Source organism: Micromys minutus, assembly GCF_963924665.1.
Source record: "Micromys minutus genome assembly, chromosome: 27".
Classification (NCBI taxonomy): domain Eukaryota; kingdom Metazoa; phylum Chordata; class Mammalia; order Rodentia; family Muridae; genus Micromys; species Micromys minutus.
The window spans coordinates 6,579,524-6,723,702 of NC_137962.1; the positions used below are offsets into that span (position 1 = coordinate 6,579,524).

The window sequence follows — 144,179 nt, forward strand, 5'->3', positions numbered from 1 at the left end:
GAAAAGTAAACAATACTCTACTCAATAATAACTTAGTCGTGGAAGAAATAAAGAAAGAAATTAAATGCTTTTTAGAATTTAATGAAAATAAAGGCACAACGTACCCAAATTTATGGCACTCGATGAAAGCAGTGCTAAGAGGAAAACTCATAGCTCTGAGTGCCTTCAAAAAGAAACTGGAGAGAGTACATACTAGCAGCTTAACAGCACATCAGATAGGTTCTTGGATTCTGATTGTATTAATTTCGATACTGTCTCTGTGCCCTCTGGTTAGTCTAGTTAAGGGTTTATCTATCTTATTGATTTTCTCAAAGAACCAGCTTCTGGTTCTGCTGAATCTTTGAATAGTTCTCTGTGTTTCTACTTGGTTGAATTCGACCCTGAGTTTGATTATTTCCTGCCATTTATTCCTTTTGGGTGTATTTGCTTCTTTTTGTTCTATAGCTGTCAGATGTGCTAACAACCACTACCCCCCCAAAAAAGACAGTATTTTTAACAAATGGTGCTTGTTCTGTTGGAGGTCAGCATGTAGAATAATGCAAATTGACTCATTCTTATATCCTTGCACAAAGCTCAAGTCCAAATAAATCAAGGAACTCCACATAAAACCAGATACACTGAATACAATAGAAAAGAAAGAGGGGCAGAGCCTAGAACACATGTGCACAGGGAAATAGTTCCTGAGCAGAACACCAGTGGCTTATGCTCTAAGATCAACAGTCAACAAATTTGACCTCATAAAATTGAAAAGCTTTTATAAGGCAAAGGACACTATCAATAGGACAAAAAAAAAAAAAAAAAAAAAAAAAAAACATCTAACAGACTGGAGAAAGGTCTTTATCAATTCTGCATCTTATAGAAGGCTAATATTCAATATATACAAAGAACTCAAGAACTTAGATTCTAGGGAATCAAATTACCCCATTTAAAAAATGGGGGACAGAGATAAGCAATTCTTAACTGAGGAATCTCTAATGGCAGAGAAATGTAAAACATCCTCTTAGTCATGAGGGAAATTCAAATCAAAACAAGCCTGAGATTCCACCTAACACCAGTTAGAATGGCTAAGATAAAAAACTCAGGAGACAGCAGATGCTGGCAAGGATGAGGAGAAAAAGGAACAGTCCTCCATTGCTAATGGGATTGCAAGTTGGTACAACCACTCTGGAAATCAGTCTGGTGATTCCTTAGAAAATTGTACATAGTACTACCTGAAGACCCAGCTCTATAGATGTGGGTGGTTGCAGTCAACCATCAGACTAAGCATGGAGACTCCAATGGAGAAGTTATAGCAAGGACTGAAGAAGCTGAAGGAATTTACAATTTCATAGGAAAAACAACCAACCAGACACCCTAAAGCTCCCAGGCACTAAACCACCAACAAAAGAGTACACATGGAGGGACCCATGGCTCCAGCTGCATATGTAGCAGAGGATGGCCTTATCAAGCATAAATGGGTCTTGTGAATGCTCAGTGCCCCACTATAGGGGAATGCTAGGGCAGGGAGGCAGAAGTGGGTGTGTTGGTAGGGAAACACCCTCATAGAATCAGGGTGAGGAGAATAGAATAGGGGTTTGCTGGGGGGAAACTGGGAAAGGGGATAATATTTGATATGTAAATGCATAAATACATAAAATATTTAGTAAAAATCATTATAGAAATCCATAACTTGTTAGAAAGCAGAAATCAACTGTCTGTGGGATGCCTGGTACCCATTAATACAGTCCTAACATGCTTCCTATGCATAAGAGTCAGGGAACATTGCAGAAGTCCCAAAAAGGAACTTGCCAGCTTACCTTAAGTGAGATGTAGTTATTCTAGTACACTGGCCCACCTTCTCTTGCTGGTATGAGATTTTCTACAACAAAAAGACTGAATACCATGAGCTTCCTACCACTGAACTAGGAGCCATTATCAAGCAAATTTGAAGGAAATAATTTAACAACTGGAGAGCCAAAGAAGGCACACCACCATCAGGATTCACTGCCTGGCCTCAGTGAGCTGAACACACAGAGGAGAATCAGGAGCACTCTCCCTCTTGAGCCCACAGGTGAGGCCACACTATCTCTCCACTGACTATCTGGGAGAGTTTGCCTGGAAGCTCAGGGCACAAGTATCACAGTACTGCTTGGGTCTGGACACCTCCAGACTCCATCTGCTTCCAGAGATAGATCCGGCCCATCCCCATCAGAACTCACAACCTGTCTGTAGAGAGCTGAGCACCCAGAACATATCTCCCTCCAGAGCTCACTGGTCCATTGATGAACAGGAAAGACAAGCCCCAATCAAAGACAACAAGATCAACTAACATCAAAGATAACAAGATGGCAAGAACCTAAGCAACAGAAACTAAGACAACCTGGAAACATCACAACCCAACTCTCCAACCACAGAAAGTAGTAAATATCCCAACACACCAGAAAAACAAGATTTAGACTGAAAAAAAAATCACATCTCATGTTTATTATGATGGGGAAACTCAAGAAGCACATGAATAACTCCCTTAAAATATTTCAGCAGAACACAGGTTAACAATAGAAGCCCTTAGAGAAACATAGGAAAACATGTGCAAACAGGTGAAGGAATTGAACAAAACCATCCAGGATCTAAAAGCAGAAATAGAAATAATAAAGAAAACACAAAGGAAAACAACCCTGGAGATTAAAAAAAAAACCTAGGAAAGAGCCTAAAGATTATAGATACAAGCACCACCAACACAATACAAGAGATGGAGGAGAGAATCTCAGGGGCAGAGGATACCACAGAAATCATTGACACAACAGCGTGGTAAAATGCAAAAATCAAAACGCTCCTATACCAAAAATCCAGGAAATCCAGGACAAATGAGAAGACCAAACCTATGAATAATAGGTGTAGAAAAGAGTGAAAACTGCCAACTAAAAGGGCCAGTAAATATCCTCAAAAAATAGAAGAAAACTTCCATAACCTAAAGAAAGAGATAATCATGAACATAAAGAAAGCCTATGAGACACCAAATAGATTGGAACAGAAAAGAAATTCTTCCTGACACATAATAGTCAAAATACCAAATGTTCAAAACAAATAAAGAATATTAAAAGCAGTAACAGAAAAGGGATTATTAACATATAAGGGCAAACCAATCAGAATTATACCACAATTATCAAGAGAGACTATGAAAGCTACAGGATCCTGGACAGACATTATACAGGTCCTATGAGAATACAAATATCAGCACAAGCTACTATAAGCAGCAAAACTCTCAATTAACCTCGACAGTGAAACCAAGATATTACAAGACAAAAACAAATTTATACAATATCTTAAGCAAATCTACCCATACAGGGTTAATAGGTGAAAAACTCTAACACAAGGAGGGAAACTACACCCTAGAAAAAGCAAGAAAATAAACTTCTTGCAACAAACCCAAAAGAAGAAGAACACACAAAGAAAATTATACCTCTGTCAAAAAAAAAAAAAAAAACAAAAACAAAAAAACAGAAAACAACAATCCTTATTCCTTAATATTTCTTAACATCAATGGACCCAATTCCTCAATAAAAAGACAAGGACTATAAGACTTCATATAAAACCGGATCCATCTGCTGCACACCGGAAACTCATCTCAGCAACAAAAACAGGCACCACCTCGGAGTAAAAGGCTGGTTAAAAAGAAGAAAAAACTTTCCAAGCAAATGGTCCTAAGAAACAAGCTGGAGTAGCCATTCTATTATCAAATAAAATAAATTTTCAACCAAAAGTTATCAAAAAAGATAAGGAAGGACACTTTTTACTCATCAGAGGAAAACACTATCAAGATGAACTCTCAAGCCTGAACACCAATGCTCTAAATATAAGGGCACTCGTATTCATAAATAAAACTCAACGATAGCTTAAAACTGATATTGGACAAAACACAAAATAGTGGGAAACCTTACCACCTCACTCGTATCAATGGACAGATCATAGAAGTAGAAACTGAACAAAGACATAGTAAAACTAACATTTGTTATAAAGCAAATGGATTTAACGAACACCTATACAATATTTCATCTTAAAACAAAAGAATATACCTTCTTCTCAGCAACTAATGGCACCTTCTCCAAAATTAGCCATATAGTCAATCACAAAATAGGCTTCAACGGCTGGAAGAGGAATAAAATAATACCATGCATCCTGTTAGATCACCAAGGTCTAAGGCTAGTCTTCAATAACACCAAAAAGCCCACATATACATGGAAGCAGAGCATTCCTCTACTTAATAATAACTTGGCCAAGGAAGAAAGAAAGAAATCAAAGACTTTTTAGAATTTAATAAAAATTAAGGCACAATATATCCAAACTTATGGAATACAATGATAGCAGTGCTAAGAGGAAAATTCTTGACTCTGAGCACCTCCAAAAAGAAAGAAAAACTGGAAAGACTATACAATAGCAGCTTGATAGCACACCTGAAAGCTCTAGAACAAAAAGAAGCAGATACATCCAAGAAGAGAAGACAGCAGGAAGTAATCAAACTCAGAGCTGAAATCAACCAAATAGAAACAAAAAGAACTATACCAAGAATGAACAAAACCAAGGGCTGGTTCTTTGAGAAAATCAACAAGATCGATAAACCCTTAGTCAGACTAACTAGAAGAAACAGAGAGAGCATCCAAATGAAAAAAAAAAAAATCAGAAATGAAAGGAGAGAGATAACAACAAAAACCAAGGAAATTCAAGAAATAATAAATTCGTACTACAAAAGCCTATTTTCAACAAACCTGAAAAATCTAGAGAAAATAGAAAGTTTTTCTAGACAGATACCAAGTGCCAAAGTTAAATCAGGATCAGATAAACCATCTACAGAGCCCCACAAGCCCTAAAATTATGGAAGCAGTCATCAAAAGCCTCCCAAACAAAAATGCTCAGGATCAGATTGGTTTAGTGCAGAATTATTTCAGATATTTATAGAAGACTTAATACTAACACTCTCTAAATTATGCCACAAAATATAAACCAAAGGAACACTACCCAACTCATCCTTCTAAGTCACTATTATGCTCATATCTAAACCACGCAAGGATCTTACAAAGAAAGAAAACTTCAAACCAATTTCTTTCATGAACATCGACATGAAAAAAATCAAAAAAAAAAAAAAATGTTTACAAATCTAACCCAAGAACACATGACAATTCACTATGACCAAGGAGGCTTCATCACAGTTATGCAGGGATGGTTCAATATATGAAATCATCAACGTAATTCATTATATGGACAAACTCAAAGGAAAAAAAAACACATGATCATCTCATTAGATGCTGAGAAAGTATTTGACAAAATTCAACACCCCTTCATGTTAAAAGTCCTGGAAAGATGAATAATTCAAGGACCATACCTAAACATAGATAAATCTATATACAGCAAACCAGTAGCAAACACCAAACTAAATGGTAGAACCTTGAAGCAATCCTACTAAAATCAGGGACTCGACAAGGCTATTTATATTCCTCTTACCTATTCAAGATAGTACTGGAAGTCCTGTTCAGAGCAATCAGACAGCAAAAGGAAGTCAAAGGGATACAACCTTGAAAGAAAGAAGTCAAAATATCACTATTTGTAGATGATATGATAGTATACTTAAGTGACTCCCAAAATTCCACCAGAGAAGTACTACAGCTAGCTGATGAACACCTTCAACAAAGTGGCTGGATATAAAATTAAGTCAAACAAATAAGTATCCTTCCTCTACTCAAAGGATAAACATGCTGAGAAAGAAATTAAAGAACTAATGCCCTTCACCGTAGGCACAAAAACATAAAATACCTTGGTGTAACCCTAACCAAGCAACTGAAGGGTTGACAAGAACTTCAAGTCTCTGAAGGAGGAAATTTAAGATCTCAGAAAGTGGAAAGATCTTCCATGCTCATGGATTAGAAGAATCAACATAGTAAAAATGGCCATCTTGCCAAAAGCAATCTACAGATTCAGCTGAATCCCCATCAAAATTCCAACTCAATTCTATATAGAGTTAGAAAGAGCAATTTGCAAAATTAGTTGGAATAAAAATACCCAGGATAGCAAAAACTATTCTCAACAAGAAAAGAACTTCTTGGGGAATCACCATCTCTAATCTCAAGCAGTATTACAGATCAATAATGATAAAAACCACATGGTATTGCTACCAGACAGGCAGGTAGAACAACGGAATAGAATTGAAGACCCAGAAATGAGCCCACACATCTACGGTTACTTGACCTTTGGCAAAACATTCAATGGGAAAAGGACAGCCTCTTCAACAAATTGTCCTGGTTCAACTGGTAATCAGCATGCAGAAGAATGCAAATCGACTGATTCTTTTCTCTTTCAATAAGACTCAAGTGCAAGTGGATCAAGGACCTCCACATAAAACCAGGTACACTGAAACTAATAGAACAGAAAGTGGATAAAGCCTAGAACATATAGGCACAGCAGAAATATTTTTAAACAGAACACCAGTGGCATATGCTCTAAGATCAAGAATCAACAAATGAAACCTCATGAAACTGCAAAAGTTCTGTAACACAAAGGACACTGTCAAAAAGACAAAACAGCAACCAACAGATTGGGAAAAGATTTTTTCAAACCTACATCTGATAGAGGGTTAATATCAAATACATACAAAAAACTTAAGTAGTTAGACTCTAGAAAATCAAATAATCCTATTAAAAACTGGGTACAATGCTAAACAAAGAATTCTCAACTGAGAAATATTGAATGACTGAGAAGTACCTAATGAAATGTTCAACATCCCTAGTCATCAGGGAAATACAAATTAAAACAAGCCCAAGGTTTTACCTCACACTAGTCAAAATGGCTAAGATCAAAAACTCTGGTGACAGCAGATACTGGTGAGGGTATGGAGAAATAGGAATACTCCTCCATTATGTGTGGGAATACAAGGTGGTACAACCACTCAGTCTAGAAGTTCCTCAGAAAATTGGACATAGTACTACCTGAGAAACCAGCTATATCACTCCTGGGCATATACACAAAAGATGCTCCAACATATAACAAGGACACATGCTCTACTATGTTCATAGCAGCCAGAATCTTGAAATAACTCAGATTTTTTTAACAATGGAATGAATACAGAAAAATGTGGTACATTTACACAACTGAGTATAACCCAGTTGAATAATTGGTTCATGAAATTCTTAGGCAAATGGGTGTAACTAGAAGCTATCATCCTGAATGAGGTAACCCAGTCACAAAAGCACACTTGCAGTATGCATTCTTGGTTGTAATGATTTGAAATCTATAGTGAGACAAAACATCATGACAGAGAAGGTATATGGCAAAGGCCACCTACTGTGTTCTGGAAAGGAGACAGAGAGAGAATATGACAAGTCCAGAACCACACATACTTTTTAAAGGCAACCCTAAATTGACCTGGTTCTTCAAAATGGGCTGACTCCACTTCATAAAGTTTCCCCTACCTCAAAAATTATTAGAAACTGGAACAATCTAGTAAACATATGGTCTATAAGAGACCTCTCACATTCAAGAAATGATGGTTTTATGTTGGCTTATGACTTATGCTGCTTCTCCAAGTCCAGATAAGCCCAGTACTTTCACATATGGCAAATCAGAATATTAATATTATGATAGAATGAACAGTGAGAGAGGAAGTTACTTGGTGTATGGAGGCCAGTAAATAGGAAGGTCAGATGAAGGGGCTGATAAAATACATCCACTATTGTCATTTTCTTAGTGTCCTACAAATTTCAGCTAGAATCTGCTTCTGAAAACTTTCTACTGTCTTCCAATAATGACATCAAATTATGAATCCTTGAAATAATTAACCAACTGATTCTCAGTCACCTCTCGATGAGCTGACTCACCACTGGCAGCCCAACCCTTGAACATATGATATTTTTGGAATGATAACATCTTCTAAAAAACCTGGGTTTGTGCATAGAATAGCTTTTGAGGAAGAAAGTAATAAAGACTAGCCTCTTCCAACAAAGTGGCTACAAGTGTGACCTGTTGCTTAAGATACTTCAGGTGACGTTAGAACCTCAGGAATAAAATCAAGGACAGAAACTTGGTGAAAATAGTATTTCAAAGAAATAAGGTTACTGAGAACAAAGAATAGATCTAAAAGGCAACAACAACAACAAATTAATGCAAAAATCATTATCAACCAAAATATTAAACAGCAAACAAAATGCACATGTATAAAAACTCATAGGAATGATATGCCAGCAGTCCTTCAGGGTTTAACGACTTCATGATTCTCTGTGCCATCACTATCATGGTGCTGATGTTGGTCACACAGAACCAACAACAATAGCTGACATCTTCCAGCTCTATCCAAAGGAAGGGCTTCAAAGCCAAAGGGTAACTTTCCAGTGCCCTTGGTATACGTTTTTTCATTTTTAAAGTCCATTCTTTTAGCACCAAGAATCATTAAGACACAGTAACTGTATTAAGGTACCCCCAGGATTGTTTGCCTCACTATTTAAGCAAGAAATACATTCACCAAAGAACTTCAGGAATCCTGTATTCGCTTGACATTGAGTATTTTTTGTTGCTGTTTTAAATTAATTTAAAAAAAGCAACAATACATATCTTTCTTTGAGAAAAAACAATGCTTGGACCACATCTAAACGACGATCTGCTATTAGGGAATTTTGCCAGGTCTCTGATTGGTCAAACTCGATAGAGCAGTGAATACTGAACTATAGCATCACTGAGCCTTAACTTAGGGGCTCAGTGGTTTGCCTCAGAGAAGCTCAATGAAACACATACATGAATTCAAAGGCAAGAATAGCTCAGTTTCCTTCAAAAAATATAGGGGAACTGTGCTCATCACATTAGGCTTTATCTGAATAATTTCAGGCTAGGTTTTTCAAATGTAAGAGTTATTGTTAATGGTGAATTATTAATTGAGAGAACAATGAAGATGTTCCACTTCTCTTCAAACTATTAAGAGATCATTAGCCAATTTCATATTCTAGCTGTGTATATGCATACATATGTATATATACATATGTGTGTTTATGTGTTCATATACATAGTATGTAATATATAAAATTGGTAAAAAAAACTAAATAAAAATAATCCTTCATATTCACATGGACACATAGAAGATAAATAGATAGATAGATAGATAGATAGATAGATAGATAGATAGATAGATAGATAGATGGATGGATGGATGGATGGATGGATAGATGATAGATAGATAGATAGATAGATAGATAGATAGATAGATAGATAGATAGATGATAGATAGATAAACAGATAGATAGACTATAGAGATGGAGTGAACAAAAAAATCTTTAAATCTTTAAGTGTTCCTCATACACATTAAGAAATCATTTATTAATTTCATATCCAAACTGCTGAAGAAAATCAAGGTCTCATAAATGCTACTGATTGCCTGGCTAGCCATGACTCAGACTAGTGGATTCCATTAAATATTTTAATGAAATATTTATGTAAATTTTGACATAATATAATGTAGCCAAACTCCTCTTTCCCCTCCATGACATTAACCAATATATCTTAGGGTGATTATGATACTCAATCTCCTAGCTAATTAGGGACTAATTAGTCAACTTGTATATTTATGAATGTTTCCAGTTTCTTAATTGCAGGCCTGTGGAGTCCTGGGAAATATTTGTGATTGTCAATGGGTTGAAAAATACCAGGATTTTGGGTTACAAAGAAATTATATTAAAGATTGGATAATAATAATCTTTCATGTCTTAATAGTATGCCAAAGCATACACATAACTTTTCCATCCACATTAGTTTATTTTTACAATATCTCATGAAAAAGGTATAGCAGTGGGACTTTTCTGAACTTGCCACTACTGCTTCTGATATGCTTATAACGAATGTTAACTCTAAGAATCAAAGTAATAAATATTAAGCTCTTAATAAATCTTGGAAATGTGAACAGAAAAATGGAGATGGAGAAAGAAAGAAAGGAAGGAAGGAAAGAACAAAGGTGTCATTGTCTAACTATATTATGAACATTTCCTAATAACCTAAGTAAAGATGAATTAGAAAAAAATGAACTAAATTGCTTTGTGGAGGAAATCTTTTAAGACTTTATGTAACACCTAGGATGTGGTGTCATTATTGCTCACTGTACTTGCTAAGTGAGGATTCAATTAGGAAGAAACTTCATATAAAAAAATGTCCTGAAGCTTTTCAGAATTTCTGTTACTATGATAAAACACCATGATCAAAAGCAATGGAGAGAAGAAAGTGTTCATTTTGCTTCGTACACTTCTACATCAGGGGCCATTCCTGAGAGGAGTCGGGCAGGATCCTAAAGGAAGGGGCTAAAATCGAAGCTATGATGGACTGCTGCTGCACACTAGTTTGCCCCTCCTGACATGCTCAGCCTGCTTTCTTACAGCATTCAGGATCACCTTCCCAGGGCTGGCTCCACCCACAGTGAGCTGGGTCCTCCCACATCAATCACAAACCAAAACAAGAAACCAGTGGCTTGCCCATAGGCTTATCTGGTGAGAACATTTTTCAGTTGAGGTTCTCTTCCCAAATTACTTTAGCTTGCATAAAATTGACATGAAACAGGAGCATAGCCTCTACCCATCAGAAATTTCAATGTGTTAAAATGGAAATTAATTTAAAAGGGTAAAACTGAATTGAAAATTCCACCAAAGGGATTCCTTGCTCAAAAACAGCCATCTGGATAAAAACCGTAAAATACTCAGTTGAAATGAGATTCTAGAAAACACCAAAAACGTGGGACATCCTCTGCTAAGGACAGAAAATCAGCCCAGGATAGTGTATGCGTGACTTAGGAAGTAGAGATCTATAAGTTTCTTTGCCAAAAGACCAGGTGAGTCTATCATGTGTTCCAAATGCCAGACATGGGGAGTCAGTGTTTGTATTGTGAGAACAGAGGCTTGTTTCTGACTCCTACTACATATCCTTTACCCTAGACTGCTGTTTGGATCTCAGGGTTCTTTTCAGGAAGTACAAAAGATAGATCATCCTTTACCTGAGACCTAATGGTCTAGCAGCAGAGAGAATAAAGGTGTTGCAGAATCATGCAGTGGTCCTGAGAGCTGTTTAGAAAAGATCTGTGTGACTTTCTATGTGTCATTGTCTAAAGAAAGATAGATCTAACCTTGAATATAAAAAGGCACAATATTCTCAAAACAAAAACTGTTCTCCTTTGAAAAGGGTAAATAAGTAAATGTAGGTTTGCTGAATCAGTTTAAAATATCTTTATATTCTTCAACAGTACAATAGAGCAAAAGGTTGAGAAGTTAGTTTCCATGCATCCTTCCTTTCTCCTAAATAGTCTCTTTGGTCATATTTTGTGATGGACATTTGAGGGAGATAAAGATTTTAGGGTACGGGAATGGTAAATATGTGACTCAGAAAAAAGTGAGCATTGGTTCTACGTCTCTCTAGAATTTTGAATAGTTGTAAATCTATAGTGTTTGCTAGTATTATTTAATGTCCTCACATGTCCATACACACTGCTTAAATATAGCCTCCTAAGATCTTGGGATGGCTAGTATATATTCCTGAACAAGTAAAGGTCTTTTGGGGGCCAGAAAGGTATCTCATTTTTTTTAAATAAGCACTTGCTGTCAAGTCTAGAGACCTGAGTTCAGTTTATGGGACCTACATAAAGATGGTAAGAAAAAACTGACTCACAAAAGCTGTCCTCTGACTTCTCTCTTACATGTGACAAGTGTTATATGTGTGCATGTGTGTTTTATGCACACACACACACACACACACACACACACACACACACACACACCACTACCATCACCACCACTTATCATGCAAGCATGTACACGTAACAAGAGTAATATTGAATAAAAGGTCTTTTTAAAAATTACAACCTTTGAAACTTTATCCTAAAGAAGTGATAGAAGCAAGTGTTCTCTGGCCACACAATCACCTGGGGGATAGCACGCACACATTCAGAATCTCACAGGGTTCAAGTGCACAGTGCACTGGGACCTAGCATCACCAATCTGCCACAAACCTTACCTGCTCTCACATTGCTTTGGGTAATCCAAATAGCATCTTTAGTACCCATTTTCTTCATCTAGAGAACAGTTCTTAGTTTACTTCATTGCATTAGTAACAGAATCAAAATATATAATTTTTAAAAGAACACGTAAGGAAGTCTAAACCATAATATTGTTTAGATAGTAGCACTTTGTTGGATAATTCTGAAACGTGATCCAGGCACATACTGTATTACGTGCATTTTATAAGAGAAAAAATTGATGGACTGGTGAGATCCCACAACAAGTAAGAGTGCTTGCCTTCATGACTAACAGCTTGAGTCCAAACTCTGCGACCTACAATGTGAAAGGATAGAACAAACTACCACAGATTTTCATCTGACCTTCAAACCTGAGCTGTGATGTACATGTGCATGAGGAGATATATCTGTGTGTGTGTGTGTGTGTGTACATATATATATACATATATATATATATATATATATATATATATATACATGTTACTACACACAAACATACACAAGATGAGTAGGTATGTAGGTAGATAGATGATAGGTATATAGATGATAGATAGATAGATAGACAGATAGACAAATAGGTGAATTTTAAAATAAGAAACAAGCACTTTACTGAAAATGTAATGAAAAAGAGATCTACTCAGGATCAAACCTTGTAATTATCTGCCTATGAGGTTACTATATGCTATTTAAATTTTCCTAAATTTTAAAAGAGAATTAATAATGGTATATGATGAAGCAAAGCAAAAACAAATACATACATACATACATGTGTATAACGCCTTAACATTTACCTGTAAGACATGCCTATTTTTTCTCACTAACCCTGTTTACTGAGTGAAACACTTAAGCCACTCTGGGTATCCCTAGTATATTTTAAGCATTAAATGAAATCAGCTTTGAGAACACACTGGGCCCACGATAAGCCGCTCTGTCTTGAATAGGATGTGAGCTTTCAGAGTGGAGCTTGCTTTGCATTACTCCACTCCATAAAACAACAGCCTTGACCTGAGTTACTGCATTATAATTACAAGGACAGAATGACTCCACATCTTGTTTATCCAAGTAAATATTCACCATCAGGTAGCACACCAGGAGACACAACTGTTAAATCATTCATTCCAGTAAATAATTACCTATGTGGCAAATCTAATCATATCAGAAGCAACAGATACATAAGCTTATCAATCATGTCATATGAACCTCCCAACATGTATTCATAAAAGAAAGTAAATCCCAACACTGAAAAATAGTACCGACCTATGGCCCAGTCATTCCATACAAGCCACAGCAAAAGAACCTCTTTCCACCCCTAGGCTTTATCTCAGAGTTTCTGATACACAGCACACTCAAAACTATGCTCCCCGAACATTCATTAGTAACTCCGCTCTATGAACAGCCCTGATCTGTAGACTTTTCCTGTAATCAGAGTTAATTCTCCATTTGTCTTCAGGTCCACCGCTGTGATCTCTGAAATCTTCTTAATATCTTTAACATTCTGGAACACCATACATGCATACATACATACATTTCTATATACACATATGTAAAATGTAATATGTGATCTTTACATTAGTATTACTGATCAATATTAGAGTAAAAAATTGTAGTCTCCAGCAACCATATGTACCAAGTGAATCAGTAGTACTTGTGAATTAAAGAGTGAAGGTGACTTGTAAGTCTATCGTTATTCAATAAATCCCAACATGATAGAAAAACAAAAACATGTCTGTCTGTGCTTCTGACTGCACACTTAAAAATCACTATTTTTATTATTGTTATTATTTTACTTTTTTATATGAATGTAGAGGGGTGTCAACATGCAAATGTGTCCCCAGACCCATGCTTGTGTGTAAGTGAGTGTGTCGACATACAAATGTGTCAACAGGTTCACAAAGCTCTTGGGGGAATTTACTAGGCAAATAGCAACAATTTGTGCTTTTCTGCATTTTTAAGGATTTTGTGATGCATGTGCACTTTATAACAAAGATAAATATGCACCTTTTATGTGATAAGCAGGAAAATGAAAGAGGATACAAAGGACAGGAGATGTAGCTCAGTGGTAGAGCTCTTATCGAGCACACAGAAGGCCCCACAAGTTCAGTACCTAGTAACTCAAAAAAAGGATGGAAAAATGAAAAGGAAAGCTATGACAATATTGCACGCATTGGAACCACGAGTTTACATAAGTTCTTTATCCCTTAAGCTTCATTCATTGGAGTAATCAATTACAGCAGAATGAAAAAACCCAAAATTAATATGATTTACAAGCATTGCTTCTAACATTACTTTATTGAAATTTTAAGATGATAGTTTAAATTATATAAATATTTAAAAATAAAATATTGCTTTGATTCTTAAGGCATGCTAGCTTCTGTAAATATTACAAAATTGCAGGCACTTTGCCCACTGAAGCTCCACTTTTTATATTCTTGTCACAGTTTCACATTATGCTGGAACCACTTGTCACTGAGAACTCTGTCTTATTCCATGTCTTTTCCCATTGATCATTAAAATATGTTCTCCAAGTTTGTAATATATGTAAAGGGATTGTCCGGTTGTCAACAGAGTGTAATGTTCAAATTTTATTGATCAGGACTGATTATATGATCCTTATCTGCAGACCAAGGTCTTCAGTCCTCTCTACCTAGGGTTGGTGAGTATTTGCACTGCCTTTGCATTATCATTCTTTAAAAATCTATTAACCAAAACCTTAAGAAAGGAAAGCCCAACCAGAAGCAAATTTCCTCCAGGGTTGTCACTATTTGGAAGGTACCCTGGCATCCAATGGATAAAGATGATGGCTGGTGTTTTTTCTACCACATTTGAGATGTCTATACTGTCCCTTGCAAAATAGAAATACTTAGCCCAAACTGTCAAATCTTCTGAGACTGAAATACCTTGTGTTCTCGCCCATCCATGGGCTTCTGGAACACAGAGTGAGCAGCCCCTTCACAAGCAAGGGATTCTACCAAAGGGCCAGAGATAATCGGTTCTCACTTAAGTTATGGCTCTTACCAACTCACTTTCTAATACTAAGGATCTTTCTAAATATTAAAGAGATAGCAGGGTTTGTCTCATTGTTCCCATAATTCTAATAACATTGGGTATAAATAGCCAAAGTCTATTTGAAAAGTCAAGAAGACGTTAATGTAATTCCAGAGTTTGCTGAGTTCGCTGACAAGGAAAGGTGATATGAAAGGAAACCAGACTTAGCTACATGTGTGATTACTATAGCATGCTCCCTAGATTGTCCAGAGCAAGATCACAATGCAAAAGAATCCTCCGTGCCATTTGCATGGTCTAGAAATTACATTAATTTTGATTCAGAAGATACAGTCCAAATAGAACTTCATGACAGATACACCCTAGATGTCTTTTGTTAGAATCTGATAATATTTTTAGCTCAAGTCAGGTTTGATTATATATTTGAAGGGAATATGTCAATTTTTCATATTAATAACTAGTTTGCTTGATATTTAATAATTTCTGATCATATAAATTAATTAATGTATGAAGAAAAAACCTGTACACAATCAAGGATTGAACCAAGATGTGAAACTTCAGATTGGAACTCGAGTATTTATATTATATTTGTGTATTAAAGTTAACTGTCTCATAAGTGAAATGTAAAATACACTGAATTAACTAGTTATAATTACTAAAAATTAGCCTTAAATAAATTGGGTCAATCATCACTTCCAAGTGCATATAGGAGATGATTTTATGAGACTCACGAAAGTTACCAACTTCCCAAAGCTAAAAATAGATAATATTCAAATACTTAACACATTAAATTAACAATGTAAAAAATAATTCAAAGTTTATAATAATCATGTATACCATTGTTCATATATGGTCAAAGTTACTCCAGCTCATGAAAAGATTAGTGTTTTCTGTGATTATCTAGAAGGCTCTATGAAACAGTGAGTTTCATGGACAAGTACCTGTGAGACTTCAATGATTGAGTGTCCTGTTAGGTTGAGGACTCGGCTGAGCATAACCTAAAACCCACTATGTGTCATTAGCAAGGATATTAAATATCTCTGCATGGTGGAAAGTCTGCAATTCTCAAACATATCTCAGAAACTACATTTTTGGTCTACTTTATTTCAATAAAATATTCCAAATGAGAAAAAGCCAAGTGATGGTTAGTACTCTCAGCTTGAAAAAGATCTTAAGTCACCTAGGAGACAAGGTATGGTTGGTAAGGAAATGAAAAACTTAACTAAAACGAATCCTTCCTTCTCTTCCTCCTCTTCCTCCTCCTCCTCCTCCTCCTCCTTCTCCTCCTCATCCTCCTCCTCTTCTTCCTCCTCCTCCTCCTTCTTCTCTCTCTTTCTCCCTCTCTCTCTCTCACTGTATATGTATATCTCACTCTCTCTACCCCTTTCCTCTTCCTCTCCTTCTCCCTTTCCTATGTTTCCCTGTCTGTTCTTCTCCTTCCCTTCTTCTTCCTGACTATGCATGTGATATGAGCAGCTTAAATGTATTCAATTATTTTGTTATAACACAAGAAAGGCAACCTACACAAGGCTGAAAGAGAACCATCAAACCTTTAAATCTTTGCACACCAGATAAAGCATATTTTCTTAAATTTGTATTAGAATTGTAATCCTATATCTCTTCTAACTCTGACCTGGTAAGTCTTCCTAAATTCCAAGCCAATGTCTTGTAAGGTTAGGGATGAAGTCTAAATGTATACACTTGTGATGTTTTTATTTTATTTTTTTATTAAACAACTTTATCTTAAAAAACAAAGATAAATGTACAGATTTAAAGCATTTTTGCATAAAAGTATAGGAATACATTTTTGTCAGTGCTTGTTTTTTTTTTCCCCAAAGGTTTGATAGTGTGCATTAAGATCTTACTAGTTACAATGAGCATAAAGTAAAGGTAAAACAGGATGTAACCTGGAATTAGTCAAAGTTTTCTTGGTGTGTAAGGATTAAGCACAATTTTTTTTTGTTTTGTTTCTTACTCTTTCTTTTCTTGAACTTCATATAATCTGTGAGTTGTTTCTGGGGTGTTCAGAGCTTTCTGGGGTTAGCATCCCATTATCAGTGACTGCATATTATGTCTGTTCTTTTGTTATTGGGTTATCTCACTCAGGATGATATTCTCTAAATGCATCCATTTTGCAGAAGAATGAAAATAGACCCTTTCTTATCTCCTTGTTAAAAGCTCTAGTGCAAGTGGATCAAAGATCTCCACATTAAACCAGGTACACTGAAACTATTAGATGAGAAAGTCGGGAAAATCTTAGAACTCATAGGCACAGGGGAAAATTTCCTAAACAGAACACCAATAGCTCGAGCTCTAAGGTCAAATATTGACAAATGGGACTTAATAAGATTGCAAAGTTTCTGTAAGGCTAAAGACACTATCATGAAAACAAAACGGCAGCCAATGGAGTGGGAAAAGATCTTTACCAACCCCACATCAGATAGAGGCCTAATATCCAAGGTATACAAAGAACTCAAAAAGCAAGATACCAGAGAATCAAACAACCCTATTAAAAAATGGGGTACAGACTTAAACAAAATTTTCTCAATTGAGGAATATCAAATGGCTGAGAAACATCTAAGAAAGTGTTCAACATCCTTAGCCATCAGGAAAATGCAAATCAAAACAACCCTGAGATTCCACCTCACACTAGTCAGATTGGCCAAGATCCAAAACTCAGATGAAAATAGATGCTGGCGTGGGTGAGGAGAAAGAGGAACACTGTTGGTGGGGTTGCAAACTGATACAACCACTCTGGAAATCAGTCTGGCGGTTCTTCAGAAAAATGGACATAGTACTACCTGAAGACCCAGATATTCCACTTCTGGGTATTTACCCCAGAGATACTCTAATATACAACAAAGATACATGCACCACAATGTTCATTGCAGCTCTATTTATAATAGCCAGAAGCTGGAAAGAACCCAGATGTCCTTCAGTAGATGAATGGATACAAAAATTGTGGTACATTTACACAATGGAGTACTACTCAGCTATCAGAAACAATGGCCTAACGAAATTCTCAAGAAAATGGATGCATCTAGAGAATATCATCCTGAGTGAGATAACCCAATCACAAAAGAACAGACATAACATGCAGTCACTGATAATGAGATACTAACCCCAGAAAGCCCTGAACACCCCAGAAACAACCCACAGACTGTGTGAAGATCAAGAAAAAAAAGAAAAAAAAGAATATATTTTAATTAAAATAGAACTGTATCACATCCCCTTTTTTTTCCTAAAGCCTCTCCCAGTTTTTTTCCTATCTCCTCAAATTAATAACCTCTTTTCCTATATTATGGTTACATATATACATATGTGTATGTATAGGTACCCACAAATACTTAATTACAACCTTATAAAATGTGTTTGTATACTTTTATGCAAAAATGCTTAAAATCTGTACATTTATCTTTGTTTTTTAAAATAAAGTTTAAAAAATCAAGTATATTCATATAGTTTTATATTAAAATGCTTTTAAAATCTGTACATTTATCTCTGTTTTTTTTAAATAAAGTTGTTAAAAAAAGAAAAAAAGAATTTCATAAAGTCATTGTTTCTGATAGCTGAGTAGTACTCCATTGTGTAAATGTACCACAATTTTTGTATCCATTCATCTACAGAAGGACATCTGGGTTCTTTCCAGCTTCTGGCTATTATAAATAGAGCTGCAGTGAACATTGTGGTGCATGCATCTTTGTTGTATGTTGGACCTTCTCTGGGGTATATGCCTAGAAGTGGAATAGCTGGGTCTTCAGGTAGTACTATATCCAATTTTCTGATGTATCAACAGACTGATCTCCAGAGTGGTTGTACTAGTTTACAACCCCACCAACAGTGAAGAAGTGTTCCTCTTTCTCCACATCCTCGCCAGCATCTGCTGTCATCTGAATTTTTGATCTTGGCCAATCTGAGTGGTATGAGATGGAATCTCAGTGTTGTTTTGATTTGCATTTCCCTGATGGCTAATGATGTCAAGCACTTCCTTAGATGCTTCTCAGCCATTTGATACTTGTGATGTTTTTAAGTGTTTTAAAAATGCTTGGGGATACTCTGAACTGAAGAAATGATGGCACCATTGACCTGTCCCTTTGTTCATTATTATGCTTCCTCATTTCCCATATTGATCTATGTCATGCCAACTCAAATCAGTTCTGAGCTTTCTAATATTCACTCCATAGACCCACTACCATTATTTCATTCATTTTCCTGACAATGAAGAGTATAATTGTTTTCACCTTTTGTTCGTCTAGTTTCTGGTTCTTGTTCTGTATATAAAGTGCCAGATTTTTGTACATGTATAAGAAGTATGGCTGAAATATTCTTATAACTATAATGACTCAATTATAATATGTGAATATCCTTAATCATGCATGATATTGAATAATTTCTGTCTAAAATGATGACTGGGAAAAGTAAGTATGTGTATTTGGGTTGTTTCACATTTTTTCCAGCATTAATGTTATTAGATATTCTTATTTTGTTATGAAATAATTCCACACTTCATGTTTTCCTACTGAAATTAGGATTAACTTTTCACTTAAGTATTGATCATTATAGTTTCCTTTTCTCTGAATGACCAGACCATCTCATTCATTTTGTCCATATGTTTCTATTTTTTTAGAGTTCTTCATATTGAATATAAGTCTGTAATATAATACATGGTAAATAATAATATCATCAAATTCATTGCTTGGCTTTTTTCTTTTTTTATTAGATATTTTAAATATTTATGCTTCAAATATTATCCCCTTTCCCTGTTTCCCCTTCACAACCCCCTATCCCATTCCCCTCACCCAGCTTCACTGAGGATGCTCCCCCGGCACTCATCTACCCCTGCCTCACCACCCTAGCATTCCCCTGCACTGGGGCATGGAACACTCACAGGAACAAGGGCCTCCTCCCATTGATGCTAAATAAGGCCATCCTTTGCTACACATACAGATGGATCCATTGGTCCCTCCATGTGGATTCTTTGGTTGTTGGTTTAGTCCCTGGGAGCTCTAGGGTGTATGGTTGGTTGATATTATTCTTCTTCCTAAGTGTTGCAAACCCCTTCACCTCCTTCAGGCCTTTCTCTAATTCCTCAATTGGGGATCCCATGCTCAGTCCGTTTGTTGGCTGCAAGCATCCATACCTGTATAGGTAAGGGTCTTGCAGAGCCTCTCGGGAGGCATCCATATCAGGCTCCTGTCAGCAAGCACTTCTTGGCATCAGCAATAATGACAGGGTTTGGTCTGCATATGGGATGGATCTCCAGGTAGGGCAGTCTCTGGATGGCCTTCCATCAGTCTCTGCTCTACTCTTTGTCCCTGTATTTCCAGTAGACAGAAGCAATTCTGCATTAAAATATTGAGGAGGGTGAGTGGACCCTTGCCCCAACCAGGGGCCTTGCCTAAACTCTGGATATGGTCTCTAGAGGTTCTCCCTCCCCTTTGTTGAACGTTTCAGCTAGTCCAATCCATGTTGGGTCCTGAGAGACTCTTGCTTTCTTGGCATCTGGAACTTGCTGGTGGCTGTTCCCAGTTCCCCATTCCCCCATTGCACTGCACCTCTATTCAAATTCCTAATCCTCTGAATACTTGATCCTACACCCTTTTTTTCCTAAGGACCTTTCTTAACTTTGTGTAAGTTTAGGGGAACATTCTCTAGCAGAGAAATCAAATGAAGAACTCAGAGACAATTGCTGGAGAAAAGGAAGGAAGAGAATTGACCTGCAACTCAGCTCCTGCCTCTGGATGGCACTTTACAAATTCTGGATCAAGTTGCTTGGGTGAAGAGCCTGAGAGGAGAATTCACAAGCTCTCTGACAGGGAACTCCTGTAAGCAAAAAATCAGCACAAAGGTGAGCTGAGTGGAGGGTTAACCTCCAGTTACCCTATTGAGGAGTTTGGTGTTTGCCTGACACATAAACCTTGCCAAGAAGCAAGTATTAGGTTCCACTGAATACTTCTGTAAACATACTGCAAGAAAAAGCCCATCAGGAATTCCCAAATTGGGTTATCCTCAGCAAATGGAGCTATGTATCTGTGAATTGTTTGCCATCAAACTGTAGGACATAGAATGGGCATCTATCTAACCAAGAAAGAGGAGATGGGAAATGCACCTATTAAACAGGAATCAAGTAATGAGGTCATTGCCAGTCACACAGATAAGATCAAAATGATTTTCAGTGGAAGCCAATACCAGCATGCTGACAGAGGTGATCACTACTCTTAATAAGCAGAAAAACACAATATTCACACTGGTTTTCCTGATTCCAGAACCTGTGCTCTGTGTAATTCATTCTGTTATAAAAGATCCCCGTTTAAAGCTTTCACCAGTAGACAATAGAAGAAGTCCCAAAAGCTTCTTCTGCTCAGTGATGCTCCGGTTGCTTTTGTTTTTTTAAGAAAATAATTTATTATTTTAAAAATGTTGTACAAATCTATTGATACAGTTGCTTTCTGTCTTTAGCACAGAACATGGAGAGAAGGCATATGTGAAAGTTTTTTCATTCTCTTCAGTAGAGCATCACATTAGCACTATAGAACACCTATCAAAATAGAAAGTATATTTCTTCCCTGCAAAGAGCCCAGCATCTCAGAGGAGTCCAGCATCACTTTAAATAGTTACTTGTGACAAAAGTGCCCAGCTTCACATCTTTACATTGGGGAAAGCCTCTCACTGTATATGTGACTCTTTTGTTAATATCAGGAGATGTGGCTAGAAAGAAATGCTGATACACACCTGCCTTTATAAACTGAAGGTCAACATCAGCTAGGATTTAACCCTGTTACCTTGCCAACAATAAAAGTTGTCATAGAATTTGACTATGAATTGTTACAGGGAAGATCTGCACATTTCAGTGAAAAACTGTTTGTCTTTGAGCTTAATCTTACAAACATTCTTAGATGCTGCCCATTCATCCCACCACTAAATCTACTACCTCCTCCACCAGGCTTCCAGTTAGGCACTCACATATGTCATCTGGTTTAATGCATCAAGGGATCTGAGAGTCCTTTAAGTACTGTCAGTTGCTTCCTCCCAGGACAATTTGCTCACCAGCCAGCCTGCCATTTGTAAAAGCAATAGACAAAAGACTCACCAGATGGCTTGGGGATCTGAGAGAAAAGGAAGTGTTTTCACACAATATGTTCTGTTGGGTTACTATAGACAGAAGCATTAAAGCAAGGTGACTGAGACACAAGTGATTGTAGAGTTTCAAGGTGTTCCATTTGCTCATGGAAAATAATGCCTCCCAAACCACAGCCATGACCCTGAGAGTCAGAACCACTCCTCCCTCGCTAAATGACACTCTGTTCTACAGAGCACAAAGGTATGCTCCGAGGCTCTGTGCTGATTATAAACTGTGCTGTTCTGCTGTGAACAGATGAGCTCAAATGGAAAATTGCAACATTGTGGTTGTAAAAATAAAACAGAACAGCAGAATGAATAGGAAATCTCAAACCAGGCGCTATTATATACATTTTTATATCCATTTCTTAAGTTTTAATGTCATTTGTAGTCCGCTGGATAAATGGATCACCTAAGATTAACAACTATTCTCAAAAAACCCACAACCTCACTGAAACATGGTCAAGAATCTAGACTAGAAAAGTGAGTCTATCGTTGCTATGCTGAAGACAATATTACTATAAACTGCTACATATATAGAAGAGTTGTAACAGCCCAAGCTGGTCAGGAAGACAAGAGAAATTTAACACATCAGCTTTTATTTTAACCATTAGAGTTTTATTTCTGATGTTTATAAGAACTCCTCTGCCTAACAAATTCTCAGCCTGATGCCCCCTACCATTACATAACCAGAGATATTGGGTAACTCTTTTGTTCCAATCTATCTGTACCCTACCAATTTCTCAGATACTTGGCTTCTGGCATCATACAAGAGATTTTTTTTCATTTGTTCAGTTATTATTTTTTTCTACCTCACACTGAGAATATGGAATCTATGACATACCAAAGCTCGACTTTCCTATTTGTCAGTTTTTTCATCTATAAAAGGTATAAATAATCTTGCTAATTACTTGTTTAGGATACTATTGTGAAAGAGTTGTAGGTATAGAGGTCCCCTACAGCTTGTGCGTGCCTAGTATACTAAGAGTATTAACAATACTACATAAAGCACATACCAGAATGTGTAGGCAAGAGGATTGGGAGGAAATTCAGGGCTATACTTACCTACATATAAAGGCCAGCATGAGATGTATGAGTCCTGCCAAGGACCACCTTGGCTTAGACAAAAGTTAAGAAAGTATGGTAGTGGTGAGAATCTATTGTGAATACAAGCTGACGACATGTTCTCTGCTCACAGCAGTTTCTCAGAAATCTCTGTGGATAGCTCTAGGCTCTGTGTCTGCTCAAGGCAGCTCTCTCCTGCTAGAGAAAAAAATTCTAAAAGCTCTTTAGATGATAGCTCGCTGGTTTTCTGACCAAAACCTGAAAAAATACTTGCTTGAAAAAAAATTTTGGATTTTCCAACCAGAGTCAGAAATCCACCTGGAAAACATCTAAAGGAGCTGTATTCTCCAGTTACTTCTGGGTAGCTCTTTCTTTCAGATCAAAGCCCAGTCTTTCATTTACATATCAATTCAATGCTTTACCCAGGTTCCTGTTTTATTATCCTATGAATCAGCATTACAAGACCTTAGCCCCTTGATTCTCAGAAGATAGTACATTTTTAAAACATGGCAATGAATTCAGAGAGCTACCTGCTGCCTTTGAAAGCACAGAAATGAAGCTGGCTGTGTAGTAGTTGGCTCTGAGATTTTCATTCCCACTATGCCTGGGCCTAAATTCACTCTGTTCCAGGCTGACCTTGAACTCAGAAATCTGCCTTCCTTTGTAAACATAAACAATACACTTACCTAGGTGGAATCTTGCCCCAAGATAACCATTCCCCAAATCCCTCTTTCCTTAATATCTTTCTGACATGCTCACTCATAGTGCACCTGCCTCTGTTCCTTTAGATCAGTGAAACCCCTTATATAATTCACATTTCAAATTTACATTTTACATTGTTGAAGAAGAAAAAACTTTCTTGAATTCATGTTTTCAGAGTTCTTTCCCACAGCCTTAAGGGCTGTCCTAAAAGTTACATCATTTATCATTTTGCTAAGGACATTAAACACATCCTAGCCTCCCAGACTCATGCTGTACCTTATTATCATGAAGTTATTAACCTTGGCAAAGCAGTAACATGAAATAACATACACAAACAAGCCTTATACCTAACAACCATCAACACTCCTGGAGACCCATACCTTGCTAGTTCTGCTCTAGGGGTTGGAACTCTGCCACTACATCCCTCTGCATGGGCAGGCAGGATTCAGCACTATCATAAACAAACAAAGGATACTGTCAGAATTAAATATGAGTATCAATATGAACTTTTAACACAATATCTGCTACATCAAGACCACGTGTCCTAAGCCATCATTATTATTTAACAGCTACTTTTTAAACATCTACCGGGTATTAGGCAAGGCATCTAGCAGAAAGTCATAAGGATGATTTGAACAGGATTGCCTTGGTCCTTTCCCAGACTCACAGATAGTTAGGTAGCAAAAATAAACATAATGGTAACACGTTTTTAATATTATTTTGGTCAAACAATTGATAGAATGAATATTTGTGTGTATATTGATGTTCTTAGTGGTCACTATAAATATAAAGACTTCAGAGTAATGAGTATTTACAGAAAAGCCTGCCACTGTTCCTCTTGACTTAAGCTGTATGTGTACTGTGCTACTGATAGGGCATTTTTCTGAGGGGGTGTGTTGTTTGTTTGCTATCTGCATATTTTTATCAATTCTCCCTATACCCATGGTTTCAGAATCACAAGTAAATTTTGTTTTATTTTTCAGCATCAGTATTTCACCAATGTTTTTAACAGGTGCAAGCAGTAGTGAAATCAAGGCTGGTCATACATGGAAAACTCTGAAGCCCTTCTATTCTACCGAGTCATTGAAAGAAGCATTAACTAATTAATGCTATGAAATTTGAACTTATCACCCTTCAACAATACTCATTTGACAGTTCCTAATGTTTATTATCTCTATTGTTTATTGCTGATCTCATCCAGGTAAAGAGTGGGTACATAAAGAAGGCTCCACGCCTTCTCAATGCTACATAGCAGACATGACAGAGCTATGACTTGAATGTTATTCTACAACTCCAAAAATCAGTCCTTTTTTGTCTCTAGCATTTAAGCTGTATCTGTATTCTGTTCATGATAGCTCTTTATGCTGTCTGCATAGTATTACCTGCCTTTATACCCATGGTTTAAGAATCACAAATATATTTTGTTTCATTGTGTACGTTGGTACTCATTATTTTCTCAATACTTTATGATGAGCACTGAAAAGTATTTTTGCCATCATAAAGAGGAATGTGGAAACATTCTGAAGAGCAGAGAAAGTAGGGAAAGAGAGAAAGGATGTACACAAATTAAACATCAACTAAGAGATAAAACACTTATTTACTTATTGAACAACAACTTATATCCTAACAACTCAATATTAAAAAAAATCTACATTTGTTTCTCAAAAGTTAAATTGACTAGTTTATTGTAATTTACCAGATAGTGTAAAACAGGTCTATAAGATCCCAAACCCAACAAATAGGCACATCCCATATTCATGAGAATCAGAAGTCTATTCACAAGTATATGAATAAAAGGTCCCTATTTTTAAAATAGCATAAGATATGCTGGTAAAGTAGATTCCATTGCTATCTGACCACTGAGACCTCAAAAGAAATAGGTGAGAAGCTGACTATGCCCCAGTTTCTGGATCTCACTAGCTAGTCCACTAGGACTATCCTGTTCTCAGTCACTCCACTTCAGAAATGTAGCAGCAAAGTTTCCATGATTTCTAACGTTCTTTTCAGCTCAAACATATAGTGATGATTCTTCTCTCCTCCTCCAAAGAACTCTGCTGGCAATACAGAGCAAAAAAAGAGCACATATGTAAGAGAGTCACTCCGTTTATATTAAATTCCACATTCCTGCAGGGCTATGTAATGTCTGCTGCCCTTCAGTCGACTCCACACACCAATGTTTGTTTACAGTCACCGGGGCATGAAAGGCTATTTTTAAACCTGGCTTTTCATGTAAGAAGGTTAAAACTCAAACTGAATTTGATTTGTTGAAGAACTCAAATCCTCAGGATTATAGCAGGAAGAAAGAGAAATGTAAGTCACTTTAATTACACTTTGACTCTTCTCTCCCAACTCCAACCCCCACAATTCTCCTAACAAAGATACCATTGGTTAAGATGACTGTATCCAAGGAAGAAAAGCCTGTCCATTGGCTGCTGATAACCAAGATCCTTGGGTTGTTTACTTTACATTTTCTCTGGAAACAACAGGAAAACTCTTTTAGAAGGCAGCTGGAGAGGAAGGCAGCAAATCCAGAGACTTGCACAGCTGGCTATAGTGAAGCATCCAGAAGTTTTATTCAGCTGAAATTTTATGTCAGGTTCTCCTTTAGCAAATACAGGCTTTGAAGTCACACACATGTCAATCACCAATTTACTAGTAACATGGAGAAAGCCTGGCTCATTCTGTCACTAACAGGGACTTTTTCTGTACTTTGTTCTTCACATGGACTCTATCTGTGGACACTAGCAAACAACATCAGTTCCCAGAAAGATAGGATTGTTTGACAGTCTCTTGTGATTCTCCCAGTATTGCTAGTGCCTGGGGAAATGTTTCACTCATAATAGTTTACATATTGCATGGTGCACTGAGGTGTCCAATCTTAGAGCATTTAATTCATAGAGATTTTGTAGAGGGCACTACATAATGTGAGGTATGACTACTGGTAGAAGAAGAGTCTGTTTGACATGATAAAATCACTCTAGAATTGATTGTACAACTCTGTGAATATAATAAAACTCTTTGGTTGTGTTCTTTAACTCTTTGTCTTAGTAAGTTAATCACCTCTACATGGCTATTCTTTACCACCCCAAATTACACACACCAATAAATATCTATAGTTAGACTACAAACTGCCATTCATGATTTGAGTGAGTAGTTGAACAGCTAGTAACTGAATAAACTGAAGAAAGGGATGATGAAGAAGGAATACTGTGTCCCATTCAGAAAAGAAATGCTTACAATGTTGACTTCTACTTAATTCACAACTTTCCTCCCCCATACTCTCAAGTCAGCCTTGTACAGAAGATGAACATGTAGACAGCTAGCAAGTTACAACCTGAGTCTTTCCTTAACATCCTGGCTCATTCTGCACAATCTCATGGCAAATGCTCAGGGGAAAACTTGGCCTTCACCATAGCTTCAAGATGGTTTACCTCTGCTAAAAATTCCCAAACCCTGGCTATAGGGTGAACACATAACAGAAATCATATGTTGTATATTCCTCACATACTTGCTACCAGAATATCTTAAAATATCAATGCATGTTCTAAAAACTTCTCACCATCCAGTGTTCAGCAGATATTAAACTGCGAAAAGGTTGAGAGAACAAAAGCCAAGATAAGATAAGCTGCAGAATGCTATGTACACTATAAATACCAGCCAAGGTAGTTATCCTAACAACCATTTAAAGAGAAAACTAATGTTATCCTTTGATGAAAATACTGAGAAAGAATAGTCAAGGAAGTTGTGAGGGTCTTGGAAGTAGGAAGTGAAAGACTCAATAGTATGGTGAGGTTGTTCACTTCAAAGCCAATGCTGTTAGCTCTGCTCTGAATAGTGTGGTTCTCTGTGTGAAACATTAATCATTGAATAAATTATGGTCAGGATCATGGCTATTTACAGAAAGTGTGCTGGATAAAATAATCTTTCATATTCCCAGACCTACCTACATGCAAATGTAAAATGTCATCTTCTAGTTTCTGCCTCTATCTCTCTGTCTTTGTCTGTCTTTGTCTCTCTGTCTCTCTCTATGATGCTCAGTCTCTCTCTATCTCTCCCTTTCCATCTCTTCCTCTCTTTCCCCCTCCTTCACTCCCTCCCTCTCCCTCTCCCTCCTCCTTCCTCCCTCCCTCCCCCCACCTCTCTCTCTCTGTCTCTCTGTCTCTGTCTCTCTCTCTGTCTCTCTCTCTCTCTCTCTCTCTCTCTCTCTCTCTCAAACGCGCACTCCAAAAGATCTTATCAAGTGATTTTAATGAAGGTTCTTTGATGAATACCAAACATAAAGAGTGAGTCTAAGATGGGCATGGGAACGCAGACATCCTGAGGCACTTACATTTCTCCACAGATTCCTTCTTCATCCATGCCAAATGTAACCCTGAATGAAAGTTGTCATTGACAGACATTATCTTTCAGTAGCTCAAGGTTTCTTGCAAACTTGTACTTTCCTCCTCTAAGTGGTTTTTTTTTTTCATTCACAATATGCAAAGGTGATATACATGTATCTCAGTTATAGTTTTAATCATCAACTTGACACAACCTAGAACCATTGGAAAAGAAGGCCTCAATGAAAGATTATCTCCATTAGGTTGGCCTTTGAGCATGTCTATAAAGTATTATCTTAATTAGACTAATTGATGGAGGAGAAAACCTAGCCCATTTTGGGACCACCATCCCTTGGTAGCAGGTCATAAACTATGTAAAACATAGAAAAAAAAAGCAAGGAAACAACTGTGCATTCCTTTCTCTCTGTTCTTGACAGTAGATGTGTTGGGCCCAGCTCTTTGAAGTTCCTGCCTTGACCTCATCACAATGATTGACTATAAGAATTGTAAAATAAAATATTACCTTTCCTTTCCCAAGTTGTTTTCTGTTGGCACTTTATGACAGCAACAGAATATAATCTTCTTTATAAAAATTTCAGCAAGACAGGTAGCAAGGTAAAAGCACTTACCACTGAATCTGACTACCAGGGTTTGAACTTAGGATGCACTTGATACAAAAAACAAACTGACTCAAGCAAGCTGTTCTCTGATCTCCACACATGCTTCATAGCACACAGCACATACATGTACATGTACGGACACATAAGTAAATAAATAAATCATTTTTAATCAGTAGGAAGAGTGGACTTAAACAATATTAAATGTCCTGTTTTAGTCCTTTGTGGTTTGAAAAGAAAATCTTGAAGCTCTTTTGACATTTTATTTATTCTTTGAGAACTTTATATATGTAGTCTGTGTATTTTGATCATATCAAATTATGCCATGTTCTTTGACAATTTAAAAAAAAGAAGAGTGTTCTGATTAAATATTTAGTGGGTTATTTATTTCAATTTACACTTGTTTAACTTTGTGGCTTCTCTGTACCATAAACTCAGTGTCAATGCACTATCCCTATAGAGCGTGATTGAAATTGTCTGAGATTGCCTGGGATGTTAACACATCTACTTCACGTGGCACTAATGCATAGCCAAGTTCATCTCACCATAAAATAATTATCCAGCTCTAGAGAAAGAATGATGTGGCCCTTTGTACCCAAGCCAGACTTGCTATAGCCATAGCTCCTCAAAGACAAAGGTAGATGGGGTGATCCAATAAAATATTGCTGAACTAGTCACCATTTTGTGGGAAATATAATATTTCAGCTTTTCTGGCTGCTGAGACTCAGTGTGAATAGTTTCATTTTAATACAGTGTAAGGTAGGAGGTCAGATTTGCCCCTCCAGCTTTGTGTCTTTCACAGCTACAAAGACAAAAGGAAGCTCACACAGAAGCCAAGGAACAGACAGGAGCCCAAAATTATTCTCTGTGGTAGCTTGGTTATTACTACCAACTAATCATCCTATGACAAGCCAAAGTGGAAGGATATGAACTGTTTGCTCCATTTTGATGAATCTAGAACCAGCCAGAAATTTTGTCTAATCTAACCAGGGAATGTCAGCATTGATATAGGTTTGGTATGCAACTATGATTATATGGGTAGTTATTAGAATTACAGTACCCAAGCACTGAATACCTTTTAGCTTCCTTGTTTCAGACTTAGGTCAGTGATAGTAAGAAGTGGATAATTAGAAATTCTATTTTCTCTCTCTTCCATCCATTCTATCTGGATATATGGATATTTTGATTGGGAGATTTTTATGAGATCTGACTTTTATCTGTTATCTCTATATGCAAATAAAGACCACCTTTGTACTTGTATTAGCATGTGAGTAGCAGAATACCTGAGTTACTGAGTATAAGAAGTTCTATACCAACAGCAACCCTAAATCTCCCACTTCATTCTAACTTTGATGAGATGACCTTCCCGTGAGGCCAGTCAAACACTTCTCAATTATAGTTAGTATGATTTCAATTGCTATTAGTTTCTTATGCAGAGTCCTGTGGGTGAAAAAAAATTAGTTGGTGTGATTTATTACAAACAGTTGGGTCAATGACATTAGGAGAATTGAAACCTCACCCTTCAACTAAGCTGCAAATATTTAATAGCATTTACAAAGCTTTTGAAAGCTGTAATAGATTCCTATGACTTACTAAGAACCAGGCAGAGTTCTCATCTTTAATGAAATAGAGAAGATGTAACTATGTGGTCAAAACCCTAATTTTAGTTGTTTTTTTAAAAATGCAAGAATTTCCATGTATTTATATTTTGTAGTAGCATCAAACATCCAACTTTTGAACTGAGTGATGAAAGCTAAATCTCAAAAACAGCTATACTTAAAGAATATTCTAGAAAATACAAATATTGCCGTGTGTAACTTTTTAAAATATCAGCTTCAAAAAACAGTAAGAACTTGTCCCTTTCATCTATCACTATATTCCTGAAAATCTTTGTAAGATGGAATTGAAGTTCAATTGTTAATTTAGATTATTAAATCTGAATAAATGTCCAAATTGAAAAACAAAGGAAGAAGAGAAGTATACCAGCAAAGGAAGTAAATGCCTAGAGACCAGGATCTCCTAGAATTTTGAATTCCAGATTCCCAAAGACATAATTTCAATAAAGTCTTCCCATGACTCCACTGGGAAGATGCTATAAAGTCTGTACTAGTACCTCCCAGTACTAAAGTTAGTACCCTTATAAAAATACCATAGTTCAGGCTCTGAGTCATATCTTTGTAGATTATCTAAAAAGGAAGAAAAAAGAGAAAGAAAATTCATCATTCAAATTACACTAGCAGAGATTGGTAAAGTGGTGGAATAAAGAGAGTTGATTAATTTATGAGAAATTATTATTACAAAAACTACAATAGTCACTTCTCATGGCAAGTCTGTTCTACTTTAGCAATTTAGCAATTTACAGTTACTAATAACTATCATGGTGACCAGAACATTCCTGACCCCATCATGAGACTATTTCTCTCAGCACGAGAAATTATATTTAAGAGGCTGGTAACCCTGCAATAGGGTTTTCAAAAGCTACAGGTAAAAAAGATTAAAGGAACATCATGAAGAATGCGAGGCTTGTCCTCTCTCATGGGACATTTATGACAATGGGAACAAAATGGGCAACATATTTTACCACCTACAAATAGACTCATAGAAAGAACTAAATAATCAAAGGCCATTAACTACACATTATCTCCTGGACAGCAATTCCCATTTTATTTCCAGTTTCTATTCAAATAAGTCATGATCACATCTTATCCAGCTGATACTTGGGACTATACATTCACCAAGTTTTAAATGTATAAAAATGAACATTTGGTAATTTATGAGGAAATTACCATTGCAGAAATTATAGCAATTCATTTTCTTTATTCCCTTTTCACTTTAAAATTTTCCACTGTATATGCTTGTTTTACATGGCACAGAGTTATATAAGGACACTTCCATAAAAGTTCATAGTGTATGCAGAGCATGTTATTCCACACGTTTCCCTCGACTTTCTCACCCCCTCCTTTTCCTACTAGTTCCCTTTGTTCCTCTAGACAAGTGGCTCTTATCATTCCTAAGGCTGCAACACTTTGACACAGTTCCTCATGCTGTGGTGACCCCAACCTTAAAATTATTTTGTTGCTACTTCATAACTGTAATTTTCTACTATTATGAATCATAATGTTAATATCTGATATCCATGATATCTAGTATACAACCCCCACAAGTAGAGAACCACTGTTCTAGAGTCCAGACAATTGAACAATAATCATTTCTCATGACCACCCTGTCCTGTGTCATGTTGTTTACTACATAAGTTCAAACGGGTCATTTTCTTTTTAGAGCCTACTATGGACTGGACATGTAGATAATCTCATTTATCCATCATATAAGAATTTGAGACTAGTTTTGTTTATGTCTCTGCTTATTTTTAAATAGGGTCTTAAAGACACTAAATGATCCAGCCCAGTGAAGTCAGTATTAGAGGATAAAATGAAGATCCTATCTTCTTAAGTCATTTAAAGCACATTTAAGACAGCCATTGGGAGTTTGTTCCCAATACCATTAACTTGTGAAGAACAATTAATCATATTTAGGCTATGAATGATTTGTACACCTTTAATGCTAGCACTTGGAAAAGATAGGCAAATTTGTGTGAATTTGGGCCTACCTTGATCTACATTAGTGAGTTTCAGGTCAGCCAAAGCTCTGTAAGACTATGTCTTTAAAAAAAAAACCACAAAAATCAAACAAAAAAACAGAAAACAAAAAACCAACAAAAATGTATTTATATTTTACCAGCTTTCTAGAAACCCTAAAAGGCTGGGATTGGGTGGGTCGGACAGTATAAGCCACATGATTTCTCAAAAAATGTGGCATCATGTGAGGCAGGGCAAGCCAAAATATTAAGAAAAGGATTGGATTAAATTGAGAAATACTTCTTTCCTCAGATGCACAAAAGGCAGACAGTCATATGACATATAAGCCAAACCCCCCTCAACATACATAACAATGATTTTTGCAATAAGCCTAAATATAGCACCAATACTTTTCTTTTTATGTGTTCCATCTGTATTTATTAGACTGGCATTGAAATAAATCATACTAGAGATTCTGATAATTTTTTATAAATATTTCCAAATTTAGTTTATAAGTTAATTTTTTTCTTTTGCATTTCTACCATAAACACAAAAAACAAGAAATACTGCATGTGTAAAATGTTGATGTCTCTGAGTAAAATCAACTTCCTTTTTTGTTTATTTATTTTTATTGAATATTCTCTGTATTTACATTTCAAATGTCATTTCCTTTCCTCCGACACCCATCCCTCCTCCTCCTCCACTTGCTTCCATGAAGGTGTTCCCTCTTCCAATCATCATGTCCACCCCAGTGCCTTCACATTCCCTTATACTAGGAAAATGTGCCTTCACTGGACCAAAGGCCTCTTCTCCCACTGATGTCAGACAATGCTGTCCTCTGCTATGTATGCAACTAGAGCCATGGGTCTCTAAATGTGTGTTCTTTGGTTGGTGTTTTAGTCCATGGGAGTTCTGGAGGGTTTGGTTGGTTGATAATGTTGATCTTCCCATGGGGTTACAAACCCTTTTAGCGCCTTCAGTCCTTTCTCTAGCTCTTTTATTGGGGTTCCCCTGTTCAGTCCCATGGTAAGCTTTAAGCATCCTCAACTGTATCTATATGATGTTGGCAGAGTCTCTGAGGCAGCATCTATATCTGGTTTCTGCCAGTAAGCATTTCTTGGCATCAGCAATAGTACTTGAGTATGGTGGCTGCATATGGGGGTCTACAATCCAATGATTTACAGTTAGTCACATTTAACAGCAAAAGAGACTATGTTCACCAAACCTAGATTGAAAGTTAAATCTACAATGTGTTGAAGAGACTCAATGTATTGATCGTTCTCATAGGAAAAAAATGATAAATGAAATGAAATAAAATAACCGTGTGATGAAATTCACCCAAACCCAATTTAAGTACTATCTTTCTATGTCTGTACCTCCTTTCTCCTTTCTGTTCTTCTTAGGCGGGTATGTAGATAGATAGATAGATAGATAGATAGATAGATAGATAGATAGATAGATAGATAGATAGAATGATCCATGAGAGAGATCTGAAATGTAGGTACTGACAAGATCATTATCCAGGAATCTTCCTAATCATCAATAGAGGATGTCTTTTCAGACCCACCCGTAGCTGATAATTATTCCTGCTAAAAGCCAACAGACATTCACAGGTATTAGCAAGTAAGATCTGCAAGTAAGATATTTAAGAAATAGCTCATATTTGACTCAACCTCTAGACCCACAGTTCCTGAGAATTATGTGAAGGAAGTAATCTTACTCAATCATGTTTCTGCCATACCATCAATCCCACAAAGAAACAGAGGAACTGAGCCAGCTCATTCTGAACCCAGGGAAGGAGAAGTTGGGCTTCAGCCTCATTTTGTCCTTCCGTGTGCTGCTGCTAGCAACCCCATGGAGGCATGACTACTTGGTCATTTTGTTGAACATGCAACAAAACATTAATGTATGTGCATGCATTCATTCTATCCTCAGGGAGTTCAGTGGCCAGTTGATCAGCCAGAACAGAATATAAAATAATGTTATTTACAATATGTAACAAAAAATAAACAAGAAATATCTGGTTTATATTCTGATATTTTTGATGGTAGCAATGAGGTGACATTGGACAAGCAGACTCTATGTTGGGAGGAAAGCACTTTGCCACAAAGAGAACTTCAAGTAGACAATGCTAGCTCAAAGAAATATGTAAATAGAGTCTTATCTTAAATTAATTATAGTTTCTAAAAGAAATTGTTACACCTGGGACTGTACAGAGATAGTTCAAAAGGAAAAAAAAGCCATGCAAGCCTTTACTGAGAAATAAATATAACTCCTTTTCAGGGAGTACAGGCTATGACTGTGAAATATAAAGGATGACATGTCATGTGACAATAAAGACCCCAGTGTGTGCAAAGAAATATAGGTATGCTGAGCACAGCATGCTCTATGGTGACAAGAAACAAACAAAATGTTTTCCCCACCAGTAATGCAATGGTTAAATGAATTATAATGCATAAATAGAATGGAATCCTCTGTGATTATGTAATACATCATTGATCTTTGTCTTAATATGAAAGAAAGCATTACTAAGTGTAATGTTTTATCTTATTTACCAATTTATAAGTGTGACAGGTTGGATTTCTGAGCAATACACACAGTGATAATAGAGATATTCATCTATTAACTATCTATCATCTCTCTCACTTCTGTTCCTCTCTTTGTTCTCTCTGCTGCATCCTCAGCATGCTGAACAATGCCTGGGAGGTAGTCCCTGCATAGCAAGTATGTCTTCAGTGAATGAATCAATTTAGAATGCTACCTTGTGTCCAGTGTGTAGTAAATTCTTAATGTTACATGTTGCTGTGGAGATGACAAGAGGAAGAGGGAAAGCCTTACAAGGAGCAGAGATAGATGTTGCAGCCTGTGCAGTCAGTCTGCCAGAGAAAACTGCTTTCCAAACCTACTGCTGAATGCTCCAGGCTGAACTTCCCCACTCGGATGTTCTTTCCTAGAAAATGGCTCTATTAAAAGTCTTAGCGACTCAGCAGCACAGAGGATACTCCATTTCCTCCCTGGGCCTGGTTCTTGAAAGGTCAGGCCCCACTGACTTCCCATTTCCCATCTATTGTCACAGTTCATTGTCCTTCCCCCATCAGAAGGAGTCAGCAGGACAATTACATCACTGACCTCCTACCCCTTCAACCAGCTTTTCAACAAAGAGAGAGCAGCCTTACTTCTCATGTGTGACTCTGACACACAACCATCCGGGTACAAAGAAATTGCTCTGGGTTTTCGGTCTGTTTCTTTGTTTATAGATAAATTGTAGGTTTACACGAAGCTGCAGATTCCACACGACAACCCCGTAAAATGAACAGTAAAGAGACCCCGACTTCTGCCTGCCTGCCTGCAGCTCTAGAAGATAAAGAGCTTAAAGCAAGACAGACCAGGACTTGAATCCCAGCCATGTTAACTCCAAAGTCCAGTCTTTAAACTCAAATTGGACTTTCTAGACTTGCAGTCTCAACACAGTTCTCATTGATGGAAACACATCCCTCCCAATCCTGGAGAAGGCAAGGAGAAAGTGTCACACTTGGTGGACATGAAGTAGGCAGAAGTAGCTGTGAGACAAAACCCTCTGAAGATCAGAACTTAATTAAATTATTTTTGTTTCCTTCTAGTCGTGACCCCCTGTATTTACTAAATTATCTTGGACTTACAAAATCTAAACTATATTCTAGGGGAAAATTACTTGAACTTTTAAGGTTTAAAATTACTATAACTAACAAATTCTCCACAGTCTTCACATATAGAATGCAGCTTGGACTCAATCAAGTAAGCCCATAAAGCCTTGGTAGTTAAATAAATATAAATTTCAAATTCACAAAATTTTTGTAAAAGTTATCACCCAAACATCCAGAGATTAAGCCACCAACCAAAGAGCACACAAGTCTTTAGCCCACAACAGCATGTGTAGCAGAGGATTGACCTCAGTGGGATGGGGTATAATAAATACTGTAGAGACTTGATGCCCCAAGAAAAGGGGTAGGGGGAGGAGGTGAGGGGTGGGTGAGTGAGAGGATGAGAGGTGGGGGTTGGGGAGCACCTTCTCAGAGGCAAGGGGAGGGGGAGAAGATGAAGAACACTTGGAGGGGGTACCAGAAAGAGAGACAACATTTGGAATGTAAATAAATAAAACCAGTTAAGAATAAATAAAGAATTTGAAAATACACTCTCCCTTTTGTATTAAGAAGGATACAAGTTAAAATTAAAATGGCATTACTTTGTCCAACTAGATTAGTCATAAAGCAGTGTAAAAGCCACACTACTATTCAGAGCATAGAATTCATAAAATGGCATTCACTGGGTGCTAACTAAGTCTTGTGAGCTACCATAAATGTTCTGCATATGATTGCATAGCTTAATCTCCACACAACTTCGGGATACAGCTATGGATTTCAAGACTGGCTTTAAGATGAAGAAAATACCTACTTAAGGACTAAGGGCTGAGTTTTAGAATACAAGAGACCTTTGGTTCATCAATTGTTAATGTTTATATAGCACATACATAAACTATAGAAAAGACTGTTTGCATTAAAATATCATCTAGTTAGCAGTTTATAATACTAAATATTGTAAATAAAATACTCCAAACAATTTTTAAAATTGCTAATATTTATTGAGCAAAATTTTACAATTTTTTCTTTTATTTACTAAATATATTTTATTTACATTTCAAATGTTATTTCCTTTCCTGGTTTCCCCTCCAGAAATCTTAAATAACATCCCCCCTCCTCCTGCTTTTATGAGGGTGTCCCCCACTCACCTACCACCTCCCAGTCCTGACCTTCCCCTACACTGGGACACTGAGCCTTGGAAGGACCAAGGGTTTATCCTCCACTGATGCTCAAAAAGGCCATCCTCTGCTACATAGGCAGCTGGAGGCATGGCTCTGTCCATGTGTGCTCTTTGGATAGTGGTTTAGTCTCTAGGAGTTCTGCTTGGTTGGTATTGTTGCTCTTATGGAGTAGCAAACCACTTCAGCCCCTTCAGTCCTTTCTCTAACTCCTCCATTGGGACCCCTTTCTCAGTTCAATGATTGGCTGTAAATATCTGTCTCTGTATTCGTCATGATCTGGCAGAGCCTCTCAAGAGACAGCTATATCAGGCTCCTATCAGCAAACACTTCTTAACATCAAAAATACTGTCTGGGTTTGGTAGATGCACATGGGCTGAATCTCCAGGCGGCAAGTCTGGATGGCTTTTGCTTCAGTCTCTGCTTCAAACTATGTCTCCTTATCTCCTCCTGAAACCATTTTTGTTTCCACTTCTAAGAAGGACTGAAGCATTTACACTTTGGTCTTCCTTCTTCTTGAGCTTCTTGAGTTCTGTGAAATACCTTGGGCAATCCAAGCTTTTGGGCTACTATCAACTTATCAGTGAGCGCATGCCACATGTGTTCTTTTGTGACTGGGTTACTTCACTCAGGACGATAGCTTCTAATTCCACCCATTGGCCGAAGAATTTCATAAAGCCATTGTTTTTAATAGTTGGTTAGTACTTATTCTGTACATTTACCACATTTTCTGAGTCCATTCCTCTACTGAAGGACATCTGGTTCTTTCCGTGTTCTGGCTATTATAAATAAGGTTGCTATGAACATAGTGGAACATGTGTCATTGTTATATGTTGGAGTATATTTGGGTAAATGCCCAGGAGTGGTATAGCTGGGTCCTCAACTACTACTATGTCCAATTTTCTGAGGAACCACCAGGTTGATTTCCAGAGTGGTTATATCAGCTTACAATGCCACCAACAATGGAAGAGTGTTCCTCTTTCTTCACAACCTCACCAGCACCTGCTGTCACCTGAGTTTTTTATCTTAGTCATTCTGACTGATGTGAGGTGTAATCTCAGGGTGGTTTTGATTTGCAATTCCATGATAACTAAGGATGTTGAGCATTTCTTTAGGTGTTTCTCAGCCATTCAATATTCCTCAGTTGAGATTTCTTTGTTTAGTTCTGTCCCCCCCCCCTTTTTTTTTTAATTAGGATTATTTGGTTTTCTGGAGTCTAACTTCTCGAGTACACTGCATATATTGGATATTCGCCGTCTTTCAGATCTAGGATTGGAAAAGTACTTTTCGAATTCTGTTGGGTGCAATTTTGTCCTCTTGACAGTGTCCTTTGCCTTACAGAATCTTGTGCAAATATATGAGATCTGATTTGTCTATTCTTGGTCTTAGAGCATATGCCATCGGTGTTCTGTTCAGGAAATTTTCTTGAGTGCTCATATATGTGAGGATTTTCCCAACTTTATCTTCTATTAGTTTGAGTATATCTGGTTTTATGAGAATGTCCTTGATCCACTTGAACTTGAGCTTTGTACAATGTGATAAGAATGGATTGATTTTCGTTCTTCTACATGCTGACAACCAGTTGTATCAGTAGCATTTGCTGAAAATGCGATCATTTTTCCACTGGATGGTTTTAGCTCCTTTGTCAAGTGACCATAGGTGTGTGGTTCATTTCTGGGTCTTCCATTCGATTCCATTGGTCTACCTCCCTGTCCCTGTACCAATACCAGGGAGTTTTATCACCATTGAACTGTAATGCAGCATGAGTTCGGGGATGGTGATTCCCACCGAATTTCTTTTATTCTCAAGAGTAGTTTTTGGTTTCCTGGAGTTTTGTTATTCCATATTAATTTGTAAATTGCTCTTTGTAACTCTATAAAGAATTGAGTTGGCATTTTGATGGGGATTGCTTTGGGAAAGGTGGTCATTTTTACTATATTAATCAGGGCAGTCCATGAGCATGGGAGATCTTTCCATCTTCTGAGATCTTCAATTTCCTTCTTCAGAGATTTGAAGTTCTTGTCATACAGATTGTCATACACTTGCTTAGTTAGGGTCACACCAAGGTATTTCATATTGTTTGTGACTATTGTGAAAGGTGTCTTTTCCCGATTTTTCTTCTCAGCATGTTTAACTTTAGAGTATAGGAAGGCTACTGATTTGTTTGAGTTAATTTTATATCCAGCCACTTTGCTGAAGTTGTTTATCAGCTTTAAAAGTTCTCTGGTGGAATTTTTGGGGTCACTTAAGTATACTATCATGTCATCTGCAAATAGTAATTGTTTGACTTCTTCCTTTCGAATTTGTATCCCTTTGACCTCCTTTTGCTGTCTGATTGCTATGGCCAGGACTTCCAGTACTATATTGTATAGGTAGGGGAGAGTAGGGAGCCTTGTCTAGTCCCTGATTTTAGTGGGATTGCTTCAGGTTTCTCACCATTTAGCTTGATGTTAGCGATTTGCTCTATATAGGTTTTTCTATGTTTAGGTATGGGCCTTGAAATCCTGATCATTCCAAGACTTTTAACATGAAAGGGAATTGAATTTTGTCAAATGCTTTCTCAGCATCTAATGAGATGATCGTGAGATTTTTTTTTTTTTTTGAGATGGTGTATATAGTTGATTACGTTGATGGATTACCATATATTAAACCATCCTTGTATCCCTGGAATAAAGTGTACTTGGTCATGGTGAATGATCATTCTGATGTGTTCTTGGATTCAGTTTACAAGAATTTTATTAAGTAAATTCACATTGATGTTCATGAGGAAAATTTGCCTGGAGTTTTCTTTCTTTGTTGGGTCTTTGTGTGGCTTAGTTATAACTGTAATTGCGACTTCATAGATGAGATTGAGTAGTGTTCCTTCTGTTTCTATTTTGTGGAATATTTTGGAGAGTATTGGTATTAAGTCTTCTATGAAGGTCTGATAGAAAGCCCAACTGGTCTTGGGCTTTTTTTTTTTTTTTGTTTGTTTGTTTGTTTGTTTGTGTGTTTGGACGGCTTTTGATGACTGCATCTATTTCATAAGGAGTTATGGGACTGTTTAGATGCTTTATCTGATCCTGATTTAACTTTGGTACCTGGTATCTGAATAGAAATTTGTTCATTTTGTCCAGATTTTTTAGTTTTCTTGAGTGTAGGCTTTTCTAGCATCATCTGGTAATTTTTTGAATTTTCTCAGTTTCTGTTTTATGTCTCCCCTTTCATTTCTGATTTTGTTAATTTGGGTACTTTGTGCCCTCAGGTTAGTCGGGCTAAGGGTTTATCTAACTTGCTGATTTTTTTCAAAGAATCAGCTTCTGGTTTTGTCAATTTTTGTATAGTTCTTTTTGTTTCTACTTGGTTAATTTCAGCTCTGAGTTTGGTTATTTCCTGCTGTCTACTCCTCCTGAGTGTATCTGCTTCTTTTTGGTCTAGAGTTTTCAGGTGTGCTGTCAAGCTGTTAGTGTGTGCTTTTCCCAATTTCTCTTTGGAGGTACACAGAACTATCAGTTTTTCCCCTTAGTACTGCTTTTTTGTATCTCATAAGTTTGTATATGTTGTGCCTTTAATTTCATTAAATTCTAAAAAGTCTGATTTCTTACTTTATTTCTTCCTTGATTAAGTTATCGTTTAGTAGAGCATTGTTCAAATTCCATGTGTATGTGGACTTTTTGTTGTTATTGAAGACCAGCCTTAGTCCTTAGTGGTCTGATAGGATGCATAGAAGTATTTTAATTTTATTGTATCTGCTGAGGCTTTTTTAGTGTTTTTTAGTTTTGGAGAAGATGCTGTGAGGTGCTGAGAAAAAGGTGTATTCTTTTGTTTGGAAGTTCTGGGAATTCACCATTTTTTACCACTACATGTCCCCCAACCTGCACTTTTTTCTGGGGTTACAAATGTGCAATGCCCCCCCCCCGCCCTCCTTCTTAGACCATAAACACTTGAGCAACTCAGCTGTCTTTCTGCTCTACAGAATTCAGTTTTAAAGTGCAAAACATTTGAATTGGCACCATATACTCCTACTTATCAGTGTAACACCGTGGTATCTTTGTTCTTTGTATTTCTAAAATTATGTAGAACTAGCATATGAATGTGTCTTCCTATTGTAGAAGGCACAAAGATAGCACTAGGGAAATCAAAAACAGTAAATTAGCAGGCTTTTCTCATTGGAAGGGATCTACACCTGTTTCTGTCTGGGATTGGATGTTGTTGATAACCTGGTGATCTTAGCTATCTGTAGGGGGAAGCTTATTTGGATCCCACAGAGTATTATGTTTATCCCAGACTCTTGAGCATTGTGTCTCAGCCAATAGAACTCATTTTTACAAAAGAGGTTCCATGTGCCTTACAAAAGAGTCTACTATTATGCTTGTTCCAGACTCTCCTCCCTAGACTTCATACAGAGCATCATGCCTCGGTCAATAAAACTGGTTCTTATGAAGGAGGTCACAGGTACTTTGCAAAAGACACATATTTTGTACAGGAGTTTTTATGTAGTCATGCCTTAAGCTTTGCTGTGATAATTTTCTGGCAAAGCAGAAGATTTCGGAATGCATGTTTCCTTTTTTCCTGTGTTTAAATATATCAAAAAATAAAGTACTTGGGGTCAGACTCTAGAAGTTTGAATCAACACTGGCTAACTGAGTTGTGTGAAACTTTATTTTCTTCTTGCTTTGTGTAGATCATTCCCCCATGGACCATAGTATTAGCAAAGACTCCTACATCCTAAAATTATTTCCAAAATTATACATGTCATATGAACGTATGTTAATAGAGTTCCTTTTGGATAACTTTACTGATTCATGGTATTCCAACAATATGACAATGTATACATTCATTTCTTTTATTTCATTCATTTTACAAATTTTATACACATCATTTTTCATTGAATACACAGCTAGATTTGGATGTGTTGGGTTATAAATAAAAATATATGCTAACCAAATGGCTGTAATCCTAGCAGTAACTGTTAGAGGCAGGAAAATCAGAGTTCAAGAACATTCTTGAATATACAGACAGTTCAAGTCTACCCTGAGATACATGAGAAGACTTCTTTGAAATAGAATGGAGCTATGCTTACTTGAAGACACAATTCCCTCTACCTAAATTACAAACTGCACCCTACCAAAGAAGTACATTGAATATTCTCTATGCTAATCAGCTTTCTCTACTTCACACTAAAAGAAGACAGATGGCTCTCAGCTTCTCTTCTTAATTAATCAATAAACACTAACTTGTATTTTAACCCCAAAGGAATCACAAGCTCCCCAGGGAAAGACCAGGAAAGGTCATTCCAAGCCAATAAATATCCTGTCTCTAATCTGGGTTGCTGGGACTGTGAACATGGGTAATGGGTGGGTGAGATGGCTTTGGTGGTAAAGGTATTACCATACAAGTTTAATTACCTGAGTTTGAATCTCTAGAATCCACATAATGCTCTAGCACACCTTACATGGAAAAGGGAGGCAGAGACAAGAAAATAAAATCATGTTATTAGGACAGCTAGCGTTACATTGTCAGGGAGAAACCCCACATCTCAAACAACATGGAAGGTGAGGATACAAATCTCAATACTGTCCTTGAACCTTTCCATATGCTATAGTAGACCCACACCCTCACATGAATCCCAAAGACACTCAAGTAACAATAAGAAAAGTGGGTGGGAAGATCATAAGAAACTCTGAGGGGTTCATTTTATTATGGGATAGCAAGGCAGAAGCTGTCAGAGCACAGATGCTCAGATGTCAATAGAAAAACCCATTCAGATTTTCCATAACAGTGGGAAAACTTGGTTGCAGCTTGGTTTAGCCTGGTTCCTTTCTGCTTGTTTTCCAGCCCAGCAGCTACACTGACTTGGGGAGGTTGAAGGGATGCTGGGCTTAGGCTCTGCTTCCAGTAAGTCTTCCAACACCCCCTGCAACTTGGCAGGGGCGGGGGAGTCACCCACCTAAAATACATGGTAAGATAATACAGACCCACTTCTGGACCACACAGATATGGAAGTCCTATGCTATGGGGAATGGCTGAATTTCCTGTCACATAGGCACCATTCTTCCCAGGGGACCCCATACACACATACACACACACACACACACACACACACACACACACACACACACACAAAACACCATTCAGGGCACAAAAATTATCTCCATCCTCCTCACCACTGAAATTGGCTCACCCTTCCATTTTGGCTTCCCTAATGATCAATATCAAAATTTGCCCCCCCCCCAACTTAAAGATTGGCTTCTTGGTTATTGCTAGTAAGACACCCCTCCACATGAAACTATCTTGGTAACATAAATTAAAGCAGAGATCACTAAGTCCCAGATCCACAGAGAAGAGAGAAAAATAAAGTTCAAACAAAACCATAGTAATACATCTAACCTGAAAACCCCTTTCCCCAGCTAAGCAACTGTAGACAGATGGCCTTTCTGGGGTGAAATATAATGTGAAAGATTTTATTTTGAAATAAGAAAAAATAGGAAGTTGTTGGCATGTGCCCTTTTCTAAGCCTGGTGGCCTATGTTCTAGTTTCAGTGAGGGCATGTAACAATTATGGTACTTGTCACTTTAACTGCCAACCAGACACAAACAGAAACTTTATTTTTTTAGTATATTTCATAATCTAAGCTTCCAGTTGAGAATGCATACTAAAATAAATATGGTAATTTGTGAACTCAGATCCTAGACTCAGCTACAGATCCACAAAGTGACCCTAGCTAACTTAATTTTTAGCTTCTCTTTCTATATCTGTAACGGGACAATGTTTAATGTAGTATTTATAAAAAATCCATAAAGCTTAAATATTTTTGTATTATTGATGCTCATCAATACATGTCTCTAGACAGAAATAATCATAACCATATCTAGGAACGATGATGTTGAGAACAGTGTTGATTGGCAATTAAGACCAGTATATATTTCATAGTAGTTCCATACTGTGTAGTTACATGGACTTTAGTCACTGGTGTTCTGTTCAGGAAATTTCCCCCTGTACCTGTGTTCTGAGCTCTTACCCACTTCATATTCTATTAGTGTCAGTGTACCTGGTTTTATGTGGAGGTCTTTGATCAACTTGGACTTCAGCTTCTTACAAGGAGATAAGAAAAATCAATTTGCACTCTTCTGCATGCTTACTCCAGGTTGAACCATCACCATTTTTGAAGAGGCTCTCTTTTTTCCATTGAAAGATTTTAGCTACTTTGTCGACAATCAAGTACCAGATTTTCCAGTTTGTTCAGTATAGGCTTTTGTACTAGAATCTGATGACTTCTTGAATTTCCTCAGTTTCTGTTGTTATGTCTTCCCATTCATTTCTGATTTTGTTAATTTGGAAACTCTCTCTGTGCCCTCTAGTTAGTCTGACTAACTTTATCAATCTTGTTGATTTTTTCAAAGAACGAGCTCTTGGTTTTGTTGATTCTTTGTATTATTCTTTTGTCTCTATTTGGTTGATTTCTGCTCCGACTTTGATTTTTCCTGCTGTCTACTCCTCTTGGGTGTATCTGCTTCTTTTTGTTCTAGAGCTCCCAACTGTACTGTCAAGCTGCTATTGTATGCTTTCTCCAGTTTCTTTTTGGAGGCACTCAGAGCTGTGAGTTTTCCTCTTAGTTCTACTTTCATTACATCCCATAAATTTGGGTATGTTGTGCTTTCATTTTCATTAAATTCTAAAAAATCTTTCATTTCTTTTTTTATTCCTTCCATGACCATGTTCATTGAGCAGAGCATTGTTAAATTTTCATGTGTATGTGGGCTTTTTGTTGTTTTTGTTGCTATTAAAGACAAGCCTTAGTTCATGGTGATCTGATAGGATGCATGGGAGTATTTCTATCTTCCTGTATCTGCTGAGGCCTGTTTTGTGAAAGACTATATATGGTCAATTTTGGAGAAGGGATCATGAGGAGCTGAGAAGAAAGTATATTCTTTTAGGATGAAATGTTCTGTAAATGTTGGTTAATTCCAATTGGTTCATAAACTCTGCTAGTTTCACTATGTCTTTGTTCAGTTTCTGCTTCCATGATCTGTCCATTAATGAGAGTAGGTTGTTGAAGTCTCCCACTATTACTGTGTGTGGTACAATATTTGCTGTGAACACTAGTAGGATTTCTTTTATGAATGTGGTTGTCCTTGTATTTGGAGCAAAGATGTTCAAGATTGATTGTTCATCTTGATAGATTTTTCCTGTGATGAGCAAAAAGTGTCCTTTATTATCTTTTTTGATAACTTTTGGATTAAAATGTATTTTATTTGATATTAGAATAGCTACTCCACCAGGAGTCCTGGGACAATTTTCTTGGAAGGTTTTTTTTAACCAGACTTTTACTCTGAGGTAGAGCCTGTCTTTGTATCTGAGATGAATTTTCTGTATACAGCTAAATGCTGGATCCTGTTTATGTATCCAGTCTGATAATCTAGGTCTTTTTATTAGGAAATTGAGTCCATTTATGTTAACAGATATTAACAAATAGTGATTATTGTTTCTTGTTATTTTTGTTGTTAGAAGTAGATTTATGCTATGTGCTTTTCTTTTTTTTCTTTTTTTTTTTTTTTTTTTTGCTTTTCGTTGGGTGTAGTTTTTTACCTTGTGTTGGATTTTTCCATTGATCATTATTTGTAGGGCTGGATACAGATAGTGTGTAAATTTGTTTTTGTCCTGGAATATCTTGGTTTCTCCATTAATGATAATTGAGAGTTTTGCTGAATATAGTAACCTGGGCTTCCATTTGTGTTCTCTTAAGGTCTGTATGACATCTGTCCAGAAACTTCTAGCTTTCATAATCTTTGTTGAGAAGTCTGGTGCAATTCTTATTGATCTTCCTTTATATGTTACTTGTCCTTTTCCCCTTACAGCTTTTAGGATTCAATGTTTTGACTATAATGTGTTGGGAGGAGTTTCTTTTCTGGCCCAATCTATTTTGAGTTCTGTAAGCTTCTTGTATGTTCATGGTCATCTCTTTCTTAAGGGTAGATAAGTTTTCTTCTACCACTTGTTGAAGATATTTACCTGTGTTTTAATAGGGAGTCTTTGCCCTCTTCTATGCCTATTATCTTTAGGTTTGATCTTCTTATTGTTTCCTGGATATCTTGGGTGTTTTGGGTTAGGAACTTTTTGGCTTTGCATTTTCTTTGACTGTTGTGACAATGATTTCTATTGGATATTCTACTCCTGAGATTCTCTCTTCCATCTCTTGTATTCTGTTAGTGATGCTTGTATCTATGACTCCCCATGTCTTTCCTAGGTTTTCCAACTTCAGGGTTGTCTGCTTCTGTGACTTCTTCATTGTTTCTATTTCTGTTTTCACTTCCTTCGTCTGTTTGTTTATGCTTTCCTTTAGTTCTTCAAGTGATTTTTGTGTTGTTTGTGTTCCTCTTTAGGGGCTTCAACTTGTTTGTGTCTTCCTGGCTTTTCTGTGCTTCTTTAAGTATGAGATTTATACACTTCTTGGGGATTTCCATCATCATCATTAAGTATGATTTTAAATCCAAATCTTGTTTTTCTGGTGAGTTGAGATATCCACTATTTGCCATGTTGGAAGAACTAGGTTCTGATGTTGCCAGGTTGTCTTGGTTTCAGTTTCTTAGGTTCTTGTGCTTGCCTCTTGACATCTTGCTATTGGTTATGCTAGGTGATCTTGTTGTCTCTTACTGAATCTTGTCTCCCCTGTGGGTCTGTGGGCCTGTGGTCTCCAGAGGGATATGGTCCCTGGGTGTTCAGCTCTCTGGGTAGGCTGTGAGTTCCGATGGCATTGCCCAGTCCTGATGAAACTGGGCTAGCTCTGACCTTGGGCCAGAAGTGTCTGTTCCCAGGCAGCACTGCTACCTGTGCCCTGAGATTTCCAAGTGGCCTCTTCCAGGATAGACAGTGGGGAGTAGATTTGCCCCTGTGCTCAAAAGTGAGAACACTCCTCCAGCTCTTCCAGGTGCCAAGCAACCTGAGGGTAGGTCACTAGTTCTGATGAAACTGGGCAGGGTCTGGCCATGGGCCAGAAGTATGAGCTCCCAGGCAGCACCAATCAAAAATATTTAAGAAAGTATCTTCTTTTAAAAAAGGATAAGAAGATACACTTGGACATTACAGAAAAAAAGATAAGCAATCCAAAGTCTCTGTCCCCACAAATTCTGATATGTGACATACGATCAGCAGAACAGTTTATAAATATGTAACAAAAAAAGAAAAATAAGACCTGCAGGTGTGGATCAGCATTTGTAACCCCACCCATCAGATCCGCCTGCTTCCAAGGAGGCCCACGCTAAACTAGGAAACAGATGAGATCCCTGCCCCAATCTCCCTTTCTTCTGGGATCCCACCAAACTCAACAGCCTGGGTTCTGCCCTGTCCTGTCCTGCAGTCCTGGATCAACTTGTTGCCTTCCAACATACAGCTTTGCCTGCCTCCCAAAAGACCTGCTCTACCCCAGGACACACAGCTTTACCTATATTCTGTAAGGCCTGCTCCAACCCAGGCCTGATATTCAATCCAACCAAAACCAGAAACAACTAAATGTTAAAAGTCAAATTCAAGAACATGATCAACAGAAGCCAATGCAATATAGTACCAACAGAACCCAGCTCTCCTACAACAGCCATCCCTGGTTATCCTAAAACAAGTGAAGAGCAAGAGTATGACCTTAAATCTCTTCCCATGAAGATGGTTGAGGCCTTTAAAGAGGGTATAAATTATTCCCTTAAAGAAATACAGAAAAACACACTCAAACAGGTCAAGGAAATGAATAAAATGGTTCAAGATCTAAAAATATAAATAGAAGAAATAAAATAAAATTGGAGGCAACCCTGGAAATGAAAATCCTAGAAAAGAGAACAGGAACTACAGGTGTAAGCATCACCAACATAATACAGAGATGGAAGGGAGAATCATGGACAGAGATATAGCACAAAAAATTAAAACATCTTTCAACAAAAATGCCAAGTGTAAAAGTTCCTAAATCAAGACATCCAGTAAAGTTGGGACACTACGAAAAAATAAAAATCTAAGAGCAATAGGAATAGAAGACGATGAAGATTCCCAATTCAAAGGTCCAGAAAACATCTTCAACAAAACTAGAGAAGAAAATGTCTCTGACCTAAAGAAAGAAATGGCTATAAATATAGAAGTTTACTGACACGAAATAAATAGATTGGACCAGAAAAGAAAATCCTCCTGCCATATAATAACCAAAACACTAAAAGTATGAAACAAAGAAAGAATATTAAAAGCTGCAAGGGGAAAGGGTCAAGTAACATGTAAAGGTATGCCTATAAGATATATACCTGACTTCTCAATAGAGACTCTAAAAGCCAGAAGATGCTGGATAGATATCTTAGAAAAGTCATTCAGAAAACACAGATACCATCCCAGACTATTATTCTCAGAAAAATTCTGAATCACCATAGATGGAGAAACCAAAATATTCCCTGAGAAAAACAACAAACAAATTTGAACAATATCTTTCTTCTAGCCCAGCTCTACAGATAATACTAGAAAGAAAAATCTAACACAAAGAGGGTACCTACACCCAAGAAAACAAGAAATTAATCATCTCACAACAAACCCCAAAGAAAAGAGTTACACACAAACAGTACCACCTTCAACATCAAAAGAACAAGATATTAATCATTGTTGATTAATGTCTCTAAATATCAATAGACTCAATCCATCAATGAAAGACATACACTAAGAGACTGGATGTGTAAACAGGATCACTCTGGTGAATACAAGGAAAACAAAAGCTTTGTTTTTAAAGATAAAGTCCCCTTTAACTCTAACCCCACATTAACAATGAGAAGTTCCTCTCATCCAAAGCTATTTCCCATCTTGATATTCTGGATCTTCTTTCATCCCAATTGGGAGCTTTTCCACTGTCAATAAGCTTTCTCTGTACATGTAATCTCTTTCCCTGGAATCTTTACCATTAGTATTTGAGTATATACTGATATATCCCATCTTTGAAAAGTAGTATTTTAACCGCACTCAACTTTCGAAGAAAGACTTATCATCATTCCTATTCACACATGACCTTTTCAAAAATGTGTGTAAATTTTGTATGTACACATAGACACACATACACATATTATATGATCTTAGACATGATACCATCCATGCTTCTGAGATGGACACATCTGGGAAGGAGCACAGAGTGAAGAAACCACCATAGTTTCACCAGTGGGGGAAGGAATATGTGAATTATGTAAATGGAACACAAATAGTTTGACAAGGGTCTGGAAATCCACTTTTTTTCATACTTCTGAAGATAACAACAAAGGAATGACATTTCTGCCATAACTGGTAGCTTTGAAGTCACTCAGTAAGACATATTTCCATCACCCTATTCAAGTTGCTTTTCTCATCCCAAAGGGAGCAGAAATTTCTGAATTCTTCTGGCTTTCTGCAATGGAAAAGTAGTGATTTTGTTCCATTTGGGGGTATAAATTTCATTTGCCTAACACCTTACATTTTATCAAGACAAAACCAGGATTTTCTTTCTATAATTAGACATCCCTACAACTACTGGTAGTTTCTGGGCAAGAGAGCTCCAGCTACTAATTTGACAACTCACCTGCTAACAATTCCTGCAAGAACCCAGGTTCCTAACACTTTGCTGATTACCCAAGGGAAGAATTAATTCTAGTCCCAAAAGACTCCTGTTAAAATAGATGGTACTAGAGCAAAGTTCCTATGTTAACATACATCATGACCTAGAGTGCTTTATGTTTTTATCATCACATTTTATTGGATATTCTCTGCATTTACATTTCAGATGTTATCCCTTTCCCACAATCCCAACCCCCCTCCTCTTTCCATTGCCTCCATGAAGGTTCTCCCTCTCCTAGCCACCCTCTCCCACCTCTGTACCTTGGCTTTCCCTTGCACTGGGAAAATGAGCCTTCACTGGACCAAAGGCCTCTCTACCCACTGATGTCAGAAAATTCTTCCTAGGGTGTTTCATAATGTATATAGACTATACAGGTAGCAGACAGATGTTCAGAGATATACTGAATAGTGAGTGTACCAGTCAGCACATTCATTATGAGTTTCCAAATATCAGTCATTTCCCCGTACAAATCCTAAGCAATATAATTTTCAAACCATCCAACTAATCTTTTGTGTGATCTCAAAGTCCCCCTCCTAATGTGTGTGTGTGTGTGTGTGTGTGTGTGTGTGTGTGTGTGTGTGTGTGTGTACTTAAAACTTAGTCTCCTGTTTGCATTCAAATTGTATAGGGAATTGAATAGCAAACAGAGTTATAGGACCCTTTCATTTTAAAGATAAAGTTTACAGAGAAGCAATGATCTGATCAAGGTCACAGGGTAGTTTGAGAATTGATATTTTATCTGATGATTATAGACTCATCAGCCAGGGCTTTCTTTTCTGCCTCAAGCTACCACCTTCATTTGACCCACCCCAACAGCTGTAAATGTGCTCACATTTATAATGTATTCTTCATTCTCATAAATTATACTTAATAGCTTTTATAAAATGGAAAAGGTAGTCAGGAAAATGACGCAGGTACCATAAATCTGGGGCACATCCCAGGTGGCAGCAGCACAGCAGGCAGGTTAGCAAAATGTGCAGGCATCCTTCGGGCTTCATGTTTAAAGGGCAGTGCTTGCCTTCAAAATTTTAGGTTCTCTTAATGTCTTAAGATCTGCCATCATTTTAACCATTCCTGTCTAAGCATCTTCAATCTTATTAAAATATTTGGCCATATTAAAGTCACATGATAGTAGCCCATAATAAATATTTCTATTCCTCTGGGCTGATTTATGGGAACCAGCTAGTAAATAGTCTCTGATTCAAACAGTGATTAACCATTATTCATGAAGCAAAATGAGCCTGTCCTGTCACATAATAAATTTTATGTAATCTTATCTTGTTTCACTTTTATACCAAGTTCCATCTTCTTCTAGCCCAGCACAGACTCAGAAGTGGTGCTCAGAGAAACTGAAAAGGAGACAGGCCCTTGCTGCCAAACCATCTCTTTGTAAAATGGTAAGGATGACTCAAAGAAAACATGCAGTGACTGGCTGACATTCACATCAGAACACCGTTGGAAATGGGCATCAGGGAAAGGATGGAGGTTTGCCATTGATTCCCTGAATTAATTTAATGTAAGCCCTTAAAAGGTAAAGACTGGCAATTATGGATACAGAGGAAATTGACTGTGATGTGAGCCCCATGTGTTTGAAACATTGGTGGTCATTTGTGACTCTTTCTAACCATATCCATGGCAAATTCAGAAAGTGAATCATCCCATGAGGTGATGAGTATTAAGAGTTATATAGTAATTATTTTATTTTTTGCTCAATTGAGATTTTCTTTGCATAAAATCCTTCCAGTGGGTCCCTACCCCAATAACAAATAGGTAGGCACCAACTAGATAGAACAGTCATTTCACTTTTTCTTTGGAGAAAGCAAAATTGTTCACAATTTTTCAGCAGACTGTAGAGTTCAATAGTTGATTTTATTTTTTCTTCTTTTTCCTTCTCATTTTTATTGAATATTCTCTGCATTTACATTTCAGATGTTATTCCCTTCCCCCAATCCCATCCCCCCTCCTCCTCCCATTGCCTCCATGAAGGCAAGACTTGATTTTAAATAACTGAGGAATATCTGAGGAATACTACTCCAAGTTTTATCTCTATTAATATAGGTATACACACAGTGTCCCCTTCCTTCTACTCCAGGCAGGCAAAGTAAGCTAAAGTTCACAGACCCCTTTCTCAGATTAGAAATGTGCCCATGAGTCAAGGTAATTAGGCCTTATTGTCTAGGTCATAGTAAACTGCCTTTGTCATTTGATTTCTTTGAGACTGATGGAATCAAATATACATTTGTTGTCTTTGTCATGGCAGTGAATGTTGTAGTATGGATCTGAAGTGTCTCCCCAAATGGCTCATGTGTTGAAGGCTTATCTGATCACCGGGAAGTGATTAGATCATCAGGGAATTTACCTCCTAAGTGGACTAATTCCTCAATAATTTACATGATGCTATTATTTGGGGAGGCAGAGAAAGGTGAAGTTGCTCTAGAAAGGCTCCTCTTGTCCCTGGTCCCTTCCTGTCTTTCTGCAGCTTGGTTGTCAAGGGCAGGCATCTTCTGCCATATCCAGATGTATTTTGGCTCACCCCAAGACCAACTAAGGGATCCAGCTGAACTTCCACTGTAGCCTTAGAAACTATAAACCAAAATTCCTCCTTTGTTTTCCTCTGGCATTGTATCACAATGACAAGAAATCAACATACCACCCTCTTTGGCTTCAAGAGAAAGTATGTCTACAATGCTCAAAATATAGAGAAATTAGAGTAGAACACTGAACTGAATATATATATATATATATGAATGATTTATCCTGGTCTTTTGTGGTTAAAAAAAAAGTATAAAGTACATGCTAAGTGATTTTCAGTGATTTTCAAGTTTCAATATTTTAACAAAAATACAAAAAAAAATGAATGTAAAACACTTTTCTATTAATAAATATATAGAGAACTGTCCGGGATAGCGTATTTATTTCATTAAAAATTAGTTTGCAAGACATTTACCCTCAAATTCTAAGTGAATATATAGCATCATTTTAGCAATTCTACATATCTGAGAAATCACAATTAGGAAGACAAAAACATTTTATTTTAAAACATTTTAAAAACAAATGTCTGTTATCTTGGAAATGTTAAGTATGAAAACTGTGTTCCGTGGTACACACTCCCAGATAGCTAAATACTGTAAATTGTCCTCTCATTTTCTCTAATAGCAACACTTGATATACCAAGGGTCTGCTAATCATTATTCAAAGTCAGCATCTTTGGATTCAACTCATTTACACAAGTGAAAGTTCTGTCCAAGATATTTCTGACACAAGAGGCTTCCAGTTGAATTTCAGAAATGTTAAGAAAAGTGTCTTCCTTTTTGCCTGTGAATGTTTGGTATTGCCGTACTGCTGGCTTATATCCACTACAGATATTGGTTCTAGGCCAGCCCAAGGCTCTTCAAGCATTGAAGGCTTAAAATAACTTTCCAACTCATTAGACATTCTTTATTATCTACCATGCCCTGATCCAAATGGTGTAGAAGTCCTTGGAGAACCCTGGGGGCAGGTCTGCTGCTACCCTGGGGAGAAGCCTAACAGATGCTGAGACCCCGCAGAGAACCTGGAATAGGAGCCTGGGTAGACCCATGGTGCAGACTCCAGTACCCGTCCCGTGGTCCCCCGCCCAGTGCACCTCAGAAGTTGTGTCCACCACCCCAAACTCCTATTCCTGGGCTGGAATAAGGAGGAGTTGGTGGTCAAATATTTGGTCGGTGCATATCAGGAAACGAAACTTTTGCCATCGATTTCCAATCACTGACGTCATCAGATTAGCCTGAAGACCCCTAAAAATAATGTGCTATGTCTCCTTCCCTTCTCTCCTTCCCCTCCTCTCCATATACCCCCTCACACACACATACACATCTCATCTTTTTGAGCCTCATCCCACTGTCCTCTGCTAATCTTATGTGTAAAGTTCCCAGGACACTGACCCCTAGTCTTTTATTTAACTGGCCTCTCACAACACCTCCTTCTCCTTCCATAATTCTTAGCATCCCTCCAAATGCATCGTTGGTATCATCTTTCAAGGGAAAAGGGTCCTAAGTATATTCTTCCCTGTGCACTTTTAGCAGCTCTTCCCATAGCACGTTGTTAAAGACATTTCCTAGGTAACTTGTAAACATGCTGTTCATGTTTATTGGGGCTGAGATGAAGGGCTGCATTTTCATGTGCTATCAATATGGGGACCAATATGTTCATACTTTGAGTACCCTGTAGGGAAAGACACCTCTGCTGAGGTTTGATTGCACTCCATGACTTGAGCTACTCCAGAATCCCTTTGCAAATGCTTTATCACCGGGCTAAGCAGGACTCCTTGAAGTCAGAAACAAGAAGGCTTTCACTTGCAACTAACAAGAATTCAGGTGAATCTCGAATGAACCAAAATGAAGAGGGTGGGTTGGGCTCACTTAATCCAAACAAGAAGTTCAGAGTGTCAAACTGTGAGATATAGGTATTCAAACAATGCTGCCAATCCTTTGTTCGGTCTCATTATTAAGAAATAAAAGAAGTAAGCCTAACTACCTCAAGGAAAGACATACCTTCTTCCAGATGAACACATACTTATAGGGAAGACAGGTGAAACCAACAATTGCTCATGTGGTCACAGAGAGGACTCAGCAGATCAAAGCATGTTCCACTAAGCCTGATCATGGGGCACCACAAGATAGGAGACAAAAACTGATACAAGATGTCTTCTGGTCCCCATATGCACAGCAGGTCACATGCTTCCTATCTCCCAAAATGTGCACACACACAAATAGATTATAGATGATAGATCGATACATATGTAGATAAATGAAATGTGTGTGTGTAATTTCTAAGATATCAGTAATCAACAAACATGAATCCAACAAGACAGACATATTTATGAAGCACTGACACTTGAAACGGCAAGAATCCTATTCTAGGTAAACAATTCACTGATGAGAACATGGATTAAGGAATTTACAGTATTTGGGACTTTCCAAATCAGAGGACATAAGACCTGGGTGTGGAAGAATGATCGTTAGTCTGCATCGAGACAGAAGGGACATTGGATTCCTCCTTAGAGAGAAATTTTACTAATAAAGCAAGTGAAAAATAGGGAAAGCTACTCTATATCCAAATAACTAAGCTTCAAGGTACCAAAACTGAGCATGACTGAAAGATCAATAAAAACTAAGCTCATAAAAACTTTTTAAATTTATTTTTGCTGATATTATAGGATATATTTTATTTATATTTATTTACATTGCAGATTCCCCTCAATATCCCACATCTGATCACCCTTCTCCTGCTTCTATGAGGGTATTCACAGTGACATTTCCCTTCACTGCAGCATCAAACATTGGCAGGACCAAGGGCTTCTCCTCCCACTGATGCCCAACAAGGCCATCCTCTGCTACATGTGGAGTTGGATCCATAAATAAGTCCATCCGTGTGTACGCTTTGAATAGTGATTTAATTTCTAGGAGCTCTGGTTGGTTGGTATTGTTCTTATAGGGATGCAAACACCTTCGACTCCTTTAGTTCTTTCTGTAACTCCTCCATTAAGGATCCCATTCTCAGTTCTATGGTTGGCTGCAACCTCTGTATTTGTCATACTCTGGCAGAGCCTCTCAGGAGACAGCTATAACAGGCTCCTGTCAGCATGCACTTCTTGGCATCAGCAACATTGTTTGGATTTGGTGGCTGAATGTGGGCTGGATCCCCAGGTGGGGCAGTCTCTAGAGGGCCTTTCCTCCACTTTCTGTTCCAACCTTTCTCTCCATAAATTCTCCTGAGAATATTTTTGTTTCCGCTCCTAAGAAGGACTGAAGTATCTGCACTTTGGTCTTCCTTCTTCTTGAGCTTCATGTGGTCTATGAATTGTATCTTGGGTAATCCGAGCTTTTGGACTAATGTCCACTTAACAGTAATACATACTATGGGTGTATTTTTGACATTGAGTTACTTCACTCAGGATGATATTTTCTAGATCCATCCATTTTCCTAAGAATTTCATGAACTCATTGTTTTTAAGAGCTGAGTATATGTACCAAATTTTCTGTATCCATTCCTCTGTTAAAGGACATCTGTGTTCTTTACATGTTCTAGCTATTATAAATAAGGCTGCTATGAACATAGTGGAGTGTGTGCCCTTGTTATATGTTGGAGCTTCTTTTGGGTATATGCCCAAGAGTGGTATACCTGGGTCTTCAGGCAGTACTATATCTAATTTTCTAAGGAACCACCAGACTGATTTCCAGACTGGTTGTATCAGCTTGCAATCCCACCAACAATGGAGGAGTGTTCCTCTTTCTCTACATCCTTGCCAGCATCTGCTATCTCCTGAGTTTTTGATCTTAACCATTCTGACTGGGATGAGGTGTAATCTCAGGGTTGTTTTGATTTTCATTTCCCTGATGACTAAAGATGTTATACATTTCTTTAGGTTCTTCTCAGCCATTTGATATTCCTCAGTTGAGAAGTCTTTGTTTAACTCTGCACCCCATTTTCAATAGGGTTATTAGGTTCTTTGGAGACTAACTTCTTCAGTGCTTTGTATATATTGGAGATATATATATATATATATATATATATATATATATATATATATATATATATATATATATATATATATATATATATCCCTCTATCAGATGTAGGATTGGTAAAGATCTTTTCCCAATCTGTTGGTAGCCATTTTGTTCTAATGACAGTGTCCTTTGCCTTTTTGAGGCTCTGCAATTTTATGAAGTCCAATTTGTCTATTCTTCATCTTAGAGCATAGGCTATTAGTGTTCTGTCCAGGAAATTTTCCCCAAGGCCCATGTGTTTGAGGCTTTGTCCCACTTTCTCTTCTATTAATTTGACTGTATCTGGTTTAATGTGGAGGTCCTTTATCCACTTGGATTTGAGCTTTGTATAGGGCAGTAAGTATAGATCGACTTGCATTCTTCTACATGCTGACAGAGTTGAACCAGCACCATTTGTTGAAATGCTGTCTTTTTTCCACTGGATGGTTTTAGCTCCTTTGTCAAAGATCAAGTGAATATAGGTGTGTGGGTTCATTTATGAGTCTTCAATTCTATTTCCTTATTCTACTACCTGCCTGTCTCTGTGCCAATAATTTGCAGTTTTTATCTTGATGGCTCTGTGATAAAGCTTAAAGTCAGGAATGGTGATTCCCCCCTCCCCTCCCCACACAGAAGTTCTGTTATTGTTGAGAATAGCTTCACTATCCTGCTTTTTTATTGTTGTTGTTATTTCACATGAATTTGCAAATTGCTCTTTTTAACTCTATGAAGAATTGAGTTGGAAATTTGATGGGGATTGCACTGAATCTGTAGACTGCTTTTGGCAAGATGGCCATTTTTACTATATTAATTCTGCCAATCCATGATCATGGGAGATCTTTCTATCCTCTGAAAGATCATGTAAACTTAATGTTACCAAATTAAGTGTCCTCCTACCTAAAGTCCTTTATTTTTATTGGAAATTCTCTACATTTACATTTCAGATGATACCCCTTTCCCACAATCCCATATCCCCTTCCCTTCCCATTGCTTTCATGAAGGTGCAATTGAAGGTTGAGAGGATCCTCTCCCACCTCAGTGCCTTGATGCTCCCCTACACTAAGAAAACAAGCCTTTGATAGACCAAAGGTCTCTCCTCCCATTGATGTCAGAAAATGCTATCCTCTGCATATGCATGTGAGGCCATGGGTCTCTCCATGTGAACTCTTTGGTTGGTGTTTGAGTCTCTGGGAGCTGTGATGGGTTTAGTTCAAAAGAACAAAAAAAGATAATTTTGTTCTTCCCATGGGGTTGCAGACCCTGTCAGCTTTTTCAGTCCTTTCTCTAGCTCCTTCATTGGGGTCCTCATGTTCAGTCTGATGGTTAGCTATAAGCAACCTCCTCTGTATCAGTACGGCTCTGGCAAAGCCTCTGAGGAGGCATCCATATCAGGTTCTTGCCAGTAAGCACTACTTGGCATCAGCAATAATATATGGGGAGCATCCCCTCTTGATGCAATTTCTGGTTGATGTTTTCTCCAATCCCTGCTCCTCTATTTGTCCTTTTATTTCCTTCCATGAATGTTCTTCCTTCTAGAAGCTTGAGTCATCCACTTTCTAGATTTCATTCTCTTTGAGCTTCTTAAGTTCTGTGGATGGTTTCTTGGATATTCCAAGATTTTTGGCTAGTATACACTTCTAAGTGAGTATATATTGTGAGTGTTTTTTTGTGACTGTGTTACCTCACTCAGGATGATAGCTTTAAGTTCCATTGATTTGCCTAGAAATTTCATGAAGTCATTGTTTTTAATAGCTGAGTAGTACTCCATTGTATATATGTACCACAATTTCTGTATCCATTCCTCTGTTGAAGGACATCTGGACCTGTTGCAGCTTCTGGCTACTATAAATAGGGCTGTTATAAACATAGTGGAGCATGTGTCCTTATTAGATGTTGGAGCTTCTTTTGTGTATATGCCCAAGAGTGTTATAGCTGGGTCCTCAGGTAGTACTATGTCCAACTTTCTGTGGAATCAGAAGACTGATTTCCAGAGTGGTTGTACAAGTTTATAGTCCCACCAGCACTGAAGGAGTGTTCCCCTTTCTATACATCCTCGCCAGCATCTTCTGTCACCTGAGTTTTTTTTTTTATCTTAGCCATTATGACTCATGTGAGGTGAAATTGCAGGGATGTTTTGACATGTATTTCCCTGATGACTAGGGATGTTGAGCATTGCTTTGGGTACTTCTCAGTCATTCAATATTCCTCAGTTGAAAATTCTTTGTTTTAGTTCTGTACTCCATTTTTAATAGGATTATTTGATTCTCTAAAGTCTAACTTCTTGAGTTCTTTGTATATATTGGATACTAGCCCTCTATCATATGTAGGATTGGTAAAGATCTTTTCTCAATCTGTTGGTTGCCATTTTATCCTTTTGACAGTGTCCTTCGCCCTACAATAGCATTGCTATTTCATGAGGTCTCATTTGTCAATTCTTTATCATAGAGCATAAGCCATTGGTGTTCTGTTCAGGAAAATTTTTCCCTTTGCCTATATGTTCTAAGCTCTTCCCCACTTTCTGTTCTATTAGTTTCATTATACCTGGTTATATGTGGAGGTCTTTGATCCACTTGGACTTGACTTTGTACAAGGAGGTAAGAAAGGATCAATTGCATTCTTCTGCATGTTGACTGCCAGTTGAAACAGCACCATTTGTTGAAGAGGCTATCCTTTGTCCATTGAATTATTTTAGCTCCTTTGTCAAAGATCAGATGATTATATGTGTGTGGTTTCATTTCTGGGTTTTTAATTCTATTCTATTGATCTACCTGCCTGTCTCTGTAGCAATACCATTCAGTTTTTATTACAATTGATCTGTAATGCAGCTTGAGGTCAGGAATGGTGATTCCCCCAGATATTTTTTTTTTTTTTTTGAGAATAGTTTTTGCTATCCTGGGTGTTTTATTATTCCAAATGAATTTGCAAATTGCTCATTCTAACTCTATAAAGAATTGGGTTGGAATTTTGATGGGTATTGCAATGAACCTGTAGATTGCTTTAGGCAAGATGGCCATTTTTACCATGTTGATCCTTCCAATTCATGAGCATGGGACATCTTTTCATCTTCTGAGGTCTTCAGTTTCCTTCTTCAGAGACATGAAGTTCATTTCCTACAGATCCTTCACTTGCTGGGTTAGGATCACATCAAGATATTACATATTCTTTGTGACTATTGTGAAGGGTGTCAATTCTATAAATTTTTTGCCAGCCTGTTTGTCTTTCAAGGACAGGAAGGCTACTGGATTGTTCAAGTTAATTTTATATCCAGCCACTTTGCTGAAGCTGTTTATCAGCTGTAAAATTCTCTGGAATTTTTGGGGTCACTTAAATATACTATCATATCATCAGCAAATAGTGATATTTTGACTTCTTCCTTTCCCTCTGACCTCCTTTTGCTGTCTGATTGCTCTGGCTAGTACTTCTACTTGAGATCTCATTTTACTAATAAGGAAGTAAAGTGAGGCCTACAAATCTTAAATGTTGATTTATTTAATTTTTCTAACAACATTAATAATTCATCTGCTTATTCCAAAATAGCCTGTGCTACCCATAGTTAGCAACGCTATGTCAGAGATCAGTTACATGTATATTCTAAAAGAGCCTGGCTTCCTTTGAACCAAGCTTGCTACCAACAATGGAGGCATCTCAGAAATATATCTATGAAGTTTCAGTAATGACTGAGGGAGGAGTTGACAGAAAAACAATGTCAAAGGTTCTGAAGTTGACAGGGTGGCAGTGGTAAATAAGAGGTCACTTGAGGCCTGTAGTGGAAACTGCTATACAGAATTACTATACTTACCTTCAGAGAGAGTCAAAGATCCCAGAACTATAGTTTGAATCGGAAGATAATGGGATAGACAATAAAATTACATGCTAAGTATATTAAATTTGTGGAATTCAAACACATTAAGAACACTCAATCATATGCATATACATATAGGCATAAGCATGCTGCATCCATGCACAATGATTATGTATCATAACCCTGAATCCAGATGTTTCAGATTCAAATGCAGCCCCTCTGAGTGCTAATTGTTTGACATGTGGCAAACACTTAACCTCTTCTGCCTTAACCCCTCATGGAAACAATTAAGTAGATGCATTTTCAAGTGATTGTGATAATTGAGACAGTGTGTGCAGACTTGTTTAGACCTGGTCCTATAACACAATAAGGACCTCTAAGTGTTTGCTGTCATGATGGCTGTGCCTTTCATTTACTCTAAACCTTCATTTCCCTTGACTGAGAGTGATGTAGGTTACAAAAACCTACAGTTTCCTAAGCCTTTCAGCTCTAGCTTGTCTCCCCCCATGAGGATGCAAACCCCTGGATCTGCAATCTTCTGGTCCAAAGATAAATGGTGCTTGTAAATGAAAACTCAGGAAGATCAAGGTTACTTCAGATACATATGACTTCTTGGTAAAGGGATGCTACACTTTCAAAGCATCACCTGCATAAACTGTCTGTGAAGTAGCATAATTACTGAGAAGGACCCTGGACCAGGAGTCAGAGATTTATAGGCTCGTTCCAAACTGGCCATGGTCACTCTCTATGATCTGAGGCAAATCAATCACTTCTGTGTCTCACTTTCTTCTATCGAAATGAAGACAATAAGAATACAATTTCTCCCTCCTGAGGATGTCACTAGGGTCAAATGAATATGAAATTATGTTAAAAATGAACAAAGAAAAGTGAGACAGAGAATGAAAGGAGGGAGAAATGAAAGATACAAGAAGAGGAAAGAAAGCAGGAAAAGAATGAAGGATAGAGAAAGGGAAGAGGTGTCAGTGAGGGAACATTGTCCAGAGCCAGTTACAAAGCTGATGTGAGTTCTAATTACCCAGGAATTCAATTCCAAAGATGATTGTTGTAATGTAAACTGAAGAGATTTTGAAACCACTGATGTTAACACTGGCGGGGTTGCAGGAGCCTTTCAAGCTCTAGTTCTTGGTGTCCTTCAGTGAGAAAATGGTAACAGCTCTGGTCTCTGTCTACTCTTCTCACCACTCCCACCAATCCAACCAAGGCAGTAAGTGCAGGAAAATCAGGCTTACATTTTCCCTTCACAGAAGCACTGCTTGTTTTGAAGCCTATAAGGAAAACCTTCCCCAAGTCAGGGGTGGTGTGAGATAGCCCAAGATCCTGCACAGGCAGAGCATACTCTCCAACACCATCACCTTCCACTTCAGGGGCAAAGTACCCACAGTTAAGGCAACCTTATTTTCTTTCAGGAGCCAGGGACACCTCTCTAAAAGGGGTGCTGGGAAATATTAGACAGGAGAGGACTATAATCTTCTGCTCTCTTACATGATAATGAATGATTAATATTGGTTAACATTCATAATTGTACTATTCCACCACATTGCTATTAGTTAATAATAACATCACTGTTTTATTATGTAGAATTTGTAATTTAATTATCACTAAAACACAAAGTTGGATTTTAAGTTTATTATTACTTTAATATTATAAAAATTCCCCAATTCATTACCTTATCCAAATCTCACAATGTGTTGGTTCGGTTATTAGAGAAGTTAGATGCTCAGGGAAGAGGAAGCTGATGTTCAGAGAGGTGAAATCATATTTGAGACCTGCTTAACTTTAAAGATATTAAATATAAAATCAGCCTTTGTTTTAAATGTTTTTTTTCTACAAATGGCAAATTATCTCTGTCTGGTATGAACCAACCCTGTGCCACCCTAAATCACCCTTACTCTATAGAAATATAATTTGAAATTTTGGTAGTGTTAAAATGCTGAACACCTGTAAGGGAATATGACCCCAATCCTCTCATGTCTATGCGCTCAGGACAAAACACAAGCCTGGCTATGTCAGAAGAGTCTGGATAAAATAGGTATTGCTTGTTAGCGGATAGCACATTTCTCTGCTAGATAAAAGGCCAGGTTTGATAAAAAAAAATTAAGTCATCACAAAGCTGGTCAGAGAAGTGGCCTTGCTGAGATCAATAGGAAAGAGACATACCCAGCTCTGGATATATTATCCTTGTGCTTGCTTTAGGGTCTGCACCAAACCTCTGCCTGCTGGGCTTGAATTTAACCATCAGACTTGGCTTTTTCTTGGCCCAATGACCCCCCCCCCCATCATCATCCTCACTTTGGAGCAACATTGCTATTCCCTACACCTGTCTGAGGGTCTGGTCATCTTGACCTGGGTGAATCCATTTGCTGAAGTTTATTTAAAGGTATATCCTTTGTCTCCTTCAACAACGAAAATAACTAACTTGTGGAAAGCCCTCAGCAATAAGAGGATTACGCTCTATTGAGTTTGAAAAATTAAAATTGTAGGAGTGATAAAAAAGTACAAATAAGGAACTATAGTAGAAAGAACACACTTTCTTGAACCAGAGAAAGCAGGTTTGCCAACTTCACTATGCACTTTCATTTTATGTATGTAAGAGATGCTTTTGTTGAATGCTGTTTCACAGACAACCCTTTTACCTATTTTATTTTCAAATGGCCAACATTTAACTATGCATTCACTCAGTACATATGTTCTAAATAACTACTGTGCTGTACACACTGAGCCTGGAGTGTGTAATCCATTTAGTTCAGTGACTATCAGGAAGGAAAACTTCAGAGTTTCATCAGACCATAAAGCAAGAACACCTAAGCAAGTTGGGGAAGATGCTCTGTGATCTGGGATTACAATAAGATGAGATCTAAGATCTGAATAGAATGTAATGAAGGGGGAATGAAAAGAGGGGGGAAAGGAACAGGAAAAAGATGGGGAGAAGATTCTGTGTAGAAAAAAAAATGTGGCCATTATATGGTAAGGAAGAGTAAATGCCCCAATTATGATACTGGAAGAACTCCAGAATTCCTTAAACACGCAAAATGAAGTATATAGATACAAGGCTGTAGAACCAAGAAACAGGTTTATGGCAAAATGAGAAGTTTTCACTTTATCCTTATTAATAAAACTATTTTAAAAGACAATGTTTAAAATGCTAGTATTAAGTTAAAACTTCAAAAAGTTCCCTCCGGCTAAATCTATATATTGAGGGGATAATATTTGAAATGTAAATAAATATAATAACCAATAAAATGGAATAAAAGAAAAGGGGGGATATTCACAAAGGGTAGATGAAGGACTGTGGACAGGAGGAAAATGGCCCAAGCTATGTTAAGTGCAAACATAGTACCCAGAGTGATAGATACATCCACAAATTATCCAAAATGGCACATCAAGAAGTAACAGGGATGAGTTTTCAGTTCATGGGAGTTCAGATCCCAGAGTATGTCCACACTGTGCTGTTTCCATTCATCCTCAGGGCTTCAGCCTCCTCATCCAAAGCACACACATAACAATGCCAACTTTGCATATGGTTTTTACACTAGTTATATAAAGTACTTTTTTCTAAGAAAGGATGTACAGATACCTGAATCTATTTTAATAATTCCTCAGCTTATGATTTCCTACCATCAACACAGAGAAAGATATCTAAATATAACAAAAACTATACTTGGGGCTAGAATTGAGGCATGATTGGCTGGTTGTGGATTCTGCATCCTCTAGTCACACATTAAGATTTTAAGATATTTTTCCCTGTTTATTTCCTATCTCCCCTGTAGTGCACAGGAAGAGGACTGTTGGCTTTGCATACCAATAAGCAAGTACCATAACTGGAGAAAGTGACCCTTGTGCCAGGAGGCCCACTTCCATGACTTTTTTGGTTGTTTACAGATACTGAGATAGATAAATAGATAGATAGATAGACAGACAGGCAGACAGACAGACAGACAGACAGACAGACAGATAGATAGATGGATGATAGACAGACAGATACATACATACATACATACATACATACATACATACATACATACATACATACATACATACGTAGATACATAGAGAAATATACCTAAGATTGAGCTTGAGTATGACAAATTATGAATATATGAATATAGCCCATTCTGAGTGACAATGAATTAAAGGAAAAACTAGTCATGGACTAAGCCATTTGATCACACAGAGTGTTTAACATGAGCTAGAATAAAGCTAGATAATGAACACTGGGCACTTTGGGGTAACTTGTGTTTACTCTTCACCCCAGCTACCCAGGTGCTCTCACCTACTATAAGCTAAGAGCTTCTCTCCCCTCTTCTACTGAGTGGAGAAGAAAAAGGAACGCTTCTCTGGAGCTGTCAGCAGGTCCTACTTCATTTGTAGGTGGCTGTTGTGGATTCTGTTGCAGTCACAGAGACCCTGGCTTATTGTGCCGCTGCCTTCCCTTAGTGTACTTGATCTCCATGCTACCACCCTGTCAGTTGCCTACTCATCACTATTCCAATACCTCTGACCCTTTCTTCTGCCTATATCTGCTTCCACAGATATTCAATAAAAAGATGCTAGAGGCACTGTGGTATCTAAAGGAGATTGGGTAGCTATCAGAACACAAATCCTGTCTTTTCACTTCCTCCCAAGAACTATCATTTTCATGACTAGATAAGACAGCAAGAAATTGTATTGTATTTTCAAATGGATAAATCATTTTTTTCTCATACCATTGCCTTCCAGCTGTCATTTCAGAGTGGAAAGAAAGGAGTAGAGAGATGTAGGAAACCACATGTTCCTTGAAAATGACAAGTTCTTGGTAATTGCATATTCAACAGGTAAATCATTGATGACTCTAAGACATCTCTCAATCCAACGTCATTGTAATCATGATTGATGCACACCATTACAGAGGCACTGGTTTTGTGCCTTTAAAAGTTGAGAACAGCCAGGACCTGACTTTGCAACTTAGTTCTGATTCATGACCAGCTACACATCTCTGGAAGCTTAATTTCCTTGAACAGCAGCTTCTAAAACACAGCTAATACTTTTCCCTTCCACCACTATAGATCTCTTATTAGTTTAATACTTTCTACCCTGCCTAGTGCTGAAGACAATTACATAACACAAAGAGGACAGGGTTCGTCTAGATGGTGCAAGTTCTTTGTCTGAATGTTCATCCCCTGAGGTAGGTATTTAATCCCACAACCTGTTTCTTCAAAGACTATAAAGATATAATGACCTCTTCTCTCTTGACCTCATACGGTTTAATGAAAGTCATATGGGACTACATTTAGCTTCACAAATATTATTGCTACATATTTAAACACTCTGAGGTTGTACAATATTAAGGTGTTAGAAATATTTACATATCAGGAGTAATAAGAGCATAGACCAAAAGTCAAAAGCTGGCGACTCATGGGAACCACCCAGCCAGAAGATGTGTTTAATTTGGCCTGTACTGTGTTTTTATGTATTGGAGCCAGTACTTAAAAATAAATATATTTTATATTTTTGAAGAAAGAAATCAAAAAGAAAAGTAGAATTCCAGTGTCTCTTGGAACTTGGAGTTTTTGCAACAAAAGTTTATTCTACTAAGAAGAAACACTTGGCTGGAATGAAGTAATACCTGTCCTTTCACAGGAGACAGGAACTATAGCTTGCTATTGTCCCTGCCTCTCATAGCTGAGTGTGCCTTCACACAGGCCCAGGCACTCATCTCAATTTCTTGGTGTGGGTCCAGACACTAGCATTCTTGTGACATTCCTGCTGTAGCTGGAATAGTCAAACTAAGAGAAATCCTAGATTGGAATTAAGCCATTTCCATAAAATTCCCATTTAACTGTGGACACACAGTTAGTCTCTCGGTCTTCACACATCTGGATATAATGCAAAATAATCTGACATGTAGATTCTGGTGAGTTAAATATAATATTTATACAATATCAGATATATATATTAGACATATATAGATTAGTCATCTAAGGATGCCATATTTTTCAAATTGGTATCCTAAAACTGTTAAAAGGAAGGTAACAGCTAACCATAGAAAAGTAGGCAGTAAGAGAAGGTGATTTCAGTACAGACATTATCTAGATGGAATATTACTTACTTGCTGCTAGAGTTTAAATGTGTGACAAAATAAAAATAAATAACACATCACAATAGCCAAGCTATTTCTGGAAACTTTCAGCATTTGATCTGTGGTTATAATGCATATGTTCATGTGTGTGCATGAGCATGTGTTCGTTGCATGTGTGTGTGTGTGTGAGAGAGAGAGAGAGAGAGAGAGAGAGAGAGAGAGAGAGAGAGAGAGAGAGAGAGAAAGTTTCCCATCAGCTTGTTTTGTTTTCTCCATATGCTATGGGTTGTTTTTTCTTTATTTGTTTGTTTATTTGTTTGTTTTTATCAATCTGACAAAAAAAGTATGTGCTTCCAACACTCACTGTGAACTTGGATATCTGTGTTCTGTGAAATCTGCTCTCTATCACCAGCAGGTTAGATAGATCATCTGCTTCCTCTTCCGTACCTCCACCACCCAAAGTGCACCTGTATCCTAACAGCAATCAGAGACAGCAGCAAGCTCTCATACTTCCACGCCTCACTCTAGATGGAGAAGCTTGGAGAAGCAAGGACCGTGGCCCTGGGCATTTTTAACCCTGGGTCATAGTAACAAGATTTCAGTCAATAATTCCTTTATGAAAGTGGTTTTCAGGTTAAATTAACACATTTGGATAAAGCAGACGATTTTCCAAGTTATAGGCAGACTCCATCCAATCAGCCGAGGACCTGGCATGCAAAGCTCAATGTCCACTTAGGAATGACGCATATATGTGGCTGAGAGGTGGCCTACTGACTGGGTTTCCCCAACTGTGACCCACAGTGAGAACTCGCAGAGAAAAGGAGCAAGCAAATGATTGGGTCATGAAGCTGGAAATAAATCTTGTTATGGAACAAAATGCTGATTGCATGAAAGGTTAAGTGGAAACACTTGCAAAGGTTCCTCCAGCCTGAGACGAGATGCCCCGCTGTGAAGTAGACCTCTTCATATTCTGCCTTCATCACAGCTCTCTGTGCGAGTCTCTAAGCTTGCTCCTACGCTGCCACAGGCATGTCAGCCATTCACCCTGGTTCACATTGCACTGAATTACCCATTTTGTCCATCTCTAAGTATCTCAAAGGACCTTCCATAACTCCCAGCTCTACTAATAAATAATGAGCTGTTCTGCTCAATTGTCATATTTTTCATAATTGTTTTTAATGCAATGTGTTGATTTTGCATAGCATTTTTCACAAAAGTCCTTCCTGGAGACGCTCAGTGCCAGCCCCAAGTAACATTAAAATGTTATAAATGGGGCTCGGTTTGAGAGTAATTTTTTTTAATTAATTGGATTGTGATTAAATTAGTGGAAAAGATCAGAACATCTAAATTGAAGTTTTCAAACTTTAAAAAATGACTTGGGCTAAATTAATTTCCATTTGTTCACTGTGTCACTGCTCATAAAATGCTACACTCTCTCATGGCATTGAGCAGCATGGCCTGTGTCACTGTTCTGTTCAGAAAATGCTACACTGTCTCATGGCACTGAACAGCATGGCCTGTGCAAGATCCACGGTCAGTAACAGCCTACCCTTACATGATGTTTCATAGGAACTCATTAACCTTAAAGCCAGCCCCAGGAACTCACCAGGCACTGGAACTTTCCTCATTAAAGACAGCAGATGAAGACACCGTGTTAGACAGCCTGTGTGAGGTCAGACAGCTCAGTTACCTAGCCAACAAGCCCAAAGCTGGAACACTAAAGGAACCTGGTTAAGCCCAAAAATCTGTGTCCCTTGCACTTAGCTCTCCATTTTCTCCATTTGCACAAGAAACAAGATTTGAATGTCACTTGTCCCTGCGGTAAGCAGCTTGGGATCAGCAAACAGAAAACTCTTTCCCTTGGTCCTGTGAAGGCTCCTGTCCCCAGTGTAGGGAATCCCAGGGGAGTGAGGTGGGAGTGGGTGGGAGTGGGCGAGCACCTTCATAGAAGCAGGAAGGAAAGGGGATAACATTTGAAATGTAAATACGTAAAATTCCAATAAAAATTTTTCAAAAAAGAAAACGAAAATCCCTACACTTTTAACATCCAGTGTAGTTGTCATCTCTTCCCTGCCTGTGTGTGTAAATTTCATTGCCTGTGCAGCCACAGGTGAGGTCTCTAGCCCAGTTAGCATGACCACACTAAAACTGCAGAAAAGTCAGAGGGAGGCCAAGCTGGATTTCTAACAAGACACACCAACATGTGGCCTCAAGTAGTCCTCTCACTAGGGACCTCTGGTCCTCAGGCATTCGAAAGCTCAACTTCAAATGATTCGGCAATTTTAATTGAAAGGCATTTTTGTCCTCTTTCAAAGAGAACTAAAAGGTAATAATGAAGAAAAGACTTTAGGTTCAAGGACCATTCTATCTCTGTGAGACTATTGAAAGTCTAAAATGTTTCCCAGCAAGATCCATTTGCTCGGCTATTAATATACTTTATTATTTTTCCACTATGGCAAGAGCCTAGCATTCCTCTAGCTGGTATTTCTCTTAGGAAGAAAAAAGAAGTCATTATCATTTTAGCCATCAAAAAAATTCTGCTTTTTCTAAGATGAGCATCTTTAAAAAGAAAGCAAAAGGAGGCTTGGATGAATGAAAAACTCTAACTGGAATATGCGAGTTAAATTACAGGCCTGTTGTTGCATCTATAAAACTGAATTAAAATCATAAAAGATAAGTTTATAAACTTCCCCTACCAACTGGTGCTGAATAACAGAAATATATGAAGTACTTAGAAAGAAAGAGCTCAAATCTGATTATAATGAGGACTTTTAAAAGTCTCTCTAGATAAGATGGACAAAAATGGTCCAGTGAGTAGCATGCATGTGCGTGTGCACACACACACACACACACACACACACTACAACAACAACAACTGTCTAATTGGACTTAATAGCCACTCAACAGGAAAGAAACCATATCTAGTCCTGACAACCTAGCATGCTTCTTGGGACCAGTGAGGTCATGCACTTTTGAATAGAATCTGTTCCTATTACTTTGCTAGACCAGCAGAATTGCTCACACATTCTAAATCTTATTGCTATCCCCACAGATAAGCGTAGCTACCACCCCTCATCAAAGAAGCCTGTCTGTACTGAAAATCGAGGCCATCCCAGAGACCCACACGGGAAACAGTGCAGAGATCAACTAATGGTGAGAAACTCAGTCCAAGTGGGTGAAGCAGCAGCTCAGCTCCTGTGTCTGTGGCTCCGGGAACATTGAAGAAGATTGTAAGATCCCGAATACCAAAGTCTGCTGTGAAATAGTCTCTCCTGGATATAGCTGCACAAAGGAGAGAGCAGTATCAGTGGGAATGATAACATAAAAGAATTTTTGCAGAATTGCACCACTAGACAAAGGAACACAGGCAACCGATTGGCCTCCTCCAGTGACAAGCTCCCTTATTGGGAAGTCATCCCTAAGGCCTTATATAGACAAACAACAAAAATGGGTTTAGTGGTTGTATTTCTATGTATTTGTGCATGTACATACATAAACACAAACAACTATGTATGTATATGAGAATAACAAATGAGCCTCTCAGCTTGAGTTGGGGGATGTGTGCTGTGGAATGCCTACCTCAAAGGAGAGAATCTGGTAGGCGTGGGTGGGAAAAATGGAGGGAGAGGAATATAATTTATCTCAGTTAAAAACATTTAAGAAACAAACAACCGAAAAAATATCTTCCTAGCATACAATATCTCAAATGAATCCTTATAGCTGCTCTCACATTTCTAGGATGCAAATTCCATAAAGTCAGCAAAATCACTACCGACTCCACAGAGCCTAGAAGTTTATAGCAATAGATCCTCAAGTAGAATGAATAATGAATGATTTTCTTTCTTTTAAAGGCTTCTCTGACCTCTGTCTCTCATATATCAAAGATGTAGTAGGGTGGGTGTGGTTGTTGCTATCACAGTTAGGAAATGCCCTCCAGATACATGTGACCTGATTTGTGGTATCAGTGTCTTCGGGTTTCCATTGTGGAAAGAGCACTTAGGAGATGTCGGTGGATAGGTGGACATCCTGAGGAGACCTGAGGCCTTTCTAACTTTAAGTCATAAGGAGGAACACTGTAAGTCCAAGAGTGAAGGGGTGAAATGTGGGACAGTAGGGGAGGTAGAAGAGAGTAAGGAGAAAGTACACCCATTTCCCTGTGTCCCCAACTAAATGCCTGAGCTCACGCCACTGTTGCCATTTAGTTTCCTTACAAAGAGCAGTTCAGTTTTGTTTTCTAAGATTTGCTGTCATCTCAAGACACAGGTCTGCACAGTTCTGATGCACTGAACACCCTGCAGAGCCCCACCAATGGACCATAGCCCCAAAGCAAACTGATTCTCCATGAAGAGCCCTACCTCTTCATCCACAAAACAGATGCTTAATATGAGTTACCCAGACTCTTCTCAAAGTCATGCAGACTCAGCTTGTAGACATCCCAAGTGTCCCTCACAAGACTCATTTGCCCTTTCCCTGACCCTCTGGTCCGAATTTGCCCTTTGATACTTGGCCTCGGCTGGATCTTCAACTGGGTTATGTGTCAGGGCATCCTGACCTAGTAGTCACCATAGCGTCCCAGGAACTCTGTCTGACCCATCTGGGAGCATCTCAGGGCAATGAGCTTTTAACTGAGTTTCCATGAGCCAGAGGAGACAGCTAACACACAAGCAAAGCTGCAGGTACAATGGAAGGGCATGACTCCACCCCCAACACCCAGGAGACTCTCAGCTTCCATATACACCTCTGCCTGGCTCCCAAAGAAATCTCACCCTTGAGATCAGGGAAAAGATGGTTGTGTAGTATGGGTAAATTAGGCAGAAGTAAAACAAACTAGTGGCAAGGAGATTGAACGTTTATTTAAAGACAAGAATTCAGAAGAAGAGAACGCAGAAAGAAAGATTGGAGTCTCTGAGTTCAACCAGATGATTCCAATTCCACCTCTGCTATCTCTGTCTCCATCTTTTTCCACAGTGGCTTCCCAGAGCACAGTATCCAATCCTTGCTCCCTTCCCCCACAGTTTACACCCTTCCACTGCCAAGTCACATCTTTCTGCCAAGCAGCACGCCCTGCATAAGCTCTTTACAGGAAAACTCCATGCAGGTCCAGACCTTGGGAGCTCTTACCGATAATAAGAACTGTTAGCAGGCAAAGGCGTGTGCCCAATTAAAAGATGGCTTTCGTTCCAAGAGGAATACTCTGGCAGAGTCCCAAGCACTTCAGAAGCCCCTCCCTTCACTCTCCCACCCCAGCTTTGATGCTCTGATTATCCTATTGTCAGATCAATAGCCCATCTGCTCCTTGGAGTAGTCTAAGCCGTCCTGTGTTAAATTAAAACAGATAGAATCAATCCGCGGTTAATTTCTCCCAACCAAACAATTTATCTCCCTTTTGGATGCTCTTGGAGGGTGAATTATATAATCGTGACACACCATTAGGACTCTCTGACCAAAGAAAGCCCTCCACAATTCCTGCCTGCTCTCTTTATTAGCGACTCAACAGTGTGACAAAGGCAGAGATTTATCTTAGTGTTATTCAGAACCAGCTTGAACCTTGCAAAGTCTGCCAGGGCCCTGCCAGGGGAAAAGAATCAGGAATATCATTGCATGTTAATTATCATGGAGGAGGAGTTGGATCCAAATTTGATAAGCTGAACATAAGCTCCTATTTCTGAAGACTCAATTGCCCCACTGAAGAGCAATTCTTTTCTGTTTAAGGGAAAACCTAAGACATCTGGTACAAGAATGTCAAGGGAAACAGATTTCAGTCCAAGCCGAAGTACACTGAGGATGGGGAGAGGACTTGCTTTAGCACTAGGCAGTTTTGACCAGTGTTTGTATATACTAACCTCTTTAATGCTGAGTGAGGTCAAATATATACATGGGGAATAAAAGAATAAGTGACCCTTAGAGATGACATAATAAATGAACACCAGGATTAATAATCAAAGGTATATGGAATGAGAATATGAGCAGCAAACCTGTTGCCCTCAAGCCTCTGTGTTCGGTACAAGCCCACTAGGCACACATACATTCTTCTCCCTAAACTCAAAGGCCTAGGCATTCTGTGGCATGCCAAGTCAATGGCTGACACCTGGGGCAGCAGAGAAGCTAGAAGTGTCTGCCGGCTTGGGCTAATGTCCATACATTTGATCTAACAACTATTTCAATATTGGTTTTGATATGGATTGAGTCCTGTATTGGGTTTGTTGGGTTTCAGACTCAGGCTGCTGAAGTGCCTATTTAAAATATCAAAGCCTATCTGTATCCAGGTTCTCCCAACACTCTTCAGTCTCTTCCTGTTACAAGGCATGTCTAGCATACTGAGAAACCCATCTTGTAATTGGGCACAATGCCTTTGTCTGCCAAAAGTTTCTTCCAGTCCAGCCCCTCTCTTCACCTCTAGGAAGTTTCTCCTTATATAATTTAGACACTGTGGTCTCCTCCACACCTCCTGCATTTTCTCTCTCTCTCCCTGCTTGCACATGCTCTTTCATGCTTTCTCTTGCCCCTCTTTTCTGTCTCTTCCCCCATCATGGCTACTTCTCTGACCTTGTTCCTTGGAACCATTGAAGGTGCCCAAGATCTGCTTCCCAATAAACCTGCCTTCGTATATTTTAATCTGGCTTAAATTGGCTTGTTTTACCAGCAAAGAATTACTTATCAATATTTATTTGTTTGTTTGTTTATTTATTTATTTATTTATTTATTTATGAGTGATAGCATGAGACTAATTTTCACTATGTACTACATACTATATTCAAACTCAGGGTTCTTCTGGCTCACCTGTGCACATGTTGAAATTAGGGATATATGCCACCATGCCCAGCCTAAACTCCTTGAACTCTTTTTACTTAATTGGAAAAAAAATCACATACAATATATTCTGATAATGCTTTCCCCTCTCCCAACTCTGTCCAAATCCTCCATCTTCTAAGCCTCCCAACTCTGCGTGCCCTTTCTCCTTTTGTCTCTTGAATTTACACTCCTGACTCGTGCCTGAATGGAAATGGGAACAATCTAGAGGTTTTAGAGAAAGAAAGGCAGATCTGGTCCATTGGCTGTACGATAAATCTAGTGCATCACAGTGGTTATTCTCTTTGGAACTCATCTCTGCCATGAGGTGAGAGTGATAAAAACCAACCAAGGTTCACTGCTGACTTACAGAATGTCAGGCAGTGTTCTAGAAGTTTAAATTTCAATATTTCCCCTTAGTGTTGAAAAACCATGGCTATACAACCTGAAGAAGAAGGTAGATGATAGAAGAAAGACAGGTGAAGGAAGGCATTTTGGGCCAGATACATAACAGAAGGTAAACAACTTTCTCAAAATTTCAGAGTGGACAGACTGGAGCCAAGATCCAAAGTCAAGTCAGAGTTGGAGTCAACACTGGTGGTCAGTTAGCTTCTAGATTGTATGCCAGAAAGAAGACTATGAGACAAGAATCTTGCTGAGAAAAAAATACCAGTGAGTTGTCTTTAGAAGTTGCTCCTTATACTACAGTTCCTACCCTGGAGAACAAAGTATCCCATCTTACAAGCAAAGTCCCCAAGATGCAGGGCTGGTACTCAAATTCTCTGGACAGCACAAACAATAGAGTCATTGACAGTAACTATTTTGCCCTGCCCAGAATCTACCCCACTTTATTCTGAATATACCATTCTGAATTCACTTTAACAAAGCATCCTTTTATAATCTCAGCATTATAGGCAAGGTATAGCCAAGCCCAGTGTTTCTGTTCAGTTTATGGCAAGTGTGTGAGATGAGGTTCTCTGGAAACATTTGGAGTTTACCTATGCTTCAGTCAAATGCACTAGACTTTTCTGTTTGAAAGAATCTCTCTTTCAGAGAAGGATTTTGTTACTTATAGCAACAATAGTTTTATGAGCTATAACTACATAATTCATAGATGGGAGAATTAAGAATAATTAAGGCCAATCTGCTGTGATCCTGAAGCCAAACAAAAGCAAGCTGGCTCATGAAACATCACAAGGAATTGTCACCTCATTCTACTCATCCTTAATACAAGAAAACACTTCATAACTGTTAAAAATGGCTGTGTGTGCGTACGCGCGCATGCGTGCGAACAGGCGTGCACCCGCACAAATACAAACATATCCTTAAATAATCAGCTCTGGAAACAGCTCAGCGGTGAAAGTGACAGCAACATTGGTAAGGAAAGAAGTGTGAAGTATGACAGAGAAGAATGTCATAAATTATAGCCAGAAAAGAAAAAAATACCAAAGCCCAACTCACACTACTGCTCAAAGATGCCTTCTAGGTATGCAGTTTTTCCCAATACGTTAGGTCACTAGGGAAACACACCCATACTGGTTATTTTTAAGAAAAAATAATATGGGTAATTACTCTTAAAGTCTCCAGAACCAAGTGTGGCCTGATCCAAACCTATAATTATAACCTCAGCATTTAGGGCCTAACTGAGTGGGTCTAACCTATAATCCCAGCATTTAGGATCAGAAACAGAAGGATTATGACTACAGATTCCACCTAGAATTCATAGCAGGTCTCATCTCAATATAAAGTGACATATACTTGAGAAAATATATAGGACTAATCATATAATACAACAAAAATATGACTGAAAAATCTACACTGGGGCTGGACAGAGGCAAGATTTTGGGATTGTTGGAATGTAAGTCATTGAGGAGTGACTCTAAGAGGTAAGAACGTTGTGAGAAAGAGAAGATGTAAAGTTCTGGGATCTCAGAGGAAAGGGTCTTCTGAATGGAACTCCACTCCTCTAAGGAAGAATATGCCCAGGCCTCCTCTGGTGATAAAAATAGAAGCCTGGAGAGAGTTAGAAACTGTGACTTAATGCTGCTATGGTCGCTGTCACCAACAAGCACAGCAGCACACTGAAGGCAATGTATGCCCAACTCTTATGTCCTTGCCCTCTGGTCCCCCTCTCATGCCCTCATAAGTGGAAAGTGACAGAAAGTCATTAGCAGAAAAGTGGGGCCTATGTAGTCTAACACCTCAGTGCTGCCAAACAGAATATCAACTTGTGGCTTTGGAGCTAAAGAAGCAATAATTTTAAAATCAAAATACACCTTTCCATCCAATGTGCTATTCATGCAACATCATCAATATTCTGAAAGCCATCACATTGGGTAAAATAATACTGTTGACAGCTAACAGCTATTGAATATGTGAGCTGTGCACAGTGCAGTTCGTTAGTTCTCACAGCACCAAACACAATCAGCAGCAGCATCTCCATTTGTGGAAATGCGAAAACTGAGGTCACAATTGCTTCAAACTTAGATTGCTTTCTGTCTCTTTGGCTTTGTCCTATACATGTAATTGTTGTGGACAACTATTCTACTTTGCTTCTATAGTCACTGATTGAAAATCCAGGGACTTCAGTCTCCCTTCTGAAAGCCTATGTATTGTGTGCACAAACTATCTCCGTCGTCCTTTCCAAATCTTTATTTCATGAAGCTTTCTTTGCCTCCATTACTGTTTACTACATACTGGGTGGTCTGAAGTACATGTGGTTTATGATCAATGGCCTCACATATTTGAACTTGAGGATGTCAAAGAGTAATTATGTCTCTTCTTCTTGATGTGTAAACAAAGCCAATGACCATGGGTTCTTTAAATTATTATGTCTATCTGTGCAAAATGGTCTCAGATACACCAAAGCATATATCTAGTCATTCCAACCCTATGACCAGTAAAGGATCATAGATCAGCTCTACCCAAATCCAAAAGTTCTTTAATTCTGCTATTTCTTATTAAACTATATCATAAAGCATGCTCTCACCAAGATCAGAACTAGAGGGCTGAGGGGCTTGAGTGACCAACATCAGAAATGATAGTTCTATAGGCTACAGCATATGGTACATATGCATGCAAAGAGCAGCTGAGCCTGAGAAGCCTAGGGTTTGGGTTATCTCCGATAGTTTGTGCAATAGATACATGCCAAGAAGGCACGGGCTGACCTCATGATAAGCCATCAGATGGCCATAGGGAAAAAAGACCAATAGGTCACAACCTACAACCAATTCATTCCAGGTCACAGAGACCAATACATCATTTAGACAAGCCATCTGACCTCTGTGCACCTCACTTTGGCCCTTTCCAGGACAATGCCCCTGTTATTCATAAGGAATCTGAAGCCTTGGTTTTAAGCTTGTACCTATATAACCTGTAACTTGATGCAATTAATGTCAGGTCTTAACTTTTCTGTAAAAATAAAGTCTTTGAGTCAGTTCGAATGATGTAAATAATGAAATCTATCACTGCAGGAGATGTAAATATGAATGTGAATGTTTCCATTCTTTTAAAATAACACACACACACACACACACACACAAATTTCTCTGCCTTAACAACAGCTATGCACATAGAAATGGAGGTAAAATTTTGGAAGCTTAGCCTGGAGAAACTCATCCTAACAGTGAGAAATCTGATCCTCCAACAGCAGTATGCAGCCCTGAGGTACACCACAGGAAACGTGGACCTTCAAAGAAACCCTCCAGATGTGGCTCCTGTTGTTTATCCCCTTCCCTGTGTTCAGTTTTGTCCTATTGTGCTCTATTACTCACAAGTCCCTTTATAAAAAAAATAAGGAACCATAGGAAAACAATCATACAACACGTGGCTAGCTAATATTTATTATTTACTTAGTACCTACTTGAATTTTTATTTTTAATATCAACAATCAAAAATATAGCCAATGCTCAATCAAATATCTGTGTCTTGGACATTAACCATAAAGGTAAATGATTTGAATTATCTGTTTATTTATTTGTAACAGTTTGAATCAAAGTAAATACACACACACACACACACACACACACACACACACACACACACACACATACATACACACACATACACCACCAGGTTAGTATCCTTGGTGATAGCTTTTCTCAGCTATCTTTAATCCATATTTGAATTGAATTTCAAATATTCGTTAGAAACCCAAGTTAGGTAATGATGGGTCTATGTGGAGACAGAAACAGTCTGTCTAGCCATTAAATCAATCTCTGCTCTTTGCAATGAGGACAGAACTGCCTAAGAAAGCACTTGATAATCTCATGGACCACACAGTACATTGAAATTACTCAAGATAATGGATTTCCATCACCTTTTGTTTGGCTTTTGTTTTCCCAAATCAAAGCCATTCATACATTTATCATTTAACAAATTTTGAGAGTCTCTTTCATTCCAAGGGCTGTTTCAGATGTGAACAAGATGTGTAGCATCGAAACACCATCTCTTGTGCCCATGTACTTTATGTCCTCGCATTATAGAACAATGTCTCTAGAAAGTCCCATCCCAGTAAAGAGTCCACACTTCCTGTCATGTGACATTTCCTGGAAAGCCATAAATAAGTGTATATTTTCTATATATATATATTCAAGTCTAACTTCTAATTAATTTACTAGAGCTACTTTTAGGAGCATGGGTGAGGAGTTATGTATAGGAGGACTGAAGACTCAATGGCAGCTTAATCAATAAGAACCACCACACTCTAAGTGGCAACCACTCAAAAACCTGCATCTTTGGAATGCACAACCTAACTTGCATGTTTCTCTACTGAATAGCCTCCTGACTTCTAGGAATTGCTTCCTAACTATATAATCTTGGGAAGGAACCTTGTGAATATTCAACTGAGTTTCCTAAGTCTAATCAGTTTCATGATCTTCCTAAGTCTTGAGTGTTAGGGTAGCTTTCTGAGTCTCAGGTACCTCATTTCTTTCCCTGGCAGAAAATTTCTTTAATGGCAAAGATGTCACTGCTAAGGTCCCTTATAGCATTGTGTTCCATACTTTGGACAGTTCTTCCCATGTCTCACTTCCATTATGTCTGCTTCTTTCCAAACTGGGAAACCCCACATCTAATGAGAACATGTAGCATCATGAATTTTCTCCCCACCCTCATGCCTAGTATAAAATCTCCTACATGACACATTTCTTGTGTGGTTTATCTATAAAACCTTATTTTCACTCTTCTAGCCATGATCAGACTGACTTACACTTTTAATACCACCCCATATGCCCTCAGAATCTGGAATTTTGCCATGAAGCAAAAATAATAATAATTTTGTAGAAGCATACAGACTTCAGTTTGTATGTCTAATCCACAATCTTATTTTACTCTACCTCCTTAGAGGACATAAAAGATAATTGGACATGAAAAAGTATGCAAAACTCAGTGGGGATAGTTAAAGTGAGGGGGAAAGGGGAGCTTGTTGGCTGCTGCACAGGAAAGTCACCCCAATCCCTCCAGTTGACTTTTATGGTAGTTTATCTGCCTAGATAGAAACAACTGTTGTTCTTTCTTGGAAGGTAAAAACCAAAATACCATGGCAATTAGCAATGTAAGAAGTAGAGATAAAGCAAAATTCACAAGTAATCTGGTCAATGGGGAGACTAAAAGCATGTGTAGAATCCACATTGGTTGGGTTCACATCCCTCTTAGAAGAAGGAAAGATGTCATAACTGAGGCTGTGTGGGTGAACTTAACATGTGAGATAGCTGAGTATTCAGGGTCCAAATGGAATAAGTCTACATAATATTGAATGTAACAATCGGGTAGAATTCAAGAGAAATAGTTGGTTATGTCAATAAAATTGTGTCGATAATATGCTATGTGTATACATATGTATATACTTTATTTCAGATAGTTCTAGCTAGGCAAATGTACTAGTAATCTTTCCATCTACTATAGCAACAAGGTGATATAAACAACTTAAAAGGAAGAAATCACTACTTAGGCTCCTAGTTTCAGTGGTTTAATTCTGTACCTGGCTGGTTCTATTGGTTTTAGGAATATATGGAGACAGAACATCATGTCAAGAGGTTGTGGCAGACTTACTCAATGTCTAGAGACAAGAAAACAAAGAAAGAGGGGAAAGTCCTTTGTTTTCAATACAGTCTTCCAAGATCTGTCCCCAGTCACTTAAATCCTTCCAGCAGACCTCATATTCCAGCAGCATAATAGCATTGTGACTAAGGCTTTATACCATGCCAAAGTTTGGGGAACACCACACATGCAAACCAAGAGCTGACAAAGAACTTAAACTTAGTTAAACTTAGTGGTTTGAAAAATAAGAAACAAACAAAAAAGTATAAAAAGGGGGAGCTTGAGCAAATGTTGGAGTGGTGAGAAAGGAGTAAGACGGTGTATGATATGAGGTAGTGTGCCCAGAATATATTGTACACTTATAGAAAATTTCCAAAGAATACATTAATTAAAAATAATAATGAATAAAAATCAAAATAAAGTGAATATGTTAGCAACTTGCCCACATGAATACTGTCTATAAACAACAAGGCTAGAAAAAAAACAGACAAAATTCTCATCTTAGCCTATTCTCTATCATCGTCCCAGGGAAATCCGTATTAACTCCTACATTCAATGACCATCTATCAAGACATACCTTTATGAAGCTTTGAGCTTGGGAAGCTTAAGAGCAAAGGCAAAGCCATGGCTGTCCCTGCCTACTTGATGAGTTAACACATACAGGATATAATCCTGTCCCTCCCTAATGATTAAACTCCCCAGGCAGGGACATTCACAGACATAGAAAGATTGATATGATACATCCAAAAAATAAAAAAGGCTTCAATTGGCTGTCAGAACTTTAATTAAAATACTTATAGATCAACTTCACTGCAGCAAATTGTCTGTGCCACTGTTACTATAGCAAGATGGATGGTCACCGAGAAAACGGACAAGAACTCTTCCCTGGACTAATGTGTAATTTCATAGCCATTGATTTTTTTTACTTTAAAAATTCTCCCCTGGCTCGTGGGAATTGGAACTTGTTCTGGGTGACCTGGCAGCAATGTTACATTTTTTTTCTTTTGCAAAAGAAGAAAGCTACTTCCTAAACCCATTCATATTTTATCTTCATTGCCTTGATTCCAGACGAAGCTTACATTGTATGGTAGGAATATTGAGTCTCAGAAAGTAGCTACTGTAGGCAATAAACAGTGAGGAAGAGTGGGTTGAGTAGGAAGAATAGAAGCATACAATCAGAAGGAAAGGACAGAGGACAAGAATGAATAAAAAATGAGCAAGATAAATAGGAAATATAACTTAAATTCTTTTATAAGTTTGCCAGTAAAATCTGAAACAGACTAAATTATAATTTCAAGAAAAATTACATATTTGCCGGAGGTATTATTTTTAATCATTTATTTTATTCACTGAGCAAAATCTTATTTAATGCTTCCAATGTGCTATATACTAAGGTCATATTATAAACCTGAGGACAGATGTATTTTTTGAATGCAGGAGATCAGCCACACACGCCAATTTATAGCAGTTGTGACAGAGTGCAGAGGACATGTGCAAACCTAAACCAGACCAGATCCCAGCACAAAGAGGAAGTTGGCCATGAGCTCAGGACTACTGGCAATTTTTAGTTGCTGGGAGATGAAAGGTCAATTTTCTCTTCTTATGGCTGCTGACAAGAAAAAAAGACTACACATCCAAGAATATTTGAGCAGCACAGATTGATCTTGATGGGAAAAATTGTGAGAGATGAGAAGAGGGCTGTGGTTAAGAGAAGAGTTGGGGATGTAAGGATGGTCAAGACATATTGTATGAATTTCCCAAAAAACAAAAAAATAAATAAACTGCTAGGCAAATTTTATCCACAAACTCATATTCTGTATATGACTTTTCATCACTGTGTAAAATATTTTTAAGATGATCTTAACTCATAATTTCAGAGCTTTAAGTCCATGGTCCTTGCCTCTACTGACTACAGCCATGGAGGCAGGAGTATACAACAGGGACTCCTACTTCCTGCATGACAGTCAGAAAACAGATGGAAAAACACCAGAGAAATGAGTCAAAGTCCTCACGTATCAACCCCCAGTGACACAAAGTGAGGTTCCACAGCCTAAATTCTTCAAAAACACTCAAACCTGCATTACCAATTGGCAACCAACCACAATACATGAGAGTCATAGTATGGCACCAATTATCCAAAATCTAACTCCCCGTAGTACAGATTTTACAAAAGCAAAGCTTATAAAATCTAGTCAGGTTATTGAAGTAGATATACCACTCTATAGTTGGCTGTAATCAAATATGTATAGACACAGTTACAACTAAATATAGTTGTGATAAATAACGCAAGCAGAAGCACTGGCTTCAAGATGGAATATGAGCATGTTTCTTCACACTTGTTCAAGTGAACATATAAACAGTTCTTCACCACTGTGTCCTGAGATGACTTATCCCAGTACAGCCCAAATAATAGTACTATATTTCAAAATATATAAGATACATCATTTTTATGCTATCTAGTTACAAAATATGAGATATGAAGAAATAGGAAAACTCAGGTACTATAAATATGTTATTATATAACTGACAAAATGAGAAAAAGAAATAGAATTGTCGTACAATGATGATCTTTGAGTACTAAATGTGTTTCATATACTTCTTGTCAAAAGTATTTATGTGCAATATTGAAGCATCACAGATATCCTCTCTGTTGAGTGATATTGTGGTCACTATTTTATAAACAACTAAACTGAGACACATAATAATAATCTATAAATAGCTACTTCATCATAGGTATAGCCAGCAGAATAATGTCCCTTTTCTAAAAATTTCTTTATCCTAATACTCAGAAGATATGGATCTATTAGGGTAAATGGCATAGAAATTATGATTTTAAATCAACTACATTTTTTAATTAGCAGACTTTAAAATTTGAGCTAGGGAAATGATTTAAGATGATAATTACTTGTTGCACAGTATAAGGGCCTGAATTCAGATTCCTAGAACTCACATAAAAACTCAGCATGAGAACTTCTGGGAGATGAAACAAGTGGATCCTGGGATCTTGCTGGATAGTCAGGGTAGCCAATCAATGAGCCACTATCTCAATAAGTAAGGTAGAGAAGCAACTGAAGAAGACTCCAGACTCCATTCATGCCAGCTTGGACAGTGCTCATCTTAGCAGAGATTGGATTTTCGTGAAATATCCAGGTGAAATCAATATAACTATGGGTCTTTTAAAGCATGGAGAAGATGACAGATGATATGATATTAGAAAGAATCACTGTTAGTGACATAACGACATACAGGGTACATGAGGAAAGGGATGTAAGAACCTTTAGGAGAGAGAAAAACCTCAAAAATTCAGGCTCTAGAGCACATGCTGAAGACTTGATGCAGAATTTACCATAGTCAAAGATGGAGTCTTGGAGCATGAGGGCTGTGGTGTCTAGAATGGACTAGTTCATTTATATATTCTCAGTTCACAAATATCTTGGGGGAGGGTTTGGCTCTGAAAGTGATACTCCTCTATGAATAAGACTGCCATGATGTGGATGAGAAGTGTTCTTACTGCCACAGACTCTCTGCTATGCCTTGCGCCTTCATTCAGGCCTATGAAAAGTAGATCTGTGTGATGATGGTCTAAAACCATGAGTCATAATTAATCCTTCATCAATTTCTCTTCTTCTTGGATATCTTGTCAAATGAATGGAAAGCATACCTGGTAAGACCTACCTCAGATTTCTTGTTGAGGAATCTCAGGAGGAAAGGTGAAAAATCCAGGTTGTTTTGACATCAATAAGGTTATGGTAATATATACCATCAGTCATAAAAATCTAACAGAGAAATGTCTGGCCAGTGGAAAAACGAACCCTAGCCAGTCATAGACACAGAATGACATCTACTTACTGAAGAGTGAAATAAACCAGTAGCTGGACAATCTAAGAAGCCAGAAGCCTTATAACAAGAGAGACCTATTGTTCGGTCAAGCTTAATACCTAGAAAACCCATGGTGAACAGGTAATACAAATTTATATTTGAAAGCTGGAGAATGTGGAGTCTCATGTCCCTAACAATGGAAGCTCCACAAAAATCTACCTGCTCAAGAAGAATTGAACATCCATTTGCCTGCAAAACTGAGGAGGTCATCATTCTTCATAGTGGAGTAGTATTTCATTGTGTAAATCAATCACATATTCTGTATCCACTCTTCTGTCATGGGAAATCAGGGTTGGAACTAGAAAACATCATCCTGGAGAAGAAAGTGATGAAAGGAAATGAACCATGAGAACATGGCCAAGAGAAACAAGCCAGAGAAGGCCCACTGCTATCAGGACTCATGGCCTAACTACAAATTGGTGACCATCCAGAGAAGACTAAGGAGCAATCTGCCACCTGAGCCCATGGGTGAACTCCCACTTTCTCTCCACTGACTATTCGGAGAGACAGTGCCTGGAATACTCAAGACACAGAAATATTGGAGCTACTTGGGCTTTCCCTGTACCTGCCCTCATCTATACCCAGAGCCAGAACCTGCCCACCACCATTGGAACGCACAGACTACCCACAGAGAACTGAAAACCCAGGAGCAAACTAAATCCTGAGCCCACAGGCCCTCAGACCCATAGGAGAGACAAACTCCAGACAGAGACAAGAAGATCTTCTAGCTTGAGAGATAAAAAGATGGCAAGAGGAATGATCATGAACCTAAACAACAGAAACCAAGGAAATCTGGCAATATAAGAACCCAGTTCTCCCACCAAGTAAGTAGTGGATATCCCAACACACGAGAAAAACAAGATTGGACTTAAAATCATACCTCATGTTGATGATCGGGAGGCCTCATAAAGCACATGAATCCCTCCCTTGAAGAGATGTGGGAGAACACAAGTAAATGAGTAGAAACCCTTAAAGAGGAAACACAAAGATCACTTAAAGAGCTATAGGAAAACACAACCAAACAGGTAAAGGAACTGAAAAGTGAAATAGAAACAATAAAGAAATCACAAAAAAAGACAACCTTGGAGAAAGAAACCCTAAAAAAGATATCAGGAGACATAGATGCAAGCATCACTAATAGAATACATGAGATGGAAGAATCTCAGGAGCAGAAGACACCATAGAAAGCATTGACACATCAGTCAGACAAAATGCAAAAAGTCAAAAAGCTTCTAACACAAAACATCCAAGAAATCCAGGACACAATCAGAAGACCAAATCTAAGTAAAATAGTTGTAGAAGAGAGTAAAGACTCACAACTAAAAGGCCCACTAAATATCTTCAAAAATATTATAGAAGAAAACTTCCCTAACTTAAAGAAAGAGATGACCATAAACACAAAAGAAACCTACAGAACTCCAAAGAGATTGGACCAGGAAAAAAATCCTCCCAACACATAATAGTCAAAATACCAAATGTTCAAAACAAAGAAAGAATATTAAAAGCAGGAAAGGAAAAAGGACAAGTAGCATATAAAGGCAGACCAATCAGAATTATACCCAACTTTTAAACAGAGGCTATTAAAGCTAGAAAATCTTCGACAGACATCATACAAACATTAAAAGAATACAAATACCAGCCAAGGTTACTATATTCAGCAAAATTATCAATTACCATAGATGGAGAAACCAAGATATTCCAGGACAAAAGCAAATTTATACAATATCTTTCCACAACTCCAGGCCTACAAAGAATTATAAATAGAAAACTCCAACACGAAGAAAAAAACTGCACTATAGGAAAAGCAAGAAAATTATCTACTTGCAACAAACTCAAAAGAAGAAAACCACAGAAATATAATTCTACCTCTACTGACAAAAATTACAGGAAACAACAGCCACTGTTCCTTAATGTCTCTTAATGTCAATGGATTCAATTCCCCAATAAAAAGACATAGACTATAAGACTGCATATACAAACAGAAGCGAGTATTTTGCTGCACACAAGAAACTCATCTCAGAAACAAAGACAGACGTTACCTCAGAATAAAAGGCTGGGGAAAAAAAATACCAAGCAAATGGTCCCAAGAAACAAGCTGGAGCAGCAATTCTATTTCAAATAAAATAGATTTTCAACCAAAAGTTATCAAAAAAGATAAGGAAAATACTTTTTAATCATCACAGGAAAAAAAATCTATCAAAATAAACTCTCAATTCTGAACATCTATGCTCCAAATACAAGGGCACCTGCATTTGTAAAAGAAACTCTGCTAAAGTTCAAGCATATATTGCATCAGAAATAAAAATAGTGGGCGACATCAATACCCCAAACTCTTCATGGACAAACAGAACAAGGAAACAGAAACTGAACAGAGACACAATGAAACTAACAGAAGTTATGAACCAAATGGATTTACTAGACAGTTATAGAACATTTCATCATATATATATATCTTCTTCTCAGCACTTCACAGCACTTTTTACAAAATTGATCATATAGGCAGTAACAAAACAGGCCTCAACAGATATAAGAAGATCCAAAAATTCCCATTCATCCTATCAGATCACCAAGGACTAAGGCTGGTCTTCAATAACAAAAAAAAAAAAAAAAAAAAAAAAAAAGACAAAAAGCCTACCTGCACATAGAAAGTGAACAATAAATACTTTATTCAATGATAGCTTGGTCAAGGAAGAAAGAAAGAAAGAAAACAAAGACTTTTTATATTTTAAGGAAAATGAAGGCACAACATACCCAAAGTTATGAGATACAATGAAAGCAGTACTGAGATGAAAACTGATACCTCTGTGTGCCTCCAAAAAGAAACTGGGGAGAGCACACACTAACTGCTTGACAACACACCTGAAAGCTCTAGCACAAACAGAATCTGGTACACTCAGGAGGAACAGACAGCGGGAAATAGCCAAACTCAAAGGCAAAATCAACCAAGTAAAAACAAAAAGAATTACACAAAAATTGAAAAAAAAACAGGAGCTGGTTTTTTGAGAAAATCAAAAAGATAGATAAACCAACCCTTACCAAGACTAACCTGAGGGCACAGAGAGAATAACCAAATTAACAAAATCAGAAATGAAAAGGAAGACATAGGCAGACCAATCAGAATTACACCTGACTTTTCAACAGAGACTATGAAAGCTAAAAGATCCTGGACTGACATCATACAGAACCTAAGGAAACACAAGTTCCAGCTCAGGTAACTATAGCCAGCAAAACTCTCAATAACAATAGATAGAGAAACAAAGATGTTCCAAGACAAAAACAAATTTATACAATGTCTGTCCACAAATCCAGCCCTGCAAAGAATAATAGATAGAAAGCTCCACCACAAAGAAAAGAAAACCTCACCCTAAGAAAAGCAAGAAAGTAATCCTTTTACAACAAACACCAAAGAAGAAAAGCACACACACACAAAAAAAATATCTCCACCTGTAACAACATAAATAGCAGAAAACAACAATCACTATTCCTTACTATTCCTTAATACCAATAGACTTAGTTTTCCAATAGAAAGACATAGACTACCATACTAGAAGAATAAACAGAATCCATCATTTTGCTGCATATAGGAAACACATCTGAGCAACAAACACAGGCACTACCTCAGAGTAAAAGGTTGGGGAAAAACTTTCCAGGCAAATGGTCCCAAAAAACAAGCTGGGGTAGCCATTATAATATTGAATAAAAAGATTTTCAACCAAAAGTCATCAAAAAAGATAAGGAAGGACACTTTTTACTCATCAAAGGAAAAATCAATAAAGATGAACTCTCAATACTGAACATCAATGCTCCAAATACAAGAGCACCCACATTCATAAAAAAAAAAAAAAAAAAAAAAAAAAACCTCTACTAAGGCTCAAAGCATATATTACAACACACACAATAATAGTGGGAGACTTCAACATCCCACTCTTATCAATGAAAAATCAAGGATGCAGAAACTGAAAAGAGACACAGGGAAACTAACAAAAGTTAAGAACCAAATGGATTTAACAGATGTCTTATAGAATATTTCATCCTAAACCAAAAGAATATACCTTCTTCTCAGCACCTGAAGTCACCTTCTTTAAACTGATCATATAGTAGGTCACAAAACAGGCCTCAACAGATACAAAAGATAGAAATAATTCCATTAATTTTATCAGAACACCATGGACTAAAGCTAGTCTTCAATAATAACAACAATAACAACAAGCCCGCATACACATAGAAGCTAAACAATGCTCTACCCAAGATAGTTTGGTCAAGAAAGAAAGAAAGAAATCAAGGACAAATTTAACAAGGAATTTAACAAAAATAAAGGGACAACATACCTAAACATATAGGATACAATGAAAGCAGTGCTAAGAGGAAAACTCAAAGCTCTGAGTACCTCCAAAAAGAACCTGGAGAGAGCATACACTAACAACTTGACAGCACAACTAAAAGTTCTAGTACAAAAAGAAACAGATAAACCCAAGAGTAGACAGCAGGAAATAATCAAACTTGGAGTTGATATCAAGGAAATAGAGACAAAGAGAACAATACAAAGATTTGACAAAACCAAGAGCTGGTTCTTTGAGAAAATTAACAAGATTGATAAACCCTTAGCCAGATTAACTAGAGGGCACAGAGAGAGTATCCAAATTGACAAAACCAGAAATGAAAGAGGAGGCATAACAACAGAAACTGAGAAATTTCAAGAAATCATCAGATCCTACTACAAAAGCCTACACTCAACAAAACTGGAAAATCTAGAGGAAATTGACAATTTTCTAGACAGATACCAGATACCAAAATTAAATAAGGATCAGATAAATCATCTAAACAGTCCCATAACTCCTAAAGAAACAGAAGCAGTCATCAAAAGCCTCCCAACCAAGAAAAGCACAGATGGGTTCAGTGATGAAATCTATCAGACCTTTATAGAAGACTTAATACCAATAATCTCCAAACTATTCCACAAAATAGAAACAGAAAGAACACCCAACTCATTCTTTGAGGCCACAATTATGCTCATACCTCAACCACACAAAGACCCAACAAATAAAAGAAACTTCAGACCAATCACTCTTGTGAACATAGATGCAAACATACTCAATAAAATTCTTGCAAATCTAATCCAAGAATACACCAAAATGGTCATTCACTTTGACCATGTAGGCTTCATCCCAGGGATGCAAGGATAGTTGAATATTCTGAAATACATCAATGTAATCCACCATATAAAGTAACTCAAAGGAAAAAAAAAGCCACATGATCATCTCATTAAATGCTGAGAAAGTATTTGACAAAATTCAAACACCCCTTCATTTTAAAAGTCTTGGAAAGATCAGGAGTTCAGGTCCTATACCTAAACATATTAAAATCTACATACAGCAAACCAGTAGCCAACATCAAACAAAATGGTGAGAAACTTAAAGCAATCCCACTAAAACCAGGGACTAGACAAGGCTGCACACTTCCTCCCTACCTATTCAACATAGTACTGGAAGTCCTAGCCAGAGCAATTGGATGACAAAAGGAGGTCAAAGAATACAAATTGGAAAGGAAGAAGTCAAAATATCACTATTTGCAAATGATATGATGGTATACTTAAGTGACCCAAAAATTCCACTACAGAACTCCTACAACTAATAAACAACTTCAGCAAAGTGGTGGAATATAAAATTTATTAATACAAATCAGTATCCTTCCTCTACTCATAAGATAAACAGGCTGAAAAAATTTAATAAATTAACACCTTTCACAATAGTGATAAATAATATAAAATACCTTGGTGTGGCCCTAAGCAAGCAATAGATTTCTATATTTTCAAGTCTCTGAAGAAGGAAATTGAAGATCTCAGAAGATAGAAAGATCTCCCATGCTTATGAAAGGATCAACATAGTAAAAATGAACATCTTGCTAAAAGCAATCTACATATCCAGTGCAATCCCCAACAAAATTCCAAATCAATTCTTCTTGGAGTTAAAAAGGGCAATTTGCAATGACATTTAGAATAACAAAACTCTTCTCAACAATAAAAGAACTTCCAGGAGATTCACCATTTCTGACCTCACACTGTATTACAGATCAATCATGATTTTAAAAAAATACAAACAAACAAACAACCAGATGGTATAGAGGGCAGGTAGATCAATGGAACAGAATTGAAGACCCAGAAATGAACCACACTCCTATAGTCAATTGATCTTTGACAAAACATCTAAAACCATTCAATGGAAAAAGAACAACATCTTCAACAAATGGTGTTGGCTCAACTGGCAGTCAGCATGCAGAAGAATGAAAATTAATCCATTCTTATCACCTGTACAACACTCAAGAACAAATGGATCAAAGACCTCTACATAAAACCAGGTCCTCGGAAACTATTACAAGAGAAAGTGGGGAAGACCTTAGAACACATAGGCATAGGGGAAATTTTCCTGAAAAGAACACCAATGGCATGTGCTCTAAGATCAAGAATCAACAAATTGGACCTCATAAAATTGCAGACTTTCTATATAGCAAAGACACTATCAAGAGGACAAAAGATAAACCAACAGATTGGGGAAGGATCTTGACCAATTCTACCTCTGATAAAGAACTAATACCAATATACACAAAGAACTCAAGAAGTTAGACTACAGAGAATTAAATAATCATTTAAAAATGAGGTACAGACCTAAACAAAGAATTCTCAACTACGAAATACCAAATGGCCAAGAAGCACCTAAAGAAATGTTCAACATCCCTAGTCATCAGGAAAATGCAGATCAAAACAACCCTGAGATTCAACCTCACACCAGTCAGAATGGTTAAGATCAAAAACTCAGATGACAGTAGATGCTGGCAAGGATGTAGAGAAAGAGGAACACTCCTCCACTGTTGGTAGGATTACAAGCTGGTACAGCCACTCTGGAAATCAGTCTGGAAGTTCCTCAGAAAATTGGACAGAGTACAAACTGAGGGCCCAGCTATACCACTCCTGGGCATATTCCAAAAAGATGCTCCAACATATAACAAGGACACATGCTCTACTATATTCACAGCAGCATTATTTATAATATTCAGAAGCTGGAAAGAATTTAGATGTTCCTAAACAGAGGAATGGATTAAAAACAAAAGTCCTACATTTACTTAATGGAGTACAACTCAACTACTAGAAACAATGACTTTATGATATTCCTAGGCAATTGGATAGCACTAGTAACTATCATACTGAGTGAGGTTACCCAGTCACAGAAGAGGTATGCACTCACTGATAAGTGGATACTAGCCCAAAAAGTTTGGAATACCCAAGAAACAATTCACAGACATTATGAAACTCAAAAAGAAAGAAGGCCAGAACATGGATGCCTCAGTCTTTAGGAAGGGAGAAAAAAACACTCCCACAAGGAAATAAAGGGACAAATAGAGGAGCAAGGATTAAAGAAAAGATCATTCAGAAACTGCCTCATCTTGGGATTCACCCCAAATACATCCAACAAACTCAAGCACTATTGTTGATGCCAAGTAGTGCTTACTGGCTGGAGTCAGATACAGATGCCCCTGCAGAGGCTCTGCCAGAGTCATACAGATAGAACTGACAATGTTTGCAGCTAACCATCGGATTGAACTTGGTGACCTGTGGAGAGCATTTTTGGGCCTCTGGACAGTTGGTGGTGGGAATTTTTGTTTCACCAGGAAAATCTGAAGCTGGCCAAGGCAGAAACCTGGCTATAGTGCTATGCCCAGGAAAGAAGCACATTTGCATTTGAAGCTCAGGGCAGGCTCAGGGGATATAGGTGTGGCAGTCTCTTTGTTTCTTGGAACCACTTTTTTTTTTCCTGATCTTCACACCTGGCCTCCAGAAAGATGTTTGCAGGATCTTTGATTGTTAACTTGTTTATTCCCTGTCTCAGAACTGATGCTATCTTTCTGCATGTAATTAAAGTGGTTTAAAAGAAGACTAAATAGACAAGGCTTCCTTCAGCCTCTAGTCTGGCCAAAGTCATGTTACAATTTTGACTGTCTCTTTTTTTTTTTTTTTTTCAATATTTGATCCGGCCCTGGGGAACCTATTGTTTGCTGGTCTTGTACAGTGACCCCATTGAAGGAGCTAGGGAAAGGACTGAAGGAGCTGAAAGGGGTTGCAACCTCCTGGGCAAAACAAAAGTATCAACCAACGAAACCTGCCAGAACTCCGAGAAACTAAAACACCAACCAATGAGCTCACATAAAGGCACCCATGGCTTTATTGTCTGGCATCAATGGGAGAAGATGCCTTTGGTCCAGTTAAAGCATTTTTTCTCAATGTAGGAGAATGGCAAGGCACTGAGGTGGAGAGGGTAGTTGGGAGAGGGAGCACCTTCATGGAAGCAAGGTGAGGGGGAAGGGGGTGAGAGTGGGGAGGATAGGGGATAACATTTGAAATGTAAATACTGAGAATATCCAATAAAAATTATTTTTTCTTAAAAACTCATCCTGAGTGAGGTAACTCAGACCCAAAAGGACATGCAGAGTATGTACTCACTAATAAGTGGGTATTAGCAAAATAAACAAACAAATAAATAAATAAATAAATAAATAAATAAATAAATAAATAAATACAAAAAAATCCAAGATACAGTCCCCAGAACTCAAAAGGGTCAACAAGCTAAAGGGCACAAGTAAGGACACCTCAGTCTCACTTGTGAGGGAGAACAAAGCAACCACAAGGTGGGAAGGAAAGGGTTTTGGGGACAGGAAACATGATCTGGTATTGGGTGGGGAAAAAGAACTAAAGCCCTGAGGGCCAGCTAAAGTTGGAAACAAGTAACCTGGAAGGTGAGAAACTCTCAGGACTCAAAGGGAGGGACCCTAGATGAAATGCCCTACAGTGGTGAGAGGGAACTTGTACAGCCCACCTCTAACAAAAAGACAGGCTATCAAGTGAGGGATGGGTTGCTGTCCCACAGACAAAACTCTGACCCATAATTGTTCTTCTCTGAAAGTACTGCAGGGATGAAAATGAAGAAGAGTCTGAGGAAAAGAAGGTCTAGTGACAGGCCCAAAGTGGGATCCAGCTCAAGGGGAGGCCCCAAGGCTTGATGCTATTACCGAGGCTATGGAGCGCTCACAAAAAGGGACCTGTCATGACTGTCCTCTGAAAGACCCAACAAGCAGCTGAAAGAGTCAGATGCAGATATTTACACCCAACCAACCTGCTGACTCTGTCATTGAATTAGGGAAAAGCTGAAAGAAGCTGAGGAAAGCGACCTTGTAGGAGGACAGCAGTCTAGTTTTAATTAACCTGGACCCCTGAGATCTCTCAGACACTGGATCAGAAACCAGGCAGCGTACACCAGCTGGTATGAGACCCCCAACACATATACAGCAAAGGACTGCCAGGTCTGGGTTCAAAGAAGATTCACCTAACACCTCAAGAGACTGGAGGTTCCAAGGAGTTTATAGGTCTGGTGGGGTGAGTATGTTGGGAACATCTGAGTGGACACAGGAGCCTTGAGAGGAAGTATGGGATGTAGAACAGTAGGAGGGGAAGAGGGAGAGAGGGGGGGAGGGAGGGAGGGAGGGAGGGAGAGAATTGAACATGTAGACAAGAAAACAGACTTGTCTTTTCTTCCCACTTTTGTTCTATCTGTTTCTGCCCTATGACAGGTATATCTTTTCTAATAAAATTGCCAACAAACATGCCAATTAGTATACTATACAGACACATCCAAAAGTATACTTGAATTTTCTTTATGTCTCTTAAGTCAGTCTATCTGATAAGATACACCGGCCATCCTCTCCTCTCCTCTTAATTTATACAGTAACCTGCTAAGTGATGCTTCCCCCCACCTCCACTCCTATCTCTTATTTAGGCTGTCCTGTTCACAGCACCTAAAAGGAAATCAAATCATTTTACTACTTAGTCCAAATCTCCTCTGTGACCTCCCCATCCATCCCTGACCAATGTTCAAGCTTTCTCAACTACTCTGCTCACCTGATGAGTCTTTGATGGGCCATATGTACCTGAACCCATGTGCTTTTGTTGGTTTTTTGATGATGGGAGCATGGTTTCTCTGTTTCACTGTAGGCTTTTATTTTTCTAAACCTACTTTATTTAGGGCTCTTTAGTGCTTCAACTTTCCTTTTAGGCCACTTTCCAAAGGTAGATAAGAAATAAGGTTAATAGGACAAGGGGCTTGTCAACTGGTTTAGAAGTAGGTCTTTAGGGGTGATTCCAGACTTCCTTGTCAGGATGCCAGAAGCCCAGTCCAATAGCAAACACCAAACAAAAGTCAATAGCAGCAGCTCAATCTAGCAGAACCTACAAGGTTTGACCAAATTGGCATGAGTCAGCAGAAGTGGCAGGAACCAGGGAGATTATCATGAGAAGCTCTTGGTCACATTTCTCTCTACTAAGTCACAACATGTGAAGATCATCAAAGCATAGCATACCAGAGCAATGCAAGAGCAACCTCTCACTGTTTTATTGCTTCTCATTTACCCTCTTTCCGAAGATCTCAAACTCTCAAACATCCCGTCCAGCAAAATACCACGTGCCCTCTCACATGTCTGTTTCAGCAAAACATCCTCCCAAGCTTCCAAAAAACACCACATGACACAAGTGAGTTTCCAAAGAAACCAGAAATTTCCACTTCCTTTCACATCTCTTATCTTTTTCCATCTAGATTTCTGCTTCAATGTCAATCAGCCTAAAAACTCTTAGGGGATATCCTAAGGTGTTGGTTTCTTTTATCCGATTGTTCTGCCTTGTTTATCTTCATCTTATTTTGATGCCATGTTCATCAACATACAAATATAAACAAACACGGGGAGAGAAAGAAACACAGAGAGATAGACTGGTTTCTTTAGGAAATTGACAGATCAGTGTGGATGGGGCTCCATCCCTGAGATAAAGGACATCAGGCAATCAGTGGTTCCTGAGAGAAAAATGAGTCTTCTTGGGGATGAGCTTTCTCATAAGTTATTCAATCCCAAATATCCCCAAATATACGGACATTTAAGCAATGTAAGAGGAAATGGGGCAAGTCATGGGAGGATTTGGAAGGGAGAATAAGAATAATATAAATACAGTACTTATATATAAAATTGTTTAAAAATTAATTTTTAATTAAAAAATATTAGCAGATACAGTGGTGAGGGCTGAGTCAAGAGTCTTGGCAGGCTGGCAAGCTAGAGACCCAGAAAAGTGCTACAGTTTAAAACATCCTCTTCCTTTAGCAACCAGATCTTTTTCTTACGGCCTTCAAACTATTGGATTGGATCTACCCAAGCTGTGGAGGCAATTCTAACTCTTTAGAAGTTACTCACATCTGAAGGAAATACCTTCAATGTATGTAGACTACTAATTTACTGAAAACTAGGTAACATGGTCTCTCCATACTGACACACAGCATTAGCCATCACAGGGCGTTTTATGAATCTATTTCTAGCCTCTCTGTCAGAAGATAAGCTCTATAGGAATAGGAATTTATCTGTCATAGCCACTGTAATTTCTGTATTACCTGTAAAAGTGTCTACATAAAAACCTGTACTCAACAAATGTGTTGAGCACATAGTGACAGACTGCTTATCCTCAGAAAGCCAGCTTCCCTGATAGACTTCACCGAATGCAGAATGAAATCAACTAAGGTGGTGCTTAAGCTAAGCTAGTGTTATGGAGCTAACTCATTCTTCCTCTGCTGAGAGCCATCATGGAAAATTCCACCTTCACCACTCTCAAGTCCTCCGAAGCAATTGACAAATTGACAGCCACCAGAAAAGCACAAAGAATTTTAAAAGCTAGCTGAACTCAGTGTCCCAATGTGCATATACCACATAAAACTATCATGACACATACAGTTCAAAGTCTGCTGTATGCCTAACTGGCAAACCACCCTTAAAAATTCTGGAGCTTCTCTCTTCACCTTTGCCCTCCATTTCAGTGGTTGAAATAAGTCTCCTCTCTCTGACTACTACACACTTGACTGTGAATTCTGTTTTATTTATAAATCCTATTTCCTTAGCAGTCATAATTTCTATCCTTCCATTTGGATCCTAAGGTTGGAATCAAGTATCATGTATAAAAGTGTATGACCTGGGATCTGGTGTGTACTGAGGACCTCAAATAGTATGTGTCTTCAATTTATCCAGACCATTCTTATCCCTTAACACAGATTAAATGACAGGAGCAGTAATGATTCATACCTACTCCATGACATCCTTTCTGCATACTTCAGCTATATTCAGAGTATCACCTGTTGTGGCTGGGAAGTCTAGGAAGCATCTCAAGTCCTGCTCTGAAACAAGTGTGTCTCCATCACACACAGTGTCTCTAAAATCACCCATCTCATTCAGGTGCTCTTGCCCTAGCGACTCGGAGTAGAACAGTCCTAGGAGGACTCACTGTTACATCTGTAGCCAGTGTTTCAGGAAAGAGGTTTTATCCACAGTCAGTGGATCCTTGAGACCTCCAGAATTCAGAGAGTGGAAAAAACTCTGTGTTCCATCCATTAATGGATCACCAGGCCAAAAAGGTGCCATCACCAGACTAGATCACATTTTCTTCCACTGCCGAGAGCTTCAAAGAGGTATTTCATATATCATATACTTTCTAATTAAAATGACATGAAAATATGTGCTTCACTGATTCAAAATGAGGGGAGGGAGTAAACGTATGTAAAATGATCTAGAGAAGAGATGATAACTAATCCCTACTGCACTTTCTTCCCCAGTGTGAGAAGATATAAGGCGGGGGCTTTGGGTCAGGTAATTAATACTCTTATAAAAACTTCAAGAGAAAGATAACCTGTCTATTGACCACACAGCAAAAGGCAAGGATGGGGCCAGCAGGAGACTGTCAAGATGATCACAATTGTGTCATCATCTAAAGCCCTGACGTCCATGTTTTTCCTAGTGATAAGAAGCTCATGGTGTTGGCTTAAGCCCGTGGTAGTCTGCTATTGCAGCCTATGCTAATTTAGCATGCTGCTTCTTCATGGGACTCAAGGCTAGAACAGAGACTGGTTCTCACCGTTGTGTCCTATCCCAAGTTTCCCACATCAGGCAAAGAAAGTTCACAGACACATGCATACACTACTTTGCTCTTCTATTCCACATAAAGAACAAAGAAGGAAGAATGTGATATAACTAAGAAAACTGTGCTACTAATTGATTACTCATCTGCACAACAGACACCCAGAATTTCCCAGTCAGTTCCTGCTGCACAATTGAGCTTTCTCCCCACTCACCATCACTGAACCCATCCAGTTAGAGCCAGGCTGTACCTTGTGGATCTCTAAGGCAAAACCAGTTTCACATATGCACCCCCTCATCCAATCATGGGTAAGAAAGGTTAATAAAACCAACCCTATACGTAATCCCGGAAAGCCAGCACAAGGTTGTACTGAAGTACACCCAAAGCAGGCAACCATGTACACACAGTGGGAGGAACCTGGACCCCATACAAAATAGGGGTGAGATCAGCATCAGACTCCTAAGTTGAAGATGAAAAAGCCAAGGCACATGTATTTATTCAGACAAGATCATGTAGAATTAAGAGGTGAGTACAAACCTTGACCCAAGGTCTTCATTCTCAGAGAAAAGGAGATCTAGGGAGGATTTAGAACAGTGGTTCTCAACCTTCCTAATGCTGCAACACTTCAATACAGTTCCTCGTGTTGTGGCAACTCTAGCCATAAAATGATTTTTATTACTACTTCATAACTGTAATTTTGCTATTGTTATGAATTTTAATGGAAATAACTATGTTTTCTGATGGTCTTAGGCAATCTCTGTAAAAAGGGCCATTTGACACCTCCAAAGGGGGTTACAACCCACAGCCTAAGAATTTATGACTTAGAGGCTTTCTTTCTGCTCTTGATCCGAAGATAATTGCATCTTTGTTTCATTCACTTGTCACTGGACAATAGTTTTTCTTCCAGGCTGTAATGTAAGCAACTGACCGAAGTCACATTATCATTACCTGTAACTGTCATCGGTGGGAATGACGCTGCATTGCTCCCTTTTCTATTCCATAGTGACAAACTTGATCCTAGGTGACATAGAAAAGGAGTATGTTTTCAGCTGAGAGGCTGAGAGTCCAAACAGAATAATGGCGGCTTTGCCAAGGTTCTCCCAGCTTCACATCACCTCGTGATCCGTGGTTTCAGATTCAGGGAGCCACAGCAAGACAAGAAGCAGGAGATGGCCAGAATTAGCCTTTTCTGAGACTCCTTCACAACACCTAAGGGTAACACAAGAACTATCTTAATTTCTCCCAACACTAGCACCCCCCAAAACCTAAATGTCATGCTCTCCTGTGTCACCACAGCAAGGACCATGGTTCCAAAACTTCTAAAGACTAAAAGCATCCACACCATAATGTATAGCTATTGTCACATCCTGCTACAGTTACATAAATATAACAAAATATCTCTTATTTTCAAATCTACAATAATGACTAAACAAGTTGCTAAAGTTAGTGGATAAACCTACATATTTCTGTCACATGTCTTCTCTCTTAAACACTGATCGTTTTATTTAAACGTGAATTGTTTTGCATTGGATTTAATGTTGATATTTAACAGTAGGAGATATATTATGCATAAAATTTCATATTGGTTACAATGTATTAGATATTGCTGGATAAACTTTAAAATATTAGTCTTCAATATTATTCTTCACCTGACCTCCCACTTATTCCAGAGAGCATGTGGTTTAGAACTTGTGATGCAGAGCATTTTTATAAAGGGGGCATCTGTGGAAAGCACTGTGATCTACGTAAAGCATAAGGAAGTGTGGCGGTGTGGGGCTAGAGGCATTTGTATTTAGGCAGTCATTTATATGGTCAGGATTATTGGCTCCTTCCAAACCCCTGAATAAACTTCTGGCATAAAGATAATCCAAACTATTTTCTTGCTGAGCCTCGGCTGAGACAGTATGTGCTACTCTTTGCTGCTGCTGCTGCTGCTGCTGCTGCTGCTTAGAATGCAGAGAAGACTACTGACAAGGTCTCCCCCTTCTACACATTAGCCAAGTGGAAATTGGGCTTTTCATTCTATCCAGTTCCTGAGAGCACCTAGCAAAATTAGCAGTTGTCCGTCGTAGATGATGGATTTAACAGCAGTGACCACACTTCATAATAACATGGTGTTTTAGTACTGCCCTTAAGCATTGATATCTTAATTGAGGCCTTCTAGTACCTCAGTTCAAAAGGCCATGTGTGAATAAGTGAGGATGACAACAGAGGCTTATGACTCTCCAGGTATACTGCATTGCAACTTGGGAATACCAAAGTCCTTGCTGCACTCTCTCCCACTCAACAAGGATTTTGCAGACTCTGGTTCTCTGTGTAGGATTGTTGTACTGATAACCTGTGTTAAAACCAGCATCCCAGCATTTTGTTTAACATCTGCTTCTTAAGTGCTGTGATCCAAAATCAGCCAGACCAACTCCATAGCAACCAACTTAATGCATATAGCAAAAAGGTTTCTCATGCTAAGAGCAGAGAGGGCAATGGTGGTCTCCCTCGTCCTCTTGAGCACGCCATGTGAACGTCATTCAACAAAGACCTTCCTTTTGAAGGTATGGTCTTTGCAGGTAATAAGAATTGCATCCGAAGATGAAAAGCTGGGGTTCAGAGTGGTAGTTCACTACGCTCAACCTCACACAGTTGGTGAAGAGTTGAGACGGACTATACTTCATCTCTCTGCTGGTCTCACACAAGTATGACCCATCTGCCTCTGTGTCTCACTTGCTAACATGCTCCTCAGTGGTCTGTTAAAAACCAGTGCTGGCTTGATCTAGATCTCTCCGGCCTCTGACTTTCTCACTAAGATATATTTAACAGCTTTAAAACAGAACCCAATTAGCACAGAGTCTGGACACCTGCTCAAACTGCTTTGCTTGCCTCTGGGATTTGAGGCCCTAATCAATTGGTTTCATGCTCTTCCAACGCATATACTCTGAGTTATACCCAAGAGCATCACAGAGCAACTTTGATTTTATTTTAATATTTTTGCATTTGTCCAAAGATCTTAACAGGTTGCTCTTAGTAAGCTGAGGTTCCCCTCCTTCTCCCTGCTCATGGAAACATCATGACTTGCTGGTTCTTCTGGAAATAGCCACTTGCCATAGTGATAAATCTTGGGTTTGCTCTATAACCTCTGATGCATTTCACATTTTCCCACCAAATTCCACTGTCCAAATTTGGAATCCCAACTTGACCACAAACAGATACGGTTTCAGTTTGGAGGATTTTCCCAGCTTTTCTTTGCATTATGGTTGCAAAGCTTGTACCACCAGCTGTGTATGAGCCAGCCCTCCAAAAAAGGCAATCATGCTCGGTGACAGAATCTCAGCCTGCGCTGCTCAGCTCTGCCGCCAGCGCTGCTCCTCCACCAGCCCTTTCAGGATTCTGGAGCTGCTTCCAGCCCCTCCGCCCACTCACCAGTTAATGATGTAGCCCCCGGGGCAGCTCACAGTCCTTTAAAAGCCCCAAGGAACAAAAGGGAGGAAATGAGACTTTCCCTTCATCCCTGCTTCCCGGAGACTCTGCTCTTATTTTCTTCATCACACAGACCCCATTACTCTCCCACTCACTTAATCCGGGACTGTTTTCAAATTACCTAGCACGTTGCAGGCATTTGTTTTAGATCTTGGAGAAAATGAGCTGAGTAAGACAGGTGCCTTCTGCAAGATCTCCTCAAATAGCAGAGAAATGGATAAAGGGACAACAAGGAAATTCAGCAGTTTTCAGAGAGAGTAAAGACATTGCATTATTTCATGATGTATATGTATAAATGTATGTATATGTGCGTATGTATGTATATGTATATATAATGTATTTCTTAGTGTATGTTGCAAAGCACCAAAGTCTAACTTGTAAATCACACAAGTATCAACTCAGATAATTTTGAGTCAAAGGAAATGGAAGTAAACATTCTAGATTTGGGATTATGGAATTCTCTTATTTTCATTTATTGGCTCCTACATCCCAAGCAGTTGACATGTCATAGTCCCTTTACCTTCTATAAGACCTTTCAAAGTGAACTCTCATTTTGTCACTGAATACCTTATGGTGACTTTTTTTTTACATACACCACTTTAAGCAAGTCTTACAGGGTTGCAGCAGGATGCTGGTCTCTCTATTTTAAGGAAAGGAAGCTGAAGTTCACGGAGGTTAAGTGACTCTCACACAGTTGTAGAGAAAGTCAATGAGCAGGGCTAAACTGCCTCTCTCAGTTCCAGAGGGCGTGTTGTTTCCATGATGCAGAACTTCCACCTTCCCTGGGAGACACTTTGACTCCATTCATCCCCTTCTGCCCTTTCTCCTTTTTGTCATGAAGCCTTTCCATTTGCCATGAGAGATTTCCTGACTGTCTTAGAGCTTCTATTGCTGTGAGGAAACACCATGGCCAAAAAGCAAGTTGGAAAGAAAAAGCTTCATTTGGCTTATACTTCTGTATAACTGCTTACCATTGAAGGAAGTCTGGACAGGAACTCTAACAGGATCCTGGAGGCAGGAGCTAATGTAAAGACCATGAAAGGGGTGCTACTTACTGGCTTGCTTCATGTGGCTTGCTCAGTCTGCTTTCTTATAGAACCAGAACCTTCACCCAGGGATGGCATCACCCACAATGGGCTGGGCTCTCCCTCATTGATCACTAATTGAGAAAATGCCTTACAGCTGGATCTTATAGAGGCATTTCCTCAACTGGGGCTTCTTTCTCCCTGATTATTCTGGCTCATGTCAAGGAGACACATAACCTACGTTAGAGATGTATACCAATGGTCCTCAAGAGTTTCTGTTTCACTGGGGGGAAAAGGTTCAGGCTCAGGCTAAGATTACCCTGACCCTAAAACAAGCTTGAGGATGTCACTCAGTCTTTCCATCTTACCTGCTGGGGAACTGGATGAGTCTACAAGGTCACATTCACATTAGAAATAAAATAATCTCCTGCTTAAAGTGTTGAATAGTTTTCCTGAAAAACAGTAAGTCCTGGAGAAAATGTAGTCATTGATATTGACATGAAATTATCAGTCTCCACTATATTCTGCCTCCAGCAGTAAACAGGAGATGATGCAGTGGTACCATCCCCTGTGCTATGAGCATCTCCCAGTGCTCACATGATCAGTGGTACTCAGAGCTACCCTGTGAACCACTCCCTCTATGGCTTCTGAATCTGAGTCTTCCTTATACCAAAAATATACATAAAAGGGATAATGTGATAATTTACTGGTTCTAACAGAAAGTCTTTTGAAAGAGAGTTTTGGAGTTTAAAGAAAGAATAGAATTCTGATGCCATGCATGCTAGATAAGAAGCAAGCCTATAGGACCACAGGCCAGAATCTGAACAGGAGATTGAAATAGAAAACAGTACTGGAGGAGAGTTACAGAGAAAGATGAGGAGAAAGGACTGGAGGAAGAAGAGAGGAAGAGAAGGAGGAGGAGAAGGAGAAGATGAAGGATTAATAGACAGGACATGGAAGAACAAGGAAGGAGGAATATCTGTGACATCTGGAACAATAATCGCAGACAAAAGAAGTGCAATTGCTGTGCTGGGATTTGAACCTCTCTGTAATCTTGACCATTGGCAGCCACAGAACCCTCTGCCTTCTGGGACTAAACAAGCAATAGAAATGAAATTTGGTTAGGCAAAGAGGCCGGTTTCAGGGTAGACAGCATGTAGTCATTAGAAAGAATCAGCTGCTAATGTCTTTTAGACAAATAATATTCTGTGGGAATATGAGCCAAATATGTCTGGTCTTCTGACTTTTCAAGAGAAGCCAGAAATCCAGAGAGCCATGGGAAAATTCCAGTGTTTTAATGTTGAGCACTAACACAAACACACACACACACACACACACACACACACACACACGCATCTATGGGATGGATTTAGTCTACAGACCTCCAACTTGAAACACTAACCTAATGGGGGAAAAGGGGTATTTTTAGTGCAATGTCAAAAACTGTTTTTGAGCAGAGACAAGAAAGCAGAGAAATTTGTTATCAACATTCCAGAGATGAACATTTAGACACAAGTTCTAGGAGCAAACTTCAAAAGGAAAGAACTCAGCATCAGGGAATATAAACCACTTTATGAATTCAAGGAAGAGACATGTATACCTGTGATTAAAATGGAATAAGACCCAGGTTTACCCTCCCAGCTGAAACAACTGAAAAAACAGTAAGTGAATTGGAGGTCAGAAGAGATACAAAAGAGATCAGGAAGGAAGGGAAATGAAGTTAATGAAACATACATACATACATACACACATGAGTAGATGCCATGGTGAAACCATTACTTTGTATAGCAATGTGATGTGCTCATTTCAATAATAGATTGTAGACATCCTGTCTTATGGTCTGCTCCCTGCTCAGTCATGAACTAAACTGAACACCTCTGTACCAGGTACCCCTACCATTATAGCGATTTGCCCAAGGACTTGGGACCATGTGACTACAGACCAACTCCTCTGAAACCAAGAGTCAAATAAGCCCTTCTTCCCCTTAAATGATTTCTGTTAGGTACTCTGTCGTTGAGATGCAAGTAATGTATGTGTGGGATGATAGTAGAGAATGGCAGCACATGCTCCCCATATTCCCTCTTCTTTCCAAAAGGATTCTCCAGCAGGGGGCTAAGGAAACCTACAAATCCCTCCTCAGAACCTGAGGCATCCTTTTAAAAACAAGCCCCTGGGAGATTCAGGGACATAGGCCTGGTGAGACTGCGCTGCAAGTAGCCAGGGCACAGAGAGGTCTGGGCTGAGCAGGCAGAGAGCATGCCCACCCCCACCTGATTGGGTCAGGGGAGCAGGAACTGTACAGTATAGACTCGGTTTCCGCCTGGAGGGCCTGGGGATATGGACCAAACACTCAGTCAATTTGCGACCGGAAACAGCAGAGATCCAGGGACTCAGGCCTGGTGAGACTGCACTGCAAGTAGCCAGGGAACAGAGAGGTCTGGGTCGAACATGCAGAAAGCACGCCCACCACATTGATTCAAGGGAGCAGGAACTCTGTCATAGGGACTCAGTTTCCATCCAGAAGGCCCGTGCGTGCAGAACAAATAAACAGGCCATTTGCCACTGGGAACACGGGAGATCCAGGGACACAGGCCAGGTACATGGGAGAGATGGGAAACAGTCACTGACAACAAGAACATGTATAATTACAGACAACAGGATGACAAGAGGAAAGCAAAAGAACTTACCCAATGGAAACCAAGACAACCTGGCAATATCGGAACCCAGCTCTCCCATTACAGCAAACAGCAGAATGACAAACATGTGAAAAAAAAAAAGACTCAGACCTGAAATAATACCTCAAGATGATGATGGAGATCCTTAAATAAGAACGGGAGGAAGAGCATAAAGAAATAGAAGCTTTTAAAGAGGAAACACAAAAAAACACTCAAAAAAAATCAAAGAACTCAAGGAAAACAGAACCAAAGAGATGAAGGAATTTAAGAATGAAATGAAAATAGAAATAGAAACAAGAAAGACAACACTAAAAAAGACAACCCTACAGGTGGAAAACCAAAAAAAGAAATCAGGAGTCACAGATGCAAGCATCTCCAACAGAATACAAGAGATGGAAGAGAGAATCTCAGGGGCCGAAGACAACATCGAAAACATAGACAAAACAGTCAGAGAAGATGCAAAAACCAAAAAGCTCCTAACCCAAAATGTACAGAAGATCCAGGACACAATGAGAAGACCAAACCTAAGGATAATAGAAATAGAAGAGGGCAAAGAATATCAACTAAGAGGTACAGTAAATATCTTCAACAAAATCCTGGAAGAAAACTTTCCTACCCTTAAAAATGAGATGACCACAAGCATAAAAGAAGCCTTCAGAACTGCAAATAGGTTGGACCAGAAAAGAAATTCCTCCCTGTAGGGAGCCGTTTGTGCTGCACCCAAACATGGTGCCGGCTTCCCGCTGAGAACTCAGCAAACAGAGCTGTTGCCCAGCCAAGAGACTTAATGCGCATGCACCACATAAGTCACAGCCCACTCTTGGGGCACATGATTGAGCTACAGGAGGATGCACCAATCAGGTAGCAACACGAGTCTCCTAGGCATGTATAGTAGTGCATTTCTCCCCCACATGAGAAGAAGAGGAAGACAGTGGGGAGATTGCGGGAGACCTCACGTGGAGGGATGGCGGAGAGGCACCACGTGGAGAGAGACTCGGTAAAAGAGATTGCGGGAGGTCCCGCGTGGACAGAGACTGGACAGAGAGATCATTCGTGGGGGACTGCGCGTGAGAGGCCGTCTAGACAGTAGAACTCGGTAGGGAGTCCCCGGCTCAGAGACAAGTTTCCTGCTCAAGAAGCCCCCTGCTCAGAGTGCTGTTCAATAAAGGTTATCCGCAGAAGAAGCTGTTTGTTTGTTGCACGCCTGTTCCTAGCGGTGGGAAGCGTGGGCGCGTGACACCTCCCGACACATAATAGTCAAAACGCGAAGTGCTCAAAGCAAAGAAAGAATACTAAAAGTAGTAAGGGAAAAAGGACATGTAACATATAAAGGCAGACCAAACAGAATCACACCAGACTTCCCAACAGAGACTATGAAAGCTAGAAGATCCTGGACAGACATCATGAAGACCCTAAGAGAACACAAGTGTAAGCCCAAGCTGCTATAACCCAGCAAAACTCTCAATCACCATAGATGGAAAGACCAAGATATTCCAGGACAAAACTAAATTTACACAATATCTGACCACAAACACAGCACTACAACAAATTATAAGTAGAAAACCCAATGCAAGGAGGAAAACTACGTCCTAGTAAAATCAAGAAAATACCTAAGCAAGAAAACCAAAAGAAGAAAGACACACAGGCACAATTCTACCTCTAAAAGCAAAAATAATAGGAAATATTAGCCATTATTCCTTAATATCTGTTAACATAAATGGACTCAATTCCCCAATAAAAAGACATAAGCTATCGGACTGGATATATAAACAGAATCCAGCATTTTGCTGCATACAGGAAACTGAACTCAGAGACAAAGACAGGCACTATCTCAGAGTAAAAGGTTGGGAAAAAAAACTTCCAAGCAAACAGCTCAAGAAAGAAGCTGGAATAAAAATTCTAATATTGAATACTAGATTTTCAACCAAAGGTTATCAAAAAATATAAGGAAGGACACATTTTACTCATTACAGGGAAAATTTGTCAGGAGGAACTCTCAATCTTTAACATATATGCATCAAACACAAGAGCACCCATATTCATAAAAGAAAACCCACTAAAGCCCAAAAAATACATTGCACCCCACACAATAATAGTGGGAGACCTCAATACCCCACTCTCATCAATAGACAGATCATGGAAACAGAAACTGAACAAGGATACAGTAAAACTAGCAGAGGGTATGAACCAATTGGAATTAATAGACATCTACAGAACATTTTGTCCTAAAACAAAGGAATACAACTTCTTCTCAGTACCTCACGGGACCTACACCAAAATTGACCATATAATCGGTCACAAAACAAGCCTCAATAGATATAAAAACATTGAAATACTCCCATGCATCTTATCAGATCACCATGGTCTAATGCTGGTCTTTAATAACAACAAAAACAAGTAAAAGCCCATATACACATGGAAACAAAACAATGCTTTGTTAAACAAAAGCATGGTCAAAGAAGAAATAAAGAAAGAAATTAAGGATTTTCTAGAACTTAATGAAAATGAAAACACAACATAACCAAACCTATGGGATGCAATGAAAGCATCACTGAGAGGAAAACTCATAACTCTGAATGCTTCCAAAAAGAAACTGGAGAGAGCATACACTAGCATCTTGACAGCACGGTTGAAAGCTCTAGAACAAAAGGAAGCAGATACACCCAAGAGGAGTAGATGGCAAGAAATAATCAAACTCAGAGCAGAAATTGACCAAATACAAAAAAAAGAACCATTCAAAGAATCAATAAAACCAAGAGCTGGTTCTTTGAGAAAATAAACAAGATTGATAAACCTTTAGCCAGACTAACTAGAGGGCAAAGAAAGAATGCCAATTAACAAAATCAGAAAGGAAAGTGGAGACATAAAAACTGAAACTGAGGAAATTCAAGAAATCTTCAGATCCTGCTACAAAAGTCTATACTCAACAAAGCTGGAAAATCTGGAAGAAATGGATGAATTCCTACATATATACCAGATACTAAAGTTAAACCAGGACTAGGTAAACCATCTAAATAATCCCATAACATCTAAAAAAATAGAAGCAGTCATCAAAAGCCCCCCAACCAAAAAAAGCCCAAGTACAGATGGGTTCAATGCAGAATTCTATCAGACAATTATTGACAACTTAATAAGAATACTCTCCAAAACATTCCACAAAATAGATTCAGATGGAACACTACCTAACTCCTTTTCCGAGGCCCACAATAACCCTCATTCCTAAACCACACAAAGACCCTACAAGGAAAGAGAACTTCAGAGCAATCTCACTTATGAACATTAATACAAAAATACTCAACAAAATCCTTGCAAACCGAATCCAAGAACACAGCAAAACAATCATACACCATGATCAAATAAGCTTCATCCCTGGGATGCAGGGATGGTTTAATATACGGAAATCCATCAACAAAATCCACCATATAAACAAGTTCAAAGAAAAAAACCACATGATCATTTCAGCAGATGCTGAGAAAGCATTTGACAAAATTCAACACCCCTTTATGTTAAAAGTCTTGGAAAGAACAGGAATCCAAAGCCCATACCTAAACATAATAAAAGCAATATACAGCAAACCAACATCAAACATCAAACTTAACAATGAGAAACTTGAAGCAATCCCTCGAAAATCAGGGACTAGACAAGGCTCCCCCCCTCCATGTACCTATTCAACATAGTACTGGAAGTCCTGGCCAGAGCAATTAGACAGCAAAAGGAGATCAAAGGGACATAAATTGGAAAGGAATAAATAAAAACATCACTGTTTGCACATGACATGATAGTGTACGTAAGTGACCCCAAAAATTCAACCAGAAAACTTCTACAGATGATAAATAAGTTCAGCAGAGTAGCTGGATATAAAATTAACTCAAACAAATCAGTAGCCTTCCTCTACTCAAAGGACAAACATGAAGAAAAAGAAATTAGAAAAAAGATACCCTTCACAATAGTCACAAAAAAAATATGAAATACCTTGGTGTGACTCCAACTAAGCAAGTGAAAGACCTATATGACAAGAACTTCAAATCTCTGAAGAAGAAAATCTAGGAAGATCTCAGAAAATTGAAAGCTCTCCCATGCTCGTGGATTGTAAAAATGGCCATCTTACCAAAAGCAAACTACAGATTCAATGCAATCCCCATAAAAATTCCAACCCAATTCTTCATACAGTTGGAAAGAGCAATGTGCAATTTTATCTGAAATAACAAAAGACCTAGAATAGCAAAATCTATCCTCAACAACAATAAAACATCTACAGGAATCACCATCCCTGACCTCAAGCTATATTACAAGGCAATTGTGTTAAAAGCTGCATGATACTGGTAAAGAGATAGGCCCATGGATCAATGGAATAGAATAGAAGATCCATAAATGAGCCCTCACATATATGGTCACTTGATTTTTGAAAAAGGAGCTGTAAACTTTCAATGGAAAAGTGACAGCCTCTTCAATAAATGGTGTTGGTCCAACTGGCACTCAGCATGCAGAAGAATGAAAATAGACCCTTTCTTGTCTCCTTGTACAAAGCTCAAGTGCAAGTGGATCAAAGATCTCCACAGTAAACCAGGTACACTGAAATTATTAGAAGAGAAAGTAGGGAAAACCTTAAAACACATAGGCACAGGAGAATATTTCCTGAACAAAATACCAATGGCTCATGCTCTAAGGTCAAATATCGACAAATGGGACTTAATGAGATTCCAAAGTTTCTGTAAGGCTAAGGACACTGTCAAGAAAACAAAACGGCAGCCAACAGATTTGGAAAAGATCTTTACCAACCCCACATGTGATAGAGGCCTAATATCCAAGGTATACAAAGAACTAAAAAAGGTAGAAATCAGAGGATCAAAGAATCCTATTAAAAATGGGGTACAGAGATAAGCAAAACGTTCTCAATTGAGGAATATGGAATGGCTGAGAAGCATCTAAGGAAGTGCTCGACATCATTAGCCATCAGGGAAATGCAAATCAAAACAACCCTGAGATTACACCTCACACCAGTCAGAATGGTTAAGATAAATTCAGATGACAGCAGATGCTGGCTAGGATGTGGAGAAAGAGAAACACTTCTCTACTATTGGTGGGGTTGTAAACTGGTACAACCACTCTGGAAATCATTCTGGCGATTCCTCAGAAAATTGGACATAGTACTACCTGAAGATCTAGCTATTCCACTTCTGGGCATATACCCTAGAGAAGCTCCAATATACAACAAGGACACATGCACCACAATGTTCATAGCAGCCCTATTTATAATAACCAGAAACTGGAAAGAATCCAGATGTCCTTCAGTAGATGAATGGATACAAAAATTGTGGTATATTTATACAATGGAGTACTCAGCTATCAGAAACAATAACTTTATAAAATTCTTAAGAAAATGGTTGCTTCTAGAGAATATCATCCTGAGTGAGATAACCCAGTCACAAAACAACAGACATAATATGCAGTCACTGATAGTGGGATGCTAACCCCAGAGGCTCGGACTGCCCCAGAAACAACTCACAGACTGTGTGAAGTTCAAGAAAAAAAACAAAACAAAACAAAACAAACAAACAAAAAAAGTTATGCTCAATCCTTACACACCAAGAAAACGTTGACTAATTCCAGGTTACATCCTGTTTTACATGTACTTTTTGCTCATTGTAACTAGTAAGACCTTAATGCAGAGTATCAAACCTTAAAAAAAAGGAAAAAAAAAAGCCAAGCACTGACACAATCATATTTGTATACATTTATGCAAAAACATTTAAACTTTTTTCTTTTATCTTTGTTTTTAAAATAAAGTCTAAAAGAGGGATAATTAAAATAATTCTGAATAGTTAAAAAAAAAAGAAAATGGGTGCATCTAGACAATATCATCCTGAGTGAAGTAACCCAGTCACAAAAGATCAGACATAATATGCAGTCACTGATAATTGGATACTAACCCCAGAAAGCTCTGAACATCCCAGAAACAACTCACAGACTATATGAAGTTCAAGAAAAACAAATGCCAAAAAAAGATGAAAAATCATTATGCTTAATCTTTACACACCAAGAAAACTTTGACTAATTGTGGTTACATCTTGTTTTACATTTACTTTATGCTCATTGTAACTAGTAAGATTTTAATGCACACTATCGATCCTTTTAAAAAAAAATCAAGTACTGACAAAAATGTATTCTTATACTTTTATGCAAAAATGCTTTTAAAATCTGTACATTTATCTTTGTTTTTTAAAATAAAGTTGTTGAATTTAAAAAAAAAATAAAAAACAAAAGAACAAGCCCTCTCTTTGCTGCTGTTCCTCAGTGCCTCTCCCTTTTCTGAAGACATGGGGCTTGCTCTAGGCCATGATAAAGCACCTCAGTAGGATGCATCCCGTCTGCAGCTTCCTCTCTGCCTGACATTTTCTTCTGGAGTCTCAGTTTCCACACCATGGTCATGCTAAGCTACATCATCTAAAGTTGATACAAAATTACCAGTGTTGCAGGTAGCACAGTCTGAGCTCGTTATTAGTCAAGGAGGACCTTGAACTTCTGATACTCTCACTGCTGCCTCTGCCTCCCAAGTATGACGTTACAGATATGTACCACGGTCAGAAATGGAGTTGTGTGAGAACTCTGAGTGCTTGTGAGAAAACTCCAAGAATACAAGATGAGAGTCTTGTGATCTAAGCTTCTTTCAAAGCACAGAACTGTTCTTGGGGTGTGTTTTCATGCTCCTCCCAGGTGCAGGAGATCTGGGTGAGTTTATCTCAGTCATTGTCACTTATGTGCCACTATCTAAGGAAAAGCATGTTTTGTCCCGTGTGGCTTGTCCTTGTGACTGAACACTTTACTAATGTGATTCTTTTTCCCCTCAGAGTATAAATTGCCTGGTATTTTGAATAAAGTTGACTATTGTATGAGACTGAAGTTTGTCCCGTTTTTAGGCCCCACTCTCCCACGCTGCTAACCAGATTGGAAAACGAACCACCATAACAAGTGTATGCAGGGGTAGTGATCAGAACATTGGCCATGTGAGGCCATCACTCAAACAACTGAGCTACATCCACATTCCCAGTCCAAATAAACAACACTGAGCAAGAAAAAAGGGATTTTTTTCTTTCATGTTGTTTCTTTGTAGCAAACTTCTAGGAATTTTTAAAGTTGTTGATTTAATAATCCGCGGTTCATAATGAGTGCTCCTTGGCCATATTGGTTCTGATCTGTACAAGGTGATTAGACACTTTTCAAGAAGGACAATTTTTTTCCCGACCTTTGGGAAGTGAAATTTGGAGTTTATTGTTCAGAATCCCCCAGGATTCATAATGATCCAAATAGGGATTGCACAGCAATGGATTGTGCGATGGCATTAATCTGTGCCTGAGGTCAGGAGTACTACAAAACAGAGACTGCCGTGTAGGACTATGGCAGTTAGACGCAGCAGGAACAGCCAATGAAGAACTGTTCTCATGGAAGAATTAAACATGGTGCAGAAGTCGTGGACTCGGTCCACTGTAAGCCGTTACTTTGAGTGGTGATGAAGATACAGTACATTACCAGAGGATTCCCAAATGCATCTAAGGAGTGTGCTCGCAAATCCATCTAACCGAATGAGGTAAATGAGGCGCTCGCATTTATTGCGAATAAATGAAGGTGGCTACATGGTGTTCCATTTTGCAGCTTGCACTTAGAGTTGTACCTTCAGTGAGGCAATGCCCTCGTTGGGCTGGGTTCAGGAAAACAGAATGAGCTTGCCTGGGTTTCAGTCCAAGCTATAGGCTATCCTCTGCCCTTGGCCTTGAGTTTCCCCCACACTTAGTCATAGCGCCTTCCTAATGAGGTTATATGGCATCCATAACAAGACACATAGAACGTACTAAGATGGCATTAATTACAATACTGCATTTCAGGACCACAACATAGGTCATTTGCATAAATGTGCTTCTCAGAAAACAAAGGCTAGTCTTCATACTTTCATAAAAGCTTTCAAAAACACGCCACATGTTAAATACCCCCACAGACTTAAACCGGATGTAAGAATACAATATTTAAATAAGAAAACAAGGGGGTTGTCTAACTTTGTTATTCAGTATTGAGGGTTTCCAAGAAAGTCTCAGGGGTCCTCTGGGTACAGTTTGCTGCCATTTTAAATTATGCATACACTTCTCAAAGCTGACAGAGGAAATACTTGTGAAAAATGTTCCGCAAATTTATCTACCAACAAAAACCACCATTGTTCATTTTTCTTGATGATTTAAAACTACTATTATGTATGAAGAGTGGTATACCATAATATGATAAAATTCTACCACATGGGTAAATTGTAAAAAAAAAAAAAATAACATTACTCCTCAGGGAGAGGAAAGGCTTCTTGCCCACCTCCTCTCTTCACTGCTGGGATTTTATCTGCCTCCTACTTGAACAGGAAGGGTTTGGTTTCTTTTAAATCATCCAACCACACACCACCCAAAATTAAGCTATCTGTGTATGTATGTGTGTATGTGTACATATATGTATGTGTGCGGGTATATGTATGTGTGTGAATCTGTGTATGTATGTGTGTATGTGTGTATATATATATTTGTGTGTATGTGTGTAAAAATAAAGACAATAAAAGAGATATCTGGCTCATAGATACATAGGATAAGAATAGAAAGTAATTAAGATACCATAAAATTGTCTGGATAGAAAAAATATTATACATAAATTTATGTAAATTAATATAAGAAACTATGCAGAATGGAAATACCCAACTAAAGTCAGCTGTTTCTTACCTGCAGAATATGCTGATCCATGAGAGACTTGTCTCAAGTTTAAAAAATGGATTACAAAACACACTGAAAGAAATCCTTTTGTATATTATGCAGTTCTTGTGGAAAAGGAGATTAGCATAATTACCTTTTTCTCAACCCACAACCTCCTTCTTCCCATACCTAATACCTGCATTATTATGACATTTTTAATTTGCCAGTGTTTAGAGAGTGTTATTCAATAACAACTATTACAATCATGCATGAAATTAACACTGTAAAACATATGTGAACAATATGTTTTTGCACGTGTATACAAGTATGTATGTCTGTACGTGTGGGGGTATATAAGTGTATGCAAATGTACCTACTAAATTTGTATGTATCTGTGCGTCTATGCCTGTATGTGTGGCTGTGTGTATCTGTGAGTATTAATGGGTAAACATTGGGCTACCACCATCAGACTTCCCCATCCTGATCTATGATATTCATAGAACTTGCAGACATAGGCTATTCTTTTTTGTATTAGATACTTTCTTTATTTACATTTAAAATGTTATCCCCTTTGCCCACCCTGCTCCCATCTCTCCTCCCCCTCTACTTGTCTTCACGGAGGTGCACTAGCTCCTAATCACCCTCCCCACATCAGTGCCTTGGCATTCCCTTACATTGGGAAAACGTGCCCTCACTGGACCAAAGGCTGCTTCTCACATTGATGTCAGACACTGCTATCTACTGCTACATGTGCACCTGAAGCCATGGGCCTCTCAATGTGTGCTCAGGGGTGTGCTTTAGTCCATGGGAGTTATGGAGGATTTGGTTGGCTGACAATGTTGTTTTTCCCATGAGGTCACAACCCCCTTCAGCTCTTTATGCCCCTCCCCAGCACCCTCTCCAGGTCCCATGCTCAAACTGATGGTTAGCTACAAGCATGTAAGCTGGATGACCTATGTGGTTCCTGCCAGCAAGCACTTGCCAGCATCATATTATAGTGCATGGACCAGTGGCTGCACATGGGGTGGATCCCCAGGTGAAGCAGCCCCTGAACAATCCCCTATTCAAACATTGCTCTTCCACTTGATCCTGTACCTCCTCCCATGAGTGTTTTGTCCTCCCTTCTGAGAAGGACTGAGACTTCCACATTTTGGCCTTCCTTCTTTTTGAGCTTCATAAGGTTTGTGAATTGTTTTTTGAATATTCAGAGATTTCTGGGACTAGTATCAAATTATCAGTGAGTGCATATCATGTGTGTTCTTTTGTGACCAGGTTAACTCAATCGGGATGATATTCTCTAGTTCCGTTCATTTGCCTAGGAATTTCATGAAGTCATTGTTTCTAATACCTGAATAGTACTCTATTGTGTAAATGTACTACATTTTCTGTGTCCATTCCTCTGTTGAAGGACATCGGGTTCATTTCAGCTTCTAGCTATTATAAGTAATGCTGTTATGAACATGGTGGAGCATCTGTCCTTATTGTATGTTGGAGCATCTTTGGGATATATGCCCAGGAGTGGAATAGCTGGGTCTTCGAGTAGTATGATGTCCAATTTTCTGAAGAACTGCCAGACTGATCTCCAGAGTGGTTGTATCAGTTTACAACCTCACCAACAGTTGAGGAATGTTCCTCTTTTTCCACATCCACATCAGAATCTGCTGTCATCTGAGTTCTTGATCTTAGCCATTCTGACTGGTGTGAGGTGGAATATAATGGTTGTTTTGATTTGCATTTCCCTGATGACAAGGGATGTTGAGCATTTTTTAAAGTACTTCTTGGCTCTTCAATATTCCTCAGTTGAAGATTCTGTGTTTAGCTTTGTATCCCATTTTTAATAGAATTGTTTGATTCTCTAGAGTCTAATTTCTTGAGTTCTCTGTGTATATTAGATATTAGCCTTCTATCAGATATTCTAACCTCTTCCCCACTTTCTCTTCTAATAATTTCAGTGTACCTGGTTTTATGTGGAGGTCTTTGATCCACTTGGACTTGAGTTATGTACAAGAAGATAAGAAAAGATCAATTTGCATTCTTCCACATGTTGACTGACAGTTAAAACAACACCGTTTGTTGAGGAGGCTGTCTTTTTCGATTGAATGTTTTTTAGGTCTTTTGTCTAAGATTAAGTAACCATAGTTATGTGGGTTCATTTCTGGGTCTTCAGTCCTGTTCCATTGATCTACCTGCCTATTTCTGTACCAATACCATGAGATTTTTATCACAACTGCTTTGTAATATAGCTTGAGGATGGTGATTCCCATAGGTTTTTTTTGTTGTTGTTGAAAATAGATTTTGTTATTCTAGGTGTTTTGTTATTGCAGATGAATTTTACAAATTGGCTTTCTAACTCTATGAAGAATTTTGATGGGGATTGCATTGAATCTGTAGATAGCCTTTGGTAAGGTGGCCATTTTTACAATGTTGATCCTTCCAATCCATGAGCATGGGAGATCTTTCCATTTTCTGAGATCTTCTTCAATTTCCTTCTTCAGGGATTTGAAGTTCTTTTTATACAAATCTTTCACTTGCTTAGACAGGGTCACACCAAGGTATTTCATATTATTTGTGACTATTGTGAAGGGTATCTTTTCCCTAATTTTTTTCTCACCATGTTTAACTTTTGAGTAGAGAAAGGCTACTGATTTGTTTGAGTTAATTTTATATCCAGCCACTTTACTGAAGTTGTTTTTCAGCTGTAAAACTTCTCTGGTGGAATTTTTGGGGTCACTTAAGTACACTATCATGTCATCTGCAAATAGTGATATTTTTACTTCTTTCTTTATGATTTGTACACCCTTTGACTTCCTTTAGTTACCTAATTGCTCTGGTCAGGGCTTCCAGTACTATGTTGAATAGGTAGGGGTAGAGTGGGCAGCTTTGTCTAGTCCCTGATTTTAGTGAGATTGCTTCAAGTTTCTCACCATTTAGTTTGATATTGGCTACTGGTTTGTTGTACATTGCTTTTACTATGTTAAGGTATGGGTCTTGGATTCCTGATTTTTCCAAGACTTTTAAGATAAAAGGGTGTTGAATTTTTGTCAAATGATTTCTCAGCATCTAATAAGATGATCATGTGTTTTTTTTTCTTTGAGTTTTTAATATGGTGGATTTCCAAATATTGAAACACCCCTGAATCTCTGGGATGAAGCCTACTAGATCATGGTAAATGATCGTTTTGATGTGTTCTTGGATTTAGTTTACAAGAATTTTATTGAGTAATTTTGCATCAATGTTCATGAAGAAAATTGGTCTGAAGTTCCTGTTCTTTGTAGGGTCTTTGTGTGGTTTAGGAACAAGGGTTATTGTGGTTTCTAAAAATGAGTTGGGTCATGTTCCATCTGACTCTATTTTGTGGAATAGTTTGGAGAGTATTGGTATTAGGTCTTCTATGAAAATGTGATGAAATTCTGCAGCAAACTCATCTTTTTAAATAATTTAAAAATAAATTCACAATGATACAATTATGATTGTGTAAATTATGATATACACACAGAAAAAAGAATTCAAAGAATTCTTTTTTCCATAATTTTTATTAAATAGTATGTATTTACATTTGAGATGTTATCCCTTTTCCCTGACCCACTATCATAGAACATCGGCCACTGGTGTTCTGTTCAGGAAATTCTCCCCTGTGCCTATGTGTTTTAAGCTCTTTCCCAGTTTCTCTTCTAATAGTTCCAATGTATCAGGTTTTATGTGAAGGCCTTTGATCCACTTGGATTGGGTTGTGTACAAGGAGATAAGAAAGGATCAATTTGCATTATTCCATATGCTGACTGCCAGTTAAAACAACACCATTTGTTGAGGAGGCTGTCTTTTTTGATTGAATGTTTTTAGCTCCTTTGTCAAAGATCAAATAACCATAAGTTTTGAGAAATCTGGTGTAATTCTTATATGTCTGCCTTTATATGTTACTTGTCCTTTTTTTTTTTCCCTTACTGCTTTTAGTATTCTTCCTTTCTTTGAATATTTAGTGTTTTGACTTTTATGTGCTGGGAAGAATTTCTTTTCTGGTCCAATCTATTTGGAGTTCTGTAGGCTTCTTTTATGTTCATGGTCATCTCATTCTTAAGCATAGGGATGTTTTCTTCTATGATTTTGTTGAAGATATTTATTGTGCCTTTTAGTTTGTATTCCTTGCCCTCTTCTAAACCTATTATTCTTAGGTTTGGTCTTCTCATTGTGTCCTGTATCTCCTGGAGATTTTGGGTTAGGAACTTTTTGATTTTTCATATTCTCTGACTGTTTTGTCTATGTTTTCTATGTTGTCTTCTGCCCCTAAAATTCTCTCTTCCATCTATTGTAGTCTGTTGGTGATACTTGAATCTATAACTTCTGATTTCTCTCTTATGTTTTCTATATCCAGGGTTGTCTCTTTTTGTGATTTCTTTATTGCTTCTATTCCCATTTTCAATTCCTTTACCTGTTTGGTTACATTTTCCTGTAGTTCTTTGAGTGATTTCTCCTGGTTCTTTTGTAATTGTTTAAGGAATTTACTCGTGTGCTTCTCAAAGATCTTCATCATCATCATGAAGTATGATTTTAAGTCTAAATCTTGTTTTTCTGGTGTATTGAGAAATCCACTCCTTGTTTTGCTGGGAGAACTGGGTTCTGATGTTGCCAAGTTGTCTTGGTTTCCATTGCTTGTGTTCTTGCACTTTCCTCTTGCCATCTTGTTATTAGTGATTATTTGTGGCCTTGTTGCTGGCAGGCAGTGAGTTCTGATGGCAGTGACTCTGTTATGTGTTTGTGGACTCAGGTGTGAGAGCTCTTATGAGGCTGTTCTGGAAACTCAGCCTTCTACCTGCAGGTTTTGAGTCCTGATAGCGAAGACCCAGCCCCCTCTCTGAGCTGAACAGGACCCTTTTCCAGAAAACACCACACTCCCTGTGCTCCGAGAACTACTGGCATTCCCTCCTCTGATAGCCAGTTGGCTTGTGTGTCAAGCTCACCTTTGGCTCAGGTGGAAGAGTGTTTGTGAGGCTCTTCTAGTAGCTCAGCCTTCTATGGGCAGACCCTGAGTTCTGATGGCAGAGACCCAGCCCTCTCTTTTGATGCAGGCTATTCTTGATAACCAGTTTATTCTGGAGATCCTATCTCTGCCTTCGGGGTGCCAGAATTAGAGGTGGGCTGCCACACTAATACACCACTTTTATAGGGTTCTTTTATATCTAAACTCAGGTCCCCCATGTTTGTGAGCCCAGTACTGAGTAATACTCCCAAGCCCTGAGTAACATCTAGAATATTCATTATTTAGTAAGTGACCAGTCAGTCAACATGCTGATGAATAAAGCAGAAAGTGTGATGTGTATCTTAGTGAAGCAATTCTTTTACAAAGTGTGGTCTGTGATCTTTTCAGCTTCCTAGAAAATAAGAACAACTACAAGTGTATGTGTTCCCCTGCTTCTTGCTATCTGAAAACTATGCCTGAGAGCACCATAGCGGGGAAGAAAAACCTAACACCTTTATGATATTTGGAAATGATATTTCATCTTCCTTGTTCATCACGAACACCTCACTATGTCCAGGCCATGTTCAAGAAAAGAGGATTATACATGGTCATGTAAACCAAAAGCCAAGAGTCTCAGTGGGGTTTTGATGGCTATCCATCACCACAAAACTAAAAGAATTTAAAAGAAAATACTCATAGTAAACCACCATGCTCTCAGAATACAGAAAATAACATAGAAACATTAATGTGAGCTGAGACCTTCAGAGAGATAATTTCCCCCTTGTTTCTTCATGTCAGTGTAGAAACAAAGGAGCCATAAGGAGTGGAAAGGCCGAGCTGTGCAAGAAGAGAAGCCAGAAATAAATGCTCTCCTGTGTGTTTCCCAAGAGCTTAAAGGAAAAGGATTTCTGAAAAATTATTACAAAGGTGTAACAAGATGCTTTGCTGGAATGGAAGAAGCTAGTAGAACATTGAACAAACAGAGGGCAACTGTACTATTCTTATTAAACATTAGAGAAAGTATATAAGTATGTAATCATATCCAGACGACAAGGCTGGCTGAATAAATGAAATACATATAAATTCAGTCTAAAATCTTGATAAAATTATACCATACATAGAGATTAAATTATGTTATACAAGAACAAAGAGACCATTTTTATATAAGTGAGTTATTCAGCTGGTCCAGGAAAAGTTCACAACTAGAAGTTGGTTCTTCTCTGAGCTCAATATTTTCTCTCTATAACTGTATCTACTTCCCAATAATACACTAATAGTCTCAAGAGTAGATCACAAGCACTCTGTAAAATGGAATCCCTCTATTTCAATCATATCTCCCAGAAGCACAGTTGTTTTCAAAGATGAGAAACAAGTAAGTGTTTTATGCTAAACACAACTTACTTTACTCCCAATATCTACTTAGGCAAAAGGTATTATCCTGGATATAGGGAACAACACCAGAATATACACATCTCAATTAAAGCATATTTTCCCCCAATGAACATTAGCTAAGGGTTAGATGTGAGCTAAGCACTGCACCAGCTACTGATGTTTCAGACCTAGGAAGGGATATCACTTGCTTGCAAAGTCCCTATTGTCAAAAAAAAGATAATATTCACAGGCTCCAAGAATGTAGATATCTATGGGGAGAGGTTATTACTGCATCTACCACAAGAACTATAGAAACTAAAATGAGCATCTTTTTACTTGAAGATATATAAGAAATTTAACATGTGGTTAAATTTGAAGCAGGAGCGTCATGAAGACAGACAACTTAGGAAGAGTAGATCAATGGGTCAAAAGAGGCAGTGGGCAGCTGGATTTTTAAAAATATGAGTAAAAGATGAGGATTTAAGCCAAAGTAAAGGCTTGAAAATTGAGAAGAAAATTTGATATGATGGATTTTAGCTATAAATCAAGAAGACATTGAGTCTGAAGTCTTCAGACTGTTATAATCTAGAGGATAAAGGCATAGACATCTGTAAGGACTCACACTAGATGGACTGATTGGCCAATGGTGAACATATTTATGCATCTCTTTGATGCAATCTTCAGGAAAATGTTGGTTTTAAGGCCAGCTGTTAGAACATTGGAAGAGGAAAATTAATTGAAGATATTTATTCTCACATCTACCCATTGTGTTTTAAATGTCTGGAAAAATCTCATGAGGATAACTATCAGCTAAGTGTGAAATTAATGATAAAATTCTGGTACTTAGCAAGGAGATCTAGCCATAGAACTTGATCCTAACAATATCAACACATGAGAGTACCAGCTATATAAGTTACCATTAATGGTGTCTTTCTAAAAGATTTGTAGAGGCTACAAATGAATTCCTCAGAGATTACAGTATAGCAGTGTTGGATCTTTCTGAGGTTAAAATGGGAAAAGATTTTAGGGAAAATGGCTGGTGAAAGAGTCAGAAAATCAGAATAGATTGGTCTTCAGAAGATGAAAAAAGAAAAAATGTCAGTGAAAGGGCTTATGGTCTCTGTGAGAGAAAAAAGTTAGTGTGAGTTAGGAAATCATGCACAAATATCACAATCTGAATTCAGATGCTCAAGTGAGACACTGTGAGGTTACACTGGTACAAGGTTGGGTTTTGTTATGAAGAATAGGAAATAGGGGAATAGGCTTTAAGAGTAAAACTATATGCCAATTGAACATTGCGTTCTTCTGCTTCCTGCTTCCAGTTGGAGATGTGGGCTCTTATCTTCCTGCTACAGTCACCATGGCAGCTTTACCTGCTTTCATGCCCCCTATGCTAATATGGGCTGTCACCTACTGATCACAATAAGCTCAAATTAACACTTCTGCCTGTGAGTTGCCTTGATCATGAATTTGGTTTTTTTTTTTTTTGTTTTGTTTTGTTTCTTTTGTTTATTTGATGTTTGTTTGTTTGTTTGTTTTTAATCACAGTATCAGTACAGTAACTAAACAGAAGCCAATCAGGAACTTGCAACTTGGATTTTCACTATTACCTGACAGTTACCTGGTGGCTGAGATTGTAAGAAGGGCTGAAAGTATGGGCCCAGTAATGTGTGTTGCCCCATGTTTAATTATGAAGCAGAAAATTGGCAAGAACAATGGCCTCCGGGAATAATAAAGTTCACATTTCCTTCATTATGAAGCAATTTTCAGGACCAGAGAGATGACCCCACAAATGAAGGTGTAAGCCACACAACTCAAGTCAAGTTCGATTCCCAGAACTGATGAGAGGGAGGTAGGTAGACTTGTTAGCCTGCATCTTTGCTTCGGCAATATGGGAGATAATGATGTGAGAATTACCCAGAGGCTCATGAACTAGCTAGCAGCAGAACTGAGAGAGAAAATTGTTCACTGACACCCACAAGCATGGTGAATAACTTCCTTTGAGTCAGATACTGGGAAGAAAGCAAAAATATGAAAGGGTATTTAGGTGGCTAAGCTACCTGCACATGTGATGTGTGTGTCATTCCTGACTTCCAGCCAAGTGTCAGATCTGCTATTTCCTTTTAATGAAGGATTGTCACTACATGCATCCAAACTATGTGTCGGAGGATCAGGTAACAGATCCGTTGTGATTGGCCACTCATAGTTAGATCCTTAGTCACGTGTTTAGCCTTTCCCAGGGCTCAATAACAAGTTCAGTGGTTGGTCTCAAAGAATGGTTATTAGCAAATGCTGTGTCATGCTTCTCTGGGGTCTCCTAGACCATCCACCTTGCAACCTTATTTGTCACCAACACTCTCATTTCATTTAGATTCTATTTATACATTATACATTCTATTTATACATGCCAACCAGACTAAACCATTGCTCCTTCCCAGGGAAGGTGAACTGAGAACAGAAGAAACCTAGAACTGTCATACTGATGAAATTCTCCACATGTCATAAGAAATCAGTAGGAATGAAAGGAATCTCCTACCTATCAACCTTAAGCCTGATATATAATAGACAAGTAGTCTGTATTAGAACAAATGAGTGTATAAATGAACAATTCACAATTATCATTACAAAACGTTGAACACTGATGCCATAGAGATGTTGTAGGTTTAGTCACTTAGCTGATTCTCATGCGTTTTAGGCAATATAGAATTCTACTCAATAAAGGTATGTAGAAGAACAGCTAAATTTTAAAATCAGTCTATATGCCCATTATCAGGTGAATGTCATACAGGCTTATGGTATGTGGCATATCTACATAATGGAATATTATTTGGTCATCAATAATTAAATCATGCCATTTGTAAAAAAGAAAAAAAACTGATAGAACTGGAGAACTGAGTAAAGGAACTGAGACTCAGAAAGACAAATCTCACATCTTTCATATGTGCCAACCCCTAAAAAAAATAAAGTAGAAAAGGAGGTAAAAATGGTAGAAAATAATGAGACTGACTATAGCTTTGGAATGCTTCATTACAATATCACAAGAAAACCCACCATTGTCTAAAATTAATATAGAAATATTTTTAATCACTTGGCACTAAGCACTTATTGAATAGCCAGCATGCATTTAAATGTCATTTGTCTATTCATTTGGAAATCATGGGAAATTCTACAGAGGTAAATGTAATATTAACCCAGGCTTGAAGAGACCAACAGTTCAGGGGACAGAACATCTTGCACTTGTTTGGCCACATTAGCAAAACGGCTCTGAGCTCTGCCCTGATTCTTCATACATCATCTCTCTCCCTGACTCAGTAGAACTCTTCATCCCCAGGGTATCTTGACTTGCTGACCTTGTCACCAGTGCTCCAACACAACCTGAAATCCAGGAGGCAAACATATCATTTGAAGTAGGAAAAACTGTCACTTTCAGTGTCTCTTAGAACCAATACTAATAAGAAAGCCAAACATCAAGAATAATGGACAGTGAATATGGAAAACATGAGTAGCTTTATTTCCACATATTCAGAAGTGTTGCAGTGACCCTTATGATAAGAAATAAATGTGGAATAAACAAACAGAACAGCAATATTATGTCTGATCACACATTAAATACAAATAAGGCCTATTGTCTGTTAGCACATAAAATCCTTGAATATTTCGTTTTTCTCTTTTTTGGGGGGGGGCTTGGCAAAGAGAGAGATGATGGTATAGTAGGGGAGAGAGAGACCGAGAAAGGGCAGGATGAGTCATAATTTAATTGACACAATTAGATTTTATCACTTTCTTTCCTCAGTAGATTTGGTTTTGTATGGCAAGTTTTGCAGTTGCTACTGGGAGTCACAATGACAGCTACAAATTCTGTGTCCCTGATTTCCCCTTCTCTGAGTTTGATGAGCATCATTGGTTTTGATCATTACAGACCAGTAAACCCCCATCATTCATGCTTCCCATTTGAAACACAGCCTCATACTCAGTGATGCTTTGTTAATTTATGCTAAGCAGTAGTCAGAAAAAAAGAAAAAGTCAGCTGGCATTATAAACCACCTGTAAAAAATGTAGAATAGAAACTGTGTATAATTTCAAAAATACTCAAAAAAAAAAAAAAAGGACAGAAAAAGCAAGCATAGACTCAGTTACCTTCCCTGTAAAACCACGGCAACTTCTCATGTGTATTTGTTACTGCTTTGACACTTATGTTTCTTGACTTGCTATAATATTAAATATATAATTTTACAACCTTTTATCAACTATTTCAACTGGGCATCTTCCAGATTAATTATAAGACATTCTGCTTTTTTAGAGATGGTGTGGGTTTATACTAACAGAATGCTCCTGCTTATAACCAACCATTAAACTGAATATATATTTCTATGCTTCAACTATTGAAAATGAGCTGTGATTTTACCTTTGCTCATAAACTCTTCTGCGTATGGGGCAATTCCAAAGCTCATTACACACCAAGTTACATATCGACTATTTATCTGTTGAGTCTTGAGGGCAGACATTCATTTTCCACATCTGTTTGCCAGTGTTCAACATAAAGCCTCAGCAAGCAAGCAAGAGATACTCATGGAGACAATAAAATAGCTGGCAGTTCCAGCACCAGGCAGTATCCTGCAGCTTTAAAGTAAAAATGTAAAAAAGTGGTGCTCGCTCATGCTAAGGATGCAGAGCAAATGTATCAGTGGTTATCAGGGACTTTAAGGATCTCAACTGCTGAGGCAGGCTTCTCGGCTGACAATGAAATGACCCAGTAGAGACATCTTGCATGTCTCTGACAGTGTATTCCTGAGAAGGCATTATTCTAGGGATTCTTTCCAGAGCACAGTCACTCAAATGCCACTGAGGCTCTTGTCAGTGTTTCTTATTCAAGCCAATGAGCCAGCAAAGGAAGTTTGTTCACATGTCTACAGACCCCCATGCTCTTAGCCACATGTCGGTAGATCTGTTTGCATACCTGTCACCTTGCTTACCTATTCATGTCCTCATCTCCATTATGAACATATTAAAGAAATGAGCCAAGTCTAACTGATCTCTGTTTTTACAGTACTTAGGCAGAACTTAGGACAACATGCAAACATTGTAAAACTGAACTTAACCTATAGGAATCTTTCACCTAGTCAACAAATATTTCCTGAGCATCTGCCAGGCACATAGCTATACAGATATGTCAGCAAAAAAGAAGAAATTAAGCGATGGCCATCACAGGATACCGTTATATGCATATGTACATACATACACACATACACATACATACATATATGTGTATACAGTGTGTGTACATGTATGTGTGTGTTTATATATAATGTATATGTGAAATAGAAATTAAACGTAGATTCCATTTGGATGAGATGGTGAAATTTTTTATTAAAATATCTGGAATAAACAGCCTCTCAGATTCCTCTACAGATGATGACCAGCTATGATTGCAACTTGTTCTGTGGGACTGTGGAATGTTAGCCTGATTCACTGGTCACTGTAAGTGACTGACTTCAGACCCCTCAGGTTGCCTGTTCACCTTTGAGCTGGCTTCTACAAATCACTCTCATTTGGATAAGTAGCTCCAATTTTCCTTCACAAAGAAAAACCCCAGAAACATAATAAAACACCAACTTGTGACCTGAAATGGAGAAAATAATTCTATAAATAAACAGCCTTGCTGGGAGCAGCTGGGATTTAATCAGCCACATAGAAACAGGCAAATGTTTCAAGCACTATTTCCTTGTGGCACTGTTTTCATTTCTTTTCCTCCCTTGTTATATCATCATAATGTCCTCAACTATAAGAGCTTCTATCTGAAGGACATGAAAGTCTATGTGTCAACCTAATGTTTATCATTCAAAAGTCATACCAAAACAGCATAGAGAGACAAAGGAGAGCAGAAATGTGGGAACTGGGAAGGGGCTCTCAAACACTGAAAGTCGGGATCCCAGAATGGCCGACCACCGGGCCAGGAGTTCTTCCTTCTCTGCTCACAATCAGTCCCTTCCTAAGAATCCCAGCAAAAGCTTCTTTCACATCCCTAGTAGCTCCAGGTTTCACCTTATGAGATTCTAATCTTGTCCATGATACCTCTGAAGATAACCTATTTCTCACTTTCCAAAGATAGAGAAAAGGAAAAGAACAAGCTAATCAGCAATTCTTTAAGATAGAACTTAAATCAAAATAGTACATAGATCTATTGGTAAGAAATTTAATCATGACTCTTCCTTGAGAAGTGTTTGTTCACACTTGGGTATCTCAGTTTTTCCTAAAGAGCTCCTTTCTTTTAATTCTATTGTTTAAAACCCATACTAAAGACATCTTTTCATAAACTGAGTCATCTTTGAGAAGCCCAGACCTGTGCTCGCAAGTGTCCTTTTAATTCTTGCTCAAATGCCTTTGTTCCTGTTTTTAATAAAATCATAATTTTGTTTTGCTCTTAATAGTCCTGAAATTCTTTTCTGAACACAATCCTGTTTTGTCTGAATCAAGCTCCCTACAGACTACAATACTCACGGTGCTGAGCAATGTCTCTGTCCCCCTCACTGCTGAAAACACTACTTGGATTTAACCTTAATTAAATGTGGTAAATAGAAATCAAAATGTCAAATAATCATTTCTGGGAACTGAAGTTCCTCCATTTGGCTTTTCCCTGCAGGCTCAGTAACCTCTCAGTAGTGCCAGAGACTTGAAACCAAACCGTGAACCTATAGGTCTGTATTGACATTTACTATCCAAATTGGAAGGAACAATGTTTCCCTTTAAGGACTGATTTCCGCCTTCTCCTACTCCTCCATCATCAATAGCTTCTTGTTGGTAATATATTATACGATATTTTCCTCAAGACTATCTTGTTCTGACACTGTAGATTCATACTAAGTGTTGAATGGAGTGTTTCATAAGGAAATATTTTTATTTCATGCATAAGCACACTGCTACTACATTTTACCAACATATTTATCAATAAAACAAGAGGTGATGGTATAATGAATATGAAATAATTTAAAATCACATTGCACTGTGATTCTGTAAATTTAGAGATATAAAACTGTATAGGGCTTAGGATTGCTACGGGTTAAAAGGTAGAAATATAGAACTCACTTTAAGAGAATAAGATAAAATCAATTATGTGGCAGCCTTAGCTCTTTGTAGACACTGGAAAAATATATTTGATATTGATTCTAACTGTTGTCAAGTTCAAGAGCTTGCCTTCAGCTAACTCTATTGAAAGCCTTGACACACACTAACATAGGAAATGATCAAGATTCAGATAACAAAGAGCACATAAAAAACTGGGGAAATTGGGATCCTTCAAATCTGAAAACATTCCCAAGATCTAATGACTTCATCAACCCAACATAAAGTGAGAAGAAACCTAAAGGCCATAGTTAATAATGTATCCAAAGACAAAAATTGACAAATACTGTGGGTTCTGAGAATTAATAGCTCACTACTGAAACAGCAGCATGGATAATCAGAAACTAAAACAGGCTGTGCTGACTATACAGAATGAGCAGATTATATTTATATATTTAGGAATATATGTATATGACAAAAATTAGAGAAACAGAGGTCATGAAACTAAAAACGATCAAGGTGAGGTATGTAGAGAACAATGAAAAGAAGGAATGTCGTAGCTATATTTTAATTACACAATATTAAAAAATTAAAGTCAGGCTGGACAGTGGCGGTGTGCACCTTTACCACCAGCACGTGTAGGGATGAAGCAGGTGAATCTCTGAGTTTGGGTCCATTCTGGTCAACAGAGTGAGTTCCAGTGTGGCCAGAAAACAAACAAAACAAAACAAATGGCAAGAATTTTATCCTGAAGATAACAAGGAATACTCAAGAACAGATATGGATTCATCCGCTCTTCCCTGGCACGTCCATTTGTTCACATAATAAACACCTGTATTTACTGTTTAGTTTTAGGTGACAAAGGTGAAAATGACAGTCCTTACTCAGGGTAAGGTCATAAGCCTAATGTGGGCTATTTTCATTATTCTGAATGGATTACTTCAAACTCTCTGGACTCGAGATCCTTCCTTTGTACACTAGCAGCAGTAGACTCTAAAAATTCTTCCTGGAGAAGTCTAACAGACCTGTGAGAAAAGATTCTGTGCACACTTGGCAGGGAGCTTTATCACGCAGTGCTTAAAGGAGGAAGTGTGAAGGTGAAGGCACAGCTGTTGAAAGGCAAGCTCCACCACCAATCACCGCTGTCCTTCCCAAATGCTTAACTTCTCCGAACGTCAACAGCTTGGTTTCTAAAGAAAGATTGTCAGTATGTACCTTGAGGGAAGGCTGCAAGTATTCAGTATGAAAATAATGGGAACTACCAACAGCAAAGCTCTGTATACATATTCAGTACACGACAGGAACGGCCTATAACCTGCATGTGTATGAATTCTGTACATGCACCATTCACATGTATATGTCTTTGTTTATATCCCATAAAATATACATATAATTCATTTACAAATATGTAAAATTTTATCTTTCATACATATTGACTAATATATGGGTTAAATTATTCACATTTAAGATGCATATTAGGTAATTTAAAAATAAATCTAAGATTCCTGATATGCACCAAGAGGCCAAGATCACCTTGAGAGAGTATAATTTGTTTTTCTCAAAGAGCACCCTTGGTATATCTTGCTATATTGAGAAATGGTTTAGATGATTTATAAAAGTCTGATTATTTGATAAATACATTGCAAATATCCTATGATTGCGAATTGGATTTGCTAAATGCATGCTTAAATTGATATTTTAATGTAATTTAATGTAAATGTTAATATAATAAATATTAATCCAAGCCAAACATTGACTAATTTATGAAACTCGTCTTTCCAGAAAGATGCAATGATTTGCAATTGCTTAGTACATATGAAATATTTATGTATCCTATCCTACCTGGAGAAATTAAAGTACTCTGTGCCCCTGAGCGATCTTTTCAGCTGAAGATATTGTAAGAGCCCTGTGGTTGTTGAAAAGACTAGGCAGGATAGTGGCAGAGAAATCAATCTTACACCCTGAGTGCCCTCAGATTTTCTTTTAGCCAATAGGAGACAAAGGTAGGCTACATGTACATAGGGAAAAGACTTAAGCTGGTTGGCCTAAGAAGCTGATGCAACCACATAACTGGACTAGTTATTTTCCTGGTGCTGTGATGAAATGCAACTTGTGAAAGTGTGCTGGCTGGTTTTGTGTCAATTTGACTCAAGCTGGAGTTATCACAGAGAAAGAAAGAGCCTTCATGAGGAAATGCCTTCATGAGATCCAGCTGTAAGGCATTTTCTCAACTAGTGATCAAGGGGGGAGGGCCCAGCCCATTGTGGGTGGAGCCATCCCTGGGCTGGTAGACCTGGGTTCTATAAGAAAACAGGCTGAGCAAGCCAGGGGAAGCAAGCCAGTTAGTAACATCCCTCCATGGCCTCTGCATCAACTCCTGCTTCTTGTCCTGCTTGAGTGTCAATCCTGACTTCCTTTGGTGATAAACAGCAATGTGAACAGTATAAGCTGAATAAACCCTTTCCTCCCCAACTTGCTTCTTGGTATTGATGTTTGTGCAGGAAAAGAAACCCTGACTAAGACAGGAGGCGAGTTAATTCAGGCTTAGGATTTCAGAGGGATAAAGGTCCATCATTGCAGAAAGCCATGACAAGTGGCAAGAACAGGGAAATGAGAGCTCACACCTTCAACTACAAGCACAATACAGAGAGTGAGCTAGTGACATGGGACTTTAAACCCTCGCCTAGCAATAAAAATATAGGACTGCTCAAAACTGGCTGGAAAAAAAATCTGTCTGAGACAACCACTAAATGCATTATAAAGGCATGTGTCTCTCACTAGCCATACAGAATTGGCCATTCTCATGTATCTGATACCCTGACATACCAAACCCTCCATGTACAGATGGGGAAATTGAGTAATACTATTCTAGTAAAATCCTGTTCTTTTCATTCCCTCACCAATTTCCCAGCTCCTGAGTGAGTTCCCACTCCACAACTCTGCCCATAATATGAACTGTTAAAGATCCCAGGCTATGGGGTTCTGTCTTGAGAAACACACTCTCCCTTCTCTGAGCATATGTGAAAATAAAATAAATTACATCAAATAGAAACATTCCTCTAATTTTTTTATCTCACTTCAGAATGCAATTTCACTTGATGACCGAAAAACCTGGAAACAGTATTTATCAACCCAATTTCTGTATCTCCAGCCAGCAACAAGGCTTGGCTATAAATCCCATCTGCACTGACTCTCTACCACTACTTCAGACACTGTGTTGACCTCTAATACAGCAAGGCCTAAGGCAAAAATAGTATTAAACAGTGTTAAAATATTTTGAACAATGTATTATGGTAAAAAAAAAAAAGTATGGAGTTGACAGTAGTATGTCTTTTTAGAAACCACAATTCAATTCATAATAAAGGCTCTGGCTAGGAACAATGAGCAGAAATAATACATACCTTTGCCTGTCAAGAGCAATTCACCATTTCCACAAGAGTATATGCAATCTCTATGTGTTTTTGCATCTTTTTCTCTAACGTTCTAAAAGCACATTATTTGCCATCCTAGACACTGTACTGAAAACATGAAATTTACTCTTAAAATGCAAGGTGAGCAAACACTGTTTTAATTGAATGATTGCAGTTTAAAAGACCTTTGTTACTCTATCATATCTCTGCTATCCATGACTGATATCTTTTTACAACAGAAGTCCTGGCTCCAAGAGAGAACAGGCTGGAAATGAAACAAATGATACTTAGAGGCATCCAGGGTCTAACATAAGGAAACTAACGTTTGATGAGTGGGGGGGGGGGTTAAAGTCAAAGCTGTGTGTAGAACAAAGGAAAGACTCAGTACAGTATGAAAGATGATTTATTTTACTGGGAAGACCACCATTCTGTTGAGTTTAAACTGCAACCTAAGCTCATTTAATCCTCACAATAAGCACCACAAACCAAGTGCTTCTTCTATCAGCCACAAATCTTCCTACCTTAACTATAACAGACACTGTCTCAGTATTTCCCCATGGCCTAGGAATTTACAATGAATAGAAATATGGCCGGGAAATTTCAACTGGAAGATTGTGAGGGAACAAAGGAGACATCGTGTGATAAAACACAAAGGAGTGGGGAACCAGGAATACTGCTCAAAACAGACTGTGTATGAGGACAATATTAATATATATATAATATAAATATAAGAAGACTTTAAAAACTAGTGAAGGAAAAGATGTCAAAAGAACTCACAAATAAAGTGACATCAGAACGAAGTTGCAGAAGTGAGAAACCGCTGAGAACGTCCAGAATGAAATGCTTTCATTGTGTTCTGTGCATCTCTGTTGGAAATTTCCAATTGATAGTGGACAAGTTCCTTATAATTTTTAAGGACTAAAAAATAGTTTTGGCTTTTCAGCCCAGAGAGAGAATTGGGTCTCTGTAATCAGGACTCAGGACCTACAGGCAGAAGACGGATCTTCCAAAACAGCTTCACAAGAGCTCTCATGCCTGAGCCCATGGAAGACAAAACAGAGTCACTGCTATCAGAACTCACTGCTTGCCCAAAAAGAGTGGAACACCCAGGAGCAATCTCACTCCTAAGCCCAGGGGACCTCAGACATGCAGCAGAGACAAGCACCAGTCAGGAACAAGAAGATCACCTATAATCAGAGACAAAAAGATGGCAACAGGTAAGCACAAGAACTTAAGCAATGGAAACCAAGACAATCTGACAACATCAGAACCCAGTTATCCCAACAAAACAAGTAGTGGATTTGCCAACACACCAGAAAAACAAGACTTAGACTTAAAATCATACTTCATGATGATGATGGAGATTTCCGAGAAGCACATGAATAACTCCATTAAAAATTACAAAAAAAAAAAAAAAAAAAAAAAAAAAACAGGAAAAATCACTCAAAGAACTACAGGAAAACATAACCAAACAGGTAAAGGAATTGAAAATAGAAATAGAAACAATAAGGAAATTAAAAGACAGTCCTGGAGATAGAAAAGCTAAGAACAAAATCAGGAGTAAAACACCAACCATTGAGCACACATGGAGAGACCCATGGCTCCAGTTACATACGTAGCAGAGGATAGCAGTGTCTGGCATCAATGGGAGAGGAGACATTTGGTCCAGTGAAGGCATGTTTTCTCAATGTAGGGGAACGCCAATCACTGAGATAGAGAGGGTGAACAGGAGAGAGAGCACCTTCATGAAAGCAAGTTGTAGAGAAGGGATGATGGGAGGGGTGTTAACATTTGAAATGTAAATACAGAAAATATCCAATAAAATAATTTTTTAATGTGACGAGGCAGAGACATTGAGCTATTTTTCAACCAGAAGCTTTACCCCTAGTGACTAGAATTCATGATACTAGGATTTACTCTATACACTACCAGAGAAGCACAGCATCCCCCGGATACAAACCCTATGTCCTACATCAATCTACCTGCAAGATATTGGTATAATTGGGGCAAAGATTATGGGAGTAACTAAACACTTTTTGATTGGATTTAAAGCTAATTTCATGAGACTCCTGACACCGATAAAGTGACCAAGAACCTAAGACTAGATAGGTCATAGGTCTAGGGGAAAACGTAATATTACTGTTCTGCTAAAGTAATATAGCAATAAAATGACATACTACTATCCCCAGAGATAAGTACATAGCTCAGACCTTATCACAGAAGCTTCTGCTTACAGCAGATGAGAATTAACCAACAGATCCACAGCTATATGGTGTGTAGAAAGTGAGAGTTTTAGGAGCACTCAGTTCTATAGAGAATGTCTTTATTAAAACTGTGCCCTTCAAGCAGTGTGAGGCAAAAATATAAGAGCCAGAGGTGCTACATGACTCCAAGTAAACAGTGTCTTCCAGACACAACAGAATTAATGTACATATGAACACACAGAGACTCACAGCAGCACAAGATTTGCACAGGTTCATGCCAGATGTGATCTGAACACTGAGAGGGAAGATCAGGGGTCCTACCTTAACCAAAAGCTCCATGTCCTCTGACATACCTGTGTGGTATCTTTATCAATAGCGTCTCATTGTCAGGTTGTATAAGGTCACTGATAGCATTGGCAATTGCTATTCACTGTAAAAAAAAATCAGTTTTCTCCAATAGAGTGTCACTGAGCTTAGTAATCACACTCCAAGGCAGACTCTATGCCTGGGAGTCGACAGCCAACATAATATAACCGTGTTTGTTTGTTTGTTTTCTGTTTCATTCTGTTTTGTTTTCAATTTTTGTCTTATTTATTTCTTGTTATATTGATTACAGCTTTGATTTGTTTTCTGAAAAAAAAAAAGAATGGAAGAAAGAATTAGAGAGAGAGAATATGAAGGTGTATGGGTAAGAACTTGGGAATAGTTGGGGGAGAGAAAAAAAAATCAAGGTCAAAATGGAAACTATTTTAAAGTGATAATGACCCAAGAAGAGTGTGAAGATCAAGCCCCACTGGACGACATAAGCGTGCCCCACACCAGCCAGCATCTCCCTGCCACCCTACCCCCAAAAAGATAAGACCCTGCAAAAGCACCTGTTAACTTAGCAATCGTGTCTTAATCAAAGCAATTGTTTTACCAAAGTGAGGAAATTATGAGATCAGACCCCAAAAGCTAAAAATAGAAAAATTAAATTATGGGAGAAGTCAAGGAGGGTGGCATGGGCTATAATCCCATTCTGTGAAGGCAAGAAGACCCCTGGAGCTCATTGGCCAACAGGTCTAGCCAAATGAATGAGCTCCAGGTCAGGGAAAGAGCCTTCTCAACATATAAGGTAGAGAAGGCACAACTGTCAGCCTCTGGTTCCCACAGTCATGAGCTATGCATGTACATATGCATATACGTAAATTGGCACATTCACAAAAGCCACACAAAAATAAAATAACTCAAAAATTATATGTGTACACCATAAACAGAATACCTTATTTGTCCTGTTAATTGCCAGATGCTGGACCATCATCTCATGCTATCTGCTACAAAGGATTCTACAAATCATTAACATTTTACAGGCCCTTTCAAGATTTTTGTGTCCCTTGTTCCCTGTGCCTTGAACATTTTTTATAATTATTTGGACTGCGGGTTCTTTTTTCTAACAGTTTACAGTAAATATCAATTACCAGTGATATTGATGACCTTAGACAATCTGAAAATGAGACCCTATTGATAAAGATACCACTCACTGATGTCAGAGAACATAGAGCTTTTCATTCAACTGAAATATACCATCCCCAAGTCATCTGTGACGTTTCATATTTACACATACATATGAATAACATTATGCATGCTGAGCAGGTTATATTTATGTTCTTAGAAATACATTTGTATGTATGTAACAACGAACAGACGTATATGTGTATTATGTAATAATGACTAATGAATTTGAAAGAGAGCTAAGAGGGGTACATGGGAAGGTTTGGAGGGAAGAAATGGAACAGAGAAATGATGTAATCATATTCCAATCTCAAAAAAACCTTAAAATTATTTTAAAAATTAAAAAATACCATATTTACAAGAAATATATCAGAATGTATGTGTATGTCGATTTTATTATCTACTGCCCTTAGTAAGACAAACATTATGTAAAAGTCAGGTAATTTTCATCCTGTGTGAGGAACAGTTTTGCCAAAGAATGGAAACATAAATGTGTTTGCAAATAAGCAAATGAGTCAATTAATTGACCGAGACATTTACAGTCAACAAAATGAGCTGCAGTCCCTGTCCTGGATCTTTAAATTCTATGAGGAGTGACATGAACCCCATGGGCGATGGGGCATGTGCTAAAGGACCTGCTACACAGTGAGTTCAATTTCACTAGATTAAATTAATTAGTAAATTAATTAATTAAACCAATCTTGCAAATTTCCATAATCCTTTGATCTATTAAATAAACAAAAATTTAAAGTTTATGAATGAGCTGAAGCTGTGGTGTTGAGCAATGGAGACGGATCTTTTTGTATTTCCACTTCCTTTTGAGAATGCTTTCTCTTCAACTTCTACTTGGTTTCCTTTTGAATGTTGGTCCTATTTTAATCTCTACTTCTGTCCCTATTTGACCATAAATGACAGTTTCTGCGGAAGGAAGGAAATGGTGTGTGTAGCCCTGTGACTGGCAATGTTCTCATGCCCAGTTCTGAATGGAGACTAGATGGCTGTGTGTTCTGACTGCAAATAGTTGTCTATTGTACGAGGTGCAATCTAGAGCAAGATTGGAAAAACTGGCATGGTTAAATGGCTTTCAGTACCCAAGGAAATAGAGTTAAAAGTAGAAGGTGGGAACACAGAACAAGCAAAATAAATTAACACACACTCATACACACACACACACACACACACACTGTTTGTCCACATTTACATGTGGCCAAAATAGGAAGAATTCTATCACCCCTGTTTCAATATTGGGGTCACATCTAAGGCTATTCATTCTATGAAATCTATGTTCTCCTTGTGAGAAGGAGTAATGTATACAGTTAACCATTCTATGCCTTTATTCTAAAATTGATATTAAAAAGTCCTTCCAGAGCAGGGACAAATGGTTGATCTAGTAAGAGGTAAATAGCAGAGCATGCTGTGAAAGCAGGAGTGCCGGAGTTCAAATTCCCAGACCTAGATAAGAAGCTATTATATGTGACCACATGTTCCTGTAACCCCAATGTTCGGAGAAGCTCACAGGCCAGCCAGTCTGGACAGCCTAAGTTTCATGTTCTTCATATTCTTCTGTAAAGACCCCATTTCACAAAATATAGTGAAGAACACTAAAGATACTCAATGTCACCATAGCCACTACATGCACATCCATATGCACACACGGAGATACACATAACATACAACACACACTCACACACAAACACAAACACATATTCACAGAGTTCTGCCAACTTCAGGCACAATTATGGATTATACCCTCTGACTATGAAATTAGACACAAGTTGTCTTGACAGTGTGTCTTCCACTAAATTACAGTAAAACATTAATTGTCCAAAAAAACATGCTTTTTTTTTTCAAAATTACCTGAGAAATTACAGACATGTGACCCTATGCAGAGGCTGTCATGATGGAATGCTGGGCACCCCCACAGTGTTTCATCCAGCACACTCCCTACTCAGAACACGACTGCTTTGTATTGATTGGCTTATTTCCTTTTCACTTAGAAGAAGCAAGGTCTCGCTCTGTATGCCTAGCTGGTCTAGAGCTCAATATCATCCAAATTGCCTCAGACTTGCAGTAATCCCCCATACTTCTGCCTCCCAGTGCTGGAGTTACTGCTAGGTACTAGCACAACTAGCTAACTATTCTTCAACAGGGACTAATGTTACAAAACAAGCCAAAGATATCAGGCTGGACTGGAATTTGACTATTCTGCTCTGACTCTGATGCAACATGATTATGTCTGGGTCAGTCTGGAAGAGATAGTGACATCACACTCAGGGTGAAGCAATTAACAGCTGCCTAGATCTTTCCATGTGTGAGGACGGATTGATTGGATGTCTTCTGGCCTTTCCCTTCAAATAGACCATCAGCAGTTCTGACACTCCAATAATCCCTCCCTTAAGGAGAATCTCAGGGAGAAAGAATCTGCTTGATATCCATTTATGCAAGTATATTCAGTTAGATTGCTGCAGAAATCAACAAATGTTTGCCATTGGTCTGGTTATGCTTTGGAGGTAGTACACAAAGTTATAAAGATTTACTAGGTATTCCAACATGGTAGATGAGTTAATTTCACTACATACTCAGATAGCTGGGTGGCTCACCCGAGTAAATTTTCACCATTAAGAGTTTTAAACAAAAGCAAGCTTCTACTTTGATATGGTTCAGTAAACAGCTCAGTCTTACCTATGAAACCTTTGTGCAGCATCAGTCTTTGCCTGTGATAGCCAGTTCTAATCTCTTAGAGCTCAGATATGTGGATAAGTTACAAGACTTCGTAAGAAAACATAGTAAATGTTATAATGCCAAGGTATATGAGAGGTTAAGGAAATGACTCAGTTGATAAAAGTCTTGCACTGCAACAACAAAGGCCTGAGTTTGATACCCAGGACCTACAATTTAAAAGCCAGGCATAGTAGTATTTGCAATCCCAAGTGCTGTGGAGACAGAGAAAAGCAGGGCCTACTTATGAGCTAGCCTAGGTTATTTAGTGAGTTCCAGTCCAATAAGACACACTGTCTCAAAAATTTTAAAAAGTGGACAGTGCCTGAGGAATAATATCCCAAATTTTACTCTGGCCTACACACACACACACACACAGAGAGAGAGAGAGAGAGAAAGAGAGAGAGAGAGAGAGAGAGAGAGAGAGAGAGAGAGAGAGAGAGAGAGAGAACACCACAGAAATAGCAAAGAGAAAGCAACTGACCTTTTATCATGTATGGAAGGGTCAGAATTAAGAATTTAAGATACTCCTTTCAGCAGAATAACATCATTTTCAAAAGTCAGATCAAGTTCATTGATGATTCCTTGGATGTATCAATTAGACTAGCCTATAGTGCTGCTCTTCGAAAAAAAAGCATTAATCCATGTGTTGCTATAACAGTATTTTATAGATGTTATTAAAGTCCAAAATCAGTTAACTTTAAGTAAGGAATATTTCCCATGTAATTTTTACAGGCAGAACTCAGTAGATTGAAAAAAACCTGGTTCTGAGGCTTCCTTCAGGAAAAGAAAAATTTCAGCTATGCAAAGTTCAGCCTACATCTAAGAGCTCCAGCATTTCTCTCTACTACAAATTCAGATAATTAATTCTAATGATTTACTTTGTCTGTGTAATATCTACAGGTTCATAAGCCAAATAATTGAAATGAACTCTTTATATCCATTGCCCGTAGTCCTGCTCCCCTTAAAAATGGAGTGTTTCTGGGACTCAAAAGACCCCAGTGGAGGAGTTAGAGAAAGGACTGAAGGCGCTAAAGGGTTGCAACCCACAGGAAGAACAGCAATAACAATCAGACAGACCCCCCAGAGCTCCTAGGGACTAAACCACCATCCAAAGAGTACACACGCCTTAGGTACATATGTAGCAGAGGATGGCCTTGTGGGGCATCAGTGGGAGAAGAGACCCTTTTGTCAAGGCTGATGCCCCAGTGTAACGGAATGCCAGAGTGGGGAGGCAGGAGGGAGAGGGTGGGTGGGGTAGCACCCTCACAGAAGCAGGGGAACCGGCATAAGGGGTTCCTAGAGGGGAAATCTGGAAAGGGGATAACATTTGAAATGTAAATTTTAAAATATTCAATAAAAGAAAAATAAATTTAAAAATGTAGAAATAGCTTAGATTGGACAATGGGCAGGAACAGGAATGACTGTTAGGACATGGTTGCAGAGGCCTATACTGCTTTTAAGTGGTTGGGAAGAGGCATGTGGATCTTACTATACACACTCCTGGTATGAATTCAGAAAAAGCTGAAAATATTTCCTACAGGGAGAAGAAAAATCTAGGTCAATAATGCACTATAGAGCATAAGAATGTTTCACAATGCAGAAATTCCGAAGTTTCAGGACCTGTTTTAAGAGGAACCTCTCTGATTAGAGCTACACCTAAGAGTCACTCAGACATTTGTGTCATAGTCAACAGAATTGCAACCTAACCTCGGGTGGGTTCATCTCTTGGTGTGAGTATGAACTGAGAGATTATACAGAGGATAGACAGTTGATGGATATGGAGAAGAAATTTTAGGGAGCAGTCTACAAATTCTACTTATCAAATGACACAAACATTGATTTTTTTTAATTCTACAAATAACGTAAAATAAAATATATAGCAAAATAAACAATTCCATAAAAAAAATCTACTAAAAAGTTCAAACAGATAGGGCTGGGAAAGGGTTCAATGAGTAAAATGTTTGCTGCATACACAGAAGGACCTGGGCTCAGGTTCCCAAGCGTCCTTTGAGCAAAAGAAAGAATTAAAAACAGTATCAATGAAAAGCATAGATAAAACCAAAAGAAAGTAAGATAAATATTGTGACTTAATGTATGGAAGATACACATTGTCTGAATGGATTTAAAGTATGTAAAAGAGCATAAGGAATATTTCCAGAGAAATTAGGGCTGAATAGTTTCGAACTACTTAAAGGCCCAGCATTGTTGGGAAGGTGATAAGCCTATGAATTTATATTGAATGTCATAAATATAAGATTGGTAGGTATCCCCGGTTACTTTTCCCCAGAAAGAAACAGCCAACTCTCAACTATGTGGGAGAGAGAGGGTAGAAGTCTGCTCCTGGAGAAGTTGCAGACAAGCATTTCGCAAGCCAGAAAGCATCTATAATGTCTGCAGTGGACTGTGTCTTGTGAACCAGACTCTCTGGAAGCTCAGACAGAATTCCACTGACACATAAAACGCCATTCTGCTAAAACTTTCAGGCTCTGGTCCTCCCTGCTCAGGCTAGTGCAGCCCATTACTCAAGCTGACCACTGTCTCCATGTTATGTCACATGTGATAAAATTAATTAACATGATCATATTCCCCCTTGATTTTTTTTTACCTTTTCTCTGTTTGAGAAAACACTGAGAATGCAGAAGCAATCTGGGACACGCTACTTTTGTGAATGTGGCATAGCAAGGCAGCTGTATAGAAATGGCTGTGCGACCAGGTACATCAGTGTGACTGCTATAGGAAAAACAGTACCATTAGTTGTTTTGTAGAATGTGGTGAGATTTAACTGAGAAAGTCCGTGAGAGGCTGTTGTCAATGTCTTTGACCCAACCTGTCCCTTACAAAACCAGCAGAATTCTTTCCTTGTTCCAGATATCTCTGTCAGGGAGGTGGGAGATTTACAGAGCCAGACCCATCATCCCCCTGCAAAGGAAGAAATCCAACCAGCATACCTAAAATTTATAAAGCCTTGATGCCATTCTGAAGATTGCTTATCCATTGACTGAAACTGGACTTCCAATAAAGGACATTGTGACAGGGTATTGCCTAGCGCCTGAGACACTGACTACTCCAATATTGGACTGAGCTTGCCATCTAGAGGACACCAGGGGACAGACAGGCCCTGCAAGGTCTTCAGTAAACAAGACCTGGCACCTAAGATAGACAAAGCTCCCTCTCCAAAGGACATTCGGTGAGGGTTTGCCTGTCCAAGCATCATAGAGGTAGAGAAAAATGCAGCCTCTGCCCTTGGTGACCTAACATAAAAATGAGACCACTTTCTAGAAGAATGAAGAAATTTTCTCTCGCTGCAAAGAATGAATTTGACCACTAATGAATCATAATACCAGCTAAGGTTTCTCTCCGAATTAGATCCCAAGCTTAGATGGACATCAGAAGTCTTCACCCCTTCATCTAGTAATCACTGGAAGGTAACGCCAGCCAGCTGAGACCACACAGCTAGCAAGTAGCAGAGACAGACATTGAAGTAAATCTGGCAATGCCTGTGGCGAGGGATTGACCTGTGCCTGAAGCAGCCAGGGGCTATGTCAGTGTGGGAAGAAAACAGAGAAAGCAGAGACACTGGGCTGTGCACGCTCAAAGGCAGAGTTTTAGAAGTCAGAAGTATCCATATCTTGTTGAGACCCTCACTTGCCAATGATGGAACAGATGAGGAACTTTGGCCTCTGGCCTAGATTCACATAGCTCCTCTCACCCTATAAATCCAGTGAGGCTGGAGAAAGTTTCTCTGACTGTATATACGCTTACAGTCTAAGAATTCCTTACCTTTCGAAAGGTGCCAATGTGGTCACATACAATTCGGAGCATTTAAACTCAAAAGAAAATCTCTTTTCCAGAAGTAAGTCTGTAGGCCAGAATCCTAAGCATTCCACCAATGTACACCCTGTTCAGACCTGAGCCATCGTCTGCCATTGCATTCAGGGTTAGCCTACACGAGTGTGCGCAGTTGATAAGCAAGTGTGAATTCTGCATGTGCTGTAGTTAAGCACAGCGCCAAGGAGACAGTGATGGGAAGATATTCACAGCTACTCATGCATCTTACATAGTTAGGAGACTGAGAAATGCGCCAAAATGGCGTCTCTGAGTAGACACCGAGGATTAATTAATAACAAACTGAAACTGAATGTGATATTGGCTCTTCTCGCTTCCTGGGTGGTCACAGCCCCTTTGGTATTGCTTTCTTAGAGCTTCCCTCAAGGGGCTCTTTTCATTTTTTCTCTTTTTTTTTAATTTTAGGTTTTGATTTTAAAAAATCATACACATGGACTTCCTGCTTCTGGAGACAAGTGAAAATTTCTATCTCACAATCTCCAACATTTTCTAGAGTCAAATCAACTTTGGTTGAAATTTTTAATAATTGAAAGGGTCAAAATTTTCCATCAATCTGCCAATCAAAGCACATCTAGAAAGTCTTTAATTTATAATGCACGAGAGCCTAAGAGTAGTTAGTGGTGATCAATAAAACTGCTAAAGTCACACGCTTCCATCAAGCATGTCATTGCAAGTCATTTGTCATTTGCCACACAAGTAGTCTGTCAGAAAGGATGTAGGGTGTCAGTTAAGACAGAGGAGCCTTTCCATAAATAACCATAAGATGCCTGTGGGTTCTGAGGAAGGGCTGCATCTCACACTAGCTGAAAGAACCAACAAAGCTAATCTTGACTGAAAGCTGAAGTCTGGCTGCAGTTAGGAGAAAAATAGCTCTCCCTGTGCAGGCAGAACCGGCCGGCAGGCAGGGAAGGATCCAAAGACTGTGTCACAGCTGAAAAGGAGCCTGCCAGAGCACATTCGGTCTCCACACACATACATGGGGCATTGAGTAATAGCTTCGCTCTCCAACTGCATTTCAAATGAACACAGTTTTAGACTCAAGGCCATAAAAGTTGCACCAAACCTTTTTAACCCATATACTCTGAGTATTTTACATCACTTCATAAAACTTCACCCAACTCACATTTGAGCTTGATAGCACTCCTTGGGGCCTGAAATATTGGCCACTCCATACTGAGAGGGACCCATATTTCTACTTTTTTGTACACTAACCAAATGTAAAGTAAACATTTAGACGTCATGAGTTTCGGTGATGTACCCAGCACTGAGCTAGCACTGTTTCCTAACGAACTCTTTCATTCAGTATGAAGATATTATTAAGTACCTCCCTTTCAGCTGTTGAGAGAAACGGTAACTAGGTCATCTGGTTAGTAGAGCCCATGTAAGGATCAGTGGAGCCAAGTGTTCATTGCTCCCACAATGCCATGACCACAGTGCCTGACAGAGACTGCTTAAAGGAGGGAGGACTGTTTGAGCTCATCTTTTCCAAAAGTTGAAATTCAGCATGACTGTGGAAGGCATGGCAGTGTCGCACATGGGAGCAAACCTCCACAGAGATCTCTAGCACTTCTATGTCTAGAGGGGGCAAGGATCAGGAGATTTAGGGATGGGGAGAATCTGATGCAGAATTACTGAGACTCTCGGAGTCATACGATTTACCCATTGCTCCATCTGTAAAGCCTTCTGTTTTTCTTTCATGAGTTCCTATTTACCTACATTGTCACTTTTGGAAGGAGGCTGTAGGCAGGGGTTGCCACAGAAGCCTTTTCTGTCCCTCTTCCTCAAGTTCCAATCTGTAGTCATCGGTACCACTGCACACGTGGGCTTCTTGCTCTTTATAGTCAGTGGCACCATGGACCCTAGATTCCCACATGGTTTCCAGCATACGCAGCACGTGCCGTGGATCTTAGTCTGGTTTCCAATGGCAAACCATGGACAGGGCCCTCAGCCAAAGGGAACTCTTAAAAATTATGATAGGGATGCTAAAATGTAGCTCTCCACAATTGATGGCTTCTGGTGGGGTACAAGTGGGTAAGGACTTGTTTTGGGGTTTGGTTTTTGTTTTGTTTCTAAAGGTCTTGCTGCTGAGAGTTTGACTGTGCTGCAGTGGGTATATGGGCAATGCAAAATTGGACTTTTTTGGAAGTAGGTAGGTCACAAGGCTGTGAGGATGGATCTGGAAGCACTGGGAAGTGAGTATGATCTGGGTGAACGGTATGAAATTCCCAAATAATCAATAAAAATATTACACTGGGACAAAAATAGAGGTCTCCTATTTTGAGACAATACATCCATTTTTCTACCCTTAAAGAGTTTATGTTTTGTCTTCTCCTCAAAGATGGCCTTAACAAGAAGATCCTTCAAAGCTGAGAAACGCATGTCACTTTACTGAGATCGTTTTAGGATACAAATGGATGTTAACAATAATTTGTCATTGTTCTGTATTACTTGGGAAGGAATCAAATGCTGAAGATTGAGTTTTGTTTGTATTTTTAAACAAAGCATGAAAAAAAGCTACTTTGTACAGTGAAATTTAGGTTTTCAAATGTCTCCAGAGAACTAAAGGAAATGGCTCCTTGGACCCTTATTACACTGAGAACTCAAAGTATCTCCAGAGAAGCACTTCTTCCAAATCCTTCAAGTAGCCAGAGTTAAGCCTCGGGACCCTTTTCTCATTATCCAGACATAAGAAAGATCCTTTCTTATGTTTGTGAGTGAATACATGCTGATTTTCTGCTACATTCAGATTACCATTAAAACCAACAAGAACTTGTCATATTCATCATGTGAATACTCTCCCATCTTAAGCATTTTCTCTTTTAACCATGCTATGTTTAGATGTGACAGTCTTTATGTAGTCAACTTACATAAATTCTACCATGAACATTACTGTGTAAACAACGTTAAGTACTTCCCAAGCACTTCCTTCAAGCCAGTCCTCCCATTGGCCATCAGAAACACACATCCTTAACTCTTAAGTGATAAAAACAGTGCTTAGAGGACAGAATCAGATCACATAAGCAAACAAGTAAGAACGTGTAGACTGGAAACCCTCTAGATTTGCCTATAGCAAATTCTGTGTCTTCTCCAGATAAACTCAGGGACCATGAGCACTCAGTGCTAAGACAGTCTGTCATATGCAAGAAGTAGAAGAGCAGAGATGACAAAAATATATGGTGACAGATTTTCATGCAGGAAAAAAAAATTGTATTGTGGTTGCACATGCACATAATCCCTCACATGAGAAGCAGAAGCAGGAACATCAAGGATGATCAAAGTCAAGCTCAGCAACATAGTGAGCCTAAGGCCGGCCTGGGCTACATAAAAACCTACTGAAAGGAAAAGAAGAATAAAAGCAGATTTTCGTGTACAGGCACACTGATTGTGTAAGCTTGTTTGAATATGAGCCCTGCCATGACAATCCTTTATTTTTTTTTCTCTCTCTCTCAAAAATGAAATTTTATGGGAGTTATGACTACAAGGATCCTAAAAGAGTTCATCTCTGGGTGTGGTGATGAGGAAGGAAGTGTAGGAACTGGCATCTCAGTGTGGTCATGAGTGCAGCTCTGAGCAGAACTCAATTTCAACCTGTTTCAGCATTTCTCCAGAGTATCTCATCCTAAAGATACACTGCTATTTCTGTCTTACACTTGACATTTAGAGTCATCTTAGCTGGTCTGCTTATGATAAATTATGTAAAATAAAGCATTAAAAGTCAATCAGTATGTGATTATCCCAGGATGAACTCAAATGGAGAAAGGTGGGGCATTTCTGGATAAAGCAGCATCAGTATTCAGGAGCAAGAATAACTCCAGGCTAACGTCCTTACAAAAAGGACATCTATCGGTATGCCTTGAACAGACACCACAAGGGAAGAAGAAAAAGAGTAAATTATTCCTAGCATCAGGCCTCTGCCCAATGGTGGCCACATACACATGGTGACTATGACATGATTTCCATTTCAGTGAACTTAAAATCTAATGGTTAAACTACTGAGGGAAAGGTTTAGATGTTATACAATAAATATTGTGATGTACATGAGTACACAGGGGTTTGAAAATCACAAAGAAGAAGTTTATAATCCACAGAAAGATAGCTACTAAACTGGCTTTCTGGTGGTTGAATGAGGCTAGTAAAAGACCAGTAAAGACCTAAGAACAAGAATCACATTAAATACATTAGGGCAAGGAGATGTCTCAGGAATAACAATGCTTAGATCTAAGCCTGATCACCCGAGCTCAGCACCAGTGACCCACAAGATTAAAGGAAAGAACCAACTCTCGTAGGTTGTCTTCTGACTTTCACAAGAACATTGTAGCATGTGCATAGGATCACACACACATACACACTCTTACATAAATAAATACAATTTTAAAATAGAGGCACAATGCCTTTAGACAACAGTATGGCTTGCCTTGTATACAGTCCGGAGTTCTACATGGTAGACTCAGAGGGAAGAGATGATGGTACAAAGCCAAGTGGAGTAAACAAAATGAGCAGGTTGTGCCAAACCTTGTCATTTTGTCTGTTATTTGGAGTTTTAGCCTAAGGATGAAGAGGGTTGTTCAGGATATCTATGCAATGAAATAGCATAACTCAACACATTTTTACATAAATAGCTATGACTGCTAACTGGTAGATAAAATGAAAAGGGGACAAATCTGTAAACAGGGAGACTATTAGTTATTGTAGCAATAATCTAAGAGAATAATAAGAAGATGAGCTAAATGCTTGAGGGAAGTCAACACGGTCAAAATGGAATTGTACATATTAGAAATTGATTAGACATCAAATGGATTAATAACTTCTAAATTCTCGATGTGGCCATCAGTGGCAGAACGGTATGACCAAGAAGGTCAGGTCTCTCTACTTCTAACACACAAGGTTCATAACAGTGTCTTTGTTGATGCTATTACAATAAAATGCTACTGCATGAGCCTAATGGAAAAGATTCACCTCAATAACTAGACTAGGCTGTCACATTACTCTTGCTAAGTTTATATGGTATCATATTGGCTTCTAATACCTATACACAAATCAAGACATGCTAAACTCAAGCACTTGATCTTGACCAAATCTATCAAGAGAAGGCCCAAAAGGGATGGGGGGTGACTTGTTCCACAAGAACAATTACATTTCATGGAACCCTCTTCTGATGACACAGTCATATATTAAGGAACCCTGAGAGCAAGTACTTCCCAAAACAAAAAAAGTTCAAGTGAATTTAACTCCAAGCAAGAACGTGTCTGGCTACAAGAGTTCTGACGTTTGCCAAACCTCACAGAGTATTTTGAAACCATCTTAAAGACCTCTGCATTCCTGCAGGTCTTCATACCCTACTCTCTGCTCTCTTTAATGCTGAGCTTCTCT

The 144,179-nt window shown here is 38.4% G+C and overlaps 1 pseudogene across 1 annotated transcript; it reads right to left on the reverse strand.

The window, feature by feature from the left end:
• Positions 1-52,952: 52,952 nt before the first annotated feature.
• On the reverse strand, positions 52,953-53,481 carry LOC308438119 (M-phase-specific PLK1-interacting protein-like; annotated as a pseudogene). Its single transcript has one exon. The product of its transcript is annotated as an M-phase-specific PLK1-interacting protein-like (transcript).
• Between the last annotated feature and the right edge of the window lie 90,698 nt (positions 53,482-144,179).